General features: G+C 29.1%; 22 protein-coding genes across 26 annotated transcripts in view; 12 read left to right on the top strand and 10 right to left on the bottom strand.

The window, feature by feature from the left end:
* Positions 1 to 218, top strand: part of LOC123298253 (26S proteasome complex subunit SEM1) — a 543-nt gene extending 325 nt beyond the window's left edge. Inside the window, exons 2-3 of the mRNA XM_044880207.1 lie at positions 1 to 15; positions 73 to 218. The exon at positions 1 to 15 is cut by the window's left edge and continues 82 nt beyond it. Of these exons, the coding sequence (XP_044736142.1) occupies positions 1 to 15; positions 73 to 115 (58 nt within the window). The 3' untranslated portion in view covers positions 116 to 218. The remainder of the gene's footprint in view (positions 16 to 72) is intronic.
* A 1,371-nt stretch (positions 219 to 1,589) lies between these two features.
* On the bottom strand, positions 1,590 to 1,901 carry LOC123298254. The gene has a single exon (XM_044880208.1). It carries the CDS (start codon positions 1,899 to 1,901, stop codon positions 1,704 to 1,706), a length of 198 nt encoding a protein of 65 aa, XP_044736143.1. The 3' UTR covers positions 1,590 to 1,703.
* Positions 1,774 to 2,599, bottom strand: LOC123298250 (39S ribosomal protein L53, mitochondrial). The gene is made up of 3 exons (XM_044880205.1): positions 2,348 to 2,599; positions 2,133 to 2,255; positions 1,774 to 2,060 (listed from the first exon to the last, which is right to left on the bottom strand). Exons 1-3 carry the CDS (start codon positions 2,491 to 2,493, stop codon positions 1,907 to 1,909), a joined length of 423 nt encoding a protein of 140 aa, XP_044736140.1. The 5' UTR covers positions 2,494 to 2,599; the 3' UTR covers positions 1,774 to 1,906.
* Positions 2,600 to 12,274: 9,675 nt separating this feature from the next.
* LOC123297979 (protein sidekick-1) lies at positions 12,275 to 35,283 on the bottom strand. The gene is made up of 6 exons (XM_044879825.1): positions 35,267 to 35,283; positions 22,683 to 22,714; positions 21,545 to 22,023; positions 21,342 to 21,471; positions 20,690 to 20,833; positions 12,275 to 12,935 (listed from the first exon to the last, which is right to left on the bottom strand). Exons 1-6 carry the CDS (start codon positions 35,281 to 35,283, stop codon positions 12,766 to 12,768), a joined length of 972 nt encoding a protein of 323 aa, XP_044735760.1. The 3' UTR covers positions 12,275 to 12,765.
* Positions 35,284 to 37,632: 2,349 nt separating this feature from the next.
* Positions 37,633 to 39,616, top strand: LOC123298226. Its single transcript, XM_044880178.1, has 2 exons — positions 37,633 to 37,945; positions 38,104 to 39,616. Exons 1-2 carry the CDS (start codon positions 37,776 to 37,778, stop codon positions 39,605 to 39,607), a joined length of 1,674 nt encoding a protein of 557 aa, XP_044736113.1. The 5' UTR covers positions 37,633 to 37,775; the 3' UTR covers positions 39,608 to 39,616.
* Positions 39,617 to 46,906: 7,290 nt separating this feature from the next.
* Positions 46,907 to 52,172, bottom strand: LOC123297977 (structural maintenance of chromosomes protein 2-like). Its single transcript, XM_044879823.1, has 5 exons — positions 51,740 to 52,172; positions 50,592 to 51,007; positions 48,262 to 48,501; positions 48,014 to 48,193; positions 46,907 to 47,128 (listed from the first exon to the last, which is right to left on the bottom strand). Exons 1-5 carry the CDS (start codon positions 52,170 to 52,172, stop codon positions 46,907 to 46,909), a joined length of 1,491 nt encoding a protein of 496 aa, XP_044735758.1.
* A 1,388-nt stretch (positions 52,173 to 53,560) lies between these two features.
* On the bottom strand, positions 53,561 to 54,528 carry LOC123298238 (mRNA turnover protein 4 homolog). Its single transcript, XM_044880190.1, has 2 exons — positions 54,392 to 54,528; positions 53,561 to 54,296 (listed from the first exon to the last, which is right to left on the bottom strand). The coding sequence occupies exons 1-2, from the start codon at positions 54,417 to 54,419 to the stop codon at positions 53,605 to 53,607; spliced, it is 720 nt and encodes a 239-aa protein (XP_044736125.1). The 5' UTR covers positions 54,420 to 54,528; the 3' UTR covers positions 53,561 to 53,604.
* Positions 54,529 to 56,350: 1,822 nt separating this feature from the next.
* Positions 56,351 to 56,776, top strand: LOC123297975 (proteasome assembly chaperone 3-like). Its single transcript, XM_044879820.1, has one exon. The coding sequence runs from the start codon at positions 56,351 to 56,353 to the stop codon at positions 56,774 to 56,776; it is 426 nt and encodes a 141-aa protein (XP_044735755.1).
* Positions 56,777 to 56,789: 13 nt separating this feature from the next.
* LOC123298235 (GPN-loop GTPase 2) lies at positions 56,790 to 58,323 on the top strand. The gene is made up of 2 exons (XM_044880186.1): positions 56,790 to 57,341; positions 57,943 to 58,323. Exons 1-2 carry the CDS (start codon positions 56,790 to 56,792, stop codon positions 58,285 to 58,287), a joined length of 897 nt encoding a protein of 298 aa, XP_044736121.1. The 3' UTR covers positions 58,288 to 58,323.
* Positions 58,324 to 59,556: 1,233 nt separating this feature from the next.
* Positions 59,557 to 62,157, top strand: LOC123297974 (gastrula zinc finger protein XlCGF26.1-like). Its single transcript, XM_044879819.1, has 2 exons — positions 59,557 to 61,221; positions 62,153 to 62,157. The coding sequence occupies exons 1-2, from the start codon at positions 59,589 to 59,591 to the stop codon at positions 62,155 to 62,157; spliced, it is 1,638 nt and encodes a 545-aa protein (XP_044735754.1). The 5' UTR covers positions 59,557 to 59,588.
* Positions 62,158 to 63,483: 1,326 nt separating this feature from the next.
* LOC123298225 (oocyte zinc finger protein XlCOF6-like) lies at positions 63,484 to 65,344 on the top strand. The gene has a single exon (XM_044880176.1). The coding sequence runs from the start codon at positions 63,512 to 63,514 to the stop codon at positions 65,279 to 65,281; it is 1,770 nt and encodes a 589-aa protein (XP_044736111.1). The 5' UTR covers positions 63,484 to 63,511; the 3' UTR covers positions 65,282 to 65,344.
* A 3,172-nt stretch (positions 65,345 to 68,516) lies between these two features.
* LOC123297972 (bifunctional peptidase and arginyl-hydroxylase JMJD5) lies at positions 68,517 to 70,384 on the top strand. Its single transcript, XM_044879818.1, has 4 exons — positions 68,517 to 68,825; positions 69,228 to 69,454; positions 69,747 to 69,902; positions 70,127 to 70,384. Exons 1-4 carry the CDS (start codon positions 68,555 to 68,557, stop codon positions 70,382 to 70,384), a joined length of 912 nt encoding a protein of 303 aa, XP_044735753.1. The 5' UTR covers positions 68,517 to 68,554.
* Positions 70,385 to 74,287: 3,903 nt separating this feature from the next.
* LOC123298218 (protein transport protein Sec24C) lies at positions 74,288 to 82,170 on the bottom strand. Its single transcript, XM_044880168.1, has 10 exons — positions 82,069 to 82,170; positions 80,964 to 81,854; positions 79,292 to 79,987; positions 77,551 to 78,045; positions 76,542 to 76,710; positions 76,238 to 76,450; positions 75,946 to 76,140; positions 75,243 to 75,434; positions 74,824 to 75,017; positions 74,288 to 74,494 (listed from the first exon to the last, which is right to left on the bottom strand). Exons 2-10 carry the CDS (start codon positions 81,840 to 81,842, stop codon positions 74,354 to 74,356), a joined length of 3,174 nt encoding a protein of 1,057 aa, XP_044736103.1. The 5' UTR covers positions 81,843 to 81,854; positions 82,069 to 82,170; the 3' UTR covers positions 74,288 to 74,353.
* Positions 82,171 to 82,485: 315 nt separating this feature from the next.
* LOC123297969 (centrosomal protein 43-like) lies at positions 82,486 to 85,167 on the top strand. Its single transcript, XM_044879813.1, has 4 exons — positions 82,486 to 82,618; positions 82,681 to 82,734; positions 84,343 to 84,560; positions 84,942 to 85,167. The coding sequence occupies exons 1-4, from the start codon at positions 82,538 to 82,540 to the stop codon at positions 85,165 to 85,167; spliced, it is 579 nt and encodes a 192-aa protein (XP_044735748.1). The 5' UTR covers positions 82,486 to 82,537.
* A 1,273-nt stretch (positions 85,168 to 86,440) lies between these two features.
* Positions 86,441 to 87,813, bottom strand: LOC123298251 (mitochondrial import inner membrane translocase subunit Tim13). The gene is made up of 3 exons (XM_044880206.1): positions 87,553 to 87,813; positions 87,409 to 87,477; positions 86,441 to 86,562 (listed from the first exon to the last, which is right to left on the bottom strand). Exons 1-3 carry the CDS (start codon positions 87,655 to 87,657, stop codon positions 86,470 to 86,472), a joined length of 267 nt encoding a protein of 88 aa, XP_044736141.1. The 5' UTR covers positions 87,658 to 87,813; the 3' UTR covers positions 86,441 to 86,469.
* A 1,517-nt stretch (positions 87,814 to 89,330) lies between these two features.
* Positions 89,331 to 92,602, top strand: LOC123298239 (B-cell receptor-associated protein 31). Of its 4 annotated transcripts, none has more exons than XM_044880194.1 (3): positions 89,331 to 89,750; positions 89,813 to 90,088; positions 92,307 to 92,602. In XM_044880194.1, exons 1-3 carry the CDS (start codon positions 89,522 to 89,524, stop codon positions 92,477 to 92,479), a joined length of 678 nt encoding a protein of 225 aa, XP_044736129.1. In that variant the 5' UTR covers positions 89,331 to 89,521; the 3' UTR covers positions 92,480 to 92,602. The 4 variants fall into 4 exon arrangements, with proteins under 4 accessions (XP_044736129.1, XP_044736128.1, XP_044736126.1 ...); XM_044880193.1 differs by having other exon boundaries at positions 89,332 to 89,750; positions 89,813 to 90,100; positions 92,313 to 92,602; XM_044880191.1 differs by having other exon boundaries at positions 89,332 to 89,750; positions 89,813 to 90,123; positions 92,297 to 92,602.
* A 3,073-nt stretch (positions 92,603 to 95,675) lies between these two features.
* Positions 95,676 to 99,486, top strand: LOC123297968 (beta-1,4-galactosyltransferase 1). The gene is made up of 5 exons (XM_044879812.1): positions 95,676 to 95,928; positions 97,302 to 97,638; positions 97,761 to 97,886; positions 97,954 to 98,043; positions 98,130 to 99,486. The coding sequence occupies exons 1-5, from the start codon at positions 95,676 to 95,678 to the stop codon at positions 98,257 to 98,259; spliced, it is 936 nt and encodes a 311-aa protein (XP_044735747.1). The 3' UTR covers positions 98,260 to 99,486.
* Positions 99,487 to 100,114: 628 nt separating this feature from the next.
* Positions 100,115 to 101,798, bottom strand: LOC123298244 (motile sperm domain-containing protein 1-like). The gene is made up of 4 exons (XM_044880198.1): positions 101,626 to 101,798; positions 101,380 to 101,543; positions 100,772 to 100,929; positions 100,115 to 100,617 (listed from the first exon to the last, which is right to left on the bottom strand). Exons 1-4 carry the CDS (start codon positions 101,759 to 101,761, stop codon positions 100,434 to 100,436), a joined length of 642 nt encoding a protein of 213 aa, XP_044736133.1. The 5' UTR covers positions 101,762 to 101,798; the 3' UTR covers positions 100,115 to 100,433.
* A 1,850-nt stretch (positions 101,799 to 103,648) lies between these two features.
* LOC123298219 (ubiquitin-like modifier-activating enzyme 1) lies at positions 103,649 to 110,283 on the top strand. 2 transcript variants are annotated; one of them, XM_044880170.1, is made up of 5 exons: positions 103,649 to 103,691; positions 104,290 to 105,638; positions 107,500 to 108,173; positions 108,398 to 108,706; positions 109,019 to 110,283. In XM_044880170.1, the coding sequence occupies exons 2-5, from the start codon at positions 104,366 to 104,368 to the stop codon at positions 109,793 to 109,795; spliced, it is 3,033 nt and encodes a 1,010-aa protein (XP_044736105.1). In that variant the 5' UTR covers positions 103,649 to 103,691; positions 104,290 to 104,365; the 3' UTR covers positions 109,796 to 110,283. The 2 variants fall into 2 exon arrangements, with proteins under 2 accessions (XP_044736105.1, XP_044736104.1); XM_044880169.1 differs by lacking the exon at positions 103,649 to 103,691 and having other exon boundaries at positions 104,070 to 105,638.
* A 1,347-nt stretch (positions 110,284 to 111,630) lies between these two features.
* On the bottom strand, positions 111,631 to 113,422 carry LOC123298240 (viral IAP-associated factor homolog). The gene is made up of 5 exons (XM_044880195.1): positions 113,303 to 113,422; positions 113,106 to 113,235; positions 112,813 to 113,041; positions 112,135 to 112,343; positions 111,631 to 112,072 (listed from the first exon to the last, which is right to left on the bottom strand). The coding sequence occupies exons 1-5, from the start codon at positions 113,306 to 113,308 to the stop codon at positions 111,951 to 111,953; spliced, it is 696 nt and encodes a 231-aa protein (XP_044736130.1). The 5' UTR covers positions 113,309 to 113,422; the 3' UTR covers positions 111,631 to 111,950.
* A 2,668-nt stretch (positions 113,423 to 116,090) lies between these two features.
* LOC123298234 (cyclin-dependent kinase 7) lies at positions 116,091 to 119,062 on the top strand. The gene is made up of 6 exons (XM_044880185.1): positions 116,091 to 116,194; positions 116,260 to 116,428; positions 116,493 to 116,793; positions 117,187 to 117,364; positions 117,432 to 117,604; positions 118,302 to 119,062. The coding sequence occupies exons 1-6, from the start codon at positions 116,141 to 116,143 to the stop codon at positions 118,444 to 118,446; spliced, it is 1,020 nt and encodes a 339-aa protein (XP_044736120.1). The 5' UTR covers positions 116,091 to 116,140; the 3' UTR covers positions 118,447 to 119,062.
* Positions 119,063 to 125,610: 6,548 nt separating this feature from the next.
* Positions 125,611 to 128,951, bottom strand: LOC123297966 (cilia- and flagella-associated protein 100-like). Its single transcript, XM_044879808.1, has 4 exons — positions 128,653 to 128,951; positions 127,728 to 128,214; positions 126,572 to 126,978; positions 125,611 to 126,207 (listed from the first exon to the last, which is right to left on the bottom strand). The coding sequence occupies exons 1-4, from the start codon at positions 128,929 to 128,931 to the stop codon at positions 125,611 to 125,613; spliced, it is 1,770 nt and encodes a 589-aa protein (XP_044735743.1). The 5' UTR covers positions 128,932 to 128,951.
* Between the last annotated feature and the right edge of the window lie 12,323 nt (positions 128,952 to 141,274).

Below are 141,274 nucleotides of genomic sequence, written 5' to 3'. Positions count from 1 at the left end.
TAATAAGCAATTAAGGTGAGTTTAAATAAAATTTCTATCATGACAATTAGTAAGCTTTATTTTTTTTTGCAGGGCACAGCTAGAAAAACAAAAGCTTATAGCCGGTGGAAAATGAATCATTTTTGATAATTTTTTGTACTAATTATTTATTCATGTCATTTCATTAAACCAAAACAAGTATCATTCATTCATTTCAATAAAACAATTTCATAAGAAAATTGTGATTTTATTTTCAAAAGCCTTTGTCTTAAGATTTTTTCATAACAGGTTTAATCAAAGGTTATCGAACTCGTCTCGATCATAATCTTGTAGGTCTGGAGGCTATAGTCAGGGTTATTTGACAGTAGTGTTTCAGAATGGCTGGAAGAGATTGTTGTCAAGGTTGTAACTAATTACTTTTGCGTCTACGAAAATTTTAATTTTGAGGGACCGGGATAGTTTTTAATTTCGCGACAAACTTATCATTGATGAATGAATAATTATTCATGCATACTTCTGTGATTTATAATCGGCTGCCATTTTCGTGATATAGCGGCTCAAAGAATTGAAAAAATGATTTTATTCGTAATATGCACGTTTATATACATTTTTGAACCGTCATACGAGTAAAAATATGAGTCCCTATATCTTATACATACAAATTTTAAAATTTTTAGAATATAAATCAACGTCAAGAACTCCGTCCTTATTTTTATTTAGTAGCATGGCCTGAGTAACATCTGTCTTCCATTCAATTGTCAGCGTGACTGGTGATGCTCTTATATCTGCCTCGTTTCAAAGGTCTCATATTCCATAAAATACTGTTAGTCGTAAGTATTGTAAGAGGTGGTGAATTTTCGGAGTACCTGAAAGACCAGACATCTGTAAAAATTCATGTGCAGTGTCGAAAAAATTTTATACTCGAAAGAGTAGCATTGATGCTGTGAAAAGACAGCGCCAGGAAGAAGAAGCTGGTTCATCAAAAATAAGTCCTCATATTTTTACTCGTATAACGGTTCAAAAATGTATTACGAAAAAAATAATTTGTTCAGTTCTTTGATATTGTTCAATATCACGAAAATGGCAATACTTATGAAAAAAGGTGTAGAGACACTTTTGGTAGAGAATCGGATTATCTATAATTTTTGTCTGAACTATTTTTGCTGTGAAACTCATCGTTTTGCTGAAAAACGCAAAAAGCCTATTTTTGCAAACTTCCCTCCTCAATAAAATTTTTTGCACAAGGGGGATTGATGGGGACTTTTCACAATTCATTTATAAATGTATTCTGAACATTCATACTAATTTTTAGCTCTATGGAAATTTTTGTAATCTTACTTATATTTTATGGACTAATTTGACTGGATAATAACAGACATACTAGACATGAAAATTGAAAATAAATAAGGGAAATCCGTCAAGAATAATTCGGTATTTAATAACTCTGGTTAAAACTACTCGATAATTACAATTCCAGTAAAAACACCACAGTCAAAATATTGGCTGACTAAAAAGAAGATTATTTCCACGGCCATCTGCCGTACTTTTTACTAAATAAAGAGGTGTAAGGAGCTGGGAAAAGTAAGGAAATAAACATTGTTTACGACAGTACATAAATATAATTTGCAAACAACATAAATACAAAGTTTTAAAACAATACGTTTACATAACTTAAAACATAGAATACATATTATTAATAATTATGGGAAAAATTTGATAATCAATTAATCAGCAACAGGGCGAATAGTTATAAATCTAGATAAAATGAATGCCATAACAAAGGTCCCTAACACAAAACAAACAACTGTAATATAGAATGTTTCTTCGGTGAAAACATCCGTAAATGCTGGTAATTGTCCATACATTTGTTCAATCATTTTTAACTTATAATTCTTTGCATTCGGTGAATTTTTCGACACCATTTTTTTTACTTTCTTTTTGTTTGTTTGCTTGGCTTAGATGATTTTGTTCGAACTACGTTTTCTGTTTCTTCTTCTGGTTTGACTAACGAACTAACGTGCTTATTAAAAAGTTGCAACAATTCTAACGTTGTTAAATTACCCGCTTTCAGGTTTATAATTCTGTGAATATAAATTTTCTTAATTAAATACGAATGTTTTTAATTGTAATTAATTAGATTTGTATCGACTTACCCATTCGTGGTTAAGTCGAGTTTAATAAATGGTTCACTTCGATCAGTAACAATGTTGGTTTTGATTCGACAATTTGGGTTGGTTCTTATAACTTTTGGTCCAGAAATGTAAAATAATAAATCCCTGAACGAAAGATTTTTTTTTTTTTCAGTAAAAATAAATAATTTAAATGCTAAAAATAACATTTATAATTAAAATATACATCGAATACAAACCTTACTGCAGTCGCATTTGCATGAAAAGGATCAAAACTAATATCTACTTTTTTCACTGGCTTTAAATTGATTAATTTAATTTGCTTCCCTAATGCACTAACAAGACCACCTGATCTCGTAAATGTTCCACTATAAGGGATCGCCATATTCGATCAGTTTTCTTTATATTTTCATGTGAAAATTAACTTGAATATGTCTGGATAGGATATAGGGGTTATGTAAGCTAAACAAAAACTAAGGAAAATTTTTAGGTTATAGACACATGCATTTTTTTTTTAAATAAAAGAATAAAATATAAAGAAATTAGAAAAATGTGTTTTAATTTACAAAAATATTATTTTATTTGTAACATACCCGAAAAAGTAATTTAATTAGTTGTTTGCAGTAAAAAATTGTTTTGACTAATGTTTTTTTACTATCGTTATATTTTCGATAACGAAAATACCTATCGGTAAATTAATTAATATTTATAGGAGTGTAGAAGAAGGCCTCAAACCGAGAATTATTAGAGAATATGATTTACTTGTAATTATGACGGAAATAAGAGAAATCTAAGAAATATATTAAAACTACCCAACAATGGATATTTTTATGTTTTCTGGTTTTATTTAAATTGGAAACTTTATTTTTATTCAAATTGCAAACTTTTATGATTTTTATCGATTTTAATAATACTTTCTTCTCCGATTTGTGAGATTTTATCGGCATATTTAAAGTAATATCCTAGAAATTCAAAAGTCTTTTCGGCCTAGTTTTGGATTATGTAGAGTAGATCCTAAAAATGAAAAAACCCAATTCATTTGACAAGAAAATGAGTAGTTTTCGAGATATTGTCAAAAATCTCTCCAAAATATAAGACTTTATATAGGATTTCGAGCGATAACATAGAAAATATTCGGACAATCGTCAAATGAACCCCATTATTGTTTTTGTTGGGTCAAAATTACCCTATATAATGAGTTTTATCAAATTTCGAAACAAAGAATCGTTTGTGATTTTTTTCGATTTTTTCAAAAGGGAAAATTGATAAAACTAATAAAACTCAATATATAAGGTAATAAGATAGATGTATATAAACTTGATTTGCGTTACTTTTATGTCCTAATTACTCTATTAAAATTTAAAACCTAAACAAAATTTTGTTGATTTAAAGGTATAAATTATGTATCCAAAAATTATGACCTTTCAACGTTAAGTTTATGATCACGGAACTTCGGCCTGCCTTTAATTTATAATAAATCAGGGGAAAGTTTGATAAATTTTACTGGAACCATCAGGGTAAAATATAAAAGTTGATTATTTCTTGAGCAAGTTTTTCTCTGGATCCGCGTGGTGTTCCTTTTTTTTAATCAAATTTCATGATTTACTTATTTATTTTTTTTCATTTTAAAGCTTATCAAGCTGTTAATTTATGAAAACTAGACCCACGGTAATTGTTGACCCACGGTCTAAAAATGTACCACAACGATTTGGTTATTAAGATATAATTTTGTTCGCTATGTAATTTTTATATCATAACTGTAATAAAATTGCCTATATACACAATAAAACGAAAGGAAATTACTGTTGTTAAGTAATAACTATATATTATTTCTCTAGCCTGTTTTTAGCCACATGCTGAAATTTTCTACAAGGACTGTGTAAATGAGATAAATGACTGAGAGATTAAGGAAAATTCTACATGGTTTCCATATTTTATTTGATAAAAATTCAGGACACAAAAGAAATAAAAATTTTAATAAATTTTTGATGATTTTTATTTTAGATTTGTATATTACAAAATAATTGATGTTTATTTTTATTAATTATTATTAATATCATAAGCACGACAAATTAAGCAACTGATTATTACTTTATTACCGACTAAAATGAAGCTTATTTATGAAAATTAAATATTGTTTTTCACATATTACAAAAGTGCAGGTTTATTTAAATATACTTTTTTTGTCATACAAATCAAACTGAATAAGATGTAATATTTTTTAACTATTTAAAAAATTGTTACAAATTATTTGTGAAACTAGTTAATTAATTACTAAATTAATTAATTCTAATATTGAACAAATGCAATGAACAAATAAAGAAATTATAAACACATTGATTGTACTTTGAAAACCCATTTTTGAATCACAGCTGTTTTATATTTTAAATTTTAAAAGTTAAATAAATAATAATAAAAGCCATATATAACTAAGTAAAAAATTATGTCCATAAAAAAAGGTGTACTAAACTATGAAAGGAAATTTGAAAATGTGCGGAAAGCCGTTAAATTAATTTTTTATTCTTAAAATTAAAAGTTATACCACAATTACAACAAGAATAATCGGAGTGAAAAAATGTGTTCTCACACATTTAAATTTATTTAAATTAATTTGTGGTTAAATTCTAAAGTGCATTCTACTTGATATCGATTCAATATTAATTTTGATATTCTATTTATGATAGACCAAAATTTCATTATTTACCGTGTAAACTTAGCTTTTCTCTTTCAGACTGACTTTCTTCTTGGGCTTCTTTTCACTTTCCAGCTTTTTTTCATCATTGTCAATCTTTTTCCATTCTGATTCCAGATTACTTCCACTGCTTGATATTTTTGTTTTACAGGATCTAACCCCTTTCGCCACAAGTAGCAGAAAAGAGAACGTCTACCAGAATTTAATCAAGAAACTAACTCTCGCGACTTATAAGTAAATCCAAAACCCCAAAAGAAATTTAAACATGGAGGAACTAGAGGGTTGATAAGAAAGAAGGCTTTTATTCACAAAGCTTCAATTTTCCTGTTGTAAATTTAATGAAGTTAACGAAATGGGGTATGATTGAAGATTTTCTTCCGGAGTTTAGGCATTAACTTCCTCAATGTGGAAGAAATCCTTAAATTGAGCAGGTTTAAATATTGACCTACTCTCAATAGTTGAGAAAAAAAATAAAGGCTTGTGTACCAGATTTCTGTTTTTCTCTAGCAGGTCCGAATGACATTAACGAAATTTTCTGAAATTGATATATCATAACCAAAATATCAAAACCAAATTTTTGTTCTAAGACACAAAAATTGTGAGAAACATTTAAAAAGACTGTTGTCAATGGAAATTGGATTTTATACACTAAAAATTTCTGAGCAAATGGTTCTCGAAAGACTATTTCCATATTATTTTAACATTATTAAAAAATAAATAAATATTTTTTTAAAATAATTCTACTATTTCTTTGTTTTTTTTTTACATAAAAGTTACAGAAAAATTTTTTATAATTAAAGGAACAATAAGTAAGGAACCATTAAATAAAAATTTTAGTTTTCCAATACCTCCATTATACAACAATACGCCATAAAGCGGAAGACAAATAAATATATGTATATTATTCGAAGCGAGACAAACATTTAAAATATATTATTATAAGTTAGTTTTAATTTTGAGTTTCCAAAAAAATCATTTCGTTACGATAACATTCTTTTTAGAGCACACTTCAAACTCAAAAAAAGTATTTATATTCCCATACAATTTCTTTAAATTTAGGAATTTGAAAGACCGCATAATTTTAAATCCAATAAACAGGGTAAGATTTTTATCTCTAAGAGAAAGAATTAATAAATTGAAACATACAACAATAATTTAAAAAAAAATGCTTAATTCGTGTAAAAATTATTGCCTGTTGATTATTTAAAAAAAAAAAACAAAATATGACACAATCAGTGCAGACGTGTTATCCAAAAAATTTAATTTAATACCTTAATTTGAACGCATGTTAATCATGCATTTTCTTATAATAATAATTTATTACGATGGTTTTTCTTTAAAATTTTATTTAATTATATAATATCATTATATAAAATAAACTGTTATTTTATCTATACGTTCCGTTTAGACATCCTTCTTATCAAAAAATAGACATTTTGAAGAAAACTTTTTAATACAGGAAATTTACTCAGGCTTATAATGTACTCTTAAGAATACAATAATATGTTCCTAAACATGATGTGAGAAATGTAAGCGGCACCGCCGCATTTTATTATTACGAGCACTCTCACTCTTCAATGAGGCTGTGGAGATTTGCAGTAATGATCGACCATTCGAGGATAATCGAGGATAGTTTATAAATTTTTCGAGCAACTGAACCATCTGGCACTGAATCATACAATTAGACTGATCTGGGTACCGGGCCACTCTAGTGTAAAAAGGAACGGATCAGCGAACTCGGTAACGCGAGAAGAGTCGTCTCAAATGCCTCTTTCACCTCAGCCTGTCATTCTCATAGCAAGATGCTCCGTATTTTACCAAATGCTGGACCTGATCGTATCAACTATACAGATCCATCGGAACGTGAGTCGTCGAATTAAGTTAAATTTGGTTGTTTAAGTTAAAAGTTTGTTGTGTTTTAACTTTCAGATAGTCAAGGTTAGTACAACTTGAACGTAAAAACGATGAACATCCAAGGCAATACTCACAGCGCGAATAGGAACATATTACAATGCTTTTGAATTTAGATCAATTTTAATTTGAATTTATCAAATAATACCTCCCATAAAAAATCAGAAGTTTTACAAATTCAAGACACAAATTTATAATTCAAAAAAATACATTACAATCTTTTAAGTAAAATAGATATATACACTGCAATGAAAAATTTGGTTAGAGTTGACTATTTAGCTGGAATCCGTTCTAATCACGATCTTACTCTAAATTTGGACTAATTGTTCCTGCTAAGGCTAAGCTATAAGAGCTAGTAAATAAGCAAGGGCATAGCGGAAGGAACTCAACTAGACCTCTTCGCTATTTATTTTGGGCAGATATATTCTCAGAGAACTACTAACTGTGCAGTGTACAATTACTTTTATACAAATTTATTAAAATATCCATTTTATTGTAAATTAATTTAAATTTTGTGAACTATATCAAAATAAAACGTTGAAATTAATGAAATCATCAGTTTCTTGAATTTCTTTTCAATGTCTTATCTCTCATTACAAAAACAAACAATAACAGTTATCTAGTAGGAAAAATTCTAAAAATCTTTGTCTCCAATTATTCTCCAAAGCACGATTGCCTATTTTTATAATCTTTATAAAAAATAATCACATAAAATTTAACTTGTATTTCCTAAATATCATATTTTCCGATAATAATGAATATAAAAATGACTAAAAATGCAAGCTACATAACAACTTGTTTTTTTTTCTTTTGTTATAATCTAAGTTCTCAGTTTTTAATCTCTGAGATCACAAATTTTTTTCAGTAATTATCTCTGTTTTTTTTACATTTAAATTAACTAATAAGCCAAAACTATAATCACTTATTAGCGCCCTGCATTTCTACATGATTTTCTTTTTTTTTCTTATAAGTTTTGTTTTGGAATTTTTACATAATGATTTGAGCTCTATTACAAATTTTTATTTTTTCTAAAACAATGAACATTAATTGTTCAGCAATTAAATACTGAAATTTATCGAAAAATATAAATTTATGCTTTAGTAAATATTGTAATTTATAAAAAATATAAATATTTTGTGAAATTAGGTGGAAAAAATATTTGAAGAAAGAATAAGAAATTCTGAAAAAGTCTTAGGAACTTTGAATTTCTCAACGTTTTCGGACTAGTCTAATTCAGAGTTATTCAGAGTTCTTAATACTTTTTTAAAGTTTCTAAGACTTTTTCAGAGTTTCCTAAGATTCTTTTTGCAAATATTTTTTCCACCAGGGTTATATTTCAACAATTCTAATTGCACCTGTATTGGTTACTCTGCGTTTTCTTTAACTTAAATTAAATCCACTTTCGAACTATGATGCTTATGGCAACATCCGCAAACATTAGTAACAATGGTAACATTGAGGCTGTGATAGCATGTCTAGAAGTTTAACATTCCACAAATCGACTATTTTTGTAACAAATCGCTATTTAGAGTGATTGCCATATCGAAATATATCTTGATAAAGATCTTGTTAATTTCGTGTTTAAAGTCTTCTTAAATTTTTAGGTATTTGAGTAAGATTGATTATATCGTCGAGCATGGGGACGTACAGCATATCTTCGAAGAAATTAATGAAATCTTAATTTGAAGATTTAGCATTTCACAATACAGACCCTCCTTTAAACGATGCTTGTAAGAGTTTGAACAAAATTTGTGTAAAAATCTTAAGAATACATGTATCAAAATTTAATATATAAATAAATTACAGTATTTAATTGCTAAAATATCATCCATTTTATGTTTAATTATTTAACATTATTTGTTAAAAAAATTAATTTTCTATAAAAAAATAATAAAAATTACAATAAATGGGAATTACACAATTAAGATGAAACATCAGTCTATATGATTTCTTGTTTAATATCTAATGAAATGGTTGTGCTCAAAAATCTAATTTTTTTTCTTTAATGTATACTCAGGCACTGAATAACTTATGCTTTATTTTTTTATTTTTAATATTTATAATTAGCAATTACATAACATTAGCTTTTAGTTTTATTTTGCATAATATAAAAAAAAGTTAATAAAAAGTTTACAAAAAATAAACTATACATAAAAAAGTTAGGTACACAATTAAATAAATTAATTTGATCGAAATTTAAAATTATAAATGAGAAAGAAATTAATAACACTTATTAAATAATGTAAAATCACATCAAAATTAAAATCACAAATAGTAATTAATATAATTTAGTATACAAATTAACAATTATTATTAAAATTTTAATTTAAATAATATTTTTATATAGACTACATAATTGTCTGCATCACCAAAAAAAATAATTTCAGAATTTCTTATATAATCAAAGCGCTTAGTTCTTTATGATTTGAAGTAATTTGTGGATGAATTATAAATGATGTTTACTATCTCTATCATAGGCTGTAGTCGTTTTAACGCTTTAAACATGCTTTGACGCAGATGCTTAATTTTTGTTCGTTTTGGCTTACATTGCATTTACAAATGTAAGCACGATTTGTTAGAACAATCAGCGTCATAATAAACACAAAGCGCTCTTCGTAAACGTCTAAGCTTCAAAAAACAAATGCAGTCATAGCTAATGTCAGCAAATATTTATGTTCACTTTATATCCTCGTTTGTGATTCAATATCATTTTTTCCCACATAATAACATATCAACCCCATATTACAACAATATGTGCGACAAGGACACTATACGACAGACAAGAACAAACACAATTATGACGCAATGTTATTCAGGTTTTATTTTCATAGAGTCGTTTAGGACGCCACACTTATGTAATCTATTGTAAATAACATTTTTTAATTAAAAAATATAATTAATTTATACCAAGAAAAATAGTTAATAAATGAGATCATTAATCAAATTTTGGAACAATACATCTTATGTATTATTATTATTATTAATGTTATTTATATATTAATAGGAGAGCAACATATTTTTAAAGAGAGCAAAGTATGCTCTCTCATATTTTTTTTAAAAATGACGATTGTTTTGTTCATATAATTTTGTGTTATTATATGAAACTGAACACAAATGTATTGATAAAATTCATTGTTTTTTTATTTTTTTATTTTTATTTACTTACTATTTTTTAAATATTTTTGTTTAAATATATTTTTATCATTTGAAAAAAACAAAAAACCTTGCAATATTGTACGTTATATGATACAATTAATTTTAAGACATATTTTGTGAATAAAAATTTTTTTTTTTTCTTTACAATTACCCAAAAAATGTTTAGTATTTAATTTATTATTACATATCTAAATTTTTATTTCTCCATTTAAAATTGTTTTTTTAAAATGGAAGCGTTTACTTATTTCACAAACATTTAATCATTTACAATTATACATATTTTTTTATTTTTTTGTAATAAAAATAATTTTTAAAAAGCTTAGAAATATTATTATTTTTACTATTATATTATTTTATTTTAATCACTGTATAGAAGATGGTTATTTTATATGAAAATTTGGGTAATACCCATGATAAATATAATATTGCATCATTTATTTTTATTGAGCGTTTATTAAGGTGGACCAGCGTAAATTTTATTAAAATCAGGAAAATGAAAAAAGAAAATTTAGCAAGATTCGATACGATGTCTGATTTTTAAACTTTTTGTATTTAGACACGACAATTAAAAATTACGAACTGTGTTTGGTTTCCTTTCTGTTTATCTTCTTCCATTCTTTTTAGGTAGAATAGAGACTTCTTATTTTCGATTAATTATTCAACTAGCTGGAAAAAAAAAAGTTATGTCGAAGGTCAAGTGTCAGCAACAAATTGAAAACTGAGTGACAGTCGATATCTGGAGATGTAAATGTTAAAATGAATTCTGAGAATAAACGATGTGACACTGCTAATTTTTTTCCCAGATGGCAGCACAAATTCAGCGTCAAGCCTCCGCATGAAAATATACCTTAAAAACCCATATTTCCTGCGTTCTTTAGGATGTAAAGAGATGGAAGAAGCTATCTGTCTTTTTTGCTCTCTTTTTCTCTTGAAATTTCTGAAAAAGGCGCATATTGACAGACCTTTTTTTACAAGCTTTAATGAATGCATTCAGAAGAAATTTATGATTATTGATTGATTAATGAGTCGTCGACTTTGGCATACTTGCTACACGTTAACGTGACTTGAATGGGATCATAAACATTTTCACTAATTGTTATGCGATTATATCTTCTGAATGAATATATCTGAACTATCTACCTATCTCACTAATATCCATAAAAATTGAAGTGCAATTAGTGCCTCTCCAAATAGACACTAAACGAAATTTAGCACTGATTTCTTATTTAACATAGATCTGATTCTAATGAAATATACGCTGATTTATACGGTTTATTTTAAGCTATTTGAAGAATAGTTTTCTATAAATAATGCCAAGTATACGTACATGATTTTTTTTCAATATGTCGCCTGATATATTATATAATATTTTATATTATACTGATTTAAAACTGTGAGAGATAAGGTAAAACGTGATTATTTTATATTAACATAAATTTGTCATGTGTAAAAATTCATTATCGAAATTAATTTAGTTTTTATTTGCTGTGAAGCATTTTATTGCAATTATTATGCGTAATAATTTTAGTTCAGATCAATAAAAATGCATATTCACACATTTGAATATTTTCTTAGTTGTCGATTTTTAAGATTTCTGAAAGAGGATATGTAATACTATGCTGTTCCTTCCTAATAATATCGAGACACGTCGTCCATTTTGTTTTCAATTAGGCAAAGTGCTGATTCGGAGAAATAAACCAATACCAACTGTTTTCATTGCGAAGGTTCGATATACCTAGGTGACTTCTTATGCTCCTCATATTAAGGTCAAAGGAGATACTTCTTCTTTTGTAAGTCCTGTTCTATACCTCAAATTAGAAGGCAATTCTTTCCTCAGACAAAAAAAATGTTTTCGGTAGTCTTCAGCTCGTATTGTAAGTATCGGAAAAGGAGTTAGCTCTACAAAAACCAATCTTTTTTTTTATTTCTACTGTACTGTATAAGCAAGTGAGTTTAATTATTATTTAAATGTGAATAATATCATAATTTAAGAAAATATTCAAATGTATGAAAATACTAATAGGCGTTTCATAAAATTATTATTTCTGATAAATACTGTTCGTTTTTATATCCAATTTTATCATATTTTTTTTAATACTATCATAAAATTTTATAACAATATTGTATTTTTGTTTTTAAGAAAAGTATTACCATTTAATAATGGCGCAAAATCAGTGATTAAAAGTTACATAAGTGGCTCTTTAATAAATTGGCAGTCTTTATTTTATTTTTATTATTAAAATATTTTTAATTTGTTTTAATTATTTAAAATTGTAAAAAAGTTATTGCAATAAAATTAAATCGTTTTTATGAGCCATTTTTCAAAATAAATTATGTTCAAATAAAAAATTAAATGAGATCCATTTCGATAACGAGTTTATAAAATAATTGTTGCATGTGTGTTTGGGTTATGTGTTTTTATTTGTGAAATAATAAAATTTTTTTTATTATGTTATTATTTAGTTGTCATTTGGAAGCATCTATTTTTTTTATCTTGAAGCACTAATAGCGTCAATATATGAAAACAAATATGGTCATCATTGATAATCGGTATAATACGATAGATCAGACAAGCCGAGCAGAAATTCTTTATTCAACTGGAAGAAACAGCTTAAATGTCTTTCTCGAGACGTGATTTTATTTTTCATTTCTTTTCCATTAGGAACACTTCGGCTTACAGCTGATTGCCATTTGGCTTGCCTGCTTTTTGTTTGTAATTGGCCTTTCCCTAACAATATAAAAAATAAGTTGTGAAGTCGATCAAATAAAATTACCTATTCATATTTGTTCAGGATCACAAAATTTTACTCTCAAATATCGATATTTGGTTTCATATAAATACGCTGGGTTTAATCTCTCATGTGCAATTATTTGTGTGTTTAAAAATTTTAGCCTCTCCTACAAACGTCGTGGTTGAATAACTGTGTTATTGTTGAGTCGAAGTGTTGTTTCGCTATTGCAGTTTTCATCGGCACGAATTATTCCCAATGGCATACGATCGTCGTCAAAACCAGGATTGAGTATGATATTTGGAACCAATTCGATAATTTCTTGTTCGTCGTTGGAAACTAAACAATATTTTTAAAATTATTATCTTAAATTAATTTTTAACTGAAAAAAACAACTTTTAACTGGGATTATTTTAAATTATTTTATGGCCTTCAATTAAAAATGTTACCATAAGGATTAACAAAAAATGCTTCTTTAAAGTAATAGCACGCATTAATTCCTACTAAGTAATAAACATTTTTGTTATTGGGAAAGTCACTGGGGGCGTGATTTTGATGGATTGAGGGAATCAGTTGTTATTTCTTTTGGAATTTTTTTTTTTTTTTTTTTTTTTTTTTTTAAGGACAGTTTTAAAATTAATTTGTCTCATTTAAAATAAAAAAGAATGATGACTGCAACACACATTTTACGCCATGGGCTTTGATCCCAATATAATACCAAAGATGTAGCGTCTGTCTCTACTGGTTCCAGAAAGGGTAGAACCAACGATGTTGGTTAACACCTATGAAATTTTAAGCATTTCTGAAATGACTCACTAAAACTACGCTCGGTCGCAGACCGCCTATAGCACCTTTTCGGAAAATCAGAGAATTACTAATCCGAAGATCCATCTACATTATATTCAAAAATTTCCATGCATCATGAATTATAGAATAGCCCATTTTCCTGGACGGTTTTATTAATAGACTACTTAGGGAACAATAAATTCAATGATTTTATAGGATACTACACTCAAAGACTGAAATTTCTGACTACATATTAAGGGGTATCAAAAATACTTGAAGACCATGAGGTTTACTATAAGTTAAGGAAGAATTTACGGGAATTCAAAAAATTACAAAGGTTGTAGTTATTTAAGTTATGAATGGTTATTACTGAAAATGTTAAAAACTGGTTAAACAAAGTTACTATTAAATACTGACGGTAAATTTTGGGTTGATAAAAAACATAAAAAGCCATGCGAAAGAGCAAAATTATTATTTTTAATAAAAATAATACATATATATTGGTTTACAAACACAATTTATATAAATAAATGCAAAAACATGCCTAATTTACACAAGAAAACATAAAAAATAATACTACTTAACATCAAATTCATGGATAATAATAATAATAAATTATTATTATGCTCGAGATATTATTAATTTTTTTCTTGGAATACACTCGGCAACTAAAATGGTATGGAATTGCCAATCCAAAAAAGTATAAATACACCCACTCACAGAATGCGAGAGAGAAGAAAATTTTCTCTCACTCTTTGTACTATTTTGGGGACAGAAAAAAAAGATTTGATCTCTGTTCTTCTCACTCACGTAAATGGAATCTTTGGAACTTAACAATACGCTCCTTTGTAACTGTGCTAAAAATAGAACTATAATTTTTCTATTTAACCAAATTAGATATTTTCATTAATGAATAAATACGCCACTTGTTGATTGCCGAGTTTATTCCAGATAAAAATGAGCATATTCCCAAAAGCAATCCTGTATAATCAATTATTAATTAAATAATAATCTACACACAAAAATAAAAACGATCTATCTACATATTCTTTTTTATGATAACATTAAACTCAATTATATTTTACTTGCGCTAGTGATTGAGTGCAAAAAAAAAACTGACATCAAACTAAAATATCACATAAACTTGGATACAATTATTACAAATATGAAAAGCATTTGTAAATATTTTATAAAATTAGAATTTTAAAGCTGAATTCACACTTTTAAGGCAATTGCGTTTTTTGCAAGCGCCAGGCAATGTTTTGTTCGACATTGAAAATTTAAATAACGTCATGTCTAATAGCACGTTAATTTTCTGATTCTCGTATATACATATTTTGCTACTTTAATTATTTCGGACGGATAGAAATGCGCTTTTTTCACTTTTTTTAACCCATTTCGATCTATCATTATGGTCGGTATGTATTTAATACTTACTAGATATTATAAAACAATTTTACTTTATACTAAAACCAATTCATAATCGTCATCGTGTCGGAAGACTAGGAACTCTTTAAATTGTATTTTACTGACGAACAAGTATCATTATAAATTACAATTTCCGCATGGATCTTTTATCCTCAGAATAAGAAATTTAATTATTTTAATAGAATGACAGTTACCGTGGAAATTTGTATATGCTGGTTTTTCCCATCAACCTTTGAACAAATTTTGGAACGTTTGAATTTGAACAAATGTTTGAAGCAGACCATGTACGCACACTTAAGCGTGTTATTGATAATGATTTTCTTTTTGGACGTATTCAATACGATGTAAAATTGTTTTAATTGAGTAAAGATTTTAAGATTAATATCATTAAGAATTATCACGTTGAACGTACGAGTAGACATGACGCTTAAAAAAGTTTTTTGATGCTCAAACTGTGCGAATTTTAAATACTTTTAATTAGGTATTGGAGCAAATTTATGTTGCATAGAAAAATATTTTTATCAAGTATTCTCTCAAACCAACTTGAAAAACCGAAGCTGTGTATTTTAACATTAACCGGAAAATGCATTTTTAAAATCTAAAATTGCTTAAAGAGGCGATAATAAACCAAGGCTGCTTATTTATGAAATTTTCTACGAATCGAACAGTTGAATTGAAAACACAAATTTATTAAAACATTGACCTTTTTCACTGATTTGCTTTTGTTTTGGGCAAAAAATTATGTAAGTTAAGACGAATATTTTCGCCCGTTGTCATACAGCACTGTTAAACAAAGATGGAACATATATGGCATCTCCTCACTTGAATAGTTTTTTGATATACTGACCGAAACAAAAAAGAATCGTTTTGGTAGAACTGTTGCTGTTATCTCGATATTTATAGATTTGAGGTTCGAACCCCTATATTATGTATTCTTGTATTTTTATTCATTTAAAATTTTTTCCGAACCAATTTTTCATCTTGGTTTGAGAGATACCTCTGCAATTTTCGGCTTCATATACCAAAAAATTAAAATATACAAAAATTTTGAATATAAAAAAAAATTTTGTTTACTACGTATTTTCATAATTGTTCGTTAATTAATTTTATAATATAATTTTCGACTAAATTTTAATAAAATTTTGTACAATACTTCAATTCCTATAATAATATTCTACTAAAATTAATCACCCTTAACCTTCTTAATAAAAAAAAGTAAATTTTTTATTGAAAATTGTTAGGAATGTACAAGGTATTAAAATTTTCTACATTACTAGAACAACCTACAACTACGAAAACAATTTTTTCTGTCCCATAATCCAAAATTACTAATATCACAAATAGGAATCGAAAATTTATTACTACTAAATATATTCATTAAAATTGACTTTAGTTTTGTAAATAAATTAATTATTCATTAGCGATTAGTTTTTTATTGATTATGCTTGAGTTTCTTTTAAAATTTAACATCAAACCAAAACTAAAATTTTTTATAAAAAAGAAACAATTACTTAACCCTTCAGAACGGTAGGGAGATTATTTTAACACTTTTCAAGTGAACATTTTTTTTACTTTCAAATAATTTTTTGCGTTACAGGCTGGTTAATAATTATTAAAAATTCAAAATTATTAATAGTCGTGAGAGTTTTTGTCATCACTTCAGTAAAGTTGATTAAAAAAATCCGCAATTCGTGCCAGAATAGAAATTAGTGTTTTCAATGACAGATGATAGATAAATATAATATGATAACTAATTATTATTATAATGTATTTCATAAGTGACATTATCTATTCAGAAGATTTAATAAGTAAATTTAATATACTATTATTTCATATGAATTAATGTATTTTTACATGTAAACATATGTAACCAAAAAACATATTTAAGCGAAGTTTGAACTTTAACTTTTGCCGTTTTTGCAATAGCGGGAGATTTATCCCTCATCACAAGTGTAATAATTGTGATAACGAAAGATGACCAGCCTGAAGGGTTAAGGCTGAGTATTGAATACAAGCAATCAAGCCTAGATCCTAGATACAGAAATGATCTTATGAACCAACCGTATGATATTACGATTTTTCATTGGAAAAATCTACTCTATCATGATTTGATACAGTTCATCAGATATTTCTATTTGATAGCTTGCTTAATAGCTTGCACTTAAAGCTCAAACAAAAACATTGATATCAACCTCGATAATATCCTTTAATAATGACTCCATTCACCCAAATAACATTTCAACATTGTAAACTTATAAAATATAATTTAAACTGTTTTTATTGATACTTCTGTGATGACTTAGGAAACATTCATGACGCGTTACCATCTTCTGCCCACGCATGCAAACAATTTAAAATTGAGAATGAATAAATTTTTTTCCAGGCTTTATTCAAATTATTGCAGATGTACCGACCCGTTGCCAAAAAATTTTTAATAGACAAATTATACTAAATACTCAAATTACCAAAAATTATAAAAGAGCTTGAAAGTTACCCAATGCCCTGTGAAAAATCCACCCGTAATAGATTAAAGAATAAGCTCTCCAAGTGTGATTTCAAGCGCTCTTATAAATAAACTTTACATTCTTATTTTTCTAACTTTTTATATTATTAAATCAAAAGCAAGTTAAAAACTTGGTTGACATCAATGTTTAAAACACAAATCGTATACACAGGATTGGAAACTTCAAAAAAAGGAATTTTAGTACGTCGAATGAAAATGGGGAGAACTTATTTATGGTTCGTATCATGTTTACGTATTCGAAGTCAAGAGAAAGCTATCTTTCTATCGAGGAAGACTAAAACACTCTCCAATCTCTAGTATTTGATGGCACAATATCTACCGAGGTAATTTACGAAGTGATACATTTTCAAAATGATAAAAATGATTTTAGTCAGATAAAATAGGGAAAGTATACTTTTGTTGTTATACATACAAGCTGATGCCCTCGAATGCTCAACCTGCAGATGAACCAACCTGTTGAGGTAGAAAATATTCCTCCGGTCATATTGCCAATCAAGTTTAAATAACCGAATAAGTTTAATAAAAAAAACTGAATACGCTTACAATTATAGAAAACCGGATACTCTGTACTTCTACTCTCAATGGACATTGCCACCTCTTCTTTTGAGTATTAGATAGGTTAAAAAATCGTAGAAAAATATATTTATTAGACTTCTTTCACCGACCCCTTACTACAGATTCTATGTATACGATTGTGGTTTAAAATTACCCAAATTAAATTTATTTTACATAGTAAATATGTGTATAATTAGTATAAAAGAAAGTAAAAAAGCATTTTTTAAGGTAGTATAGCAGTATCAAAGTTATAACAGCTATTATTTTAGAAAAAAATTAATTTATATGAAGTAATTTGACCAGTAATAGTAAGCAGTAACAACTTTCGTAAAATTTTTAATTTGATATTAATGAATTACTGGTAAATATAACCTACAATGTCAAATGTAGCAAACAAAGACACAAGTAAAATTTTAATTATTTTCAAAAACAAAAATATAAAAAAGTCAACGTCATTTAAAATATGTTTTTAATTATGTCGCAAATGAGAAGAAATGAAAGACAAATATTCATTTTATTTAACATATAAAGCTATTTTCGAGAATTTGAATTCAGCGCGCTTAAGCGGTCCGCCATTTTACCTTAAATTTATTTTACTCACGAGCCCACATAACAAGGACGTGAAGCTCGAGAGAGGGTAGGTGGTCCTCGGTTGTTGAGTACTTTGTACTGCGCATCAAGCTGTTTTTCGTTTTTAATTTTTTGTATTTTGTTTGAAATCAATTGAAAGTGATTGAAAACAATTTCAATTTTGTACACATCGCTTTCTCTCTCGTTGAGAGAAAGATATCCTGATGAGCAGTACAAAGTGATGAAAAGATCCCGCAAAGATAGGCGCCGTAAATTCATCTACGCGCGCTTATAGCTCGGCATAAGAGTTTCACGTCCTTGTTACATGGGTTCGTGATTTTACTTCATCCTAAATACAGTTCTGACCGAAAACAAAGACGCCAAGTTTAAAAAATTAATTTAAAAAAAAGAACTGTACGGTTACTTATGGTGAAATTCAATAATTCTTATACTTCAATAATTCGTTTTTGATGATATTTAATACATCAATTTTGCATACATAAACCATTTCCGGTACAGTTGAACAAAAACAATCATAAGAGCCCGAGTACCTCTTAAATGGTACAGTAAAAAAATTTAATTTTTTCTGTTAGCTGAGAGAACTATGATTTTTTGAATAAATTTTTTTTTCTAAAATATTAGTTAACTGTGACCTTTGATACTGTTATAGTACCTTAAATAGTTATTTATTTTATAATTTTTTTTTTTAATATTTGAAATATTAATAAAATAGCACTTTTATTTCAGCAATTTCTATCACAAATTATTTTTGTACCTAATTTTAGCTTTTAATAATAATAAATATTTTAAGCAAACATTTCTCTTTTAAAGAGCTACTAAGCATTCATCAAATTTATAACATTTGAAATTTATATTTAAAAAGCCATTTGCTGATCCCATGAAGTTTATAATTAAAAATTGGTTCCATGTTAACCTTTTTGGGTAGTTACTACTTAATTTCTCACTATAGGTAATTTGATATTATTTTGTATATTATATTGATAATACCCCTTAATACGATTGTACGGTACAGATTGTGCATTTTTGTATTATTCATATACGGACATTTTTATTTAAAATGTACATTTAGGACTCATCTAAATTGAAAAATTTTAATTATAAATGATATTCCAATAATCTAGTTTCAATAGTTTAATTATGATTGCCAAGTCTTGTTCGTTATAAAGTCGGATCATTACATTATGATTTTTATTTTAAGGACCCAAAAGTTTCGAAAATCTAGCCCATTTGACAAATAGAGAAATATTTACTAGGATATTGCCTTAAATTGACCCTAGAAATCGCTCTACGTATGGAATTTTGGACGTTAAATCAGAACTACACTTCCAGTCATCAAATAAACCCGATTTTGATATTTTTGGGTAAAAAGATATCTTATGTACTGAGTTTTATTGAAATTGAAGACAACCGATTTTTCTTAAGGAACAAATTTTTTTATTTCGGAATTTGATTAATCTCGGTATATATAGTAATTTTACCGTCATTATTTCGAGAACTATCCAGCTAACCGTCAAATAAATTTTATTTTTGTTTTTGATGGATAGTTTCCAAGATTTTTTGATACGTATATATTTTCTTCTCTTAATTTACATAATAGCTTAACTCCTTTGGCTTTATTGAACGTTTACATGATAAAACTGCTTCATCTGACTTCATTTGTTCCCGGAGTTAAGATTATTACTTCATGGTATACACTTTTAATTTATCTATACCGGAAAATGCCTATAAAATTTGTTATGCGTAGTAGGCCAGGTAATTTTTTTGTTAAAGCTGCAATTTATTTTGACTAAAATTATTGGAATATCGTTGCCTTCAAAATTTCATTAACTGACTAAAGAGATTTTATTTTTTAAATGGCTACACAAAACATTTAATAAAAATTATGTACAAAATAAATAATAATAAAAAAAATCAAAATTTATAATTCAAATAAATTTGACTAACCATAATCTCATTAAAATGAGAGTAGGGGGCGATTGGAGGGAGGGTTTGGTGAAATGAAATATAATGTGCTTTATTATATATACACACAAAAAACAGGTACATTCAAAATTCAAATCAAAACAAATTTTTTGTTTGATGATCTTTTTGGGTTATTGTTGTTTTCATATTTTGCCAGAAAAAAAACACTACACAATATACAACATCGATAGACAAGTGACAACAACATCGAGCACATCCGGAGAGATAAATCATATCACCTACTTACCAACAGGGGAACGTGATTCAATATATAGTAGATAACATACACCAATTGTAAGTATAACTAGTGTACCCATTACAATTGCAACAGCTGCCACCCAAACTCGAGTATCAAAATTTTCAGCACCCGCTAATAAATGACGAGCTAGTTCTGTAATAAAATTTTATTGTGAGATTATTTTTTATAATTTCATATAAGATTTCATTTTTTTCAATTTTGTTTATTGGAGATAATATTTACTAATCTAAACTTTATACTCTGTATAATCACAGACAGAACACGTAATCGTTGAAGCAATTAATATTCCAAGCAAATTAGTTACTTAAATTCTAAAGCCAACTTAATTATTCAGTTAATTGTCTAGTCTTTTTACTAAACGGGCGGCGTCGTTCAACAAGCGACAAATGATATTCAGCCGTAGCCTTAATACAACATTTAATGAAATGACTGGCTGATACTTGGACTATTCAATAATTATATCTCAACTCGAAGTCAATAAAAAGTCAAAAGCGTCGTATATTGATCACAAAATTTGCCAACGCACTATGACTCAAATCATCTGAGTTTTGGTTCTACTTCCTCACTCTGGAAAGTTATTACTCCAAAAAAAAAAAAAACAAAACAAAAATTAAGGGAATTGTTTTTAAAAAATATTTACCAATTTCTTCCATATGATGCAATGTTTTTGCATGAACTTCTACCGGTTCACCAGAACCTAATTGATTCGTTGCCCATACTCTAAAAGCGTATGTAGTATTTGGCTCTAATCTATAGACATCAATTTGTCTCTAAAAATACAAAAATTTGATATATTAAGGAAAAAGAATTAACATTTTTTTTAAATGAGCAATCGATACATACCAAATTAGGCGGAATATGATTCGGTGAAATCGGTGTCCATGAGTCATTTGAGTGTGCAAGTCGGAATTCGGCAGTAAAATCAATGATGGGATAACCGCCATCCTCTTTTACTTCCCAAAGAATAACGGCTAGAATCGTACTTGGGGCTACAGTTACATTGGGTAGGGGTGGAGGTGGTGTTCGAACAAAAAGATGGACTTTTTGACGGATATATTCACCATCAGGTCCATTAATATAACACGAATAGATACCCGAGTCATTACGATTCACTTCGGTTAATATTAATGTACCATTATTTGGTTGTATTGCAAGTCGTGATATCTGTCGTTCATGGCGTCCTTCATGCAGCCACATAAACTCTGGAGAATTTCCATCGTCATCATCAGAAAAAGGCACCAATTTTTCACCGCATGGAATTGTTATATTGTCACCTATATCTATCGCATATTTTGTAAGATCTGCGTTTGTGAAAACAGGACCTAAAAAGATAAAAACATAACATTATTTCACAATTTTTGCTACATAAAATAAATTATCAACGTTAGGAGTAGGATGAGGTATTATGTAAAATCAAAGTTGTTTAAAATTGAATGCTAAAAAATCATCTATTTTGTAATAAGAACCTTATTCGATTACTTATAAATTGAGTAATCTCTAGTTTACTTGAGCCAGTATTAAGAAATTTTCCTGAAGTTACAAAAAATTCGACAATTTTTATATATTTTTTCAAAAGCTGGAAACATATTTATTTTCATATAAATAAATAGAGTATTCAGATAAATGACAAATAACTGAATGTAGTGTCAGTTTTAAAGTTTTCGTAAATCACCTTCTTATAAAAATGTGTATATTCCCAATTTTTCTTTTTTTTTACTCTTTGTAAATCAACTTGGCGCCCCTTTGACCTTTTCTTGACCTTTCTCCGGGGCTCCTGCCTAATTCGCCTCGGATTAATCCGTCACTGACAGAATGATTGTAGAGTATACAATTTTAGCCAATGAAAGTGAAATTTTAACTGATTGACGAGAGGTTATAATTGAAAGGGAATTGGGAAGAAAGTGTATCATTATCTCTTCTTGTTACTTTGTAATAGTCTATTATTTATTTGCTAAATTTATCTCAAATCGGATATAATTACCTATAATTACTTCAAGCACGCATCGGATAATACTGCATTGAAATTAATTAACACATCCGGTTTTTATAAAGAAAACAAAAGTATAAATAACAAATTTAAATTATATAATACATTTAAGTTACTCAGGGTTTGAACAAAATATATTTTATAATTTCAAGAGTGAAATTTTGACGATTAAATGTCTGCTCTAGATATTTCCAGAACTGCTATGAAATAAAAGCTCTTACAGGATTTTAGGCGATATCTCAAAAACTACTCCTCCGGTCGTTAAATGGATTCGATTTTTTTTTAAATTCCGAAACTTCTTAACAAAATTGAAATATATCAGAATCATGTTTTTATCTCCGATTTGGATAAAAGTAATTTTTTAGAGTAATTTCAATTCAAAACATACAAAAATCGAGTCCCATGGGACGCGTAGTTTCAGTGATATTCGCCAAAATCGAATAAGAGGGTGAATACCCCAAAAACACAAAGCCAGTGTCCTTTGGCAACAAACAAGCTAAAAGGTAAGAACATTTAGAAGAGGTAAGAAAAGTTATTAAATACACTAAAATCCTCATGAAAAGTTTGTTTCCCCCTCCAAAAAAAATTCTGGATTTCGTGGAATTTCTTTAACGTTTTATTTTGTCATACAGCCAAAAACTTCTTGATTTGCATTGGCTCTTTAAAGGATTGGTTTTAATTTTTTCCCACATATTATAAGTAAATATTGGTATCAATAAATTTCCATAAAAAATATCTGTGGATTGAAAAAAAGTAACTTTTTTGACAGGAAGGCTTTTACAATAACATTTAAAGATTTTACCACGTACTCCAGAATTTACAAACCCTGTTTTAATTAGTTGACATCAATTCTAAAACTCAAGCATTCATTTTCATTTATTTAAATTGAATTAGTTGTATTTTTCTTCTAATAACTATAATATACCATCATATATGGTAGAAATGCATTATATGGATAAACATATTTTAAAGTAGGTCATATATAAACGGTTTTACGTGATGCATGGGTTTAGTTTTTTTTTTTTTTTTTTTAGTTGTATAGAAAAAAAATGATAAAAGTCAATAATTTCCATTCATGTATTTGTATAGAGAAATAAATATTAATTAAAACGTTTATCAATTCATATGATGATGAATGTTATATATGTCAGTTATGTTTACATATATGCAATTAATAGAACTTAAATGTTATATAGATTGCATAACTATCGCATGTTTTCTATTAAATCAGAACTTCTAGCTATAGCTATACGATCGAGGAAATAAAACTGAAAAAACAGTTTGGCTCAGGAATCAACTCCGCATCAAGAGTTTTTATGAGAGGTGATTGAAAATGTGCTCAACAAAATCATATCCATGCGAACTAGGGATTTTTCGATTTACGTCCATAAAGTGGGACAGACTTTCTTACTTGACCTCAACGTTTTCTTGACTTGAGTTCAAGGTTGTGACTTCGGTTAAGTATCTTAAAAAATGTGCATCATCATCCTATATGACTGTGCAAAATTTCAAATCGATATTCTTATAAATAACAAAAATATGAGGGTGTCTTCATCTTAAATGCGACAAACTGTATAAGCGTTCAAAAAAAAGGCGTTTTAACCTCATGTAAACATGATATATACAATTTAATTTATGGTATAGGTTCATTAAATAGAGATTAAATTTAATTCATAATTAAATGAAGATTATTTTTAATTTTTAGCTTCTAATTAATCTATTTTCTTGGTTCTTTTTAATTCATTTTTTTCTTTCTCTTTATTTTTACATTATTTGCTTTTCTTTTTCAATATTCATCTTTATACCAAGAAGGAGAATTTCTAGCTGATAATAATGGATCTATAGTATAGTAACTTATATATTTTTTGAGCAATCAGACTTCTTTTATAAATTTGGATATTTTGATTCACCACAAGTGACAAATTAATCAATCCAAAAATTATATAATCGTGAATCGATATGATTAAAGTATTTACGTTCTAAAAACAATAAAATTTGCAACAAAGGTCAAATTTTAAATGTTTATTTTGACTCGATCAATCTTTGACCTTTTGCAATAATTAAGTTATTTTTCACATGGTAGAAAATAATATAAAACAGGTGATTTTTTTAAATTTTTCATCTATATATTTCGAAAAATCTTCTATCGATTCATTTTTAGAGGGAATGGGTGGAATGTTATTTTTTTTAATTTTATACGGGAACGTCTTTATAGTCAAGGCCTTTGTGGAAATAAATATGTTCTCTAACCCAGAATACTTTGAAATTCGGAAAAAGAATATGTGAAGTAAAACTATCTCTGAAAAAGTCAATCAAAGTCTGAAAATATTAAATAAATTACGAAATTATGACATTTAAAAACAGAAAATGGTAATAGATTGAGACTCTTTCGGAAGAAGTTTTCTGAGGTACTATATTACTTTGTTACTCTTTCTTCCGAAAGAGTTTCAATCTATTACCATTTTCTGTCATTAGATGATTGAATAATAATTTATTTAATGTTTTCAGACTTTTTCATAGATAGTTTTACTTCACATATTCTTTATTTGAATTTCAAACTAAGTATTCTGAGTTCCAGAACAGATTTATTTTCACAAGGGGGAGTCAGTCAACTTTGTTTTTTTAAATGAAACTACATATTTACTCAAATTTTGGTACCTAATTTTACGGTTTTTAAAGCTAAAAACTAAAAGATTAGAATAAGAAAAAAATTTTTGTGGTAAGTTATTTGTTTTTCGATAAAAATTACTTTGAGAATATGTTGGTATGATAACTAAATATCAGTTTTTTTAACAAAATATCCGTTTTGCGGCAAAGAAAATAATATTGTAGTTCCATTCAAAACAGATAATGTACTTTTCAGTTTTTTATTTTCTTTCCGTTTTCGAAATATAAGAGTGAAATATAGTATGGTTATCGGTAGTATAATAAATGTATATAACTGATGATGTCCTATGCATGGGTATGATATTAGAGAGTTACATACAAACATATATGCATACAAGTGAAGGTAATATAAGCGTGTTAAAAATCACCTGTATAGTAAACATCCCAACAATAAAAGAGACTAGGTAATTATTATATTTTTTATTAATCAATGAATAACAATCATTTTCATTAAAAATTAATATTAAAAAAAAATCTAAATCAAACATCCAATTATGGACCCCACAATAGTACTATAAATGTATAAAACATTATCTAAACTTGGTTCCCCCCTATATACTCATGTGATTCACCTTTTTATTGTAACATAAACATTGATTGTATATATGTAATCACAATTAGACAATATTAAATCATATGAAACCTTCAATTAAAAATAAATTAACAAATAAATTACATTTGTTCAACAGCATCAAACATCAGGAAAGCTTAGTACATACTAGTGATGTGACAAATATTCGCATTCGTCTTCGAATGTTTTTAACAAAAAGAATTATATATGTAGATTAAAGCCACCCCTCATAAAGAGCCAATGCCAAACAAGAAGTTTTTGGCTATGAAAAAACAACTAATATTTTTCACTTTTTAATCACAGTTAAATCTGACTGTTGGATAAATGCAATTACAGCAAACTAACCTCAAATCAAAACAATACTTTTTGCTTTAAAAGAGTTTGCTTTTAAAAGAGTCCGACTTATACGGACTCTTTTATGTTTATGACGGATTATATGTATTAAATTAATTCATAACAATTTGCGAGCGCTTCATTTGAAAGTTACATTTGCGAATATTGGAGATAAACATTCACATTCGCGAATATACAAAATATAAGATTCGTCCCATCACTAGTACGAACCACAAACGAATTCTCAATTGTTTTATTACCCTGTGTATAATGAAAATTACCCCGCGTTCATTGTGAAAAACATGAGATCTGAGACATTCTTTACTTGCTCATGTGGTATGTATACTATTTTTCTGAAAAGCGACAACTTCGTTTAGCGCAGCGAGACGAAAGTTGACACTTTCCGCCCTGAGGGTGCAAAATGTTATTTTTACGTTTTTATCTTTTGTTGCTTCTCATCTCATATTCAAAAAACTTTATTTTAACTTAACTTGTATGTATGTATGTCCTGGAATTCCAGTATCAAACGTAAGTAGTTTTTCTGTCTCAGCTTTGCACTCTTCTTTCGTAGTGCAGCTCTAAGCGATCGGAACCAGAGCTTTTTATAGAATGTTGTGTTTTTTTGACAATAATTCACTGAGTCAAAAAGTTATCACTTTATTTTCCAATTCTTTCATGTAGAAAGTAATATTGCAGTATAAGGAAACAAGAAAAAAACCAAAATTTTTGCCTTTGTCCAACTAGAACTTCTCTGTATAGTAATCAATATTTCTAATGTGAAAATTTCAATAAAGAGGTGAAAAATCTTTAGCTAAGCCTAGAAAATGCGTTCTTCATTAATCTGAGGAAGAGAGTTATTACTTTTAGGCCCATAAAAGCCCTACCTACAGGATAGTTTCAATCTATAATAATTATAATAAACTTTACATACAAACTAGTTTTATATTAAAATGTTATAATTGTTGATACCAAGGTCACCAATAATGTTGTTGTAAACAATGTATATCACACAAAAAAAAAGTTTTTTTTTAAATGTTACTTACATTTCAATCTAATTATTATTGTTCCGTGTTTGTAAATTTTAATGGATGATAAATAAATAAATCAACTGTGGATTATTTATTTTTATTTATGGTTTTCTTTAAGCGAATTTCCGAAGGACATGGAGCTATTGCTTTTTGTACTGATGATGGAATTTTGAAAATCGATAATGTGTCGTAATTTAAGTCCGATTTGCATAAAATTTGGTGTAAAGAAGGGTTTTGGTATTTGAAAGATCAAGTTCGTTAATGAGAAAAATCAACAGATAAACAAGGGGTGGGGGGATGATGCGCAAAGTACTATCTGGTTGACTCAACTGGTTGACCAGTTTTAAGCAAAAAAGTAGTCTTGTGATTTTTATCTAGACGCTTAGTTTTCGAAGTAAAAATTCTTGAAAAATTAAAAATACAATTTTACATATCTGAGGGAATTCGCTCGGCTAACGCAGCTCCTGGGCTATGAATGTTTTTAATTTTATAATTTATGTTATGAAATATTTATCGGCTTTTAATTTCTAATTTTATGAGATTTTTAAATACATATAAATAATTATTACTTAGGTAAATTATCAGAGGTGATAAATTACAAACTTTAGATTAAATTTAGTATACTCTTAATTTATTACTAACACTTATGTATCCAATCTATTTAAACTTTAAAAATATAAATTATCCGGCGAAGCGGGTGAGTATCTGCCAGTATCTTTATTAATTATAGCTAATTATATGTTTTATTCGGATATATGAGCTATATTATTGTACAGTTTCATTAAAATCCATTAGGTAGTTTTCGAAATCGTCAAGCGAAGAGAACGCGTTATTCTGATTTATAAACTATATCATTGTAAAGTTTCATTTAAATCCATTCAATAGTTTTTGCATGAAAGCGTAGCAAACAAAGAAACATACAAACTCACTTTCGCATTTATAATATATAAAAATGCCGCATATATAATTTTTTTAAATAAAATAGTTGTTGACTTTTTAAATCGGATTTTTGGCCCAACCTGTATCAGTTTGATTTCTTTATTATAATTTTTTTTAATAATTCGGTTCAACAGGTTAGACATATGATAAATAAATAAATAAAGTAATTCATAATTTTTTTTTCCTTTTTTTACAAATGACTACTTTCAATGTCAATATAGTAATTATTATTACATTACAGGTATACACTTATACAGTATAGATATTAATGATTGATTTGAAAATATTTTTAATTATTCTGTGAATAAAAATAATTAAATGCTTATAAAACATTTAGTAAAACTAATTATTAAAAGAATAAATAGAAATAATTTATGTTAATTTTTTATAATTTGCTACAATTGTTTTTGTAAATATTTATACTAAATAAATAATAGAAAATATATACGATTTGTATTATAAAAGTTTCAAATTGAGTGAAAAGTTTGTGAATGTGTTAAGGGTGAATATGTGAACGATGATTTTTCGCTTAATAATAAATTATACTAAAAATAAAGCCTGCCTTCCTGCGTATATTTAAGGGTCATATAAACAGAGTAATTGTCGCTTTTTCATATTTTGAATCATTATACCATGTATATATGAAATATACATAGTATTTTAAGTTTCGTCCCAAGTTTGAAACGCTTAAAAATATTGATGATACGAAAAAATTTTTGGTATAGGTGTTCATAGAATCACCTAATTAGTTCATTTCCGGTTGTCCGTCCGTCTGTGGACACGATAACTCAAAAACGAAAAATGATATCGAGCTGAAATTTTTACAGCGTTCTCAGGACGTAAAAAGTGAGATCAAGTTCGAAAATGAGCATCATAGGTCAATTGGGTCTTAGGTCCGTAGGACCCATCTTGTAAACCGTTAGAGATAGAACAAAAGATTAAATGTAAAAAACGTTCCTTATAAAAAAATAAACAATTTTTGTTTGAAACATTTTTTCGTAAACATCACTGTTTACCCGTGTGGGGGCCAATTAGGCGGAAATTTTATAGTATGCACTATACTTGAATATCAGTTATGTATGTGTCACATGTATGTATGTGTTATGTGATAAAGAAATCAACACTGACAATGCATTGTATTTCAACAATTAACTCAGTCAATTGTTTGTTTTCACTTGTTTTTTACTTCTTATATTTTTAATTTCACTTAGACCGTCAGAAGTATAACTATGACAAAAAAAAAACGATGAAAGAGTATCAATATAAACATCCGATATTTGGACAAATGATCATTTAATTTTCAAGTATTTTTTGAGGTTTCCAAACTTAATGGCCACCTCATATAGTCATATAACACATAAAGAAGTATTTCTAAGGTAGTAAGATAATATGGTAACATTTTATGGTATTTAGGTCACAAATTCAATCTAATGCGTGACTCTTAATTTATATTTATATTTCCGAATGTACAGAATATTTGAATGCATTTTTAGGAAGAATATTCGAAGTTTAAGAAATTTACTGAGTGTAACAGAAAATGTGTGACACATTATGACAACTATTTCGAACGGTTTTGTATTCAGAGAACACGTGTACCATCTCCCATTGTTTCCACTCCCCTCCAGAGGACAGGAGTTTTAAACTAAAAATTGGACACACGAGTGTGACGAAAAAGAATTCAAGAGAAAATTCGAAAGTGGCAACTCTGTTACATAGTTTCATAGTTAAACAAATCAGGCTAGTTTTCTACGACCAAGTCTACCCCGCTTTTATTGTACAGTGGTGAGTACACTGCAGAGAAACTCTAAGTGCGGTTTTTAAAGTAAACCACGAAACTAGGTCGTGCTTAAATTAATATTAGGAGGCAGAATAACCTTGAAAATGAGGAGATACTCATGGAATTTGATAAAGGAAGAAGGAAGATATCACCATGTGACAGAAAAACAGCCTAGAGAAATGAATTAATGTATAAGATAAGAGACAGTTCCTTCAGATCGGTCATAATTTGACAAGCTTTTTGCGAAGAAAGAAGCCCATTCTTCAGATTTTAACGACAAAATAAGCTAATACTTCAGAATTTAAAGAAATTATTTAAAAATCCATAAATTTCCTGGGCGAGGCAAGACAAAGTGCGATCATAGATGCAATCTGCAATCTAGAATCGCAAGCAATTCGATTAATTAATTAGTCTAAAGATACCTAGTCTCCAGATGCCTCCCCCGGTTTGGTAAAGAGCAAAATAATCTGATGGTTGATCTATTAAGCCGTTACGTTTTTATAAAAACAATGAATCACTCTGTACATGTGTTGGTTTTAAAAAACTATTCTTTCTTTGTTTTTCCATTCCATATGTTTTCTATATATGAATGAAAAACCATTTTCTGATGATCAAATATGGGATAGATATTAAATTAGTATGCTCGTCATGATTTCCGATAAATAATTAAATTTAAAATATATATTCGATTGTTTTTATGTTGCATAATAATGAATTAATTAAAATGCTCCTTAGAATTCAAATTATTTGAAAAAATGAGCGTTTATTAAGGCCAGTGACGTAACAATTCTAGGTGGCGGCAACTACAATCAGTAAATACAAACTAAAATGGACTTGGCGACAGTGGACAGTGGCGGATTTAAGGAAAAAGATCCAGTTGGCAAAATCTATAAATATGGCTTTTTTTTTAGTTTTCGTTAATCAACTTGGTGCCTCCCTTGTGATGGCCTTTCCTTAAAATTTCCCCCTAGTTTTAGTCTTCCTTAATGAACTGCGTTCCCCCTTGCCGTGCCCTCTTATACAAATTTCCTCCCCCCCCCTTTTTTTGATGCACTTTAGGGCGCCTTAATTCAAGAGTCTAGTTGGCAACTAACTGCTCCTTTGCCATTCTTTAAATCTACCACTGTTTCTACTGTAAATAAAAAAAAACTCTTTAAATACACTTTACCAAGGGCAACCTTATTAAAAAAAATCAACAACTCCCGTTAAAGACAGCTGAAAGACCCCATAGGGATTTTTCAGAAAGAAAATAAAGCTATTCGTATTGAAATAGTGATTTTTTCGAAAATCGAATCGATTCACAACAAAAATTGAATATACGTTCTATTGACTGACCAATGGCCCGCTACCAATACATTCTTGGATACGTAATCTACAATGAGTTGGCAAATAAATTGGCTTAGCGTAACTGCTAGTATTGTAAGGTCATACTAAGCAAAATATTTCTATCTAAATATGATTGCAAATTTTAAATTCGACATGCTATTAAGTATTATGGATCCCAAAATGTTAATACCATTAATTTGAAGGTCGTTTGTTTCGAAATCCTCATAATGTATTGTTGCAAAAATACAATTAGTAAAATTTTTCCATTAAAAATCGCAATCATATAAATACTAAAAACATAATTTCCGGTCTTATTGTTTGATGGAAATATTTTATGTAGCTTCAAAATAATTGCGACATGTATGGCTGAAATTAATTGTAACACGCTTTGTCACATGATTTTTCTACATGCTCCACCAAAGCTGTAATTAACTTCTTTGAAAACCGTTTTTTACAGTTAAACTTCGTTAAGAAAACTTATACAAATTCGTTTTAATCACGCATACAATAAATATACTTAAAAGGTTTATTTACACCCGTCGAATTTTTCTAAAACCATATATTAGGACCGATTTGCTTTCCCGAAAATATTCCAATATTTTTCACGTTTCTTTACTCTTTGGACGAAAAAAGCAGCGAATCAAAAACCACAGTATTTATTCTTTGTACCGTGATAAGTATTAAAAAAAGATATTGATGAATATACTCCAATAGTATACATAGTTTTAAAAACTTTTAAGAAAAAGAAAACCGACTTCAAAAGAAAAACTTTTCCAAAACAAATTAATATACATAAAAAGTAAAAAAATAACGATAATATAATGTAGTTAAAATTAATGTTATTTTTGGAGTCAGTGTCAGCCAAGGAAACAACTCTGACAGAACAGTTTGCTACATTAGCTTGGGTGACACCGACTCCAAAAATAACAATAATTTTAACTACATTATATTATCGTTATTTTTTTACTTTTTAGTGCATATTAATTTGTTTTGGAACTCTGAAATGTATCTGAAGTACACTAACTAATTTGTCACTAAAAAAAGAAACATCGAAATCGGTTGGCGTGATATTGAGTTATTCGTCTTCTTGTCGTGCATACTTAATGCAAATTTAAGACTTTTATGGTTTTCTCACGGATGCCGTTATCAGAACTGGACCAAATTTAATGGGACCACAAGGGAAGCACCAGTTTTCAAATAAATAAAGAATCATCAAAATCGGTTCACCCAGTCGAAAGTTCTGAGGTAAGAAACATAAAAGAAATACAGTCGAATTGATTACCTCCTCCTTTTTTGTTTGAAGTCGGTTAAAAATATGAATTATTACTCTATAATATATTTTACCATAGCCAGGTTTAACTGTATTTCCATTAACATTTTTTTATTACTAATAATATTCTTTTATTTATAAACTAGAAATTTCACAAGGTCATTGAATCCATGAATTAAATTTTGTTATCAAAAAAATTTATCTCAATTGAGTATTTTTAAAGTCTAGACTTACAAGAATAAAAGAAATGAAATCATTTATTTTATATCTACAATATTAAACCAGGTAACTAAACAAAAACATACGAATTAAACCTTCTGGCTGTCATTTGTTTATTTCCTTGAATAATTAATTTTTTAAGCTTGTAAAAATAAATCTTCTCGCACCGTTTTGAATCAATTGAAATAAAATATGTTAAAATATGACATCACTTAATATTGAAGTAGCAAAGTTGCAAATGAATAAAATTAGAAATACTTCCGTGGGTATAGTATTAATAATTTTTTTTATATAGACGATTTTAATTTTTTTTACATTTTTATACCATGCATATATGTAATATGTAAGGTATACTAAGTTTAGTCCCAAGTTTGTAACGCTTAAAAAAAAGATATCAAGTTGAAATTTTTACAGCGTACTCAGGACGTAAAAAGAGAGTACGAGTTCGTAAATGAGCAACATAGGTCAATTGGGCCTTGAGTCCATAGAACTCATCTTGTAAACCGTTAGAGATAGAAGAAAAGTAATTAGGTAAAAAATATTCCTCATAAAAAAATAACCAACTTTTGCTTGAAACATTTTTTCGTAAACATCTCTGTTTACCCATGAGGGCGCCAATTAGGCGTAAATTGTCCTAGTATGTATTATATGCAAATATCAGTTATATTAGTTATGTATAAGTGTATATATGTATGTGTAATGTGATAGAGTAATCACTGAACGCTGTCTATGCATGGTATTTCAACAATTAATTCAGTCAATGGTTTGTTTTCACTTGTTTAATCTAATTTAATAACTTCAGGAAATTATGAACTATGAAAATATCAGCTTTACGAAAAGAAAAATGATTTAAATTTAAGATGACAAAAACCAGTAGAAAAAAAAATCTTAATAAAAAATATTCAATCTGTATTCACTTAGGAATAAAACTACCATTATCACATACTGTAATTTCTTCGCAGCTTTTTAAATATTGAAAGATTCATTATATGTAAAACTAGCAGACACCCGCCTGCTTTGCTGTACAATTTCTCCTTTAAAAACAAAGACTATCACATTATAGCCCTCACTTATCCTACCTTTTGTTCACAATTTTATGAATTTTAATTTTTTGGTGAGGGAACTCCAACTTTTTTGAAAATGAAGTTTTGCCCTTGATACTCGCTGACATTCTATAGGTTCAATCATTAAATTAACCTGATGGATTAAAATTACCCCATCCACTGAGTTTCATCAAATTCCAAAACATTTTTGTTTGCGATTTTCTCGATTTTTTCAAAGGGGTACCCCTTAAAGAAATTGCAAAAAATCGAGAAATTTTTTTATCTCCAATTTCGATAAAACTCAATATATAAGGTAATTTTTACCCAAAAAGTACAAAAATTGGGTGCATTTGATGACTAGTTGAATAGTTTTTGAGATACGGACTAAAATCGATCCAAATATTGCGATATCTCAGAAACTCTGCATCCAATTATTAAATTAACCTGATTTTTATACTTTTTTTATTAAAATTACCCAATCCACTGAGTTTCTTTGACAAAATCGAGAAATTGCAAAAACAATTTTTAAGTTTTTGAAGCACACAAAAATCAGTCGAACTTTACGCACACACAAACGAACATAGCATTTTTATATACATAGTAGATTAGTTTTTAGTTTTATACAATGTGTCCCACGAATAGAATTTACAAATTTACTTATTTTGCATTTAAAGAAAAAAATCATTCTTTATAAAAAGTTTTGCTTATTCTGAAAAGTATGTAAGCATATTTAAAACTTCTTAATTATGTACAGGGTAGCGAAAAATTTGGAATCACCATTTTTCTTTTTGGTAAACTATCCTATAATAGACTTTAAGACTATTAAGACTATTATTAATTTGTAAGTTTAGTCAAGTTTTTTAATAATTAGCAAAGGAACTCTGATAAAGCAACATTCACTAGGAATGGAATTGTCAAAGTTGAAAAGATCTTAGAGTCATAATTGTTAATTACGAGCAACTTTTCTTAGTAACATTTTGTCAACGTATAAAAAGAAAGGTTAGTTTAAAGTTATTCCAAATTTTTGGCTACCTTGTACATTATTTAGAAGTTTTAAATATGCCTACATACTTTTCAGAACAAGAAAATTTTTTTATAAAGAATGACTTTTTTTCTTAAAATGCAAAATAACCGCTATCCGTGGACACACTGTATAAAATATGACTATGATGATAACTAGGATAAGTAGTTCTTATCTCACCGGCGTAGAAAAAACGTATTTATGCTACATACACCCCTACATCACACCGTAGACTTTAATACAGTGGGATAAGTTTATATTTTTGTGGAAAATATGACTAAAAAATTATAAAAGAAAATTTAGTAAGAGATTAGTTTATTTAAAAAAACCAAGTAAATACTAAAATTTTTATTTTATTAAAATTTTTACTCCTACTTTACATACACTGGACGTGCAGACATTGTAAAACCAACATGAGAGGAAAGAAAAAATTTAGAAGATATTTTATAGAACTATATTGTATTTCCTTTACAGAATCTGTTAAAATATTCAAGCTTCTATATTTAATAGTTTGCCCTTGACATTTTCTGCCAATTCGAATTTTACATATATAACTTTATAACCATTGTTTAAAATTTTTCATACAACGATAAAAAATACTTTTCAGATTTTCGATTAATAAAAAGGCATTCCTAACATACTGCTTGTGAGAGTAATAATTAGAATTATCTCTTGTAAATATTATAAATCACATGAAAAAAAAAACCTTAGAAGCATGGCATTTTAGTAAACGTTGATCTGTATTTGTCTCCATATAAAAAATTTCATCCACACTCTTCCACCCCCTGGAAAAAAATCATCTACGAAGTAAGCTGTATATCGTGTTAAAATTTGAGATCGTCTAAAAAATAGTCTACTAATAGTTTTGAAATATCTGTTAAAATTGTTTGTCTAGCCTGTTTTTTGAAAAAACATGCTGCAGAAATCTCTATATATTATAAATGCGAAAGTAAGAATGTTTGTTTGTTTGTTACGCTTTCACGCTAAAGCTAGCGAATGGTTTTTAATGAAACTGTACAGCAATATAGCTCATACTTCAGAATAACAAATGAAATATAATTTATAAAGATATATTAAATCTTTTCTGATATACTCAATGAATAATTACGACAATTATACATTTAAAAAAAAAAAAAAAAACAGAAAACCATACATATATTTTACCTGAGTAAAACAATCTTTACCATTATTTCGAGTGTTATATAAAGGGGATAAGCGAAAGCAATCTTTATCAATCTTTACTTTTAAACCCAGCGAAGCGGGTGGGTATCACTCTAGTAATACATAAAGATATGTTTTTAAGTTTAGGAAATTAATTATTTGATGGAATAATGGAAAAAAATATTTTACTATTGAACAAAAATTTTATTACTTTTTACGTTTTGAATAATCAATTTATCATGGAAGTAAGAGTTTTTTTTTCCGGAAAAATGATAGAAAAAGAAATGATACTTGGATCACTATGTTTCTACCATTCTCAATTGACATCACTGAAGTAGCAAATAAATAAGTTTAGAAATACTTCCGTGTGTAAACCGATTGAAAGACATATTGATTTGTTTTAAAAATGTATTTTAAATAACTTCAAGGGAATACACATTTTTTTATTAAACAATTATCTCTCATGGACAAAAGGATATTTTTCAATCAAACCGGATTAAATATCATCTTTTTTTCTTCATTAATATAATTATTTATTTGTTGCATGATATGAACTAATTAATATTTCATGATTAGCACTTTTTTTTTGTCGTTACAAATAGAAAAAAATTATTTTCAAATAAACAAATAGAAAAACGATTGGAAAATTTAACTTTGATTGAATGCAATTATCATGGTCAAAAAATATAAATAAAGTCCTTGTACTTAATGCAAGTACATTACTGTGGGTGAAATGTTACAAAAAAAATTTACTAGTCCAGTCATGTGAAGAGACAATGGAACAATAAAACGCTTTGAAATCGATTTTTCTTCGGGCAAGACAGATCGAAATGAGGTGTTTTGCATTCGATTCAGCAAGTCAATTATAAAATTGTGACCTATTTTGATTCTATACAATCCATGAGAATTTTTATGAGTATTACTTGGTAAATAAGCAACGAAATCGGGCAAAGCTTGTTACGCGGAGGTTTTTAGGATTTCAGGAACAGGGTATGAAGTTTCCTCGATGCACCTGGTGATCACGACTGGTTTTACATCTCATCCACAGGATTATTTCTATTATTGTTATAAAAGGCATCCAAAATAAATACACGGGGGTTTTCAAGGTGACTGATCACGAACTTGATGTCTAAAATACTCCTCGGTGTACCTGGGGATCTGTGTACCCCTGTTTGCAGATATCATCTCCAGTATTTTTCAAAAAATTACTCACGAAATGCATCTAAAATTGGTATTCGAGGGTTTTCGAGGTCGCTGATCACAAATATGATGTCTGAGAACAGCCCCGGTTTACCTGGGGATATAACATATGTCAATCGGATGAAAATGCCATATTTGATATGCATACCTTCTTTAGTTTTAAATTGAAAATTTTAATAAAAATACTTTCTAAAGGACAAATCGTCTGGCAATAAATTTTTAGTGTATTGAACAGTCTTATCTTTTATTCAAATGAATGGCAGACTGTAAAAAATTGTTTTCTTTATTTTATAAACAAATTTTAATTTTTAACTATGCTTTAATTCGTTATGCATAGTACTTTATACGTTTTTCAGTTGCTTGTGGATGTGTGTATGTCCTCTATAGGGACCGAGCTTCTAGAGTGTCACGCCAACTAGTGGCGAAAGCGTAAACCTTTTGGGCAATAATAATAATAGTAAGACTATTCCCCAGTAGCACGTGATTTTCTGTTGATTTTTTTTATCAATATAAATTTTTTAATTAATAAACAATGTCTTTATCAATAAAGTCATGTTGCATAAAAGGTTGTACAGAAAAATCCCGTAGAGAGCAAAAAATAAATTTACCGATAAAATTTTATACTTTTCCACAAAATAATTGTGGTGTACCATGGAAGGAGAGTAAGCGTATCAAATGGATAAATGCAGTAAACAAATATGTGTAAGTAATTAACAATTATTGTAAACAATAAAAATGACTTAATTAAGTTAGTATATATAAAAATATCTTGATATTTAGTTTATAAAAAGTAGTAAACAATCATGAAATAAATATACATTAAATCATACAAAATTTAACCTACAATTTTTTTATTTCAGAAAAAATCCGAAAGACTGGAAGCCGACAAAAAATACAAGGATTTGTAGTGCTCACTTTATAAATAATAATAAATCTGAGCATCCACTTCATCCATCCTATGTTCCTTCCATTTTTCCGGAAAAAAAAAATACTAAAAATTCAATTCAATCTTTGCAACGTTTTGAACGTTTGAAAAAACGTCAGTCAAAGAAAAATAATAATGTGGAGTTAATGATGATTGACAATGTAAATGAAAATCAAGAAAATAATAATTTAGCTAGAAAAGACAACAACAACAACAATAATAATAATAATAATAATAATACAAGTGACATAAGAATGGAGCAAGACCCAGTTGAAATTGAGTTTCAACAACAGACAAATAGTGGAGTGAGTGACTTAAATTATTTCCGTCCAGCATATAGAAGCATAAGTTGCCAAACAGACAAACAACCAGATCATTCGTCAGACGATTATTCATATTTTTTCTGTAATTTGGATCGTCGTGAAGGTGTAAGTACTGCTGCAGTACAGGTCCATTTATCAGTTAAAAAAATAGCTGACAAAATGTGTGAGGCTTCAATATCAGTTCCGAATAAAAATGTCAAGGATTCTGGTTGTGATCCTATCAATGTTGAATCTATTAAAGCAAACTGCCAAGGTTTCCATGGAATTTCTTCTGTTACTTCTGATGAGACTATGAGCAGCTTAACTGGTGTTACATTGACTCTTTTTTCATGGTTTTTAAACCTCCTTCCAGATGGTAAAACTTATAAAGTTGATAAAAAAATGAAATTATTAATAACTCTAATGAAACTTAAAACCGGCTTAACATTTACTGCACTGTCTGTTTTATTCAATGTTCATCGTACTTCTATTAATCGTATCTTCATAAAAAATTTACGGCAGCTGTATATTGCAATGGAAAAATTTATATTTTGGCCATCTAAAGCTACAGTTCAAGCATCTCTGCCTGAAGCTTTTAAATTACATTACCCTGAGACACGTGTAATTATTGACTGTACTGAGATTTACACTGAGGTTCCACCAGAAGTTAAGCACAGAGTTTTAATGTACTCTGATTATAAGCATCGTCACACTACAAAATTTTTAGTTGGGTGTACTCCAAATGGATTTATCAGTTTTTTGTCAAAGGGTTATGGTGGTCGTGCTAGTGATTGCTTCATTACTAATGATTGTGGACTAATTGATTTAATTGAGCCCGGGGATGTTGTTCTTGCGGATAAAGGTTTTCCACAAATACAAACTAAAGTAGAAGAAAAAAATGCGATCTTCGTAATGCCTCCATTTTGTAATAAAGATCAGTTTACACCTGAAGAAGTCGACGAAACATATAATATTGCTTCAGTTAGAATACATATTGAACGAGTGAATCAGAGAATAAAGGATTTCAAAATTCTTTCTAAAGTGCCAGTGTCACTATTACCTCATATTGATGAAATTCTTTTCGTGATTTGTGCTATTATAAACAATCAGAAACCACTATTCAAAGAACAAGATTAAACATCCTATAAGCATGGAATAAAAACATTTTTATAAACGTGAAAATTTATTTTCATTGTTAACATTATCATAATACTGACATACATTAAAATAAATAAGTTTTTATTTGAGTACATTTGGTTGTATTTGCTTTTTCTCTTACCAATATTATATCTTTTATATTTGAAAAATAAAAATCAATACATTTCAACAAATAGCATTCGTAATTATTTTCTATCATTTATATTTGCAGTTTATGATATAAAATTCACTGTTTAAACTTCAATATTAATTTTTCGATATAGTGAGTAAAATAAAATTTTTCAAGCTTTGGAATAATTTTTTGTAATAAGATATCATCACGCGCTACAGTAATCAAAATACTTCCAATCGGTGAGTAAATAAATAAATCACAAAATGAAATATTTGTCACATACATTTGCACTTGAATTTGTAAATAAATTGAATGGGTTTGACGCAATTGCAAACCGTTTTCATCCAATTTTAAATATTGCACATTACATACATTGTTTTGTCGATCATACACTGGTATGTTTTTGCACTTATAAGGACACTTAATCTCAACTAGCCGCTTCTGCCCAATATTTGGTCCATATTCTACCACAGCATCAGGTGAACAGCTTAGCCAAGGTTGATATCTGTTCACGATTAATCCAACTTTAACAACATGATGTGTTGGACTAATTAGTCCTATATACTCTTTCAAAGCGGTATTTTCCATTTTTTTACCGTATGCCATTGCAGACGTTTCGACTTTATTAGGAGTTAGTAAGTCAGAAATAACTTTATCTACGTTAAAACGATCTCCTTTTAATTTATGAGCATTACTAGCTGTTATTCTTAAAACGCGCTGCTTAAACCATTCATCTGATTTTGATTGATGTAAAGTTTTAATACTTATATCAATTATTTTGTCAATATCACAACAAACTTCCCTTACGTAAAAATTATATAAATTTTCAGTTACAGAATTTTCAACGGAGTAAACTCGATTGCACGACTGAAGACTCACTATATCTGTTACTAATTTTTTTACTTTAATCTCCGAATTAATTTTTTCGTTTGTTTTTATAAACGTAACAAGTGATTCAGCAGCTATTATCTCTTTTTTACTCCTTTTTTCAAGATTAATCATAGCTTGAAGAGGTACACCAACAAGAGAATCAGGATAAATAAGAGATTCTAATTTACAGATTTTAACATCTGAAAACTCATTTTCATAAAAAGGCGGTGGAGGAAATATTTCTCTAATTTTTACTCCTTTTTGGTACTGTTTCAACTGTCGTTGGGATGGCTTACCCCACTGTTGACTTTCACTAGTTTTAGATGAAGCTGTTTCTGGTGAATTAACGTAATTAACAACAGCAAAAATGTGTTTGCATTTTCTTGACAATCCAGCTGTGCAACTACACACGCAATGATTTACTCGACGATCATCATCCAACTAAACAAAAGAAAATTTAATAAACTTGTTAAGATCAATTTCTTAATGTATTTAACAAAATATCTTATCTTATATATGTAAACGAGCAATTCTTGTATATATATAAATATATATATATATATATATATATATATATATATATATATCAACGATCTTGGAAATGGCTCCAACGATTTTCATGAAAATGAGTATGTAGGGGTTTTTTTTGGGGCGATAAGTCGATCTAGCTAGGTTTCATTTATCAGAAATCTCGTTTTATCCGCCTTTTCAAAAAAAATTAATCAGACATCTATTGGTGTATAAAGTAATTAATGAAATACAATGCAAATTATAACACAACAAAAAGGAGGCGTTTGAGTAGTCTAAAGTGAAAAATATGACTCTTGCTGACATCTATTGGCGAATAACCGAGCGAAGCTCGGTCATCCAGATATTTTTATTAAATCAATAAATAGTAAAAATAATAGATAAATTCATACATACTGTTAGTTTGACATTATAAACTTTGGATACTTTCGTTTGAGCAACCACATTTGCAGTTATGACAACTGGATGATTTGAATGCCTTTTTTCTATAACATTCAAAACATGTCCTGATTGAAATAACATCTGTCCTTTCAAATCATTTTGACCGCGAATATTATGGTTGTTGTTTATTGGCAAAAAACCGTACTTAATTATTTTTTCCATTTTTTTTCATTTATTTTCATTTACTAAATTTATTTTCATTTACCAAATATCATTTACAAGATTTACTTCATTTACTAAATTGTTGCCCATTTGGTTCATACTTTTCACACTAGAGCGCACGAGCTTCGGCTAAAGTGCTGCCTCTACAGTTGCAGCTCGGTCCCTATCAAATCATTGGCAGACGGTAAAAAATTGATTAGTTTTTTTTGTCACTAGCTGACAGTCTATTTGTTTGAAATTTGATTCATTAATTCTGTGCAATTTCAAGCCAATTTTCAGGGCTCCTGAGACACCAGACAAAAAATAATTTCCTTAAATATAATCGAATATAAATTTTTCGTACTGTATTATTCTTTGCATCATTTTAATTTACTTTTAAATGCATATAGAAAAAATCATGTTTACCCATGACTAGTTCCCAAGTATTAATTCTCCTGAGAAATTATATAGCTTTTACCGGATCGGCCCAGAATTAACTGGAAATATTATAAGATACCACATTATATTAACGAATTTTTTTAATACATGTCACAAGGCGTAACTACTATTTTCAGCGTCCAACAGCCCCCGAAGAAAACTGTTATTTTATAATATTTAAAACTTTGTACTTGAAAGTTTTACTTCAACATATTTCAATATAAATACAAAGGAAGACCTTATATTTAAGTAAAAAAGGTGAATATTTACTATGAAAAAAAAAAGTAATTTTGAAATTGATCATCTGAACTTACAATTGTGAAAATTGAACTCTAAATTAAATATATTTACCATAACAATAAAAAATCCTTGTATCTAAATAAAATAAATGAACGCTTTGTACTGAAAGTTTTGCTAGAGAACAGCTTATTTGAAAGATAGTACTCAATTTCGAACATCATATTTCGAAACAAACGATGACCTTGTGTTATTTAAATAAAACAGGTAAATTTTTATTATGGACAAAAAGTTTAATTTTCAAATTAAACGTATTAACTTATAATTTAAGTATATCTTTATCTTATATCATTGTACCTAAATAAAATTTTAGGTTCCTGTAGGTGTTCAATTTAAAACAAACAAAAAATTGAATAATATTAAAAGAAAATTCCAACTTTGATTACACATAATTAGCATATTATAAAATGAAGACCTTGTATATAATAAAGGTATCTAAATAAAAATTGATCAAATAAAATAAATTCAACTTACCACATGCAAAAAGGATAAAAATGAAAAATACATATATGATATGTTTAATAAACATTCTCCCATTATAATCTTATTGTACTATTTATATAAAAAAAACTATCACATTTGTACAATTTGAATTATTTTCATTAAATTTGTATTTTCAGAAGTCATTTGACAGATATTTTTGACGTTTTTGTCTAAATTTTCTTTTTTTTCGATACTATGATCCACCCATAACCATCACATAAAAAACCACCATGTTTACAATTCAAACACTTTTATTTATTTATTTTTTTGTAAGTAAATGAAAAAAGTTTTTCTTTTTTTGTGAAAAGCCTAATAACTTGAACACACTCAAATTAACGATACACTGCACCTGCATACATGTTATGTTGAACACAACATAAAAGTAAGCAAGTTAGTATATTGCCATTTGAGATTTATATCGAATTGAATATTGTAATTCATGTTGTGTACGCTGTGTACAGTGCAGTAGTGGGATATTATTGTACGTAACACGATACAGGTGAATTATGTCGTTTTTATTTAAAATACTACAGGTATACAAAATAATTTCAATTTGTTATTGTTACACCCTATATATATATGAAATATGTATTAAGGTATACTAATTTTTGCCCCAAGTTTGTAACGCTTAAAAATATTGATGTTGCGAACAAAAATTTAGTATAGGTGTTAAAAATAAATAAAATCCATTTCTAGTTATCGAATTGAATATTGTAATTTTAGTTTCCATTTCTAGTTATCTGTCTGTTTATGTCGAACACGATAACTCAAAAACGAATAGAGATATCAAGCATTTGAAGAAAAATTTATAGCGTGCTCATGAGGGTGCTCTGCAGGGCTTAAAAAATGAGGTTGAGTTTGTAAATGAGCAACATAGGTCAATTGAGTCTTGAGTTCGTAGGATCCATCTTGTAAACCGTTAGAGATAGAACAAAAGATTAAATGTAAAAAAATTTTCATATAAAAAAATAAACAACTTTTGTTGAAAACATTTTTTCGTAAACACCACTGTTTACCAGTGATATGAAAAAATCAGTTATGTGTGTGTGACATTACCATCGTATGATATATACATGACTTTGGCTGTCTAAGAGGGATTATCTTTCTTTACATAAATGAATTTGCGTACAAAAAATAAATTTCCAGAGCTCTTATCCACAAACTATAAGAGATAGAGAGTTGAAAATTGATATAGCATTGATTTGTTGGTGTATGTATAGTGCCTAAGATAGAAACAAACCTATCTGATAATATTAAGTGAAAGGGACTGATTTTTTTTCCAAGTTCAGTTACCAGAGGTTTTTTAAAAGATAGAAGATTGCAAATTTGTGGGGAAAATATTATTTAAAATTCGTTTTAGAAATCGCAGATAAAAAAAACTGCCCCAGCTTAAAACATCACAGTCTTTTTTATTAGATTGATTTGGAAACTTCCGACTGATTCCAATAATTAATCCTTGATTAAATCCTAATCAAATTTTTAATTGCACTCAATTGAATCAAAATAATAATTTAACTTTCGTATCACTTACCAGTTGAGAAACTTTTTTAATAGGTTTGGATGACAATTTTTGTTTCCAATTAATTGCAATTCTTACCGATTAATTGCAATTTCAATTTGAAAATTTACTCGAACTGAAATAACGGAAATGTAATATACATATCTTTTTTAGTTATTAATTAAAACTACTAAAAAGTAGAAAATAATTATTTCTATGAGTCACTCATACATGACTCTTTGTAAAAGCTTGAGGCGCATGTATGAGTGACTCATAGAAATAATTATTTTCTAGTTTTTAGTACAATAAAAGCTTGTTTTCTTAAAAAGTCTTTTATTGTTTTTTACGTTTTAAATTTCAATAATGGAAAAACGTGCATGTCCGTCAGTTTGATCTTCATGGCAACCTGCTCCGGTAATATTAACGAGTAAGGGAACGACTTAAAAAATTAATTCTAAATTAGGGTGAGTGAAATTTCGTGATTATTTACGATTTCCCGATTAAGGCAATTTTATGTTTTAAAATTCGTTTTATGTTTTAAGTCGCAGATAAAAAAAAAACAGCCCCACTTTAAAACATCCCAGTCTTTTTAAATGGATTGATTCGGAAATTTCCGTCTGACTTCAACAATTAATTCTTGATTAAATCCTAATCAAAATTTTTAATTACTTTCAATTGATTTGAAGATGAAAATAATATTTTAATTTTCGTATCACTTAAGAGTTGAAGAAAGTTTTTGAATTTATTTGAATGACGAAAAGACGCAAAGAAAACGTGACGAAAAACTTTGGTAAATAAAATAATGGAATTGTAGAAATAAAGATATATAATAGTTATGCAATTTTCCTTTATTAAAAATAAATATCCTCAGCATATAGATAATACATTTTACCATTAAGCTAATAAAATAAATAGCTAACATTAAACTAATCACAACTAATTAATATTTTTATTGGCCTTTTGAGTAATAAACACCGCATTAAATATATGGTAAACTTTATAACTTTTGAAGGAATACTAATTATCACATTGGATAAATTCAATATCATTATGGAATAAAAATAAATAAACAATTTTCTAGAACTTCCCATGAATAACAGGGAAAAAAATGGCATTTAATTTTTCTAATTTGTTTCATCTACTTTCAAATTAAAAAAATAAATTTTCACATAAATAAATATAATAAATAAAGTAAGTTTCTAAGTTCATTAGAAACAATTTATTTTGTAAGCTAATTTGACACTTTTCATAATTTTTTTCCATCGTCTAGTAAAAAGGACTTCAAGCTACTAGAATGTAAATGAAGGTCCTGCCTTATTGATAACGTAAAACATACGAGTTCACCGTTATGATAAATTCAAATCCAAAGCTATGGGCGGTGAGCGTCAAGAGATGAGTAACAGAATTTTTGCAGCCTCTCTCTTAACAGCCCATCTTGATTACTGGGACTTTGCGCAAGGAATGCGACAAGCTAAACTGTTTATAACCACAGCTAGGCCATTCGACTGCGCTCTCCTGAAACTTTGGATCCATCAATCCTGAGAGAAATCCCGGCGGAGAAGCTGTGGGCTTCCTGTGTGGCGTTTGGCTTGAACGGAATCTTATAGCTTTGCCTGCTTATAATAGGATTTCTTATTGAGGAGGGCTCAGCGGACCCTTGGTCTAGGCGCTATGGACCCATTTGCGGTATTCCTCTTATGTTTTATTATTATTATTATTATTAGCTAATTGTTTACTGAACTTCTATGATTGATTCATAGAACTTTCAATCATTAATGATAATTTCATACAGTTCATTTGCTAATCGCCTGACGCTCGCCGCCTATAGTTTTTTGTGTGAATTCATCATTACGCCGAGGTTATCAATTTGTTTACCGTGTGAATGTAATAATCCTTAACTTTTAACTTAACTTGAAATTCTTTTCGAGTTAAGGCTCCATTTTATTAACGTGTCAAGCGCACGCGTTAAATTGCGACAACCGGCGGTAAACCATTACTAGTTTCTGTAGCTTTAATGGATTTAAGCCTTAAACTAAATGGGCTGATCTAGATAGTTGAGACAGAAATACTCTGCTAGTCTGAAATCACAAAAGACTACAAAAATAGTTTCGAGACATTTTTAGCTATATGGAATTAGCTGAAAGCTATTTGGCAAAGCGGATGTAGATTGTTTTGGAGGCTGTATAAATGCGAAATCAACCGCTAGCGGAAGTATTCTATATCAAATAAAGCGTACTTTGAAAAAAAAAAATTAATTATTAATTGAAAATTGGCTTAATTTAATATATAATTCCCAATATTTTTTTAATACAAGGAAATTATAACTTAAGCCCATTTAGTCCCACCGATGGACACTTTAATACTAATTTTTAATACTTAAATAAAATTATCACAAATTAATAGCAACCAACATTTCACAAATCTTCCGACTACAAAAAAATCCATAAGATATTTTCATATATCAATAATATTAGCAACATTTTGTTTTTAATTTCGATTGAATTGTTTCTAAATTCATTTTGATTTCATCAATTGTACTTTTCAAGTTTTCTATAGAAATATTATGATGATTTATAAATTTATTTATAACGCTGGCGGACATTTCGTCGTTATTTAATTTTAATACTTCAATCATGTTTAAGTACAAGTAATTTTTGTTTTCGAGATCTTTTAATACACGATCAACCAAAGTCTAGAAAAGAAATTCATTTTTTAAATTTATCATCATCGATTGGTAAACTTATGAACATAGAAAAAAAGCTGTACTAATAAAGGAAGCATCATTCATTCCAAACCGAGCATACTTTGCAAATGTGAAGCTGATTACTAGAAGGACAAAGTTGAAAATATACAAGACTTTGGTTCGACCAGTAATAACCTATGGGAGTGAAAACTGGACACTCACGGTAGAAGATCAGGAGAAGATAAGAAAGTTCGAACGGAAAATAATCAGAAGAATCTATGGAGCGGTACAAATCAATGAGACAGAATGGCGTATCCGGAACAACAGCGAGATATTAGAAATCCTGGCCGGTGAAGATATTGTTAAGTTCATCAAATCCCAAAGACTCCATTGGTTTGAGCACGTCCAGAGAATGGAAGACGCCAGGATGCCGAAGAAGATACTTAACGCCAAGATCTATGCTACCAGGAAGAGAGGAAGACCAAGGCTCAGATGGATGGACCAGGTGCTGGATGATTTGAGGACAATGCGTGTCACTGGATGGGGAACCAAGACCCAGGACCGCAACGTCTGTAGGAGCATTGTGGAGGAGGCCAAGACCCACGTTGAGCTGTAGCGCCTATTGTTGTTGCATCATTCATTCCAAACAAGATCATTAAGGTTGTTATGAAGAAAATGTTATTTAATGACAAACTTTCCAAAAATTGAGAGTCAAAATTATTCATATAATAAGGAAAGCCAAAATATGAAGTTTTGCAGACTTTATACGCCACAATATAACTTTTTTTAAATACATAAAAAGATATTTTTAATCATCAAAACTCTTCAAAGGGTGAAAGAGACAATGAGACCCACTTCCACTTTCATAACAGCCTTAAATTAAAATTTACTTACTCTATTATGCACTAGAACATTTTCTAAAGCGGCTTTCAAATGTAAACCATATTGCTGATGTGAGATTTTATCATCTCTAATTGAATTAATTTCAATCCGTAATATCTTAATATATTTCCGGAGATCAACAATTTTCTGTAATATATTTTGAAATAGACCCAATAATATATCTTCGAATTTCTAAAAATATAAAAAATTTTATTAGTGTTAAAAACTATAAAAATAAAAAATTATTTATTGATACTAACATCAAATATAATCTGATCCAAAATTTCCGGTTTCGACTTATCTGTCCAATATGGTAATGAATCCTTGATTTCATAACGTTTTTTTAAGGTCATTATAAAGTTAGCAATTTCAACGAATCGTCGTTCATATTTTAATAATTCTTGCTCTAAGGATTTTGATTTATGAATAATAATTTGTTCATTATCTTTTAATGTTTTATTTGATTTTTGTAGTAATTTAATTATTCGCTGATACATTATCTTTTTTGTGAGATATTTTCGTTTAAAAATTATTCGATGTTTAATATTTTTACTGAAAATATAGAAGCAAAATTAAAGGAAATATTTTGATACAATTATGAAAAAATAGTTTTAAATATTTCTACTATTTATGCCGTTTAATCGATTTCAACATATGAGCCCAAACCATGTCGAGGGATTATTCAATTGCCCGAGTCACATAGACTAGGTTTTTTAAGAACAAAAAAAGACAAAATAACGCCCGTAATACATGGTAAAATTCAAGCTAAATATATTGTGCAGAAATCAAATGAAAGGTCTTGAAGAACAACACTCAAACAATAATAATAACACATAAGAGCAAGTCCCTACAAGTGGAATCATCAGATATCCCCATGTTATGAAGGTTATAGTTCAATCGACAGTTTTCTGTCAAGAGTCCCACCACCCTACTCAACGAATGGGCTAGTTATAGTAATACACAGTTTCGCCTGTCGGATTACGTGCGAAAAGTCCCAGCAATCAGGATAGGCTTGTCATAGCCACTCCTTGATTCGGTCAATTACGAAACATCTTGCTATGGGAATGACAGGCCCAGGTGAAAGGGGCGTTTGAGATGACCCCTCTTGTGCCAATTATTCCGCTGCTTCATTCCCTTTAATACCAGAGTGACCCTAAACCCAGATCAGTCTGACTGTGTTATTATTCAGTACCAAGCGGTTCAGTTTCTCTAAGCTATCATAGACTATCCTCGATTGGAATATAGGGCGCTACAAGGGCCCGAATTGAGGCCTGAAATTCTAACAATATATACGTTACATAATATAACGTTATTTAAGTGTAAAACCCAATTAAAATGGAAGAAACAATAAAATTAAATATTGAGTAAAACTCTTTACATACCATTTGCAAATATTTTTGTGATTTTCGAATAAAAATTTTTGTTGTTTCCAATTAATTAATGTTTCCTCCAGATTGGATATCTCGTTCGTGAATAATTGATTTAGAAAATTATTTGCTTTTTCAATATCAATTATAATCAAATGTATAAATTGATAAAAGAAATCAATCATAGCTAATTGTTCGTCGGTTAATATTTGTTCATTATTTAATTTTGGTAAGAAATATGATATATTATCATTTGAAATTTTTACTACATTATTTTCGGATTCAATGAAATTTGAAAAAATTATTTCTGATTGAGTCCATTTTGTACTATTTGTAATTTCAGCTTGAGTTGATTTTGTACTATTTGCTATTTCAAATTGAGTTTCTTTCGAAATATTTGATAATCTAATTTCAGCTTGGGTTGATTGTGTACCATTCGATGTTTCATATTGAGTTTCTTTTGAAATATTTGATAATTTTAATTCAGCTTGAGTTGATTTTGTGCCATTTAATATTTCAGATTGAGTTTCTTTTGAAATATTTGATAATTTTATTTCAGCTTGAGTTGATTTTGTACTATTTGCTATTTCAAATTGAGTTTCTTTCGAAATATTTGATAATCTAATTTCAGCTTGGGTTGATTGTGTACCATTCGATGTTTCATATTGAGTTTCTTTTGAAATATTCGATAATTTTATTTCAGCTTGAGTTGATTTTGTGCCATTTAATATTTCAGATTGAGTTTCTTTTGAAATATTTGATAATCTAATTTCAGCTTGAATTGATTTTGCAGCATTTGATGTTTCAGATTGAGTTTCTTTCGAAATATTTGATAATCTAATTTCAGCTTGGGTTGATTGTGTACCATTCGATGTTTCATATTGAGTTTCTTTTGAAATATTTGATAATTTTAATTCAGCTTGAGTTGATTTTGTGCCATTTAATATTTCAGATTGAGTTTCTTTTGAAATATTTGATAATTTTATTTCAGCTTGAGTTGATTTTGTACTATTTGCTATTTCAAATTGAGTTTCTTTCGAAATATTTGATAATCTAATTTCAGCTTGGGTTGATTGTGTACCATTCGATGTTTCATATTGAGTTTCTTTTGAAATATTCGATAATTTTATTTCAGCTTGAGTTGATTTTGTGCCATTTAATATTTCAGATTGAGTTTCTTTTGAAATATTTGATAATCTAATTTCAGCTTGAATTGATTTTGCAGCATTTGATGTTTCAGATTGAGTTTCTTTTGAAATATTTGATAATTTTATTTCAGCTTGAGTTGATTTTGTACCATTTGATATTTCAGATTGAGTTTCTTTTGAAATATTTGATAATCTAATTTCAGCTTGGGTTGATTTTGTACCATTCGATGTTTCATATTGAGTTTCTTTTGAAATATTTGATAATTTTAAGTCAGCTTGGGTTGATTTTGTACCATTCGATGTTTCATATTGAGTTTCTTTTGAAATATTCGATAATTTTATTTGAGCTTGAGTTGATTTTGTGCCATTTGATATTTCTGATTGAGTTTCTTTTGAAATATTTGATAATCTTATCCCAGCTTGAGTTGATTTTGAATCATTTGATATTTCAGATTGAGTTTCTTTCGAATTATTTGATAAACTTATCGCAACTTGAGTTGATTTTGTATCATTTAATATTTCATATTGAGTTGATTTTGAAATATATGTTTCAAATTGAGTTGATTTCGAAATATTTCGCGAAGATAATTTACCAACAAGTTTAGAAAAATCATTTTTCAAAATATTTACAGTTTCATTAACTTCAATTTTTTCCCGTTTCGAAGCATCTAATTTCAGTAATAACAATTTATTTTCATTTCGCAACTCATTTAAAGTATTTTCCGTAGTTTTTACTTTATTAATCGCATCAATATATTGTTGATTGATTTGATTTCGCGATTTTCGAATAATATTTAACGATAAATTTTGTTCTCTGCATAAATTTTTCCATGTTGATAACTGAAATTGTAAAGTTTTGATTTTTCTTTTATAATTTTTCAAAACGTTAATATTTCGATACTTTCGAAGATTATTTATTTCAGTTTTATACAATTTTAAATATTTTCGTTTAAATTTTTTAATTGATGTTAAATCAATTTTCTTAGGTCTGTTTTCATGATATTCAATTTTAATTATTTCCCGTTTCGTACAAATGGGTGTTGTACTTGGAGTATTTTCTAATTCAATTACTTTCTTTTCTAATGAATTTTTAACATCATGTAAGGAAACAATTTGTTTTAAATAAAATGCATTCGATTTTTTCTGTATATCAAGTTCTTTTTGAATTGATCCAATATAACAATTCGAAATTAATTCCTTATGATTAATCGTCTCAAGTTTACAATTCTGTTGAATAATGTCTTCTTTTAAACTAGTAATCGCTGCTTTTTTTAAATTTAGCTCAACTTCATACGTTTTTAAATCGATTTTAAAATTTTTATTATCTTTTTCAAGCTGATAGTTACGATTTTTTATACATTCATTTTCTAACGAAAGTACTTGTAACTTTCGTTTGAAATCAACTATGGTTGTTTCATAATTGCCTAATTTTTTCCGTAAGTAGATAATTTCCTTATGGGCGTATGGTAATTCTGTTGGTAATCCGTAACAGTATAAATTAACGGGTGAATCGTCCTCCAAATCAAAAATACTGGAACTAATACTTTCATATTGATCTCTAGTTGTGTCAGCTTCTGATTGAGAGAAGTTACCTAGTGAACTGTAGCCAGTATCACTAGGTGAAAACTCCGTCTCATCTAAATAATCCTTCGACATTACGTTTCATATTTTATATATCTTACATAACAAATTAAATTAAACTTTATATACCGAATCATTTTATTTAATTAATATAATACTTTTCAATGTATAAATATTTCAAATACTTTAATGTAAACATTTTTTTTTTTAATTAATTAATAAAATAATAAACTTATCTCCGTATGTAAATATTATTAAACACAGATGACAATCAGATTTGACATCTAAATACGTCATTAAGGTATCTAACTATCTAATCTACAAGATTTAACCTAATTTTTTATCCAGTCAAATTAGTCCATAAAATATAAGTAAGGTTACAAAAATTCCAATTATTATGAATGTTCAGAATACTATTATAAATGAATTGTAAAAAGTCCCCATCAATCCCACTTGTGCAAAAAATTTTATTGAGGGGGGAAGTTTGCAAAAAGAGGATTTTCGCGTTTTCCGCAAAACGATGAGTTTCACAGCAAAAGTAGTTAAGACCATAGGTTAAGACTCTACACTTTTAATATAAGTATTGCCATTTTCGCGATATAGCGGTTCAAAGAATTGAACAAATTATTTTTTTCGTAATACATTTTTGAATCGTTATACGAGTAAAAATATGAGGACTTATTTTTGATGAACCAACTCCTTCTTCTTGGCGCTGTCTTTTTACAGCATCAATGCTACTCTTTCGAGTATAATCCAATCTTTGAATAGATTTGAATGAAACTTTAAAAGATAAAATAATAGCTCATTCATTAGAATAACACATAGGCTATAATTTATAAAGATAGCAGTTACCCGGGCGCTTCGATTAACGATTTCGAAACCTACTGAATGTATATTAATGAAACTTTACATTAAAATAGCTCATGCATCAGAACAAAACATAAGCCATAATTGATAAAGATACTGGCAGTTATCCGCCCGCTTCGCTGGAAAATTTAATATTTTTAAAGCAAATTAAATAATTTGGATTCATAATAATAAGTATTTCGAGTATTATGGAAGTGGGATAAGTGAGAGCAAGGGAAGTGATTGCTATAACGATGGTCTTTACTTTTAAATTGAAAATTTCCCAGCGACGCAGGCGGGTATCATGCTAGATAGGATAATTCTGATTATATCTATAAAAAAAACTCAATTTTGAAAGTTTGTGGAGTTTTTTTATAGTTAAAGCTAATAATTGTTTTAAAATAAATAATATTGGTTTATTGTAACTGAATAATCGCATACTACCAAAATCGAGTTTTTTTTTAGGTAAAACGAAATAAAAAATAATATTTACGAAATAATGGAGAATAATTTATTACATTTACGTAGACATTACATAAAACTAACATATAATAATTGAAGATTTCCATTTTTTTTATAAATCGCTAATTATTATTATAATATCCATATAATTATAAAAACTTAAATAATTAAAGTAATTTGTTTTTAACAATTTAAATAATTAATCCTCATCATCATCTTCAGCCTCCATTTCATCGTCTGTATCTTCGTCATTATCATCTGATTTTTTTAATTTCACAAATCCAACACCTTTGATCCATACACACTTTAAAATTAACTTAAACGCAGCCATTTTAATATCAAATAATTCTAAAATTTTAGCACGCTCGGGTGTTAGTACCGAACCCATCTTACAAACTTCAAAATCTTTTAACAACGTCACAACACCTTTATCGAGAGTAGTTGGCATACCCAGCTGTCGTAAATACGGTTCAATTGCATGCGAAAATTGTGGTAATGGACCTTCGGGGAAACTTACATCATATGTTGCTTTAAAACCTGATCGAGCAAAATCTTCAACTTCAAAATTCTTGAACCAATCAATCACATATTCTTTTGGTTTATCCGTAAATAATAAGCCACATTGGCCGCGTAAGCACACAGCTAATTCGTGTAATTTATCTTCAACTTCTGTTTCAGGTGTTCGTCCTAAACCAATAGCCATTATCTTATTTTTACCAAAAAAGAATCTACTGTTTGTCCATTCGATTCGTAAATCTTTAAGTTTATCGTTTCGCATATTTTGTACTGAGAACATATATACACTCGAAAATTTCTCGACACATCGTCGAATATCGTCAATTATTTGTTGCTTTAACGCTAAACCTTTTTTACTTGTCTTCGTAAGTGATACTAGAAACAAAATCGAAAAATAAATGATCACATTCAAAAAATTTTCTAACATTTTTTCATGCATTTTCTAATAATAACAGCTTATATTAACTTACTTTTCTTATCCCTTTTTGATTTCGGCATTTTATTTCTCTTAATATGTTACGAATTCAGACTTTATTCACAATTATTATTAAAATTAATTATATATGGAAACTCAACAATATTAAATCCGCCATGTGCTTTAAAAAATTTTCTATCATAGAGAATGAAAAAAATATTATAACCATAACCAAAATATTTATGTTGACGTATAAACAAAATGTATGACTTGGATTACACTCTTATTAAAATATACCGCAACCGCAGCAAAAAGAAAATAAATTACACAGATCTGCAAAAAAATTAAAAAATTTTTTTGTCAGCTGCATGAGATATTTTTATTAAACTATATGTTTTAGAATGCGCTGATTTCAGAAGTGCTGGCCATTTTTTTTTCTATCACGTAAGGTTTTTTTGCAAATTCAAAAACAAAAAATTGGTAAAAGCACTCGTTTATTAAACATTATACAGTAGTCCGCAAGCATAGTGACATCCCATCTTCTTTGGTACCGTCTTTCGATATCGCGGATAACTCGGTGAAACCGCCCCCCCCTCTTTTTCATTGTAAGCTCCCAGGTTTTCATAAAAATAGTCTATGTGGGAGTGTAAAAAATGGACCTTCAGGCTTATCTTACAGCCTTGAGCTTCGTATGCTGATAGTCGAACAATGATTTTTTAGCCAGGATCCTTAGTATTTACAAAGAGGGTTCTCATGTCGGGGCCACTGAAAACTCCCTCTTCCAACTTTGCTTCTGGCAGCTTAGGGAATTTTGTACATAGATATTTAAAAAAGTATCTCAACCCTCTTGCAGTGATTTTAAAAATTGTTTCATCAACGCCAATTTGATATGGAGAGGTGGCAACAAAACTTTTTCTGGTGGCACCAAAGTAGTATTGATAACATTTTTATCTCCAGGTTTTAAAGTTTCTCGGGATGGCCAATCGCTTTTAGTCCAATGCTGTTCTCTGACTCTACTATCCCATAAGCATAAGAATCAAGGGTATTCGGTATAGCCTGTCTGCTGACCCAAAAGCATCAAGCATCGTGAGTATTTTGAAGTCCCCACAAACCATCCATTAATGGTCCTGATATTTGATTCTTTCCAGGATAATGGCCAAATTGTTATAGTTAGTTTTCCATATGCACAGAATACCCCATTGGAAGCGAAGCTAATTTATTTTCATTGTGCTGCAACAATAATACTTTAAGACTAGTTTAATATAATATTACTATAAAATACTATATAATCCTACTTAAAAACTAGTTTATGTTGTTACTAATATCTATAAAAACCTATGTGATAGAATGTTTTGAATATTTTTCCTGTTTTTGAGAGGTCAAAATCTATAAGAAAATGTAAAAAAATCCTATGCAGTTTTTTAGTCGCAGACCTGTGTTATCAAACCTTTTAACTTCTCTAAGAAATGTAACACGAAAGTGTCTGAATTAAGATTTTAGTATATTAATAATAATAATCCATCTCGATTCGAAAATAAAGTGAAAAAGTATAATATAATTTCTTGATATCCTGCTTGGTTTTTAAGATATCAAAGCCAAAAGTGAAATTTTGGGCATTGGGGTACTCTCAAGAATTACGGATGCTGAAAAATCATCCAAGTAACTTATGAAACCATGATAGATGATTGAAAAACGAATGACTGTAATTGGCCAAATTGATCGCTCGCGAGCTGGGGGTGCAGTGAAGCATCACTCAGAAATGAAATTTATCTAACAAAAAATAGAATAATTCATTGCTTCAAAACCGTAAATCTATGTAAAATCCTACGCCCTCTCTTCCTCAAAAAATGATTTATCAACAATTTTAACCTTATACATTTTAAAACATCATGTGTCGTCAATCTTCGATTTTGGTGTAAGCATGTGAAATTAAAATAATTAGAAAAACTATACCGTATGATGTAGGTTTTAGAAATAATCATGTCATTCTATACTAACGTTTATAAATAAAAATATGGAGTTTGTAAATTTGATGTCAGCATTATCATTGAATGATAACAACACAAATAATTCATTATCATTTGAAAAAGACAGTGAATGTATATTAAATCCAATTTCTGTAAAAATTGGTGATATTCATACAGAAATAATATTTGGTGAATATGCTGATCGAATTGTCCTAATAATCACACAATATGAGAAAATTGGTGGTAGCATGTATTTAGTGTCAAAAGATGAAACTGGAGTAAATGGTCCACTAACCGAACCTGTTTATACCACAAAAAGTTTATTTGGAACGGATGAATTATTACATCAAGTAGCTGCACGATTCTTTGCTGAAAAATTAAGCATCACAAAACCTTTGTTAATATTTCTTTGTTTAAAGGATTACGGTCCTGAAATGTTAAAATCGATTGCGGCCAGTTTAACACAAAAGTAATTTTTAATAAAAAATGAGTGCTGTAAATGTAATGCAACAAACTAAATCCAAATTTGGACAAATAGTGATCGGACCACCAGGGTCGGGTAAAACTACTTACTGTGCACATTTAAGTAAATTTTTAAATAATAAGTTAAATCGTAAAACAGTTGTGATTAATTTGGATCCAGCAAATGATAATATGGGCTATGATGCGGCGATCGATATTATGGAATTAGTTACAGTTGAAGATGTTATGAATAATTTGGATTTAGGACCAAATGGTGCGCTTATGTTTTGCATTGAATATATGGAGAAAAATTTGGATTGGTTGTTAGATAAATTAAAAGCGTATCCAGATACATATTTCATATTTGATCTACCTGGTCAAGTTGAACTTTATACACATCACGACTCTATTAAGCATATTTTTGATACTTTAAATAAGCTTGATTTTAATTTGTGTACAATTCATTTAATTGATTCGCATTACTGTTCAGAACCTACCAAATTTATTTCGACTTTGTTACTCTCACTATCGACTATGTTACATATTGGGCTACCTCATATCAACGTTTTGAGTAAAGTAAGAAATTTTTTTATTATTTGGTTCGATTATAATTTCTATGATGGATATCTCACTATTTTTTTAAAGATATGAATTTTGGAAATTAAAATTTAGGTATTTATCCAGTCAAATTAGTCCATAAAATATAAGTAAGGTTACAAAAATTCCCATAGAGCTAAAAATTTGTATGAATGTTCAGAATACTATTATAAATGAATTGTGAAAAGTCCCCATCAATTCCCCTTGTGCAAAAAATTTTATTGAGGGGGGAAGTTTGCAAAAATAAGCTTTTCGCGTTTTTCAGCAAAACGATGAGTTTCACAGCAAATATGAGTCCCGAATATCTTATACATACAAATTTAAAAATTTTTAGAACATAAATCAACGTCAAGAACTCCGCCCCTATTTTATTTAGTAGCATGGCCTGAGTAACACCTATCTTCCATCATTTTTATCAAGAAATTATAATTGGAGACACAATTTGAATTTGTTTAAATTTTTACTATTTTCAAGGGAATCTCCTTGAAAATGATGGATTAATTCGGATTCTAATCTAAATAATTGAAGTATTTTGTATTATGAATATTTCGAAAAATTAATTAATTTCCCACTTTTTCAGGCGGATCAATTGGTAGCCCATTCCGATAAACTCCATTTTGGATTAGAATATTACACGGAAGTTTTAAATTTAGATTATTTACTAGAATTATTAGACACCGATGTATTTTCATCGAAATTTAAAAAACTGAATGCGGCTTTAACTGGTTTAATCGAAGATTATGGTCTTGTTAGCTTTTTCCTTTTGGATGTGAACAAAGAAAAGGATTTAATCAATATCAGAAATGCAGCAGATAAAGCAAATGGTTTCGTTTATGGTTCCAGAGAAGAACGTAGCATTCAATCCTTATTATCATGTGCGATTGGTGCAAGGACTCAAACTGAAGAATATGATGCAGATATGTAATTTTAGTTTTTTTTCGTTTATATTAGAAATAATAAAATATTTGGTAATTTTTAATTTGTTTGTATTATTATTCATGTTCCCACACAATTTTTACGTTGCAGAAAAAGGTTCTTTTTAATAAATCTCTTATCTGCTTTACCGTTGTTCATTCGTGATTCAATGCAAGCACTCTTGAGTTCTCTCTAAACAATCTGAGCACTCCCATGATTTTTATTTAACACCACAGATCAGGGTTTCCAGATCGTACAAAAGATGCAAAAATAAAAATACAAATTTCAAACAAACTTAGTAACTACTTATATGTTTGGCAATGAGTAAGAAAATGTTGCTTATATTGTTGGAGTCTGGATCAGGTCAGGACATCTTCAAAATTATCCCAATTACTAGCATTATTAACTTTATTTAAATCGTATAATCTACGAAACTTAAGATGTCATGAGTCATGACACTGAATTTCACTTTTGAGTAAATTGACTTAAATTTATTTAATATATGTATTATCACGTAGCCCTTACCATAAAAGTTGCTTATCGAAACTTGATGTTATTGCAGTAATATTGAAAAAGGTTTACGATAATACGCTTCGTGGATAATGTACATTACCCTTACCCACTGAACCACTGACTTTCTATCTTTCATTCTTTAGTATTATCCAATATTTGATCTTATGGAATGTAAAGATATGTATCTTTTGGAATGGAGAATCTTATGTAATGTAGAGATCTCTATATTCCATAATTTTATCTATGGCATTATCTTACCTCTATACTCCATAGTATTATCTTAATCTTAAACAAAATGAGCCAATGCATGGAGGTTAGAGAAAAGGAGAACGGTCGCTAAGCGCTAAAGCATAAGTGCGTCTGTCCCTGAAAGTTTGTAGAATTTATAGTTCATTTTTCAGCCACCAGCCGCGCTGTCGTCGGTAAGTAGTATCTGCGAAGTTAGCTGTTTATGAATACAAGTAGATGAAGTTAGTAGGTACCATTCAAATTTATAAAGTAGAATAGATAATTTATTCATTAGTAAATGATAATAATAATTAATGATAATTTCATTATTTGCTTTTTTCCTTTGAATGATATTATATACACGTATATTAAACATTGATAGATCATTTGAAAATTAGCGCACAACAGCCCGCTTTTAATGAGACAACTTAGCGATTCCAGCGCCTCACTTATTTTGTCCATATTTTGGGGACAATATTTTCTATAGCGATCGTTCTCCTTCTTTGAAACCTCCATGAGCCAATGGCTATCGGTGAACTGTCATAATTTGAGTTTACCAATAATAAAAAAATGGAAAATAATATATTTAATGGTGTAAATAATCATTTTTCAACTGATGAAGAAAAATTTAAAATTAAAGAAGAATTACATAGTGATCTTATTGAAAATATTCATTTATTTAAAAGTGAAAGTGATTCAAAGGAACATGAATCAATAAAAGAAGAAAATAATACAACGAAGGATCAAGCAGCAATTAAAAAGGAAATACGAGATGAAGATATTACAACAAAACACAAAGGAATTGATTTAAATGAAGAGTTTTTCCTGGATAAACATAAAAAAATTAAACTTGAACATCAATTAAATACAGAAGCTATAATAAAGACTGAAATATTTGATGAACATGCTTTAGAACATCAATCAATTCAAAATGAAGACAAGAATATTTCATGTGACGTTTGTGATAAAAGATTTGCTCATAAAAGCAGTTTAATTGTACATAAACGAAGTGTACATAATGGAGAAAAATCTTTTTCTTGTGAAGTTTGTGATAAATCATTTTCTAAGCGAACTAATTTAGAAACACATAAACGGACTCATACTGGAGAAAAACCTTTTTCTTGTGAAGTTTGTGATAAATCATTTTCTCAGCGATCCAATTTAGAAACACATAAACGGACTCATTCTGGAGAAAAACCTTTTTCTTGTGAAGTTTGTGATATATCATTTTCTACGCGAAACAGTTTAGAAACACATAAACGGACTCATAATGGAGAAAAACCTTTTTTCTGTCACATTTGTGATAGATCATTTACTTATCAAAACGGTTTAGATAATCATAAACGGACTCATATTGGAGAAAAATTGGTAAAACCTCTTTCTTGTGAAGTTTGTGATAAATCATTTTCTACGCAAACCAATTTAGTAACACATAAACGGACTCATACTGGAGAAAAGCGGGTAAAACCTTTTTCTTGTGAAGTTTGTGAGAAATCATTTTCTACGCGAATCAATCTAGTAACACATAAACGGACTCATACTGGGGGAAAATCGGTAAAATCTTTTTCTTGTGAAGTTTGTGATAAATCATTTATTCAGCGAAGCAGTTTAGAAACACATAAACGGACTCATACTAAAGAAAAGCCTTTTTCTTGTGAAGTTTGTGAGAAATCATTTTCTACGCGAAACAATTTACAAACACATAAACGGACTCATACTGGAGAAAAACCTTTTTCCTGTCACATTTGTGATAAATCATTTACTTATCAAAACAGTTTAGATAATCATAAACGGACTCATACTGGAGAAAAACCGGTAAAACCTTTTACTTGTGAAGTTTGTGATAAATCGTTTACTCAGAAGATCACTTTAGAAGTTCATAAACGGACTCATAGTAAAGAAAAACCTTTTTCTTGTGACGTTTGTGATAAATCATTTACTCAGCAATGCAGTTTAAAAACTCATAAGTATACTCATACTAAAGACAAACCATTTTCTTGTGAAGTTTGTGATAAATCATTTTCTCAGCGATCCAATTTAGTAACACATAAACGGATTCACACAGGAGAAAAACCTTTTTCTTGTGAAGTTTGTTATAAATCATTTTCTACGCGAATCAATTTAGAAACACATAAACGGAATCATATTGGAGAAAAACCTTTTTCCTGTCAAATTTGTGATAAATCATTTTCTGGTCAAAACGGTTTAATTCACCATAAACGAACTCATACAAAAAAAAAAAAAATTTAATAAAAATGCAATACTAAATTTCGGGAACGGACAATAAAAATAAAATATTAAATTTTCTACGTTTTCTCAACTTTTCGTTGGTGTTTATTTCCAAATTATGCTAGAGATCTAAAACATTACAATAATTACATAATTTTCAATACAATTATTACATTTTATATTACTATTTGAGTTTAATATTTGTATTATGAAACCTAGTCCACGATACCAGGCCCAATCAAGTAAAAATTACATGAAACGATAAACTGTCATAAAAACAATAATACAGATGTTATTTATAAAAATAAAATGTTATAAGTCAAATTGAAAACTACGCCCTCATTTTTCGAAATGATGTGCAGCAAGGGCTCTCTTGTTCTTATTCTGGTTAAGCCGCCCTCTTCTTAAGCTTCTGTCTTGATTGGCCAACATACCACTTCCCACATGAACATTGGATCCTATAAATCAAATTCGACAGGTCTTCTTTGTTCACTTTGTCTTTTAGTTTACTTTGTATGGAAAGCGACTATACGAACTGGACTGTACTCTGTTAACATTTATACCTCTTATCCCGTTTTTTATTCTTTCTGATATTATTATTTCAACTTTTTTTAATTGTACTCTTTGGCAGGGCCGTAACGAGGGCATATAGAGCCGGTTGTAAGTATTAAGGTTGCGCCTTATATATATCGGGATCGGCTCTAACGATTTTGATGAAGATTCGTATACTGATAATATTTAACGTAAGAGTAAAGGCAAACTTGTACATTTAATTGATCAACTTTTTAAATTTATTCTAATGATAGATTATTTTGCATAAGGAACTGATTAGCCTCTAAAATCGAAATTTTGTTGATAATAAATAAAGTAAATAATACAGAGTAATTTGGATTAACAAATTACAGAATAATACAAACAAAATTGGATTAAAATTATAACTATTATTAATATAATCACTGTTCATTAAAAGGTATCAAAAAGTACCATATTGGCCATTTTGATAAACAAAGTATGTAATCCTACTAAATTTGGGTCATACTTTTCAACTTTGTGATCCAAATTAACCTAGCTATAATAGATTTAAAAAATGTGGCGTCCTGGTCTCGAGATTAAGCACATAAGTAGTAGCTAGCGAAAAATTAGATACGCCCATGAGAGGTCGACTTTTTATACGACCTAATAAACAACTGTGGATAATCTTAAAGATGCATCAATTTTTTCCTTAATATAGATATTTAGTTTAACTGTACTATAGGGTGGTAGTCCAGTGTTGCCAGAATAGTTTTTCTAAAACCCGTCAATGAGCGGTGCTGAAGTAGTCCAATGAACAATTCACAACACGAAAATATACGACACACAAGTATGATATTTACGCATGCGCATCTTAGCGCGCCAATCATAAAATATTTCTGATAGCGATAATCGACTGTCATAAATACAAATTAAATAGTAAATTAATCACTTTTCATAATATAATTTTTTAATCCCCGAGAAGACTTTATTACAAAATAAAATTCATATTTCTGAAAATTAAAAATAGCCCAAATTAGCCAACGACAGAAAAATTTAACCGCCAATCGACAATAGGGAATAGTCATGTATTTTTTTTATATTTTTAATTCATAGTTTACACCGTTATAACAAAGAAAAAAATATAAATACTGCTTAAAAATGCTGTATTTAAGTGTAAAAAAATAATAAAAATACATTATAATTTTGAGATATTTAAACGCAGTTTTTTGGCGCTCTCTGTTGATGACGTATAAGTACGTGAACTGTCAATTGATGACAGTTCAATGTATAATTAACACTTTAAAAAAATGAATTTACAACACAGAATTTACACTCGACGTTAATTAAGTTTTCTAATAAAAAGTCGTAGAATAGTATAATTTAATGAAATACCATATAGAATGTAAGTAATTCATATCATACAATATGTTAACAAATTTGACAAGCTCGTACTTTGATGTCACGTCCGTATAAAAATTTTAATTTCCGTTTTAGAAATTTTTAAATGCCCACACTGAATTAGTAATTTTATTAATTAATTTTAAGTAATTAAAAAGATATTAATTACTAAAATAATGGTTTAATTGAAATGTCCAGTCATTTACGGACATTAAATTTACGAAAGAAATTAAAGTTACGGAAGAAAAATATTTGAACCAAAAATAAATTTCATGAATATTGGTAATACGTAGTACTACCTTTTACCGATATGTTGTCTGCTACTACCTTAAATAATATGGCGCATAAATAGAATGGCATCATTGAATGATTGTCAAAATTTGAGTGAACCGAATAAAAAGAACATGGAAAATAATTTATTTAATGATGTTAATAATCATTTTGTAAACCATGAAGAAAACTTTAAAATTAAAGAAGAATTACATAGTGATCTTATTATTAAAAATGAAATATTTGATAAAAGTGATTCAATGGAACATGTATCAATTAAAGAAGAAAATAATACAGCGGAGAATCGTGCAACAATTAAAATGGAAATACAAGAGGAAGATATTACAACAAAACAGGAACGAATTGATTTAAATGAAGAGTTTTTCCTGGATAAACATAAACAAATTAAACTTGAACATCAATTAAATACAGAAGCTATAATAAAGTCTGAAATATTTGATGAACAAGATTTAGAACATCAATCAATTCAAAATGAAGACAAGAATATTTCATGTGACGTTTGTGATGAAAAATTTACTAATCAAAGCAGTTTAAGTTTACATAAACGAATTCATAGTGGGAAAAAACGTTTTTCTTGTGAAGTTTGTGAGAAATCATTTTCTATACGAACCAATTTAGAAACACATAAACGGACACATACTGGAGAAAAACCTTTTGCTTGTGAAGTTTGTGATAAATCTTTTACTCAGCGAAGCAGTTTGGAAATCCATAAACGGACTCATACTGGAGAAAAACCATTTTCTTGTGAAGTTTGTGCTAAATCATTTTCTACGCGAACCATTTTGAAAACACATAAACGAACTCATACTGGTGAAAAACCATTTTCCTGTCAAATTTGTGATAAATCATTTACTCATCAAAACGGTTTAGATTACCATAAACGGGCTCATACTAGAGGAAAACCATTTTCCTGTCAAATTTGTGATAAATCATTTAGTCATCAAAACGGTTTAAATTATCATAAACGGGCTCACATTGGAGAAAAACCGGTAAAACATTTTTCTGGCGAAGTTTGTGATGAATCATTTACTCAGCGAAGCAGTTTAGAAACACAGCAATATAATCATATTAAAGAGAAATCTTTTTCTTGTGAGGTTTGTGATAAATCATTTTCTCAGCGAAGCGGTTTGGAAACACATAAATATACTCATAGTAAAGAAAAACCTTTTTCTTGTGAAGTTTGTGATAAATCTTTTTCTCAGCGAACCAATTTAGAAATACATAAGAGGACTCATACTGGAGAAAAACCTTTTTCCTGTCAAATTTGTGATAAATCATTTACTCATCAAAACGGTTTAGATTATCATAAAAGGGCTCATACTGGAGAAAAACGGTTTTCTTGCGAATTTTGTGATAAATCATTTTATACGCGAACCATGTTAAAAAGACATACACGGACTCATACTGGAGACAAACCTTTTTCTTGTGACGTTTGTGATAAATCATTTTCTCAGCAAAGCAGTTTAGAAACACATAAATATACTCATACTAAAGAAAAACCATTTTCTTGTGAAGTTTGTGATAAATCATTTACTCGCCGAATCAGATTAGAAACACATAAACGAGTTCATACTGGAGAAATACCTTTTTCTTGTGAATTTTGTTATAAATCATTTTTCTATCGACACAATTTAGAAACACATAAACGGACTCATACCGGAGAAAAACCATTTTCATGTGAAACTTGTGATAAATCATTTACTCAGAGAAACAGTTTAGAAGCACATAAACGAACTCATACTGGAGAAAAACCTTTTTATTGTAACATTTGTGATAAATCATTTACTCAGCAAAGCGGTTTAGATACACATAAATGTACTTTTAATTTTTGAGAAAAAGACAGCATAATTAAAGATGTACCGAACATGAAATCTGAGATTTAGATAAATAATTAAATAAAAAGGATAATGTTATTCATAGCAACCAAGTGTGTTTATTGAATGACCAGTCTGCTAAAATTGATTGTGTATTATTTGTAAACTAAAATATCCAATGTAATAATGGACAAGTATTAAATAAAATATTTAAATAAGTTTTATGAAATTAATTTCTTGAAAAGCATGGTTGTCATTTAGTACAAGAAAATTTAATAATGTTTTTTTAAATATATATTGATAAATGGTAAGTAATCAGTTGGTCTAAATTGGAACTACTGAAAAAGCGACCCACTTCCTGTTTAATAGTACAATTTTTTTATCGCCAATTAGCGGAATTCATCTTATTTGAATTTGAATAATTTTATTAGCCTTAAATAATTGTAAGTACAAGTATTGCCACCTGGTAGTCGAAATTGTCACAACTGAATTTGGGTCTTCTTTTGATTTTAATTAGTACGAATTATTATCGCCAGTTGGCGAGTTGAAACTCCTAGTTATCAATATCACTAGCAAAACTTTAAATCGTACAACTAGATCTTACAACAACCAATAATAATAAAGTAAAACCTTTTTTTGTGAAATTTGTGATAAATCATTTTCTCAGCGAATCAATTTAGAAACGTATAAACTGGAGAAAAACCTTTTTCTTGCGTAGTTTGTGATAAATCATTTACTAAGCAGATCTTCTCAAAAATGGGCCCCGATTGTTAAAGTCGCTATGTAAACTACTGGACTTGTTTCTTTCCCTTCAGATTTTATTTAAACGCAGTTGGGTTTTTTATTTTTTTAATTATTTATTTTATTTCGAGAATGTTTCACGAGAACAGTAGTTGAAGCCATCTGCAAATTTTCAACCCCTTAATTATCTAATACAGAGACCAAAGTCATTTCATTTCGTAAAAATTCCTGGAAAGCTAAATTTTTTCATGAGCCTTCTATTTGTGGATTCCAACAAAATTTCAAAAGTCCCCATACGTATCGGTGGGAACTTTTGGGAATTTGTTAAGAACCATAAATAAAAGGTTCCTGTAAAAAACCAGCATTCTGGGAATTATTCCGAAGTTCGATCTTTATTTATTGTTTATTCCCTGGATTAATCTTTTATTGTTTCGGAGTTTGGGCACCAAATTTTTGTCCTAATTTAAGCCCTTATGGGTAAACAGTGATGTTTACGGATAAATGTTTCAAACAAAAGTTGTTTATTTGTTTCTAAGGAACATTTTTTTTATTTAAACTTTTGTTCTATCTCTAACGGTTTACAAGGTGAGTGTTATGGACCCAATTGACCTATGTTACTTATTTACGAACTCAAACTCATTTTTTACACCCTGAGCACACTATAAAAATTTCAGATTGATATCTCTTTTCGTTTTTTGAGTTATCGCGTCGGCGTCCACAGACAGGCGGACGGACAACTGGAAGTGGATTATAATTAGGTGATTTTATGAACACCTATACCAAAATTTTGTTCGTAGCATCAGAGACTTTACCGATATATTCTCTGGTAGCATCACCATTTTTAGACGTTACAAACTTGGGACTAAACTTAGTATACCTTAATATATATATCATATTATGAGTTTAAAAATTATAACCTCAAAATTATTCTAATAACAAAACGACGAAACTTTCAAAACCATGATTTCAATTATGGAAAACGAATGTAATAATGACGAACAAATAAAGTTTATTAAAAAAATTGTACAAGTTTATAACGAAAAACTTTTTAAAAATGATCTCAACATTAAAAAAATTATAAATGTTCTTCCAAGTTTTATGACATATACATTAGAAAGTATAATTAAAAATTATCAAATAAATAAAATAAATCCTTCTTCTGATATAATTAAATTAAATTTTATTAATGATTATTTAAATGATGAATTTAATACTGGATGTTGGCGAGATGTTGATATCAACAAAAGAATAGCTTTTACAATTAGTAGTTGTTTTAAGGTAATTTTTACAGCGTACTTCGATAAAACCGAGCAAGTCACATACAATTTTTTGTTTCGAAATTTCATGTTAGATTTAGATATATCGTTAAGAATTTAATACGGAAAGCTTTTTTTATTTACGAATTTGGAGAAATTTCGAAAAATATTTATCTACTCGGTAAGCTTGTATTTTTGGAGAGGTAAATAAATAACCAAGAATAATTCATATACGCGAAAATCTAGTCGATTTTGAGATTGAACGACAAATTTCTAAGGTATCAAGAACGATCGAAGAAATTGTTCTGTGTAGTCACTCTTCGTATATGATTTTGTTTGAAACCTCAGAAACTACTCGCCGTATCTTCTACGAGAAAAGAATCTTCCCGGATTTTGTATTTTCTGGGTCAATATGACTCTAGAAAATGATTTTTTATCCAAATACAAAAATCGAATTAATCTAACGATTGGGTGGGTAGTTTAAGAAATATTGCTTAAAATCTTGTTCAAAAAACTTTTATTCCGGAGCGTTTCTGGAGAAAAATAGTTACCAAATTTTTCCGCTATTGACGAAAAGAAAAATCTAAATAATTTTTTCTGAGATATATGAGCCCAATCACTGTATTATATATTAGTAGCTCAACCCGAGTGGGATTCCGCACCCCTGGCTACCCTGTCGCTAAAAACAGCAACAAATTTTGTAGAAGTGGTGAAAAACATCAAAAATTTTGCTTAAATTAGTATTAGGAGAACATGTTTTAAAAATATTTTAATTTAGAATGATTATTTACTACAGTTGTTAGTTCTTAATGATGTTTTCAGTATTAGGAGAACATCTATAAAAACTGTTACATTCGAAACATGTTCGCCTATTTTCACTTATTAACACTTATGATATTTTTTCGTTAAAATTATATGGCTAGTCTGTTTTTTCCTAAGCGGTACATTTTTAGACCGTGAGTCTGTTTTTTGTCAGAAACCAGCACGATAAGCTTGAAAATGAGGGGTAAATCATGGAATTTGATAAAGAAATAAGGAAAATAAAGCATGGATAGAAAAAAAATACACTGGAGAAATAATATATAAGGATGATTAGGAGCTGCAAATTATTTCCTAATTACTTAAAATAATTGATTTTTTTACTTTCTATTACGCCGATTGCCTCCCTCTGGATCCGCACTTAAAAATATTATTTTACTTATATATTGAATTATTTCAGATATTAATTAAATTACAAAATTATCAAAATTTATTAAATGAAACATACATTAAAGATATTTTAAAATCAATTGATATGGGATTATTATTGGGAGCACCTATTTTCGATGAAAATGATGAAAATATTTTATCAAATATGGGTATAGATTTAATGAAATATTTCAATAAATATATTTATGTATCGGCTGACATTGAATATAATAATTCTAAAATCGAGGCAACATCTCTTGGGCAAGAATTATTGAATGTACCTGAAAATTGCAAAGAAATTTCGACGTGTGAAAAACCAGAATTAAGCTATTTTAATGATAAATTTTTTAAACCTTGCATTCCAGTTAAATTAATAGGTAAAACATTATTTTTTTAAATCATTAATGTTGCTTAAAATAGTAATTATGCAGAGGTTCTTTTTAATTAGAAAAATCTTTTAAGGCTTAATTTTTACATAATTTTCCAAAATTTTTACGTATTAGAAGTATTCATAGATTATCCTCGATTGAATCTTGGCGCCTCAAGGATCAGAAGTGCGTCCTGACTATCTGAGAGGATGGTGATATTTGCCCCACAGCAACCTTTCGTGTTATAGATCTAGACACCTCTAAGCATGGCGAAGATTTCTGATTCAAGCGATTTAGACGGTTTTAATTCAACAAAGGCACAGTTTAATGATTTAGATTAAGCATAAGGTTAAAACTAGCTTCGATTAATGTCTCCTATATTAAAATTACCACAACTTATATGTATTGCAGGATGTATAGACCATTGGCCAGCAAAAACAAAATGGACAAATTTAGATTATTTTATAAAAATAGCTGGCGAACGAACAATACCTGTTGAAATCGGAGCACATTATGTCCATGAAAATTGGACACAAAAATTAATGACTATGAGAGAATTTATAATGAATTACGTATGTAAAGAATACGATGAAGAATCACAACGAGGATATTTGGCACAACATACTTTATTTGATCAGGTTTGATAATTTTCAAAGTAATGAGGAAAGGGGCCTGCACTTACATTTTGGGAAAACATTACTTTGGAGTTTGTATCTACCAAAATATTGACCTTAAATTAAAAGCCACCAAATAGTTTTTATCCCACGTATTTTTACGACCAGTATTTCTATATTTCACTAATTTGAACTTGTCGACTTGACTCTCAATTTAATTTATAATTACCTGAGATCCTGCAAACTAAATCTTCAGATACTCTACTTTGGTCATATATTCTTAAAAATCAATTAATGTTAATTAATTTTATTCTAGTTGCCACAACTTCGAGATGATATAATAATTCCTGATTATTGTGCTTTAACCGATGATGACGAAACTAATGTTGAACCAGAAATAAATGCATGGTTTGGACCGAAAGGAACGTTATCTCCATTACATTATGACCCCAAACATAATCTTTTAACGCAGGTATCTATTGTTTTAGAATTATTATCATTTTTAGTTCTATCCATTCGTTTGGAGGCGCTATAGTTCATACTACAAATTTGATCAATTTCAATAAATGGGATCCTCTATCCAGTAATAGGGCATAAAATTTGAATCAATTCCTTCTTAACGTTCTAAGCTTAGAATATTTGGAAGAATAGATATTTTCAGATTTTAAATTCTTTAATCATTTTATATGTTCTTAGGTGATTGGTTCAAAACAAATTATATTATTTTCACCGGATGATTCATCATATTTATATCCGTACGATGATAAACTTTTATTTAACACATCACAAGTAGATCCTATTTCACCAAATTTAAAAGATTATCCAGAATTTGGTAAGGCAATTAAATGGTATTGTGTATTAAAACCTGGTGAAATGTTATATATTCCACCAAAATGGTGGCATCATGTAGTGTCTCTTGAAAAAAGTTTTTCTGTTAGTTTTTGGTGGAGATAATGGTAAAGTTTGTAATTTAATTGTTTTTGTAAATATAATGTTCTGAGTGAATAAAAATAAAAATATTAGTCTATCTTAAGAACCAATCGATCGATTTCATTTTTATACCATGATTGAATAGAGAATTTTATGGACTTTCAAATGAGGTATAACAAGGTAGGGGATGCCATTTGAAATTTCAAAGTTGGGGTAGCTGGGGGTCGGGGAAAGAATCATAAAATTCTCTAGGTACCATTTTTGAACGTCCCCTTCGATATCTAAATCGGCGTGTTTTCGCACAAAACAATAATTCCATCAGGTCCAGAGTTATTAAGAGTGGATACTTTTAAAATGATCACACGGTATGTGTAAATACGGCAATAAAAAATATCTGAAAATCTGACATCAGTTTTGAGAATGTATTTTAATCAAACTTTGCTCTCTTTGGTGGACTTGGTTAGTTTACATGACATTTGTGGAAGAGTATTCGTGTAATTTGTAAAATAGAAAACTGAACGAAGGTCAAAATTAAAATTTTTGAATTGACCCGGTTGTATGTCGAGGTCGAAAACTTGGAGCTAACATTGTCTTACATTACAAACAACATATCAAAAAAAAAAACAAAAATACCTGATTTGATGCAGTATTCACGTCCTTTTCATGTTTAATTTGACTGAATTAAGGGGTGGAGGGGGCTGTTTAAGGTCGATATAATATAAATAATTATTTAAATTGAATTATTTTTATTTAACATTAATAATACAATATAACAAAAAATACTAGTATAGATCTGTGTTTCATACATACACACACATATTTAGACAAAATAATTGCCAATTAATATAATAAGGATGAATTTGTTTTTAAAAACTAGAAAATATATATTTTTAAATTGTTACTTATATTCTTTAAATTTATACCATTTTATACATAGCAGCAACTTTTATCTAAATAAACATTGCTATATTTACACATTCGTTAAGGAAAATGGGGTCCAATTTTGATAAATATTCAAAATTATTCTAGACAAATTTATTCTATTCTCTCTTTAAGACTAGATTTTTTGCGGCTAAAGAAAAATATTCAAATATAGTAAATTTTGAAGGTTCGATTCACATTTTATTTTTTTACAAATATTTTTCATTGATGCATTCAATTTTCGAATCGGTCTCGAATCAGTTTAATATTCTTAAAATACCAAAAATACTCCCCTAACAAGAAGAATATTTACTTTAAGGATAATCGAGTTTCAAACAGTAGTATTTCGTCTCGTGTCCAGTGCCACATTTATAACTGTTGTGACCTGTAGTTGGATTTTTGGTGACGGCACACTTAAGCACTTTTTGTTAGTCTTCGTAAATCTACCTGGGGGGCCCCTTTAACCAAAATTCTTTTTTTAACTAATTCTTTTTTTTAGCCCTCGCAAATCGAACTGAACTATCATCTCTTATTATAAAAGCTACTTCTGCGTCATAATAGCTAAATCATATTATAAGAAAGTCTTTCAAGAAAATAGCTTACACGATTTTCTGCAATAAATAGATAACGCCAATGCTATCAATTTATTATTACAGTCAAACCTCATTAAATCAAACTCCTCGATTTTTTTCTAATACTCTTGTAACCTCATTGTAATCTCTTTAACAAGTCAAACTTTTCGAAATAAATTCATCGAATTAAGCAGATATTTTAATAGTTTCATTTCAATTACTTCTATATCTTCTTACGTGAGCTTCATTACCTCCATGACTTAAAGTTCGCAAAGCTGGCAGACATATTCGTCCGTCAATTAATGTGAATAATTCACATACAACAATAATTCAATGTTTCTCGCAGAAAAGAATATTCGTATTGCACATGGACTTATACTGAACCGATTCGGAATCTACAGAGTATGATCGAATTCAGAATAAAAATTGTTCTGTATTTTTTTAAAGCGTAAACAACAAAAAATAAAGATTTTAATTTGTTGTTCCAAAATAAAGATTGAAAAAAAAAAAATATGTACAATTCATCTTGATTATTTATTTACTTTAACTTTGGAACATGCTAAACACCAAAAAAATACATTCGAAAATAAATAAAATTTAATTTTATATTAATGAAAAAATTTTAGACTATGTACAATATAGCAATGATTTTATATCAATCAATGATTGGATAAATGAATTTTATGAAAATTTACCTAATTGGAATAGGCGAAATCATTTAAGCGGTGTATTTCTTTTCGCAAAGGGGTGAGAGGTGCACTTTTTGGAAGCAGGATAATATGATTTACATTTCTTTAAACCGTCCATTGTCATCTGTTGAAATTCTTCGATTTAATACTAAATGTAAATGATGTAGAAATTTTGGTACAAAGTTTAAGAACAATAAATTGTTCTCAACTATCCTTAAAGTATTACTGGGACTTTGGGTAGGCATGCGACTGTCCAAACAGTGTGCTCGCCTAAAAATCGCTAGAGCGATTTCAGTGAACGATTTCAGTGAGCGATTTCAGATGAACAGTGGAGAAGAAGTGTGGGACTCTTGACAGAACACTGTCGATTAAACTACCATTTTCATAATAACATGGGGATCTGATGATCCCACTTTTAGGGGGTGTATGGAGGACAATGAAATCTCCATATAAGTTTTTTTTCATCTTTATTTTTAGGTCCGAAACGTTGGATCCATCAATCCTGGGAGAAATCACGGCGAAGAAGCTGTGGGTTTCTGCTTGACGTCTGGCTTCGACTGTCTTATCAGCATAAAATAACATCTCTAACTCGGAGACGCCTCGCTTTCGAGTGACGGGATATTCTCAAGCTAGGAACCCATTTGCGGAACCCCTCTTATGTATTATTATTATCCACAAAGTAATTTCAATATTATTTCAATTTTCCGATAGCTTCCTTAATACTTGCATACCCTTTTAAATATTGAAAAGCTAAATTAAAATTGCAGTACACGCAAGTTATCGAATTATAAACATGCAGAAAAATATAAAAATTCTTTGACCATCACAAAAACAAAAGCAACTCGACAATTCATTTAGAAATAAAATTTAGATTAAATTAACTCTTTTACTAAATCGATAGACAATCGTTCCCGCAAGATTTCGCCTATTAGAATAAAAATGTATTTGAAATTTTTAAAGATGAATAATTATTTTTACCATAATTGATAAAATTATTATTAAAAAAAAAGTATACTATAAATAATGATAAATATCGCCAAATAATTGGGGGCATATTATGATGTATTTATTTTAGTCTAGGAGTTCAGCGTCATTTTATTTGTAAAAATCATAAACGTCTTTTATTTGGTGATTTTATGACATTCTTTTGGTTTTCATTTGCGTAGTAACCAATCCGTTTATGAGATATTGAGCCATAATGTGCTAGTAGAGATTAAAATGGAAATTTTTCCCTGCCAACCTTAAGACTATATCGTGTTTTCGCAAAAGGGTATACCTTTAAAAAGATTATTTTAGACAACAACAAAAAATGCAAAGTTATGGAACCTTTTTAAAGATATGGAAATTTGTGAAAAACATGACAACAGTAAGGTTGGCAGAAAAAATTTCCCATTTTAACACCTTCCACTTGAAACTTGCAACTTTTTCTGTGGTCACGATTTTTCCAATAAAATAACGCTCAGCTTCTAGACTGCATTTTTGAAATAATAAAATGGACTCATTCCGCACAACCTAGGGCTTCTTAAAATTGTCAGTTTTCGTTATTGATGATTTTTTAATGAATTTTTTGGATGAAATATTTTTGTTTTATATTCGTTTTAACATATACAAAAGATTCGTTAAAATGAAAAATTGTGGGAAGAATAAAAAAATTGTTTGGTAAATATCAAATTAAAAAAAAAAAAAAAAAAAAAAACCGAATGAGCCCATATTTTTTTCTCTGTTGAATTAAAATATTCAATGGATATAATTTTCTTTTTTTATTTAAAATATAAATGAGTGTTGATTTATCTTCTTGCATTTTTTGCAAGCTAGCTTAATAATACACGTATTTCTTTATGTAAATGACAAAGGAAATCAACATAGGATGGTGAACCATCAGTTCCACGATCTTCAGCTAGGAAATGTTTTAGAACATGCTCTAATTTATCGCCTTGTCTTACCAGTGTTAACTGAAATAAATATTAAAAATATTTTAATGGATTTATTAAGCTGAAACTAAAAGGCCGGTCAAATTTGTCCGCCTTTTTCAAATTTCGTTTCAGTTTCCTATTTTTTATCGATATAAATAGCGATCTGATTAAATTTTCGAATCAGATAAAAACATTTATATCGTTATTGAAAGCAAACGTGAATGAAAATATCGAATTAGCTTAGAATTTTTATTATTTAAACGAGGAGCCCAGGCAATTGAATACGTCTAGCACTTAAGTCGTAGTCTATGATCTTTTTTTTTGCTAGATGTGAATTGATATTGAATTTTTTAAAAATGATTACTTACTCGCATACAATGAGGCCGAAGTGATCGTATAGATTCTATTAAATTCCTCATACGATTTGATAATGGATTTTCTAAAATTGGTAATTCTACCATATCGAAATTTGCTTGAATTACTGATGGCACACCGAATATACTTTGAACCCATTCAGAATTGACATTTAATCCAACCCATAAGAACATATGAATTCCATTTTCTATGAAAATAAAAATTTAATTAATTAAAGTTGGCAGCAGATATTTCGTTCTATACATTTTGCATGGGACAGAGTGAGAAGGAAAATGAGACCTCCTTCTACTTTCATAACAATCTTAATTAAGCGACAAAGTTCATTTTGCACTATCTTATATGTAATGAATTTTGTTCCCAAGAATAAAATAAATACATTTTTCAATTTTTGAATAGAAATAAAAAATCTTACCCAAAATATAAGCACCATTATCAACCATTCGTTCAATTGTACACCTAATTGGCATTGGAATATCTGTAGCATTAACATCAATATCATGAACAGGTGTTAAACGTGGATAGAAGAATGATACCGACGATGGAACATCCATAACCATTAAACTTTGCATTACATATGATCGATCATCAATAGTCATATCGGAACCTTTATTTCGAAAAAAAAGGTTACAGTTTTAAAAAAATACTTCAGATCGACTTTATACCGTTTCTTGTGTTATACAGTGCAACCTCGATATAACAAATCTGAAGGGAATCAGTAAATATTCGTTATATCAAGTAATTCATTAAACTGAGGTTCGTAATATTGAGGTTAAGTTGGTCTAAAATTCGTTATAAAGAGGAAAAAAGTGTCGGAACCTCTCGCGACATGAATTACATACTATGGAGCATACTAACTGTCATATATTGGTGGGACTTTATACATTATATAAAGGTTTTGAATTGACGAATTTCGTTATTTAGAGGTATTTAAATTTTTTATTATAGTTGAAATTCGTTATAAAGAGACTGTTCGCAAAAAATATTCGTAATGTAGAGGTATATTTTATATTGACTCTTATGGACAATTCAAGGGGATTGCGAAAAATTTGTTAAATCGAGGAATTCGTTATATTGAGGTTCGTTATATTAAGGTTGCACTGTAATAAGTTACTTACCACCAGAAATAGCGTCACTCTTTAATAGACAATTTAAGTACAATGGCATTAGTTTCATACATTCAGGTAAAATTAATTGTCCAGCATTTGATGGGCCAGCACAATGTTTACGATAGCATGCCAATGTTTGTGCACAACGTTGTACTAAACCTTCTTTCACAGCTTTTGGTGAATGTTCCAATAAACGGAATGTACCTATTTGAAGAAATATTATCAAATTGTTAATCTACACTAATTATATAAAGAGAAAAGAAAAACTACACAACAACAACAACAAAAAGATTCAACGTACTTTGTTTTCCATAGAAATTCATAATTGTATCCAAATCACAGCTTCGATATAAATCTGCATACTGTGAACATGTTTGTAAAGATAAATTAATAATTCGTAATCGTCGTTGTCCAGAACATGATGTATATAATAGGGCAGTTTGTATATAAACACCTTCCTCTTCTGTAAGCTTATCATCATGTTTAATTTCCAATGCTATACCTTTATTGCAATCTGAAATGAAAATTTTAATTTATATACCAAACTTAACTTTAATTATCAATAATATAAAGATATCGTATGATTTTGCCCAAAATAAACTTACCTATACTTGCTAATTCCATATCTGTTGTATTCGACATAAAGAAATGTCCGTAAAAATCTGTTGGTCTCACTCCAGTTGAAGTACGCACACGCATTATTGCATCAAAAGCAATTGGTCTACTTATATTTGTGGTTAAATCTTGAATTAGTCGTGGACCATCAATATCAGCCTACAAAAAATATTTGCACTTATTTATAAAAAATAGTTGAAAACTCCAAGATTTAGAAGAATTTCTTAATATATAAAACGTGCTTTTGTTCAAAACGTCAAATAAGTTTTGGAAACGTTTCCATATGCAGGAATCATCCCAAGGGGGTTCAAACTTTTGTTCATCTTATTAGGTCATAAAGTCAATAAAAACAAGAAACCCTTTTTCGAGTAAGACATTTTATTAGGTCAAAATGTGGTATTCAGTCACTATTTTTGTTAACAACTTAATTCTATGAGATACAGAAAAACTTTTCCAAAACTCGGTGCACATCGACTTCTACACCGCGATGTATCTTAGGGTATGTTTTGAGACGACGTAAAATTAAAAAGATGATTAAAAAGATTCTTCATGAAATTTTTTCAATGTTTTGTTGGGAAACAAACAAGAAAAATTTGATAAAACATTGCGATGATTCAAAAATCGATCCTGTAAATGTGTTAGAAACAAATCAATGGACAGTATTTAGATTGTGACTTGGTTGGACTCCAGCGTGAACTCGAAACAGCTTGAACCCCTGACTAGTCAGTGGAAATGCGTTTCATAAATGGCTGCATTTACAGTACTATATTGTTAGTTCAAATTTATTTGAAGAAATTTTCAAGGTGGGGGATGGTGTAACCCACAAAAACCCCTCCCCTGTGGGCGAACCTGATACCTATGTCCAACGTAAGTCATGGATCTAAAACCACGCCTATTTCACAGGCATTTTAGAATGACTGGTAATCTGAGAGACTGTTGTCAAGTTCATATCAATTTTGAGAAAGATTTTTAAATTGTACATTTCATGAAAATACTTACTTGGAAATATGTATATTTAAAAACTTCACCACCAGTTAAACGTGATACTTGACCAATTGTTGCAATATCAATATATGAATTATTAAAAATGAATAAATCAACACTACATCCAGCGGCAACACACTCTTGACCAAGATTATTATACACATTACTTTGTGGTGTTAAAACAGTACGTTCCTTATCCGTACCCAATAATTTACGATCATCACGATTCTTTAATTTACCGGGTGCTTCCGATGTGGGTAACGATGAATGAAATACGAATAATTTACCAGCACATTCAGATGCTTTTAATGCTTCTAAACCAGCTTGTATTGCTGGATATAAAATGGTTTCTGTTTCTCGTGTATCACCAAACATAATTGGTATTTGTTCCATTAATGAGTCAATAACAGCTTCAGATTCTTCAATGTCACACAAGAAACCATCCAATAGTGGCATAAACATTTCTTGTACATCGCCAACTACTAACATTTGTGGTTGGGCTAAGTTTCCCTGTAAACAAAAAAAAATTAGATTCTTTAAATTAATAAATCTGAATATTTCCCCCTTTCACCTGAGCCTGTCATTGCCATAGCAAAATGCTCCGTAATTTACCGAATCAATGGCTGGCTACGACAACCCCATCTTGATTACTGCGACTTTGCGTATGACATGATACAGGCCAAATTGTGTGTAACCGCAAATAGGCCATTCGACTCTGCTCGTCTGAAACTCGCTAGAGCACAGTCGAGAAGGCTGGTGGGACTCTTGACAGAACACTGTCGATTGAATTACCACCTTTATGGCATGATGATCTCACTTATATGGAGAAAATTGAACCCCCATACAAGTTATTTGAAACTACAGAAACTTACAGGCCGTCAGATTTAAAATGTTTGGGTCCGAAGTATTAGATCCACCAATTCGGGAGAAATCCCCATAGAGAAGGAGTGGTCTTTCTGCGTGACGTCTGGCCTCGACAGAATCCTATAGCTTTCATCTGCTTAAAATTGCATCTCTTACCCGTCTCGTGTTCGAGATGAAGCTAGCGATTTTCTTGGCAACTTTAGTTAAGAAATAGTTTAGAAATACCTAAAAATTTGTAAACCTTTTTATTTGATAAGTTTGGAAGGTTAGAGTGTCCGGGTGTAATAATCATAATAATAAGAGGGATTTCCCAAATGAGGACTCGGTAACGAGAATTGCTTGTTGTGAAACGTTTGCAACGATGCTGATATCTCATAGACACTCTAACCTTCCAAACTTGTCAAATAAAAAGTTTTACAAATTTTAAGGTATTTCTAAACTATTTCTAAACTAAAGTTGCCAAGAAAATCGCTACGTAAGTTGTAGAAATTTAAGATGCTGCTAAACATGATGAAATAAAATGCTCGATTCCGACTGTTTTTACTTCGAACTCTCTCAATATAGTCACGGTAGTTTTAAAATTCGACAAATAGTTTCCTCAATTGCTTAGAAATATTTTTCCTTAAAACTTTAGGAAAATGACCATCGAATTGTTAAGTTTTTTGATAAAATATGTGTAAAAATTATAGAAATACTAAGTCTCGAGCTATTTGGATACCGACGGCAAAATAGTTAGAAGATAAGCAGTTTAAATTTGCTTACAGGATAATTTTATCATATGTAATGCCACATTGCCTATTCCAAGGTTTCCTTTTAAAATGTTACCAAATTGGTTACCAAAAAAATTGAGAAAACGGTATCTAGTATTCTAAAAGAATACAACGAAACTTACCTTACAATTGTAAAAATGAACAGTTTTATTATAGGTTATAAATCCAACTTTCATTTTAGATTTTTCTTGGCCTTGATCAATTGGTAAATTTTTAATAATATTCTTCATTTCTGCACACAATAAATGAACAAGTCCCGATTTAACATTGTTGTACGATACATCAATAACAAAAACAACTGCTGGTGGTTTTGGATACACATTATTACGACAATAATCTTTCGTTGCTACAAACTCGTATGTACCAAGTACCAATTCAGGCCTTTCATATTTATCGACTCGCTGTCCTGTATGATCCAAATGTTGAAAATATTCATTAGGTACTTCTGTCGTTGCTTTACAAAATAGACATTGAAAACGTCGTCCAGAATCAATAAATTGCATAAATGGACACATATACGCTTTACAACGTACACAACGTACGGGTCCTAATTCACCGAAATTTACAATTGGCGGTGGATATTCTTGTTCAACGGTTCGTGCCAGTGGACTTATTACTAATCCAAATGGTATGCTAGTTTGTTTCATCATGTCCATTGTAATTGGTATGTTGTACATGGTAGAACGCATATATCGTGGACTACAATTTCCTTGATCTTGTGTGAAGAATTTTGTTGTTGCTAAGGGTGGTACAAGACCTTTTTGATTTGTACAAAATACACCAGATCTTGTGTTTTGATCTTCAAGCATCACTTGTATCTAAAAATAAATTTTATAAAATTAATTATGAGATTATTAAAATCTTAAGTAGTGAAAATTTTTACGCATAAGTAAATTCCAATTCTACTGTATTATATCTATACATGAATGGATATAAAGTTGAACCGAAAATTACAATCAGATTCATTTCATAGGGTTCCGGACTAAAAAATTTAAACCCATGAAATTGTGAACAAATAAGGGCAGGATACGTGAAGAGTACAGCACGGTAGTCTTCATTTTTAAAGTTAAAATTGTCCAGCGAACACGCTATTCATTGATTGTTAGGTGGTTCGAAGTTCACCGGATCAGCTAGTAAATTTTATAAAGCTTTAAAACTAGGCACTTATACTAAGCAATAATAAATAAAAAAGAGAAAGGTTTAACTCAGAACAGCCTTTACATTTGTATATTAATTCATATTAACTATCGATATAAAAAAAATGAAGCAACCGATTTGTTTTATTAAAATTATACACAAATATTTATCTAAAAACTCCATAAATTAATAAAGTTTATTTTATTGATGTCATAAAAAATGTAAGGTCATCGAAAAGTCTATTTAAATATTCACTTTTTTATTAATCCAGAAAAGAGCCTCTTTCTTGTCAAATTACAATTAATAAAATGGGAATTGGGTTCTTATAGAATGAACTTGGAACCTAAATGTTTTTTTTGTACCCCAGTATGTACACTTTTATCCTGAGTGTTTGGTGAAGGCACGCGTTCTTTTTGCAAAGTGTACTACGTTGTGTTAGATATAAGAACATTTTGAGTCAAAGGAAACAAATCTCCTTTGGATTTGGCCAAAATTGTATAGAATAATTTAGAAAAATTACAAGCAACTTCTTAATGACTAGGCTAAACCGGTTTATTTTAATCTGAACTTAGCCTGCAAGAGCTCCCTGAAGCGTTTACAGACATTTCAACGATAGCCTGTATATTTAAAAGAATATTTATAAAACTAAAAACTTACAGGACTCGGCATATGTTCTGGATCCAATTTTTTCTGTTGTTGTGGTTGACTATATTCATTTTGTGATGGATAATTACCCGGATATTGACCCGGATGCATTGGAGGCATATGCGGTGGCTGATGGAAATTCATTGGATTAGGCGGAGCCATCTGCGGGGCATGCTGTGGTGGTAACCCTGGTTGAGCACGTTGTTGAACTCCATTCACATATTGCCCAGAAGGTGGATAACCTCTTTGTCCAGGTGCTGGTGGCATACCACCTGCTAAATTGGTCATTGGTGGTTGCGATTGCATATGTGGTGGTTGATTTCCTTGTGGTGGGTAGCCACCAGCACGAGGTGGTAGCATTCCTGGTCCTTGTGGTCCTAGTTGACCAGGCGGCATTTGCATGGGTGGTCTTTGTTGGTTATGATGATCCCCATTCATTGTAAATCCTGGTTGTGCAGGTGGCATCTGTGGGTTCACTTGTAATCCTGCCATTTGTTGTGCTAACTGATTTGGATTTGTTTGTGGATTAGGAAGTGCTGAAGGAGGAGCAAAATTAGAGTTAGGAGGGGGTCGTTGTAAATTTGTTTGAACTGGAGGCTGAGGTGGATATTCAGGTTGATTTAATGGTGGTAAGTTATTCGGTTCAGGTCCTACAGGGGGGCTTGGTTCAGAAATACCTTGATTAGGCGATCTGGCCATTGCATATTGTTGTGGATTATTTGGTAATTGATTTTGTGGAGGAATACCCGGTCGTTGAGAAATATTTGAATTATAATTTGCCATTGGAGGAGCCATTTTATTTTGAACTGGTCCATATGATCCTTGAGGATTTGGTATATTTTGTCCTCCCGGAGGACCATATTGTTGTGGTTGCATATACTGTGGATTCATTGTAGTCAAGACCTAAAAATTATTTAAAAAATATTTTTAATTATAAATTTTTATTTAAACACACAGCTATTTTATTGTTTTTGGCAATTTAAAAACTTTGAATTGTTTTTGTAGAATACGAGACAGTTTTTAAAAAAATCCATATGCAATGTCTGCTTTCCTAAATGATATATTAATTTTAATAAAAACTAAAGTAAATTGTAAATTCCATAAATATTACTCTTACCGTTTTTTTATAAATATTCAAATTAATATCATTAAATTCAATAAATTATCACAAAATCATAATAATATTTTGAGCAACTTTTCAATCATCATAGTATGCCACGTAAGGTCATACAACGCAAACGCAAGATATCTCCACGTCAATCATGACAGGAAATAATTTTTAAAAACTTTAATTATTATAAGACTTTTACGATAACATTATTAAATTTTACAATAATTTTATACTTTAATAATTTCAAATAATAAATACAATTGATTGTATTTGTATTAAAATCTAAATATTTTAATAATAAATTTTGAAAATAATTTTTTATAAAATTGCGCCTATATTTAGTTGAAATCTAGATGTCTCTATCTCGAATGTCAACTATTTTGACGTTTTCGATTTTCGACTAATTCCTCCTTGTTTGTTGTCAAATAAACTAACCTCGAATTTTTGTTTGCTTTTTTTAAAAAAACAATTAAATATGTCGTTGGAAGAAGACTCCGAATTACGGGATTTAGTTGTTAAATCATTAGAATCTAATGGTATTCTAGCCAAATTGAAGGTATGTTTGAAGGTTTTTTTTTTAAGTTAAATTTTTGTTAATTCAAGTTTCTATATTTTAAGGCACAATTACGAGCGAGTATATTTATCGCCTTAGAAGAGGAAAATTCTATTCAGGTAAATGTGATAAAATAAGCTTTTTGTATAATATTTTGTCTAATAAGTTTAAGTATTTAATGGTATTAAAGGCACCTCGAATAAAATATAGGTGTGCAGGACCCATATGAAACGAAAGCCTGTACATAAGAAAAAGTTGATTATTCTTGAACGACTGAATAGAATTAATTTAAATAAGGATAAAAACCGCCCTTATTAAATCAGTCTTACGTGCGAATACCTAAATTATAAAACTCTTTTATTTTATCAGCGTTTAAAAATACGATGCATTTTCCGTCGTCTAACCATTATAGGATCTGTTTTCCAAAATATCGAGAAAAAACCTCTCTTTTGTTTGTCCCTTATTTTCAATACTGTAATACCACGAACGTATGCAACAGGTAGGTCCAAGCGATAACCGGTAAGTTGAATTTGCGTAATTCGGGCTGTATACTCTACTGAGAATATTTAAAAATTGCGACAGTCGGGGTAATAATGTATTTTTGGAATCTATTTAGAAATAAAGAGTGTGCAATGATTTTGAAGGTCAATTATGATCTAGTTAAATTTTGGGCACGCCACTGATCACAAAGTTTACTTCATTTACCTTTAGTGATCTTTCTAGTCGATCAATCAATAAATCTTGTTATTTATAAATACCTTATCTTGAATTCTTATCACTTATTCATTAGTTTTGGTCTCTTTGATGACATTCATCGTTAGATTTGACAAACCTCCCTGATTCTAGTAGATCTTCTAAATCTTCAAGAACATCGCCGTCTTCGTCTCCAATATTATTTCTAGTCTACATTAGTTTTTCATCCAAAATTCGTTTCTTTGTATTTTCTGAGAACATTTACCATAGTAATGTATATATTTTTTACACCATTAGAAAGTAGAGATTTCAGCGAACAAAAAGCCCACCGACTTTTTTTAAAAAAAGGAAATATTTTGACGCCAGAATTTTCGATTGAAAATTAGGCTACTTTTTCGATATTAATTCAAAATTAAGTGAACAAATAAATATTTTCAATAAACAAAATGAACAAAAGTTGTATATCTTTTCATTACCTACAACTTTGCAATTTAACTTTTTTCTATAGGACTAGTAGTTTTGCCGAAAATGAAGATAAACTGTTTTGTATCCTTAAAAACTCACCCCCCCTCCACTTCTCGACCTCAGATTGCCCGTAAATTATTTTTCCTTCCATTTTTGTTATATTTTCTTCCCTTTCCAATGGGTTTCATCCTACTAAAAATTTTTAATTTGTTTCCACTTTTTACTATTTTCAAATGCTTCAGCCCTAGTGTATCTAGTCATAGTTTGCACAAAAATAGAAACTTTGCATTAATTTTGGGAAACCATAGAGATAATACCATATAGCTTCAAAGTCGTCGCCAAACGGTTGATCGTAGTAGAGAAAGACAGATAAAGCAAGCGGGTATATTTATAGAGAGATAGATAAAGTAGACGCATAAAGCTGTCTTCATCTTTCTTATGCACTTAAATTTCTGCTTCTTCCTACCTCTCTCACTGCGGCCAAGAATTCACTTATTGTATTTCCTATGTCTATACAACTCTATGTGAGGAAAAACTTTATTTTACATATAATTTTATTTTGATTTCAGGATAAAATTCCATACACTAATAATAAATTAAAAAATTTCCTCGAACATAAACAAGGAAAACTATTATTTTTATTAATTAAGGACACATTAGAATATTTTGATTTAGATTATACAAAATCTGTATTTGATGCAGAAACACGTTTAAATGATTCATCACTTGATCATTCAGACATATCAAAAGAATTTAACATCGAAACAACGACCAATGAACCATTATTGTATAATTTATTATTTTATAAAAATCAAAAATTAACAAATAATGATGACATTACTGAGAATCGACTTAGTGAACAATTATCGACGGAAACCGAATGTATTTCACCAAAACCAATAACACAGATTCGTACAAGTATTAAAAATGTGAATAATAAAACATTCACAAAATTAGAAACATCGGATTTAAGTCGAGAATCAAGTAGTGATTTAGAAAAGGATTCATCAATAATTGAAGATTGTTTGAGTATTGATCAAAATATTGATGAAAATTATTTAATTGATTTTGAAAAATCATTAAAATTACCATCGACTATTGATCATGATAACACTGGACGACAAATTGATAATACGATTCCATTAAATCTTCTCGATGATACAATTAGTAAAATTGTATCAAGTTCACCGACTGTATCAGATAAATTAGATAAAGTAAAACCGTTTAGTAGTTTATCATCGTTAGGAGATTTACCACCTTTAAATATTAATAAAAATCGTAATGATCCGATATTATTACCATCATTATATTCAAAAGAACGAAAATATAGTTCAGATTCACAAAGTTGTGATGAAAGTATTGATATGGATAATATTAAGAGTCATAGTTCTTGATTGTTGATTTTTTGTAGCTAGTATGTATTATTTTGATCAAACACGAATTCAGAGAGGTTAAATCGCTGCAATTAACCCCTTAAAAAGTAAGGTAGTCTAAGTAATTTTACTTAACCGTGACGATATTTTAGCAATAAATCTAAGCAGTTTTTATACCATGTATATGAAATATATCAAGGTATACTAAGTTTATAACGCTTAAAAATATTGAACAAAATTTTGGTATAGGTGGTTCATAAAATCACCTAATTAGTTCATTTCTGGTCTGTCCGTCTGTCATCACGATAACTCAAAAAGGAAAAATGATACCAAGTTGAAATTTTTACAGCGTGCTCGATCGTAAAAAGTGAAATCGAGTTCGTAAATGACCAATAAAGGTCAATTGTTTACCCGCAAATTAGGTTTGAATATTGTATAGTATGTATTATTTAGGAATATCAGTTATGTGTGTGTGACATGTATGTATGGCTGGCTATCTCTCTTTATTTAAATGACGTGAAAAAAACTAACGATTCCGTAATCAACAGAATCTATACATGGTATTTCAACAATTAACTCAGTCAATTGTTTGTTTTTAAATAATTTTAATTTTAAATAATACAATATAATATAATTTTGTACTTTGGACTTCTGTTATTTATTAAAGTAATAAATATAAAATTATACAAATTAATTAATTTCCATACAAGATATCATTTCCCTGGCCTCTACCCCTCGCAATCCTAATTTTTTAGAAAATACAATATAGCCCATGCTATTTGCTGACAATGTAGCATTATATAGGCGAACGAATCGTTTTGCTGAAAAACGTGAAAAGTCTATTTTTGCAAACTTCCCCCCTCAATAAAATTTTTTGCACAAAGGGGATTGATGGGAACTTTTCACAATTCATTTATAATAGTATACTGAACATTCATACCAATTTTTAGCTCTATGGGAATTTTTGTAACCTTACTTATTGTTTATGGACTAATTTGACTGGATAAATAGAAATAAAACACTTAAATTTAACATACAAGTCAACAGAATTTTTATTCGTTCAAAATTTCTTTGTGTATTTTTCAACTGATTTAATGTAATTACAATCCAACAGTTGAAAACCAAAACAAAAAAAACAACAACAGTCAAACAAATAATTATTATGTAAAAGTTGCATACAACACAATTTGCATGAAAAATTACACTTTTCTTCACTTTACAAGTGAATGTTTTTCCTTTTTCAAATTTACATAATCATTAATGATTTTATTATATCTAATATAAAATAATTAAAAAAAAAAATCAACTAATTTTTGTTTTAAACTACATATTTTCTTTTTGTAACCGAGTTGCATAAGCTCTTGAAACTAGTCCCCAAGCGTCCATATATCTATCTACACACATAGCAACACATTTCTGAAATAAAAAAAACAATTTTATATTTAAATTTATTGTAACTTGTAAGTAGTTTTTTTAAGGGATAATCCAACTTTTTTTTCCTCTTTTATCTCCGAGAATACTAGAAGATAAATACTAGTCAGGGTTGCCAGAAGTATTCAACAGAAAGTAGCACAATCTCATAGAAAAGTGATAAATAACAAAAAAATAGTATTTCCATACAATTTTAAAAATATGTTAATCGTGAGATCATATAAAAATATATAAAACACATTTGCACATTTTATGTTCTTCAGACACGAAGACATAAATGTTATTGTAATTTTTTTAAAAGATATAGATTGGGAATACCAATCTCGATAAATAAGTGCAACGACTTACTGATACATATGTGATGCAAAAGGCAGGGAATATGGGAATAGATCGAAAAGTAAAGTTTAAAAAGTTTATTAATTCTTAAATAATAAACTATCGTATAGACTAGCTTCAAAATAGCCCAAATTGTGGAAAATCGCCTAATAGAAATTTAGGCGCAAGAGACATTCTAAAATCGAAGAATTTGTGGAAAAACGCCCAATCTGACAACCCTGATACTAGTACACTTTTGAAAACTAGAAAAATTTGATGAGTCACTTATAATACAATATTAAGAATCCGAAAGCGATGGACACCACAGTCTACTCAAGACCACTTTTCAGATTTCCAAAACACTGACTGTATTTGTAAATCTCGTGCAGTTTAAAAAGTGTACTTTCAGATTTTATTTCAATTACTTTTTGTATCTTATTTCTAAAGCCATAAAATGTAATTGAACTTGTATTTGATTGGAGCAATTATCCCTTAAATTATGTAATAAATATTTACTTGTTCTGAACTATCTAAACTTGTTCCAGGTTTGTATATACATTTTTGAAAACATTTCTGTGTCATTTTCTGCAAATAAAAAAAGATGTGAAATGATCATTCTATGTTAATTTAAATAACATTTTAATACCGAGTATTACCCACCGTTAGGTGCTCTTGTGCATGAGATATTGCGATTTGTTGTTTAACTTGTTCCATAAACTCTTCCCTTTGAGCTCCAGTCAAATTTCCCGTTTGTAACGCATCCATTATGATATAATTTGAATATAATTATGTAAATAGACAATATTTTTTATTTAAATTATATGGAATTTTTCAAAAAAATTTGTGGTTATGAATTGTACCAAATAATTCAACATGGAACTACAAATTTGGTTGCGTTCACCAATTTGAGGTATTAAAATGATGCCTAAACAATCAAATATTAACTCAGTTGATATGTTATTAGTTATTGTATTATTATTATGAATTTAAAATTGAGCAATATTAATTATATGGGAAATAGAACGTAATAACTATCTTGTTGGACACGGTATTCCCTCAAAATTGTTATTTTTTATTTAAAATTGTGCAATGTTTAACGTGTGAAATATTATGTATCACATTTCAGTTCTTCAAAGGATTCCCTTAATTTTATAAGTTTATATTATTAAGTTTATTCCTTTAACTTTATAATGTTCCTCAAACTCAAATACTATCTTTCATTTTTACTTTAAATTATAAACACCCATAATATGTCCTATACTCCTATAATGTGTTATCAACCTGTATTTAACTGCAATTCTTACGTATATATGCGTAATAATTGTTACGCATAATGACCATCCGTTACGTCATATTTAATGTAGAAAAATTAATTATAAAATAGTTGTTTCGTTCTTGAAATGTTAACTCTCTGATTGAATTTAATTTATTTAATTTTGTATATACCGATAATCAATTCCATTGATATATGAATTAATTTGCGCATAAAATACGCAAAAGTTAAAGATGAATATACGTAAAAAATACGTAATTTACTTGTTTTACGTAAAAATGTGCGATTTATTACTCTTGCGTAAAAAATGCGCAATATACCTACAGCTAATAAGATAATTTCTTTTTTTGTAAATAGGGTATTCCACTAGTTTTGAAAAAGTAATTCAAAATGTTAATTTTGCTAATAAAAAGCCACCAAAAATTTATTTCGGAAAAATACACACGCTTTCTTGCCAAAAACTTAAATTAAATTTTAAACCTTTTTTGAACTATCAAAAACGCGGGCATCCAATTTGATAACGTAATATGGGTATCACTATATCAAATATTATACCCAGCTGTCTACAGTGAACTAATTGATGGTCTATGACTCATACCGCTATGACATCACAACAGGGTTTACCCGCGTTTTAGCTCACGTCATATATAGTTTAAAAATTACGATTTCTAATTTTAATATTTTAAAAGAAAAATGTGCTTTTATGACTCAAAATCAGAATATTTAAGTATATTTTTACATAAAACTTTTTTCAAATTTCATTATTTATTTTTAACTAACGATAATACCCTATTGTTATTAATAAAGTTAACTAAAAAAATTCTATGAAAATCGTTTTTTTTACGCAATTACATATTATATACCACATTTATATGGCCTTCATTGGCTATTACTTCGTTATATAAGTTGAAAGTTCATTGAATGAAATATATTTAAATAAACCGCGTTGCTATATGTTCGATGAAAATTTGTTTTTCGAAATATTTGCTGAACAAAGTATTTCATTTGCGAATATTGTAGACGATAGTGCAACGTCATAACTGACACCATTGCTTATGTAAATATTTTTCATAGTTCATGTTCAATGCTCCGCTATCACGTCTCTGTCGTTCTATAAATAGTATTTTTTATTTTCAGTACTTTGGTCTTGTTTGATGATTGTCATCTTTAATATCATTTTTATATTACACCGTGACTCATCTGAATACAAGAATTTAACCATATAATTTTTTTACGTGTACCAATAAAAAGGCATTTGCAATTATTTTCTAATTATCTACAAGATTATATTAAAAACGAATGTTATTAAATTAAATTTATCATTTTTTGTAAATTGATCGTTTCAAGTGATACAAAATGAGTTTACAGTGGGCAATAATAGCTGGATTTCTCTATGTAGAAATCGCAATAGTTTTATTATTAGTTTTACCAGTAGCTAGCCCCAAAAGATGGAGTGCATTCTTTAAATCACGATTTTTACAAGCAATTGGAAAACAGGCTGGAATTTATTTTATAGTATTATTAGCTGTTCTTGTGTTGTTCCTTTTAGATGCCATTCGTGAAATGAAAAAATACTCATCACCCGGTAAGAATTTTTATTTTTATTAAGTATATATTTGGAATTAATTTTTTTCATTTTGTATTTAGATCACAGCACTGATGGCCATGGACATTTACACTTGGATGCAGAAATGCAAGGAAATATGCGTTTATTCAGAGCACAACGTAACTTTTATATTTCTGGTTTTTCATTATTCTTATCATTAGTTATTCGACGTCTTATTCTGTTAATTTCAACTCAAGCATCATTATTGGCACAAGCTGAAGCATCTATGCGACAAGCACAAAATGCATCAACTGCTGCAAGAACTTTGATGGCTCAGCATGGCGAAGAAGCACAAAATTCATCAAATGAAGCTCACGATAAACAAGTGAGTAAAAATTTTAATTTAATAAAAGTATACAATTTTGTTGCGTAAACCCGTCAGAGATAGATAATAGCTTCTGAGAGTATGTTTCCTTTTTTCCAAGGGTAAAAAATATCGAGTGAATATCAATAACTTACCGTAGTGTCTATTTCCACCCGACACGGACATCTGTGACTTTTAGAATCACAAAGAAACTTATAATTTCAGACACAGATGACTTGTATACACGGATATCTGTAGATACAGTTAGAGTCACAGATTGAGAATTTTCTATCGCGTGATTTCATACTATGATCCACGGGTTGGCCATGCCTTTAATGGTGTCGTGTTAGCACGGCGTCCACCCTGTGATCCTTTAAGGCACGGATATCCGTTTTGGGTGTCAATAGCAGCACTCACAACCTATAGGAGACATTATAATGATTTTCAAGGTTTCCATCGTGCTGATAACAAACGTAAATATTTACATAACAAAAATGATACATTTTTAACAGTTTTCAAAGTATTTAGGAGTTATTTATCCTGAAATCAACATCGCGCATAGTTCGAGGATTATGGTCTGAGATTTAACATTCTCCGCACCATGGAAATATTAAAATTCGCTACGGCTAACTGACTGAGTGATCTGTAAACTAAAATGAATGTATACTAAATACTTCTGATTTGAAATAGGAAGTTCATAAAGCTTTATTTCCATAGTGAGATTGCGATAATTCTTTCGATCTATGCCTCTGGCATAATCACTAAAATTATAATGTAATGATCAGCCGCGGTTTCCCCATCTCTAATTGGCAGTTGATTATATTATTATTGATTTGGTTAACCATTGAAGATTAATATGCATATTTTATTAGGTAAAAAGGTTTTCTTATTATAATGGAGAAGTTTTATTAATTTTTCTTAATAATTTTTAGTACATTTCGAAAAAATAAATAACATTAAAAAACATGCAATTTCTCTATTATAACTAATGGCTAGACAATAGATTATAATTTATTGATGATAAGTGTGTTTACTTTACTAAGCACGTTTTATTAGATTTTATTACCAAAAATGAATCTGTGATTATGAAAGTAAAACTTTTTAATTTTAATTAGCTCTTTAATATGATTTTATATTCAATGCTGATTTTTATTAAAATGGCGATTTTATTGAGACATCACGCCTAAAATAAATTTACAAACCAAGGTCCCATACAACATTACTAAATAAGTATACTTCCAAATAGTTGAAGATGTTTTTTATGTAACAAAACTAGGTAACTGTTGCAAAAATGAGGACATCGTATTTTTCTTTAAATATTAAAATTAATTTAATAAACGAAAGTTTTTTCTAAGTCAGACTTATTTAAAAAAAACCGTGATCATGTTCTTCTTATGGTTTTATCTTGCTAATATAATGAGATTTTGAAAAGAAAACTCTTATCGAAGTAATGTTTTTCGCTTTCAAGTTAATTATTTTCAACTAAACATTATTTACCATAATAAATGCAAATATGAAAGAAACATTTTTCTAAAATTCTCAAAAGATGTAGTTAACAAGCATTTTTCTAGGACATTCGACTGTGCTCGCTTAAAACTTTCTAGAGCACAGTTAAGAAGGGTGGTGGGGACTCTTGACAAGACCCTGTCGATTGCCACCTTCTTAGCATGAGGATCTTTGTTGATACCTATTGGTGGCATACCTATTGGCATCTGGCTTCGACAGATATCCTTTAAATCTAAGCTTCATCTATTTAAATAGCATCTCTTATCCGAGGACTTCTCGCCTTCGAGTGAAAGATTGTTCTCTAGGAGAAAACAGAGCAAGCTTTATGTAGATGCTAGGGACCCATTTTTCGGTATCCTTATTATCATTATTATTATTACTATCATTTTTACATCTTCCTTTTTATAACAACGACACTTAACAGGATTGCCTGTCATAAAATGCACATTATAAAGTAAGAGTTTCTGTAAATTTGGCAGCCTCATGCATTATTTTTCTCATTAGAGAAAAAATATATAATTGGTGCTAAATTAGCAAAATGTGCGGCCATAAATTTATAATGCGTATTTTAAATGGAACAATCCCATTACTGTTCTGGAAACTTGGATTATTAATACTATCTTTATTTTAAAAATTCCGAGCCTTTGGGAATGTCATTAATCATAATCTATTTGCTCTTTTAAATAATTTATAAAATTATGTTTATTATTTCTAGGTATCTGCACTTAAAGGTTTAATTACTGATTTAGAAGAGAAATTAGAAAAAGAGAAGAAAAATTCATCGGCATTAAAATCTCAAGCAGAAAGTTTGAATAAAGAATATGATCGATTAACTTCCGAATATAGTAAATTACAAAAATCCATTACAGCATCCGGTGGCGATAAAAAAGATGATTGAATTCGTTAATTTTTTTTCTTGTTATACATTTTTTTTTTTATTAACTATTTAATTTTTAAATTTATTTAGTAAGGTCGTATTTCGTAAAATAAATGCAAAGTAAATATTGCTTTATTACATTTATCCTTTGCTTTTTTATTTGTTTTTTAGAGAGTTATCGTAAATTTCCTGCTAAAATAAAACAAGTTATTTCTATTCGAATCGATAGTAATTTATTGGGTGTAGCTTAATAGAGTTTTTTCAATAAATCAGTTACCGTATTGTCAAAGCTTATCGCTCCAATATCTTTGCTAAAATTGTAAAGTCTGATTACTTACAGTTTTTACATTTATTGTCTTACAATTTTCGCCCAAAAAAATTTGCATTTTATACATATAATCTTTTCAAGCCTGGAGCAAAATAGATTTGATTGTTATTTCAGAACGGTTGGAAATTAATGGACCTTCATCTATTTGTAATTTGTCATGCAAGCCTCTCGAATTTCCAGTCATTTGCTGCAGACTGCCAAAGAATATGAAAACAAGTGTTGTAAACCTTGATTTGATAAGTATTTTACAGGAACTTCCGAGTTTAACCCTTCAGATTGGTCGTCTTTCGTACAACATTCATTACTCGTATGATGAGATAAAATCTTACGCTATTACGCAAGCGCCAAGAGCGAAATTTCAAACTTTGCACAATATGTTTTTAGGCTACATATGTTTAGGTGTGAAAATACAATAATTCCTATGACGAATATTATATTAAATTTACTTATTAAATGTTCTGGATAAATAATGTCACTTATAAAATATATTATAATAATAATTAGTTATCACATAGTGTATCTACGGAGATAGCCGAAGTATAACAAAGCTATCTGAATTGCGATTTTTTGCGACTTTACTGAAGTGATGAGAAAAACTCTCACAGCTGTTAATATATAATATTTTTTTTTTGCTTTGTATATGAATTTAAAAAAAAATTTATTCATTATCCTGTAAAGCGTGAAATTTTGTGAAGGTAAACAAATTTTCAAGTAGTGATTCCATTTGAAATTTTTAAGAAAAAACAAGTTTTAAAATAAGCATGAGAGAACAATGCAACCGTTCGAGGTGTTAAAAAAAGTTATTTAAAATTCTTAACGGAGAGATTGCGATAACTCCCTATATTATCCGGTTGTTTTTCGTAATTTATTTTAAATTTAAGACATTGTCATGGGACATGACGTCTTGACAAATTTATTGAAAATGAATTGTTGGGCTGTGGTACATTCTATTTTAAAATTTTTCATTATATAGAGTGATTTGCACCAAATTACAATTAGGATAAAATTTTTTTTAAAGAGGTTGCTAGAGTGGTCAAATTTCGTACTTAAAAAATTGTAATTATTTGGTAATTAGGTACTAATGTTACAAATATATACAAGTTAAAAAATCTATAAAAATCAAAATTTTTTGAAAAAAATGTATCCTATTTTTTTATAAAAAATAAATAATAATTTGTTATCCGTTTTGCTTAATTTAAATAGCTTTTACATTTTTATTGAAAGAGAGTTTTGAAATAATTATATGTATAATTATTTTTATTCTAATTAATAAAATAATATAACCATATTTATTGAATTTTATTTGAGGTCTTATGCTTAGGTCTAACTTTGCCCTTCTAGAGCTAGGCTCAGTATTTGACAGGCATATCAAAACGATTGAAAATTTGAAAGAAACATTTTCATAGCCAACGAGATACACATTGCTGTATTGAGTGTCGGATAAAATGACTTGCTTTTTTTATTCAATTATCTTGTTTGAATATTCAGCAATTTTAAGATTCGAAAAACTTGCCACATTATTAAAAATTCGACCTTGACAATAGCCTCTCAAATTTTTAGCTGTTCGGAAATGACTGTCAAATAGTACTGGCTCTGTACTCCTCTTCTTTACCTACTCAAAATAAGTTATCCTTTCCTAGGAGACTCATCTTGTCATGAAAGATTAAATTGTTTTTATTTTTGGAAACGTTAACTGGTAGATGTTAACGAAAAAATGTTTCAAACAAAAGTTGTTTAATTATTATTTATAAGGAACATTTTTACATTTAAACTTTTGTTCTATCTCTAACGGTTTACAAGATGGGTCTTACGGACCCAAAACGTGTTTTGACCTATTTTGCTCATTTACGAACTCGAACTTTTTAGTATCTCTACCCTCCATACTTTTTAGGTACGTCTTGAGTACGCTATAAATCATTTCAGATTAACATCTCTTTTAGTATTTGAGTTATCGTGTTAAAGGACGGACAAACGGAAATAGATTAATTAATTGATTTTATGAATACCTATTCGTTGTGTGCGTAGTCATGGTAGGGATAATAAAATCGATGCCAGCGCTTTAAGTGAAAAATTTTGGAGATAAAGTGGGCTGTTATGACTAATTTGCAATTATTTACATGTTAATGATATAGAAACTGTCAAATTAAAATGATTGAAAAACACTAATTAATTAAACTTAATGCATTAAAAATTGTGAAAATAAGAAATCAAATTGTACAAATATTATTTTTCAAATGTTAATTATCGTAATTATTTATTTAAATTTGTGAAACAAGAATATTAAATTTTAAATGTAAGTTTTCAATGCAATCCACACAATTATATATGCATCCATTAATTCTATAATTAAAGTAGTGTATCGTTGTCATGGAAACGAAATTCACGCTCGGAGCGAATATCAAAATTTTGTTCATATCATCGATATGAAGCGTGAATTCTAAACTATGGACTAAAATTAGTATACTTTGGTATAAATTTCATTTATACAGGGTATAAAAAAGGCTAATTAGCTTGGTTGTTTGAAGTTTGTGTTTATGAACGCAACCAATAATGATACCCGTTGAAAACTATCAAATAAAAAAAAAAAACAAGGGAACATGCACAAAGCACAATAGATATAACATAACCAAGGGAAGATGGAAAATTAAAAACTTGGGCATGGTGTAATTTTTACGGTTATAAACTGTTTTTTAATCATGTACATAAACAAATATTAATATTTCTATTTATTTGTAAAATTACTAACGATATTAATATGCTGGCATTGCAAAGAACTTGAATCTTTTATAGTCTTCATCGCTAAGAAATTATTATGCATTAATTTATTCAAACCCACTTAAATAGTTTAAAATTTGATAAATATAAAATGAAAAAAATTAATAAATAACAATGTTATTTAAATATATAAATTGTACTTTTATATCAATCTGGTTGCTTCGTTATTTTACAGAAGATTTAAGATTTTCTGCAACTTATAATTATATTCATTTATCGGAGATTGATAAAGAATTATCGTACTTATCAATTCAATCAAAGAATTCTGAGTTAAAAAATTGTATACATAATACAATTTTAAGCAATCCTCATGAGATTTCTGTTCCCGAAATTTACGATTCTCATGTTTATAAAAATGTTAAAACAGGTAACTAAATTGTAACTAAATTTTGTTTATTAATTTATATAGTAGTTCTCGAAAAGAACTTGATTAGATAACAAAATTTGTTAATTACTAAATGTTTTTTTTTTTTTATAATTTTTCATTTTTGCATGCGTTTTTTTTACGTATATCACATATGCTGACAACTTCGCCTTTCAAAGTTTTCCACCACAGTTCGTCATGTATATTGAGCATACTTACCAAAACATTATCGCTTTGAAACATGTTTTCCTCATCTTCCCTGTTTAAAAAATTCGATTAAAAGTCCCCAATCTCAAAACATAAATGACAAACACTGACACTAATCGTCAAATTTTCCATTTGATTTTGTTAACGACCTAAGTTATGAAGAGGTAAAAATCCATTTTGTCGCTTTATTTATATTATCATTTAATGTAGACTAGTTTTTAACTTATTTTTTATCCACCGAATCAAAAAGAGAGGTGTTACAAGTTTGACCGCTACGTGTGTGTGTGTGTTTGTCTGCCTGTGGCATCGTAACTTCTAAAAGTCTTCTTGCTTGAAAGTTAAGATAATAAACAGTGTACTTAGCTATGTCTCAAGGAAATCGGTTCAGTTTGGAGAAGGAAAAACAACATTTATCGGGGGTTTTTTAAATTTTATATATTTGACTTGTGAAAAAACTACAATCGCTATTCAATTGTTTTTGGAAAAAAGGTCCTTACCTCCTTTTGAAAACGGGAAGAGAATAACATTCAAATTAGAATTTGAAAAAGGCAGGATCTGATTTCGGATACGATAAAGCGTTTTGTGATAAAAATTACCCCAAAATGAAACGTAATTTTTTGAAAATAAAGAAAATCAGTGTTTTTCCTCATATTAAGATTAAGTCTTTTAAAAACCTGATTTGTTTGAGTTCGAATTCGTATTTAGAACCTTTATGAGACCTTCAATAAAGTAAATTCAGTAACAGTTTCTGTGCTAAAACTTATCGACGAGTGTAATCATTCAGTTATTATCTTCACGAATAGTTATTTATTCGCGATAAGGCTATTCGGATACTATCCAGTATCTAGCGACTATCTAACGTTAACGCTACCTTTAGCACTTTTTTTTTTTTTAAATAAGCTTCTAGAACGTCAGGTAAAAACCAAAATAAATAATAGATTATGTTAAGTTACACGGGTCTGCAGGTTTTTTGGCTTATCGGTTAAACCTATGATTGCGTTCATTCACTGATCCTCAGATAATCTGAGAAAAGCTAAAATAACTTTCTGTTCACGCTAATAATCTACTCCAAATTATCGTAAAATGAGACTCACGCTAAACACACGATAGTGTCCGAATAGCCTCATCCAAATAGAATAATTGTAACAGTAGGTCCTTTTTTTTTCTAGGTGGTGAATATTGGCCATTAGACTGTAATAGTGAATTTAGTGTTGCAATCATTGTGCCATTTCGTAATCGGGAAGAACAGCTTAAGATTTTTGTAAATTATTTTCATCAATTTTTACAACAACAAAAATTACATTATCGTATTTATATCGTCGAGCAAAATGATAATAAACCATTTAATCGAGCAAAAATGTTTAATATTGGAGTATATGAAGCAAATCGTAACAAATTTCCATGTGTAATTTTGACTGATGTTGATTTAATACCAATCAATAATGCAAATTTGTATGCATGTACGAAACAACCCAGGCATATGTCTACAAATATCGATGTGCATAGGTAATATATCCTAATCCAATAGGCCATTAAAAACTTTCAGAAGTTAAATTCTATTAAGGCATTGGATACAATATCACCAGTGTGTTTTAATATTGGTATAATTATATTTTCAAAATTTCTAGATTTCACTTAATGTATAGAGGATTATTTGGGGGCTCAACGGCCATACTAACAGAACAATTTCTATCAGTAAATGGTATGTCAAATGAATTTCATGGTTGGGGTGGTGAAGATGACGATTTCTATGCGTAAGAAATTTTTTTTAATAAACTTTTATTTCTTAGAAACATTTCTAATTTGTTTTTTTGAATCCAGGCGATTAACACATAATGGTTACGTAACTTGTAGATATGATCCGAAAATAAGTGCGTATATAATGCTCAAACATAAAAAAGAAACACCTAGGTATGTATTTTATCATAACTTTAAAAAATTACTTTATATTTATTATTTAACATGATATATCTAATAAAAAACTAATCTTATTACAGTCCTGATAGATATGAAGTGTTACGAACGGGTTTACAACGCTTCAGGCAAGATGGTATTAATAATTTGGATAATTTCTACCGTAATGTAACATTAAAGCCTTTATATACACTTATTTCTGTTTACAATTAAAATTCGCAAAGTAGAAATAATTTTTCTCTTAAAAAATCATCATCATACCATGGAGGAAAGTTTGTGAAAACATCCATTTTGATAAACATAGAACGAATTTGACAAACTGAAGGAACTTTTAAAATTGGTTAAAATTGTATAGAAAATTGATTAAAAGCTATAACAACATCTGACAAACACATCAACGATCTCGAATCTCATCGCAAGACGATTTCTTTCACTTTGACGCTGCGATTATTAAATATTTCGTCTGCAATGATCTTTGTTCAAATATCTAGTCATCATTACTATGTTATGTATATTTCACTTAACGCTCGAAATACACTCAATAAGCCAGGAGAAGGCGAAAGATTTGTCTCGATAAAATCATCCCGCTTAAAACAAAGGAAAGTTGCATTTTCTCAACCTATTCTTTCTGGATTAGAAGTTGTAGTTCATCAGGCTTCAAAACAATATTATATGAAGCATATTATCTATTATTAGCCGAATTGAAATTGGAATCAATCGCCTGCTTCCGGACTGATTTGAGAAAAAAACATAAATTATTTTTTATGTAAGTCTAGGTTTCTAAAATAATAAAATGTAAGCTTAAGTTAATCATTCATCTTGATTGGCGTGATTATTATAGATGCTTTTCTTTTACTTGGCAATTGCGTTTAACTGCACTGAGTTTCGAATAAAGTAGAAAATTTATTCCGTTTGTATACCGTGAGCCATTCACGGTTCCAAAATACTGACCTGCTTTTAACTGGTTGTATTCTCTACTAGTTGATTTATGAACTTTTATAGATTTTGATTTGCTGCGATCATGGTATAGATAAAATAGAGTAGTGGGAAGATCATGATGCCTTTAAGTTCTTGAAGTAGTGAATTTGTTCCAAATTTGCGCTGAATTTCTTGCATTAGTACACAATAGCAGATGGTATATACTTATTACTTACTCTTAGTTACTTTTCGATTAAAATTTCGTTTTAAGGAGTTATTGAGATCCACAATTTAATGTGTGCTAAGTCTATACCTTATACAATTCAAGAAGTGTAGCACCGACGAAAATTTTGCAAGTCTTGATTGTTAAAAACAGAAAGGGAAATTCTTAATCGATTTATAATAAAATGAAACTTGCACACAAGTGAGTTGTACTGTCATCACTGAGAATTAGCAAAGGTAAAAGAAAAGCAGCGAAATATTCATTAAGTGAAATAAAAAACTATGTAACATTCATATCGAAATCAGATTTAAATATTTTTAGACAAAAATAAATTTATATTTAAAAAAATTTGTTTCAACTTTTTCAAACCCTTCAATGATAGCAAATTTAATAATTTTTCTGCATACCAATTCAATCTACATCCAAATTTTGAACAATATTGCGGAGGATGACCAAATTTTTTTTATCACTTCAGGTGAAGAACCCTCAGTGTACGGGCAAAAAAAGCAAAATGGGTTTTTTAAAATCTTTAGAAGTACGCGAAATGTGAACGTTTAAATAAATAAATGACATTATCCGATTATCGTAGAGTATCGCCATAGAGATAATATATAAAACTCTATTTTGCAAGAAAGAGACTTATAACTTCTTTATTTTTAATCAATTTTAATTTCACTTTCTTTGTTATGGTATCAAGTACATTTTATCCTAAAGTTCCCTGGACTGTAGAGAAAGCTTTAAAATAGGCGAAAAAACCGTCGGTTTCTCCTTGAATTCCTATAAAAATTACTGAAATCTGCCTTTCTTTGATGCTATTTGCTACTTTACATAAGTTATAAGTTTATATATTTTGGAGAGAAATACGACTAAAAATGGCAAACACGATTTATAAAAACTGATTAAAAAACATTTATTTACACAACCACATTTACAACCATTTATAATTATAATATATTAATTATATACATACAAAGAAAAACAATACCTTTATAATACAGGGTGTATCGTAACTCCATGGACCTAGTTTAAAAGTTTTCCACAATGTTAAGTCAAAAATAACTTATATACTTTCAAATTCGTTTTAAATAGATGTATCTTTTATGATTTTACTATTTACATCTAATTGAGCTTTTTAAATCCCTTTTAATTGTTGGTAGGTCTGCGGCCAAATATACTCTTTAATTATGTACCTAGAGATATGCGACACCCCTTATATTATAGTTTGTACATAGAGATTTTAAAAAAATTATGGTTTTAAAATAGCCATGGTAACTAATCCTAAGAAAAATGATGCTACTAATTTTATTGATATTATATCAGCTGGTAAGTACTCTAGAAATGGATGTGTGTTTTTTAGATTGTACGGTGTTGGAATGAACAATATTAATATTGAAACAACTCCAATGACCATTGCTGTTGGATTCATTGTCCTAAAATATTATAAAATAAAACACAATTTAAATTTAAATAACTATGGAGTATAGAGTATAGGAGAACCAACTCCATGTATAAGAAAGTGGTCGTCATTTCCTCTCACTTCAAAAGCGTCCAAAACTGTGTAACTGCTAAACAAATTAGTGTTACCTGTTTGGTGGCGAAAATGACTGTGATGGCCAATTCTGTAGTGTGCTTTTCTTTTCATTTGTCGACGTGGATAAAGGTTCAAAGTCTTCTTCATAATCTATCTCAGTATCAGGCGCTGATTCCAATAGTTTAGCTTGTACAATTCTATAGCCTAACGTCTAAAATTTAAATATAAGATTATGAGAAATCTCAAAAAATGTCAGAAAACGGTAAAATTATAATTTTTAAAGCAATCAAATAATAATAATATTGATTTTCGAGTATTCAAATTATTTTTAATTTATATGACTATTTAGTAAAAGCTTGAGGTGCTCAATTTAAAATATCAAGGACGATTCAGAGAATTTTTTTTAAATGAAAACTGTCAAGTCGGCCACTCTACAGTTTCCTTATAATAGTTCACGTAAAATAATCCAAACTTTGAACTCATATATTTGATTAGAACAAATAACTAAGACTGGCTCATTTTAACTTATTTTGATTAAAAAATTTTAAAATAAATCATAAATTTCTACAACCATTAATTTATGTAGCCTCGAAAATCTTAATATCCCTCTAAAACTTATCGCATTAAAAATAAAACAATTTCGTTAACATATATTTCTTACTTTTTTCGTGTGATAATCAAACATAATAATCTTAAATTTATCAATAACATTGCAGTTTGACAAAGTTGGTTTAACATGTCGAACAACTAAATCAACTCGCCTCGAAGGACCAATTGTTCCCGCTGAATCAACAACCGTATACTTATTATTTGAATTACAATGTACTAAAACATAACAGCAAATACATTTGTTTCATTAAATTAATTGCAAGGAATATAATTATGGTTTATTTTATTAAATATCTACCTGTAAAACGTACTGGAAACGAATATGGATTGTATAATGTTAATATTGTTTTATGTTTATCGCGTGAATTTAAATAAAATTCTAATGAATGTGGAAATATTAGTATCGGAAAATGTTTAATTAATGTACTATCCATAATGTTTCTTGAGATTTTTTTATAAAATTTATAATTTTTAATTAATATTGCATTGTTTATAAACTTTTATACGTGCAATATGTATTTTTATCAATTTATCAGCTGTTTTATTGTCAAAATCATCAAAATAAATAAAGTTAGGCTACGTTCATGATTTTATGCAAGATGCAAGTCATTTACAAATTACTCAGCTTAACTTTTAAATAGGATCCGTTCTAACAATAAAATGAAGTAAATGGTACTCTGTACAGACTGTACCACTTGGCACAAGCAGGTTAAGATGTTGTAAAAGAAAGCTTTATAAATAAAAATAATTACATTACTTAATTATTAATAAAATTGATATACACATGTTCAAAAATTTTAGTCAAATAAAAAATTTAATCCAAAAAGTATAAAAATCAGGTTAATTTAATGATTGGATGCAGGTTTTCTGAGATATCACAATATTTGGATCAATTTTAGCCCGTATCTCAAAAACTATTCGACCAGTCATCAAATGCACTCGATTTTTGTACTTTTTGGGTCAAAATTACCTTATAAACTGAGTTTTATCAAAATTGTAGATAAAAAAATTTCTCGATTTTTTGCCAATTTTCTTAAGGGGTTACCCTTCGAAAAAAAAAGAGAAAATCCCAAAAATATTGTTTTGGAATTTGATGAAACTTAGTGGATGGGGTAATTTTTATCCAAAAAGTATAACAATCAGGTTAATTTAATGATTGGACCTATAGAAAGTTACAATATCAGTATCATGGACAAAACTTCATTTTCAAAAAAGTTCCCCACCAAAAATTTAAAATCCATAAAATTGTGAACAAAAGGGAGGATAAGTGAGGGCTATAACGTGATAATCTTTGTTTTTAAAGGAGAAATTGTCCAGGAAAGCGGGCGGGTATCTGCTAATAGGATTTAAAAACAAGCCCAGTAGTTTACATAGCGACCTTAACAGTTGGGGCCATTGTTGGGGAGATTTGGGTCGGTCTAGATGTTAATGTAAACTACTAGATTTTGTTTTTCTTTTCAATTTTATTTAATTTTTTGATTTTTTAAATTTATTTTTTTCGGTTCGCTGGGCAATTTCAACATTTGCGGCGGGAAAAACTGCTAGTTGAATCATATTTCGGCTTGAATAATATAAAGGGCATTTTACACTATCTCCTAATAATGTATTCTTTTTAGTTTTTCAATAAAAATTATACAAAAATTAAATAAACGTACCAGAAATTAATAAAACTTTTGTTCATAAAAATACTTGCATAATTAAATTAGGTTAAAATAAGCTTAAGTCGTGTCGTTTGTGCCTGAATATTTTCTGGAATAAATTAAAAGAAGGAAGGGCTAATGACTCATTTTTAAGATACCTAAAATGAATTTCATAATATTGTGAAATTTATTCATAGAGATATTTTATCCAAGAATTTACAACCCTATCTTAGAAAAGAAAAAACCAACAAATTTAAATTTCATACTTTAGAAGCTAGGAAAATTTTGTATTATTTTATAAGATAAATAAATAACTGTCCGCAATCCCAAAAAATTCCTACACCTGTATTAAAAAACGAATTTGTAAAGATTTATCAATTAAATGTTATTTTAATAAAAAAATTATTATTAACTTATAATTTTATGTTATTATTTAAAAACAAATTTAAATTACGAACAATAATTTTAGTAGAACATATGTCATAATTATTTTCTGTAGATAAATTCGTTTTCTAGATTAACATTGATAAGATTTCCTTTTTTCCTTGTGAAAATCAAATTTTTAATGTGATGTGTGTTTATTATTTAATTCAACTTTAGTGAAAATCATTTATTCAATTTAATTGTTCTATTTTAATCAGTTAATTTAAATTAAAAAAATAATTTTTTTATGTGTTTATTGGGAATTAAAATTGGATAGTTTCAATTTTTAAATATCATTCAGGTAATGTTTTTTTTTTAATATTATGCCTAATAATTGCGTTAATTTTCATTTTGATATGATTTTTATTAATTAAAATTAAAGTAATTGCGTTTGTAATTCATTATTATTATAATTTTTTTTTTTGTAAATATATGGAACAAAAGAGTTATTTAGATGAAATGTCAATTTTGGATACATTTAGGGTAATTTAATTTTGTCACTATCTAGTGAATTTTAAGTAAATTTCATTGGTGGCCATGATATATTTTATATATTTTATTTTCTAAATTAAAAATGTAACTTGTGTTTGTTCATAAAATAATGAAAAAAAAAATGGAAATATTCAATAAAATTGATTAAATTAAATAAATTATTTATAAAACATTCATTTTGAATTCTTTAATTATTTATCGTATAACTACGTAGAGAGCAGCACACATGATATAAGCGGTGTTATAGTCTTGCGCGTTAGTTAATACCGCTTCACTTTGCGGTTTTTCATCGTAAGTTTAGAAGTTCTGTACATCAATTTTAGTGATTGAGTTTGGTTTAGTGGGAAGATTCATTAGTCAGCCACAAGATTACATATTAACTGTTGTTTTTTTAATCCGATGTCTAGTGCTGAAGTCACGGACAATTCTGTTGATCCCCCGGCCAAGAAGCGGAAGCTTGATTCAGTTGCAACTTCCTCCGACATGGCGAACAATGGATCATCTTCTAAAGGTGCACAAGATATTGATGAAGGGTTATATTCGCGGCAATTATATGTCCTCGGACATGATGCTATGCGTCGTATGGCAAGAAGTGATGTGTTAATATCGGGTTTAGGTGGTTTAGGCGTTGAAATTGCTAAAAATGTTATTCTCGGTGGTGTAAAATCAGTAACACTACATGACGAAGCTAATTGTACAATTGCCGATCTTTCATCTCAATTTTATTTAACTGAAAAAGATATTGGTAAAAATCGTGCCGAAGCATGTTGTCAATCTTTATCTGAATTAAATAATTATGTACGAACGGAAGCGTATACGGGTCCTTTAACCGAAGATTATATTAAACGATTCAGTGTGGTGGTTTTAACTGCAAGTACTTTGGATGAACAATTGCGTATTAATGAAATTACACATGCAAATGAAATTGCATTTATTGTGGCACAAACAGCTGGTCTGTATGGTCAAGTATTTTGTGATTTTGGACCGAATTTTAAAGTTGTTGATACAAATGGCGAACCACCAATATCCGCAATGGTTGCAAGTATATCAACGGATACTGAAGGTGTGGTCACGTGTTTGGATGATAATCGTCATGGAATGGAAGATGGAGATTACGTGACATTCTCTGAAGTACAAGGTATGACTGAATTAAATGATTGTGAACCTAAACCAATAAAGGTGCTAGGACCGTATACATTTAGTATCGGAGATACAACTGGTTTATCAAATTATGTCCGAGGTGGTATTGTTACACAAGTTAAAATGCCAAAAATATTGAAGTTTAAACCGTTGAAAGAATCGATTGAAAAACCAGAATTTTTGATAACCGATTTTGCGAAATTCGATCAACCACCACAAATTCATTTAGCATTTATTGCGTTATCAACATTTATTAAAAATAATGGACGAAAACCAAAACCATGGAATCAGAATGATGCCGATGAATTGGTTAAATTAGTAAATGATCAAAATAAAAATGAAATTGAATTAAATAATGAATTATTGCAATTATTTGCGAAAATTAGTAGTGGCGATGTAAATCCAATAAATGCTGCTATTGGTGGTGTTGTTGCACAAGAAGTGATGAAAGCATGCTCTGGAAAATTTTCACCTATTTATCAATGGTTATACTTTGATGCTATCGAATGTTTACCAGACGATCTTAATGAAATCACTGAAGAGGATTGTGTTCCAACTGGTTCACGATATGATGGACAAATTGCTGTTTTTGGAAAACAATTCCAGAAAAGACTTGGTAAAATTTTTACTTTTTTTTTTTATTATTATTTTACAGGAGATATATTCCGCGATGATGATTGACTTGGGGAATCTTGAAAACTTGGACATGTCATGGAATTTTTAGTCTTAAAAATGTCAGAATATTTTAATCTCGTATAGGAAAATGATGAAAATATTTTTTAGTCCGAATCTTTTTATTATACTCTGTATATATAAAATATATATAAAATATACAGGGTGGACCATTTTAATCTTTATTGGCTAGTAGCTCATTTTGCAGTTAACCAATCAAAAAAAAAAAAAAAAAAAACTTAAACAAGAGTTTAATGGGGACAGACATCAGATAGAATCTAATTCTCCGGGTAGCTTTAATAGCCAATTTAGATTTTAAATGGTAAGAGATAGAAGAACACTTTAAATTACAAAGTTGATCCTTATAAAAAAACTATCATTTTTTATTTAAAACATTATTTCAAAAACCGTTAGCATCGGGAGGAAATTCGACTTTAAAATATGTCATTATTGCTTTTAATCAAAAGAAAATACGCTAACTTTAGACAAAGGTTATCAATGACAATAAAGGTCATTAGTCTGTGTTAATAATTTTTATGCTCAGATCAATAAATTTTTAAGATCAAGGTCAAAAGTCTTTGAAACTATAATTTCAGTTCAAAGTCATGGACACAGGCGAATGTTTGCTATTGGTCCTGACAACTTTTGGCTAAAACATTTTTCGATTAAATGTAATAATAACATATTTTAAGTAATATTTCTTCCGAAAGCTAACGTTTTTCGAAAAAATGTTGAAGGATTAACTTTCTAATTTAAAGTGTTATTCTATCTCTTACTTTTAAGGATCTAAATTGACTTCAAACAATCCGTAGAACAAGGTCTAATCTGATGTCAGAACATAATATCCCCCCCCCCCCCCTTAAACTCTGAAACTTTTGTTTAAGTTATTTTTTTATTGGTTAACTACAAAACCCCTGTGTATCAAGGCATACTAATTTGTCTTAAGTTTGTAACGGTTAGGAATATTGATTATGCGAAGAAAATTTTAGTATAGATGTTCATAAAATCATCTAATTAGTCCATTTCCGCATGCCTGCCCTTCTGTTCGTCACGATAATAATTTATAAACAAAAAGAGATATCAAGCTAAAATTTTTATAGCGTGCTCAGGACTTAAAAAGTTTGAATTCGTAAACGAGCAACATAGGTCGATTGGGTCTTACTTCGGACCCATCTTGTAAACCGTAAGAAATAGAAATAATAACTTGTCTAATGATTATAATAATTTGTCTATTGATTATAATTTCATACCGAACTTATCGGATAATATTAAAAAATTTTTACAAAAAAGTTTTTATTTTTCAAATTCATCTAATTTATAAAACAATACAAGGTCTGATTGACTGTATAGCAGTAGCTAAAGACAAATTTAAATAAAAAAAAAAGGTCTGATATTCGACACTGTCTATACAAGATACTTCAAAAAATAAATCAGTCAATTGTTGATTTTCACTTGATTTATTGATTTAAAAGACCTTCTTTATCGATATTTCGGAAACTGTCTGTCCTAGTCAGCTATCACGCTCTCTTTGCTTCTAAAGACTTGAATAAAAATAATAAAAACATACGAGGTATACCGCAAGTGGATCCCTAGTACCTAAACCAAGTGGTTCTATGTGTCCTTCTTGAGAACAATCTACCCGCGAGACGCCTCCAGATGAGAAATGCTATTTAAGTAGATGAAGCAATAGCATTTTGTCGAGGTGAGACGCTACGCAGAAATCTCACGACTTCTCCCCTTTAATTTCTCAATTACAAAATATTTAATCGTCATTTTCTATAAAATAAATTTTAATGAACTTACAGGAGAATTAAATTATTTCGTGGTTGGTGCTGGTGCTATTGGTTGTGAACTTTTAAAGAATTTTGCAATGATGGGTATTGGTGCTGATGGAGGAAAAATTACAATTACGGATATGGATTTAATCGAAAAATCAAATTTAAATCGTCAATTCTTATTCCGACCCCATGATGTACAACATGCTAAATCTGCAACGGCTGCAAAAGTAATTAAACGTATGAATCCCAGTATTAATATTGAGGCACATGAAAATCGTGTTGGCCCCGAAACTGAAAGCGTATACGATGATACCTTCTTTGAAAAATTGGATGGTGTTGCCAATGCTTTGGATAATGTAGATGCTAGAATTTATATGGATCGACGATGTGTTTATTACCGAAAACCATTGTTAGAATCTGGTACACTTGGTACCAAGGGTAATACTCAAGTAGTTGTACCATTCTTAACTGAATCGTATAGTTCATCGCAGGATCCACCAGAGAAGAGTATACCAATTTGTACTTTAAAGAATTTCCCAAATGCTATTGAACATACATTGCAATGGGCTCGAGATAATTTCGAAGGATTATTTTCACAAGCTGCTGAAAATGCTGCTCAATATTTACAGGATCCACAATTTGTTGAACGCGCTTTGAAATTACCAGGTGTACAACCAATTGAAGTTATGGAATCAGTCAAGGTAAATGTAAAATTTTTTTAGCTATTGTTTCAATTTGTACCCAACTCAGTTTAGGGCGACGTATTCTAGTTCTCATAATAAAAACATGGAGAAAAAATAGATGTTCTCTTTATCAGAACATTTTTCTAAATCCCCACTTACAAAGTGAATGAGAGATCATAGCCTAAGAATTCTGCCGATTTGTAAAAATAGCATTTGTTAATGAAAAATTTCTAATTTTTTAGGCTGCATTAGTCAACGATCGACCACACTCATTTGAAGATTGTGTAGTTTGGGCCCGTAATCATTGGCAAGAACAATACTCCAATCAAATTCGTCAACTTTTATTCAATTTCCCACCAGATCAATTGACATCTAGCGGTCAACCATTTTGGTCTGGACCAAAAAGATGTCCAAAACCATTAGATTTTGATGTGAACGAGCCATTACATTTGGATTATATTTTTGCGGCAGCTAATTTAAAAGCTGAAATGTATGGTATCCCACAAAATCGTAATCGTACCGAAGTTGCTGAATTGGTGTCAAAGGTTAAAGTAAGTAAACAAATTATATAATTGAATTATCAAAAACATTTGTTTATTAAATATTCTAACTAATGCCCCAATCAAAATTTATTTGGGTTTCATAGGCCTAGATTCGAATTGTTTAAAAACAATTTGAAATTAGTTTCCCAAAATTTGAACCATCGTTTTGTTTTATAAACATAAAAGTTTAAGCTGGGTTTATTTCTGTAAGATCATTGTTTGAAGAGATACGGCAATTTAATGTGTAGTGTATATTTTGCTTTATCAGCGGATAACTCGGTCTTAACACAAATTTTTTTTAATTCAATTGTTTTTATATAGGTACCAGAATTTGTTCCAAAATCCGGTGTTAAAATTGCAGTTACCGATTCACAAATGCAAGTGAACAATGGTTCAAATATTGATACAGATCGTATTGCTCAATTACAAAAAGAGATACCAGATAAAGAAGAACTTGCCAAAATCAAAATAAACCCAATTGAATTCGAAAAAGATGACGATAATAATCTCCATATGGATTTCATTGTAGCGGCATCAAATTTACGTGCTGCAAATTATAGCATACCACCAGCAGATCGACATAAATCAAAATTAATTGCTGGTAAAATAATTCCTGCCATTGCGACAACCACATCAGTAGTAGCCGGTCTTGTATGCCTTGAACTATATAAATTAGCTAGGAATTTCAAAACAATTACAAAATTCAAAAATGGTTTTGTGAATTTAGCATTACCATTCTTTGGTTTCTCTGAACCGATATCTGCACCAAAATTAACGTACTACGACAAAGAATGGACATTATGGGATCGTTTCGAAGTTGATGGTGAATTAACATTAAAAGGTTTCTTGGATTATTTCAAAGATCGCCACAATTTAGAGATAACAATGTTATCGCAAGGTGTTTGCATGTTATATTCATTCTTTATGGCTAAAGCTAAATGCCAGGAGCGTATGAATTTACCAATGTCTGAGGTGGTGAAAAAAGTTTCGAAAAAGAAGATTGAACCGCATGTTCGTGCACTAGTATTCGAGTTATGTTGTAACGATACCGATGGCAATGATGTGGAAGTTCCGTACGTCAAATATACACTTCCTTGAAACTAAACGAACAGAAAAATGAACGATGATTTTACAATCTTCTCACATGTCATCACACTTCAATTTCTCCCCTCCCCTTACATATTTATATATTATTAAAATCTGATATAATTTATTTGCATTATTACTCCCAAGTAATTCCAAAAAATAAAAATAAAAGAAGGGTTTGCCATTTGTTGTGTATGATATGATATTTTATGTGATAAGTATTTTTTCCCCCTCTTCGATTTCAGTGTGTGTATTGTACATCGTTCATTAAATAATTTTTTTTTTTTTAAATCAATCGATAATTTTTATTAAAAAATAATTCTAAATAAATAACTACTGTGGAATGGCTATTCTTCTATTTAATTATGAAAACATTGGCTGGCTTTGTAATTTCAATAAAAAAAAAATCACTTTTTAAAAACATGTTTGTGTAGTTTACAAATTAAAAATTGATTGCATCACTTTTTGTAGTGTGATTTTTCTCTCAATTCGGTACATCAATTTTTTGAAATATATTTATAATGAAAATGAAAAAATAAATAAATCATCATTTGTAATGCATTTAAAAATAGTTTTTCAAATAAATAATCTAAAGAAAAATTTTTAAATTATTTTTGTTTTTTATTAAACACTTATCCCACTTCTTTCACAATTTTTCCTAAAATCAATATTCGCAATATTCATGATTCAAATGAGCCACTCAAAACGCACTTTCGACTAGAGATGCCAGTTATTGATATTTCAATAATTGCACTCAAACTTTGTATTTTTAACCGACTTCAAACAAAAACGAAGGTTATTAATTCGACTGTATTTTTTTTTTTATGTTTGTTACCTCAGAACTTTTGACTGGGTGAACCGATTTTGATGATTCTTTATCTATTTGAAATCTGGTGCTTCCCGTGTGGTCCCATTTCATTTTGGTCCAGTTCGGACAACGGCATCCATGAGAAAAACATAAAAGTCTTAAATTTACATTAAGTATGCACGACAGGAGGATGAGTAACTCAATATCACTCCAACCGATTTCGATGATTCTTTTTTAGTGAGAAACTAGTTACTGTACTTGAGATTCACTAAAAATCACAAAATAAAAAAACTTAAGAAAACCGACCTCAAAATAAAAACTTTTCCGAAACAAATTAATATGCACTAAAAAGTAAAAAAATAAGGATAATATAATGTAGTTAAAATTATTGTTATTTTTGGAGTCGGTATCAGCAGAGCTAATGTAGCAAACTGTTCTGTCAGAGTTGTTTCCTTGGCTGACACCGAATCAAAAAATAACAATAATTTTAACTACATTATATTATCGTTATTTGTTTACTTTTTAGTGCATATTAATTTGTTTTGGAAAAGTTTTTATTTTGAAGTCGGTTTTATTTTTGTTAAGTTTTTTTATTGATAGTATTTTAGACCCATAAAATACAAAAAATAGTTTCATTTGATTTTTTAGTAGTTTTGCCGCAAATCCTAAATTCAGCTACATCTTTTTTACCCGATATATTCCAAAAATAGTGATAACAGTAAGTACGAGTACATTTTTAAACATGTCAATAAAATCCTAAAAATCAGATATGAGAAATCATAAAGTGTGCTTTTAATAAATATCATTTTTAACCCCTATGCGTGTGCGTGTGTGTCCGTCTATCTGTCTGTGGCATCGTAGTGCCTAAACGGATTAACAGATTTTGATCTTTTTTGTTTCGTTTGATAGGTATTTTAATGAAGAGTGATCTTAGCTATGTTTCAAGTGCAAGTTTAGGGCTAAAAGTTTATTCGACTTTGCTAAATAATATAATTCACATAATTTAATAAATAAATTTTATTTGAACTTTTGTTTCTTTGTAAATACAATTTTTCGACATATCTGAATGAAGCTTTACGTAATAAAATACTTAGGTACATAATACATGTTTAAAATTCAGCAATGTAAAGATCGAAACCTTTTCTAAAGATAATATTAGCTTTATGCGTTCTTTGGTCTAAACAAATCAGTACATTGCTGATTCAATTCACCCATAGAAGAAAAAGAATAAATGCATCAAACCCTTTTTTTCTCTGAGCAAAATCTTCGATATTTTCGAAGATCTGATAATAATAATTAATCTTAACGATATCCCAAAAAAAAAAATCCCAAACAATATTTTTAAAATATGAACCGATTTTATAATGTCCAATCATTAGTGTCCGCCAAATCTGAAAATAATTTATCTTTCACAGCTGGTTTAGGATCTTCTTTAATTTTTGTATCAATTGCTCCTGTTTTTCCTAGTAAGTATTCTAATTCTAAAAACCAAACAAAAACGATTAAAAATAATTCCAAAGGAGTTATTGCTAATAAAATTTACCATCACATGATATTTTGGGTCCTCTTAATTCTACGGGACCAATAAATTGTTTTTTCATGTCCCCTTCATAATAAACGAATATAGTTGGTAAATTTTTGTCGGGAAAATTTGGTATACATGTTGTAGAAATGGCTTTTAAAAATTTTACAGTTGGATATTTCATTGCCAATTCTTGAAAATGTTGATTCAATAATGCACAAAATGGAATCCTACAAACAATTTTTAATTACAGAGCCTATTTAAGAAAAAGAATGGTGGTAAAAAATCTTCAGGTTCATTTTTAAATTAGAACCTGAAAACATTCATTTTCGAGAAAATAAGGCATTTGACCCGGGAAAAAACTTCGCGACAGTATATTTTTATGAGGAAAATGTTTGGAGTGTACTCAACAAAATCATATTCATCCGAACTTGGGCTTTTTGATTTACCCCTATAAAGTGGGATAGAAGTACCCTACTTCCGGACCTCCGGAAGTGGGTTACTTCTGTCTTACTTTTCTGGACTTACTTTGTTGAGTACACTCAGTCAAACATTTTCCACAGTCTCCCATAAAAATCTATGGCGCGAAGTTTTTCCTAAGTCAGATTGTTTTTTTCGGTTTTGTCTCCTCGATTATATCTGTTTTATAAAAGTGAGCAAATTGCAAATATTTGACAAAATCGAAATCTCATAACATACCCTTGCTTATAAAGATGTAAAATAACCCAAATTCCTTCGCCAGCTTTATTCACCTCGGAAACATAATCTTGTCCAGATATTTCACGAACTGTACCAAATTTTGCTTTCGATGTAAACTCTTTGATTTCCGCAATACGTTTTCGTCGCCATTCTTGTATTACAGCTTCGTCTTCGGAATCTTCAAGTTCATCTAGTTCATCTAAATCTAATTCTGATAGCTTTTTATCATCTGGAAAAATTTTAACCAAAAGTTAATATTAACAATATGTGAGGTTATGAACAATTTTTTGCACCTTTTGTTTTTTGTTCAATTGTTTCTTCTAACATAGAAACAATTTGATCCTCTGAAATTTCTTTTTCTTTTTGTGGAATAATTCCTTTTGCTCTGAGAACATCATTCCATTCGCTATCTTCATTAGGATCCTAAAATTTAAATTAAAGAAATTGAATTATTACTATTTATTTTGATAATTTTTCAATTGTTTTGTACCTGCATTTTGAATTGTAGTTTAATTTATAAAATTAATTTTTGTAATTAGGTTTTATTTTCGTTTAAATGAACATGTGGATCGAATGTTGACGTTCTAAAAATAAACGCCTCAGTGCTTTTATGGTAATGATTCATACTTTTTTTTTGAAACATTTTTTATTTCATGTATGAAATATGGATTATTTTCCATAAGTTATTAAATATTCATAAATTCATTTTGAAATAAATGCTTTCCGTAGCAAGAAAATCTTCAACTTCGACTTAACATTAAGTACAATAAAATATTGAGAAAATTTTATTTCTCAATAAATATCCTTATCGAGTTTCTAAATTTGGTATAATTTTAAGAAGACATTTTTTTAGAGTAATAAAACATTGAAATTTATTTCTTTTATTATTGGAAAATCAACAGAAAAACATTCATATTTTTAATAATGTGTAATTTACAACAATCTGACGAGAAATACTCATACAACTTCCATATGTATACATTGGTATAAATCGGTATAAGACTGACTTGACTATACACGGAGTACGGACACTATATCGTGTTGTTTTTTTAATCCATTGTTCATCATTTGTTCTTCATTGTTGGATCATTAAAATTATTTGTTTGATCGTTGTTTATTTATTATTTATTTAACGATTATTTACCATTAAGTTAGCCCCCCTTACTATTGATTTCCACTTTTTACTTCCTTAATCAATGTATTTTAAGGAATTATTAATTGTTCGTTTATTATTAGCAATTGTAACTTAATAACAAATAATTGTTTAATAAATAGTAAATAAACAACGATCGAACAAATAATTTTAATACTCAAACAATGAAGAATAAACGATGAACGCTAGACTAAAAAAGATTATAATTAATCAATCCGAAAACAAATTTTTGTGGGGGGCCAAATTACGTTACATTTATATCCATGAATTTTATTGTATTTATGTATCAGGAGAACTTTTTAAACAAAATCCAAAATAAAACTTAACAAAGAACTGATAAAAAAATTTAATGATAAAATTGTTGAAAATTTAGAAAAAATGAAAATGTTATCCCGAAAAATGATTTTATAGTGTATAAAATAACCATTATATTCATTCATATTTATTTTAGGTGAAATATGTAGAAATATATATAATAAAATATCGTTTTTATCAATTTTTGATTTAATTATTAATTATTCAATATTATACCTACCTTTATCTTTGATCCTTTACATCGATTTCAGGAATATCAAACAGAACCTACATTTTTAAGAAAATATTACTATAATTATTCAAAAGGTCAGTAAAAGAAAAATAAATACTAAGTTTAAGAAAACGAGTTTATTGAAAAAAGGTAAGTAAAATGTATATAACATTATTAATAAGTATAATATGTCAAAGGTGGAGTAGTGGCTAGCCCAGTCGCCTGCGGTTATATAGTACCTCGGTTCGTATCTAGGTAGCTTTGTCCGGATTAAGTTTTAATTAAATAAATTATTATGCCGAGATAAAGTCATTTTTTTAGATACTTGTTATGAGAACCAAAAGCGACAAATAAGTAAGAAAGCGAGGTATATTTTACGTTATTTTAATTCCCACCCCCTGTCAGAAGAGTGATTTATGACATAAGTAATTTATGACATAAGTTAGTCCCACTTAAGATTTATGACATAAGTAGGACTAACATAATGAATTTTTTTTTGTGAAATAACATGTTCTCCTATTACAAAATCTTATAATAAAAAGCAAATTTTAGCATGTACAAAAAAAAAGAAGGCAAAATAAGTATTTTTTTAATATTTTGTAATAGGCGAATATGTTATAAAAAAGTGGGATAAAATACAACATGTTTTCCTGTTAGAAAATTTCATATTTTAGTCTTAACGAGCGATTTTTTAATTTTATAAATACAAATGTTAATATTTTGTAATAGGAGAATATGAGTGAGATAAACTATATGACATGTTCTCCCATTCAAAAGTTTCATATTTTAGCATAACCAAGCCATTTCTGTACATATTTTTAATATTTTGTTACAGGAGAACATGATTTTATAAAGAGTGAGATATGTTTATGATTATTTAAATTCCCACCTCCTGACAGAATTGTGATTTATGACATATGTATAACTGATGTTATTTATAGCAAGAGGGCGGGTTTTATAGATAATTTAAAATATAAAAAGATTGGAAAAATTTTAACAACAGGAAAAATTCATTAAATTTAATAAAAGTAAAAATCTTGATCATATTAGTATACGAACCCGCGTTCCTTAGTTTCAGAGGAAAGTGCTATACCCATACAGCCACTCAGCTTACTTATTAACATATAATAATTAACTTAATAGTTACCTTTAGCAAACAATTAATTAATTGATAATTTTGTTCTGAAAGAAAAAATAGGATAGAAAATTTAAAAAATAAAACAAAATTTAAAATCTATAACGTGTGTAACATAATTTAATTTTCTTTTTTTCAAATGTAAATATTTTGTATAATTTAAGAAATGTGAAATAATTTTAAGAATAATTTGTTCATTAGCTATAGAAATAAATTTAATTTCATTACTTTATTATGGAAGATAAACTAAAACGATACGAGGAAATAGAATTTTGTCTGTATATAGAGGTAACAATCACAAGAAAAGCTACGATTTTGTGACGTATTCGCAGTAGTAAATTCAAGAAATAAGTGTTGGTCACACTGTCGTTAAATGATAAGTTTAACGTGTGTAACATAATTTAATTTTCTTTTTTTAAATTTAAATATTTTGTACAATTTAAGAAATATGAAATAATTTTAAGAATAATTTGTTCATTAGTTATAGAAATAAATTTAATTTAATTACTTTAATATGGAAGATAAACTAAAACGATACGAGAAAATCGAATTTTTGGGTGAAGGGCAGGTTAGAAATTGAATCTTGTTTATATAAATTTTTGAAAAATTCATTAAAAACTTTAAAATTTACAGTTTGCTACAGTATATAAAGCAAGAGATTCAATTAATGATGTTATGGTTGCTGTAAAAAAAATTAAAATCGGTAGTCGAGCTGAAGCTAAAGATGGAATTAATCGTACTGCATTGAGAGAAATAAAACTTTTGCAAGAGTTATGCCATGAAAATTTAATTGGTTTACTCGGTACGTAAAAGTTTTAAGTGGGATTGGTGTCGGAACTCTTGAAATAATTAAGTGCAATTTTTAGATGTTTTTGGACATAAATCAAATGTATCATTAGTGTTTGATTTTATGGATACGGATTTAGAAATTCTAATTAAAGATACAACCATAGTTTTAACACCAGCGAATATAAAGGCTTACACATTAATGACCGTACAAGGATTGGAATATTTACATTTAAATTGGATATTGCATAGAGATTTAAAACCAAATAATTTATTAATTAATTCAAAAGGTGTTCTTAAAATTGGTGATTTTGGTTTGGCAAAATTATTTGGTTCTCCGAATCGAATCAACACGCATCAAGTTGTTACACGATGGTATCGGTATGCAATCGATTTTAAATCTGTTTAATATTTTTTACAGCCGAAATTCTGATATAACAGAGTGGCAAGGGATCTGCTTTTATATTGTACATAGTAGTCTTGAGTATATACTTAAGATCCATATCCGTATCCGCGGATCTAGACACTAAAAATCCACTAATCGTCTGCCCTACGCGGAGCTATATTAAGGGCTAATATTTGGTGAAGGTACTTAGGAAGGTCCCAGAAACCCCCATCCTCAAATTTAGTGCGCTGGAGCTACTTTCTAAATTTCCTCTTGGGCTCTCCCAATATCAGGGAATTCTTTACACTGTTTTGAAAGCCACTCTATTGCAAATTTAAAATTTTTGTGTATACTAATAATTTTTCAGCCTTTTATTAATAATATTTCAGAGCACCTGAACTTCTGTTTGGAAGTCGACAATATGGGACGGGAGTTGATATGTGGGCTGTTGGTTGTATTTTAGCAGAACTATTACTACGAGTTCCATTCTTGCCTGGTGAAAGTGATTTAGATCAATTGACGCGGATATTTCAAGCATTGGGAACACCTACTCCAGACGATTGGCCGGTAAATCAAATACAATTTGATTTGTCTTAATTATTTTTAATTTTAATTAATATTTATTGTATTTTAGGGAATGAATTGTTTACCAGATTATATACAATTTAAATCTTTTCCTGGAACACCGTTGAAGCATATATTTACAGCTGCAGCGGATGATTTGTTAGATGTTTTATCAACGTTACTGAGTTTGAATCCGTTGAATAGGGTTTCGTGTTCGAAATTGTTACAAATGCCTTATTTTAAGTGAGTTGCTTTTTTATGTTGAAATTTGAGTTGATTTATGATTGAGAAAACTTAAAAAGAAAAATAACATAAGTCATAAAGCCACAGCTAGATTTTTTTTCTACCAGAGTGGGAATACTTTTATCGTAGGGACAATCGTGACTCCCACAGTACGAGTAAAATTGTAAAAATTAAACAAGTTTTGGTTACAATTTGAATAAAAGAGTAGTTAATAGCCAAAAAAACACCGTCATTTGAACCGTTTTTGAGGTATGGTCTCGTTACTTCAATCTGTACGATTTTTTAAATCAGGTTTTATAATATAGTATACTGAAAAATCGGGAAACATCAATGAACTTTGAATTTTTGAGGCCACCTTGCAAAGTAGCACTAAAAATATCTAGTACAATAAAATTATTTAAAAAATCACGGTAATAAGGAAAAAAGTGTTGTATCTTTTATATTTGGCACAGTTGTTTATTTGGTTGTAACAACTTCGTACCGATAAATCGACTATATCGACTATAGCCCCCCTTACTATACAGAGTAAGGGGCTTAAATCCCTATTTTGGGGGTTAGTTCCCCTCGAGTAGTCGATTTTTCGGTACGAAGTTGTTAAAACCTAATAAGTAACTGTGCCAAATTTCAAAACCGCAACACTTTTTCCTTGTAGATATTTAATTTTGTTGTACTAATCAATTATTTTTAAATTTTATAGTAATAAACCAGCACCTACAATTGGCAGTAAATTACCATTACCATCTTCAGTTCGAGTACGTGAAGAGGAGAAACCATCATTAAAACGTAAAATACTTGAAGCAGCAGATGGTGCACCAACATTGTCTAAACGTCTTATGTTTTAAAATATGAATAGCAAATAGAAAATTGTTTATCTATTTATTTATAATTTTCTAGATAGTATAAATTTTTTTAATTGCAATTATAATTACTTATAAGTGTAGAGAGAGCCAGCCAGAGTATTTGAAATTTGAGAGGCTGTTGTCAAGGTTGTGTCTTGTTGTCAAAACTGTGTTTCACAAGTTTTTCTTCTACAAAATTCACATGGTCGGGTAGTTCTCTTTCAAATTTCAAATACTTGTACAACGTACATCTCGTTCTTTATTTTTAGGGAGCATTGCTTAAACTACGTGGTCCGGTCAAGAGGGCAACTCAACGTTAGGCGACTGATGGCAATGAAGTCAAGTTACACAATTTTCTTGATATATTGTTTTGACACAATGAAAATAATTTGAAGTTTAAGTTGGGTACTTCTTAACCCCCAACTCTAAAAATAGGGCTGTAATAAGTTTGATCGCATAACAGTTAATATTTTATTAACGAAGGTGTCAAACCTACACCTTCTTTTTGTTCAAGTTCAGCTGTCTATATTCGTTTGAAAAAACGAATTGTGCTTCGATTGTTGTAATAATTAAATGGCAACTTCGAAATGGAAATTCTGATGTTTTATAATCTTGATGATGAAGCTTTATTTAATAATATTCCATCATTCCATTAAAATTAAAAAATCGAACGAGATTACTTTTCGGTATAAAGTTAACAGAATATAATTTAAGAAACTGTTGAATTAAGTTTCGTTTTTGTAATGTTAAAATATTTTTTTATGTAAATATAAAAAGTATTAAAAATTTCTTTTTTTCTATAACCCCCGTTATCAATTTGCCTTTTTTGATGATTTTCAGAATCGGTTCAGTTTGGAGAAGACTAATGAAAAAGGTAATTTAAAAGAGAGTGTTCTTATATATGTTTCCAAGTGCGAGTTTAGGGTTCTGTACTCGAAATCATATTCGGGGGTTTTTTAAATTTTGTAAATTTCACTTGTTAGGTCTATTCTGGTTTAAGGTCCGTTAATATTCTAATTTTAGCTCATGTATTGAGGCACCAAAAATAAGTAACGTAACCCAAAATGAATACTATTTAAATTGCGCTTATAAGCCTAAGCCTCTTAAAAGCGTGTGAAATGAAAATAGATTCAAAAGATGTCCCTTATTTATATTACAAAGATTAAAATGCATATAATCATTGACGACCGGGTTTTTAATTATTATTGTATTTTATTTATTGAAGAATTTGACCGAATTTTATATACATCATTAGGTAAATGAGAGAGAAGTACCTACCATGGAATTTTAAAGTACTAATTAATTACAATAGTTACTTGACAACATCATACTAAAAGGTTTTCCATTAAGAGTGTCTGAATTGTAAATTTAAATTAAACAAGTTGTAGGATGAGTATTAAAAGTAAAAAAAAAATTAGAGCTACGCTAGTGTGTTTCGGTTATGCTGTATCAATCATTAATTTAATGTCATTTTATCTCTCCACAATTGTGCCTCCTTGGCGCACTACACTTTCCAAATGGGGAAAATGTCTTTTTGGAATTTGATGACGGTAAATAAAAAAAAAATTGTCTCTTTGGATAAGTTATTATCCAAATTAATAGAAGTAGGGATATCCTGGCGTTACTAATATTGGATTAATTTTGTATTTGGTAAAAAAATCGATCTGATGCTGCAGATTTGTATTTGTTTTTTCATTGTGTATAGTGAACGCACTCAGTCAGTTTTATAATAAAAGTTCAATAATATTATTATTAATTATGGCGCGTTATTAAGTTTAATTCAGACACTTTTAATGGAAAAACATTAGGTACATTTATGCATGCATGTCTATTTAAAAAACATGAATATTATAGCTACAAAGTATCGGAGTAAAAATATTGTATAACCCACTTTGTAATGATTCAATTGATATGAAAGAAAGTACATTCTACTACAACTACTTGTGATTATACTGGAGGCTGTATACTCCGTTAACTCAGTTAGCAATTTTGATTCCATTCAATACATCCATACCTATAGTCCGGGCAAATTAGGAATTTGGTACGTTAAATTCTGAAACGAGCAGTTGTATGTATTGAGTAGTTGCTCTATGTATTGATTTTCACTCATGTGTTAGGATTTTGCTCTGAAATATCGAATACAAAAATAAAATTCTGCGAACAAAATGATATAAATATGTATTTCAAGTATTATTTTAACCACAAATGTCAGTAAAACCCTCAACCTAGGTCTTGTTGTTAAAAGTAGACTAAAAATATTAAAAGTTTTTAGAAACGTATAAGTTGCAATAAGGGCTTGTTGATTGCTTTACTGGCATTTTATGGTTAAAATAATGCTTGAACTCCTGGGACATCCTGGAACACAGGATGTCCCAGGAGTAACGGACGCCCTTCTTGCATCAGGTAGAAAATAAAATTCAAAGTCGAATAGTTTTAGATCCGATGATCTAATACCCGCCCCTTCCTACGCATTCACACACTTACATACGTATGCATACGTACACGCCAGCGTAACGTTGATGCTCTCGCATATCACTCCCACAATTTCTAACGATAGTCCCCTACCCCTCATTTTATTACCAGAGTAGTGCGCTTCTGTTTGGCTGCCTATTTTAATTAATAGTTAATTACCAAAATGTGGAAGAGGCCTCTTCGACTCAGAATTTTATCTTCTAATTGATGCAACAAGGATGTACGTTACTCCTGTTACAGAATTTACGAAAATTAGCTAATGATAAATAACTAATTTGCTCGGTCTAATACACCTATATAGAATTATTATTATTATGTTATTATGTTACCTGTATCAAGCTAACGCTCTGATTTTCATAAGATGTACAGATTGTATTAGATCTTTTGAAAAAAGGTACTATAGATAGATGTAGATGTAGACGTAGATACTTCTACGTCTTTTGAAAAAAGACGTAGCCCAACGAGAAGAGGCAGGAAGTGCCTCTAACAAGATTTAACTAAATGCTAGTCTGATATGCAATTCCTGATATTTAGAGGATCCGGGTTCGAGTTCTAGCTGAAGTTCACAGTCTCACCTTCATATGTTAAGTAATATAATGTGTTGAGATAGAAAAAGCTATAAAAAGCATCATGTATGATAAGGACTTTCGACTTATATAAAGTACATAAAAAGTTGAAACAAATTTAAAAATTTGTTTTCATTATAGAAATAAGCTAGACAAAGTTTATGAAAAAAAGACACCATTATTTCCAAATAAATTATTTTCTCAGGAAATATGAGATGGGTTATCTTGATTCATGTAGGTAGGTATATTGAGATTTGTTATCTGAGTACATCGTATATACTTAAGCTCATGTGTAAATATATAAAATCATTATTATATCTTCAATTATTGTTATTGAACAGCATATTTTTTAGATGATAGCTGCTGCCTGCCCGTACATTTAAATTACAGCAATTTTAGCTTGTATTTAGAAAAATCATCGTAACTTGATATCAGCTTGGACTGACTGTCCTCAATATACTATTTACTGTTTCAAACTCGAAAGTTTATAATTTAAATGTGTATAAAGATAAAAAATTCGATTGACATATCCTAGCCTAATGAATAGTTCAGGCCCGGATTAAACAATATATAAGTACGCTTCAGATCCAAATAGATAAGAGAATGCCATAAAGAAAAAAGAAAATTATTCTCTCCATATTTTTTACTTACCGAGTAGAAAAGGAAATTGAAATGCTCTGAATAAGTAGTAGATATATGATTTTGATGAGCAATTTAAATAAATATTGGCTGAAATTGTTTAAAAAAAGGGATAATATCCTCCAAACAAATCACTTTCAACCTTTTGGAGCTTTTAAACTGAAAATATTGGACGTGAGATAATTGTTCAAAGTTGATTCGAAAATGTTTTTTAACCCAAATTTATGAACACTAATAAATTTGATTTGATTTTTTTCGAATTTTTCTGGGATTGGAACCAGGGTCACTCGTCCGATATTTCTGACACAAAATTCTAGGTTTGGTTTCTACCTGTATGCTTATACAGGTGCAAATAACATGCTAGGAGCATTAATCGTCCTCCATGCAAGGTCTAAGAGTGGGATCGTTTAAGATCTTCAAATTGTGAAGACGATAGTACCTACCTACTTAAGGCGGCCGGAAGTATATATAATAAACCTCTCTCTTGTTTATAGATATTTTTAAATAGAAAGATAAATAACTTTATACGAAATTATTTAGGTAGGGTTTTAAAAATAAACCAAAATTAAAAACTGCACAGGATATAGAATTATGCGTTACCCTCAATTTGTCTTTTTACTTAACGACAGAGTGCGTAACACTTTTATCTACAGACTGCAGAGAATTGAAGACGAATGTGGTATGGATATAAATTTAATTTTTCTTATATATTTGTATATTTATTAATGTATAAGTATGTTGATTGTTTATATATTTTAATAGGAACACTTGTCAGGCCGCTTAAAAACTTGACATCTGTTCAGATAAAGTCTCCACACATGAAGATTGTAAGTCCATATCATCACTATCCAGTATCGGCTGCTATACCGAGTGTTTCAATATACGCTGTAAGCATTATATATCTGACGTCACTATAATACTAAATATTTTTTAAATATTACAGTCATTTAAACGCGGTAATCTTTTGGAAACATGTAATTTTTGATGAGCAGAATCCAATACAAGTGGAATTTACAAAAATTAAAAAAAAACTTCACAAATTTTTCGAGTACAGAACCCTAAACTTGCACTTGAAACATATCTAAGAACACTCTTCCTTAAATTACCTTTTTTAGAGTTTTTCCAAACTGAATCAATTTTGAAGATCATCGCCTTATTTCATTTTTTTCGGATAGGGAATGTTAAACTCGCATTTGAAGTATAGCGCATTTGAAGTATAGCAGTCCCCATTAACTACCTTTCAAACGAAACAAAAAAATCAAAATCGGTTCATCCGTTTAGGCGCTACGATGCCACAGACCGACATAGCGGTCGAACTTACACCCCTTTTTTTGTTTCGAGGGTTAAAAAGTTGTACGATCATCCTTAACAAAAACGATCATATCTTGGAAACAAAAAACCATACGAGAATGAAAAATAAACTAAATTAAACAAGTGAAAATAAATTTACTGAGTTAATAGTTGAAATACCCTGTAAAGAAAGTGTTGAATGACAGTGCTTGTATTGTTTATTTTGGTTTTTGTAAACTTCGAAAATTTTCGAATGTATTCTAAAGAGTGCTGTTAGCTACGTTTCTACAAAATTTGAGTAGGGGGGTCCTCCTTTTCAGACTATAAGAGATTGATGGTAGTACTTTAAAACGCTTGTCGAATCAGCGCGGGTCAACTTTTTTTTTGCTAACTGGGAATGTTGATTGTGCTGTGTTCAGTGTTCACCGCGTATATTGGAATTTACATATTATTATAAATATTATAAACTAAAGATTATAATAACCTATAACATATGTATATTTTTATTTCTTATGCAATGACCTTGTTTAATAATTTCAATAATAATAATAATAATATTCCATCCCATCTCCCATCCAGTGTTCCACTATCACACATTTGAATATACTAAGAGCATAGAAAGAATATATGAATGCGTTCGTTCATTGCACTTTATAAAATAAAGTTAATAACCAATTAAAGTTTTTATGATGTTTGTTATTAATTTATATATTTTGATGAATAATGGGTTAATAGAAAATATCATATATTGATGTTTGTCAACTTTTAACATATCAATTTAATTCATTTAATATTTATTCACAAGACGGGAAAAACCCATTGAAACGTAAATGTCATTTGATAATGGCTGCGTTCAGTCGAAGTGAGCCATACTGGATGGAAAGATAGCACTTTTATAGCTAGCACGCCCATCCTAGCTAAACGCAGTCAATATCAAATTTTTAGGATTCCATTCCAACACATTTCTAACATACTCCGCTATTTTTTATTCCTTTTACTTAGATAAATATTGCTTTTTTGGTTTCGATCGAAATTGAATCTGATCGCTGTTTATACCAACGACTAAGAATACAAAATTGAAAAAGTTGATAAGTGGCTTCTTAGTTTCTTAATCGACTTTAAAAAAAAGGAGGAAGTTATCAATTCGACTGTATTTTTCTTTATGTGTGTTACCTCAGAACTTTCGACTGGGTGAACCGATTTTGATGATTCTATTTGAAAGCTGATGCTTCCCGTGGGGTCCTAATTCATTTTGGCCCAGTTCTGACAACGGCATCCATAAGAAAACCATAAAAGTCTTAAATTTGCATTAAGTATGCACGACAAGATGACGAATAACTCAATATCACGCCAACCGATTTTGATGATTTTTATTTAGTGACAAATTAGTGTACTTCAGATTCACTAAAAATCGCAAAATTATTTCACCTGCGTTTTGATATACTTTATCATAGCTCGAACAAGCAATTGCATAGCCACCGAATTTCTTTGAGCTTTTTGTGAGAAATATTTCCTAATCATTTGGGCCCCACAACTAATTTTGATACAGGGTCCTGCAACTGCAAGGCGAGCTACGCCACTGGTCTAGGTTCTAGAATATTTTAACCTTCCTAGTCTATACTGAAGGTAAATATAAAATAGGAAAAAATCAAGAATATCCAAAAAAGAATATTGAACACTGGTCATTCAAAACAATTATAAAATGAGATTGTTGTCTGATGTTAATTTCTTAAATTGACTGTCATATATAACAAGTGAATCAACTTGAAAGTCATTTTATGAACGATGACAAGAACATGTAAATTCTATTTATTTTGAAAGAATGCCTGCATGATCCAACTGAACTGAGCGCTCATGACCGTTCAGTTATCATCGGCTTCTCGTATATCGATAAATAAACGCAAGTCCAGTAGTTTACATAGCGACTTTAACAATCGGGACCCATTATTAAAAATATTTGAACTGGACTAAGATACTAAGATTATAAGATTGCCTTTTTGACTGCTTGACGTCATTAGTAATTTTCTCAATAGCTGATAAAATAATTGAATACGGTTACTAAAACGTTGAGCCCGGCTTTGGTTTTTATATCTTAGGTAAAATTAGAGCGCTTGTTAAAATATCGTAAGTCTGAAGACTATCAACTCTTAGAGTTACATTGAAATATTTGGTTATTTGGTTAAAACGAATTTTATTGATATTATTTCATATAAGATACTCCATAATCTTGTGGATTATCAGTATTTAGACAAAAATCAGTAAATAATTTTAAATATTCTAAATCTTTCGGATCAATTTCTTTATTATCAGCAGATTTACGTTTTTTACGCCGTTCTGGTAACGGTGATCGTGCTTTTAATTCTTTTGTCGTTCGATATTTTGGTGGTTCTAAAACTCTTTGTAATTTATGACTTAATACATCGATTAATTGGACTTTCCGTGCAGCATCCTTTGCTAATGTCATTGCACGATATTCTTCAGAATATGCTTCAGTTTCAGCACTCTTAACAGCTTCCAATGATATTGTGTCTAATTCGAGCATAAAGTCCTCGTATCGATTTTCAATTGCTTCCATCATAGGACCCATTCCAATATTGGAATCATTTGATGCAATTATTGTTTCGTATAAATCTTCAACATTACAAAACAGTTTAATAATTTCATCTTCGGCCACTAATGATTTGAAAGTTGTGTAAATAATTTTTCTCGCCTCTGTTTCTAATTGTTGAGAACGTTCTTCATACCAGAGAATATTTTTTTCAATGTCATCTACAACTTCTTGCATTAATTCCAATTCCTTGAAGCAATTCATAAAAAAAAATCAAAATTATTGACGGGGTTTCTCTGATTTGAATTTGAATATTTGGCCTTTAAAAATAGTTAGTACAAGTATTGTCATCTGGTAGTCTAAATTGGAACTACTGAAAACGGGTACTTTCAGTACCCGTTTCAGTTTTAATAAGTACGGATTATTATGACCAGTTGGCGGGGTTGCAACTCCCAATTATCAATTGCATTCACACCCTACAAGTGAGACCGTGTGAATTTACGGATTTTCAATGGAATTTTATTTCCCGAAGTTAGAACCCAATTTTTTGTTACTCCTCTTTTTTTTAGTGCCAAAAAATTTAAGGATCAACATTTATTATGAACTAGCGTACCTTATCTAATGTATTTTTGGTTTCTTCCAATTGTATCGTCATTGTTTCTAATGGCGTTGCTAAATCCTCTGAATGTAATAACGAATTTAAGTTTTGCGCTTCTAATTCACGAAATACAACAATAATTTGTTCTGGATCGGTAAAATATAATTTTGGTTCCTCTTGTGTTTTGATATCTTCTAAAAATATATCTATTAAACTCTCCAAAGTGGGTTCGACGGATGTATCTGCTAAACGATATTTTCCAAATAATGAACTCCAATGCGTTACTAAACCATGTTCGGTTTTATGAATGTAATCATGTTCGCGCCGCCAATGCATTGGACTTGTTTGATACAAAAATTTTTGATACATTTTTAAAGTACGCCAATTTTCCTCGAGTATATACAAGCGAACGCGTAATATACCTAAAATGAAGACTCTTTGTTGCATTTATTTTATTAGATACTTAAAAATTAAATTTTTGCAAAGAAAAAGTTCATGCCCTGCCAGCTTTAGATGAAATTTCAGCGGGTTACGTTCGATTACATCAATTGTAAGAGCTTGGTAGGAAAATTTATATACCTACGTAATTGGAATTTGCAGTTTATTTGCAGATTTATTTCCAGTTTATTATTGTCCTTGATAACTTTTTTCTAAACACATTTCTTAAAGATATCGTATTTACTTTCGATTAAATGCAATAACGATATATTTTTAAGTCGCTTTTCCTCCGAAAGCTAACGTTTTTTGAAAAAATGTTTTAAATAAAAAATGTTAGATTTTTTATGTGGATTAAATTTCTAATTTAAAGTGTTATTCTATTTCTTACTTTTTATGATCTTGATTGATTATTAAAGAAACCCAGACACCTAGGTTTACTCTGATTCAGAACATGATATTCCTCATCAAACTCTGTAACTTTTTTTAAAGTTATTTTTCGATTGGTTGATTACAAAACGAGCTATTTACCATAAAATATTAAAGTGGTGCACCCTGTATATTGCCGATCTTGCATAACCTGTTAGCAATATACGTTGATCTTGTACAGGTTGAAGAAGTTTTCCGAAAATCTTTTAAAATATACTTTTTGTTATCCTGCAGTTTTTTTCGCAATTTTAAAGAAAATTTTCGGGTTAAATTTTGTTTTGTTTCGGATTCTAGCATTTTCACTTACCTAAATCCTTCGATAAATTTTTATATTCTTCATCTTTTTTTGCTGTATGTTTTAACATAACATCAAGTTCATGTAACAATTTCATAGCTTCTGCATGATCTTTCGATAGCATATCCTCAAAATCGTTTACATACGCTCCAAAACTTTTATTCATCGCATCTATCGTTTGTAATTCTTGTTGATAATTCTCCTCTTGTCGTGAAATTTCATCTTCTTTCAACGATATTTGTAATTTCGTTAATAGACAATTACGTAAATCTTGCACGTAACGACTTTGACTATGTTGTGTTAAAATTGGACGACCCTCAACCATTGTAAACCATTCTGGATCGATATCGGTAATTGTATGAACAACATCTTCTGGTTCTTCGACAAATGTACGCTTTAAAATATCCGAACATTGTCGTGTTCGATTTGATTGCTGTGCTGATATCGGTAAGTATTTTTCTTTTATACGATTTTCGGCTTTTTTTGCTTTAAGTTGACCCTGTAAATTGATTATAATATAAAAAATACGCTCCATACAGGGTTGTTTAATATAATGCTACCAGCGCAGATGTTTTAGCCCAAAAATTTTTGTTTTACCCTCCTATTAGGCCAAAACTACCCAATGCCTTGTCGAAAATAGTTACGGATCGAACTATTTTAACAGAAATAATGAAATGGTAGAACACAGAATGTCAAAATACGTTTTGGTGCTACATAATGCAAGAGACCAAAATAGAGCCTATCTTTCTAACTGAAAAGAGAAAATTTATTACCCAAAATTGACGTTATTCTTAAAAAAGCAAAAAATAGATTGCAATCAGATTGAGAGCCGAGCATTGCAAAAATAATTCATGCGGATTCTTGCAAAAATTATTCATGCTCAATAGATTTTACTGGGTCAATATTTATTAACTAGAAAATACTAAAATTTGTTTACTTTGTAATATAACAAATTTCGATCGTCTGGATATTTAAACGGTATTTTGTCTTTGGTAACATCACGTTGATTTTCAGCGGTTACATTCGATGCTTGTGACGAATAATATTGTGATCTTGGTACATTACGTGTATGAAAAATTTTTTGTAAAATATGTGTCCGTTTTATTGGTGTTCGACCTGCTGTAGTCTTTATTATTGATTTCTTTTTTAATGTATAATAATTTCGAGGATCTGAATGTCTTGATGTTTCAACTTTTAATGAGCTGGCTGTTGACATCTTCGTTATTATTTTTGTTCCTTCAAAGTTATATTTTTATTTTAATGTACCCAAAATTCGTTTAAGAAGATAAGAAAATTGATAACACTCAAAAAGTAATACATTTGTAAAAATAAATAATTGTTGTATCTTAGCAACCAATTTGAATATTATCGATTTTACAAAAATACAGAGTTCCCCGTATTAAGATCGCCAAAGGCGCATCAACCAATCGTAAACGGCGCTTTGTGTTTTTTGTATTTTTTTAATTTAATTTTTTTTTTACGCTTTACTTTTTGCTTCTGAAACCAAAATTGCTTTTGTATCTGTTTTGAGTTGTTAAATTTCATAAAATTTAAAATTATTTTCGAGAAAAAATGGATAATTTCATCCATAAAATTTGAAAAAGAAGTGAAATTTCCAAAATTTAAAACCCTCGCTAAATTTTTCGGGTACGGAATCCTAAACTCGAGTTTGAAACGTATCTAAGAACACTCTCCATTAAATTATCTTTTTCCTCAAATAATTTTTTGAAAAATGACAATCGAATATTAATACACGATTATAATAAATATATTTAGAGAATCATTGACGAAATAAAATTTTGGAAATTATATTTATCAAAATTTCGATTGACGTTTATTAATAACAGTTGTTATATTATTTAGACAATTTCTCTTTTAAATTTGTGCCTTTAGACATATTTAGAATTAAATTAGATTTATCATCTGGTAATTACAATCTGATCAAACATATTGTTTTATTTTTATTGGCCAGAAATTTTTTTTATGCATTACACGGAGAAACATTCTCTAGATGAATATAGGGGAAATTTGTTTACACTTGACTTTTTGCTCCTCAAACCAAAATTGTTTTTGTATCTGATTTTAAGTTGATCAATTTCATAAAATTTAAAATAAAAAAATGTTTCGAAGATTCAAAAAGAAAAAAACTGCTATAAAAATAAACATACGATTGAGAAAAAAATCTCCGTGTAGTTCGTGTTCAATTTTATTTCACTGCTATTCTCTTATTAATGAATTAATTTTTAATTTGATAATTGGCTTTTAAATTATATACATTAAAATATATTTATAGTTTTACATTTATATTAAATCGAGTTTGTACAAGACGTAAGAAAAATATTTTAATATGGTAATAGAAACATCTAAAAAAGTGACTCTTCTGTGTCCATAAATATTTATTCGCTACTTTAATAATATCTACTTAAGCCTAACTGTTTAACGCTAAATGGGTTCGGACCTGCAATGTCCAGGTCTAAGTAGTCAAACGTGTAAAGGCGATTGCGAATAATATGGAAGAATGTAATTATCGATGCTATGAAAATAACAAGTCAGTCGATAAGGAAAGCTCATTTTGAGCAATTCAGTGCGAATATCTCTTGTTGAATTGATTTTGTTGAAGAATTAAGTGTCACTTTGCAATAAACAGTAAAATATATCAAAGTTTTCAAATAATTCACTCAGCGATCTTTTTGTTGTATCTAACTAATATTAAATTCATATTCTACATCTGTATTCGTGTAATATTCAAATATCCAATACTTAGTTATAATTGGTTCATCATAATAAAATTAATTTATTAACTTCAAAGTTAAAGCGTATTTATTTTATTAGATTTCGATGTGAGATATTTTGAAATCTGCTTGAATGCCTTGATTGTTTGGTAACCTTTTGTTATAAACATTCGCAAACTTTTGAATGAGCGGGTATATAAAATGTGCAGGTATTATTTTAATAAATATATATAAAAATATCGATATAAATGTCCATTAGGTATTAAGAGAAAGTTCTTTCTTTGAATCTGTCTTGTTACAACTTAATGAATCATATGTAGATCTCATGCTGACCGTAAGGGGATACTTTATAGAAGAAAAACATCTAAACATTACTACTTTTAATTAAACTGATCCTATAAATTTTGTATCGATCTTTGATAATATAATATTGACGTCATTATGATATAAAATATATCTAAATCGAAATATTTATGACAACACTATTAAAGTATATTGATAAAATACCCAATTGACAGATTTTATGGAAAACGAATTTAGATTAATTTATATAAATAGAGAGATAGGCTTTGTACATTTTTAGGAATAAAATATGGTCAACAAATGAAAATAAGCAATTGACTGAGTTAATTGTTGAAATACCGCATGCATAGATAAAGTTGAATATCAGTGCTTGTCTTATTTTCAATAAATTAGAAAAGTTTAATAAACCAACACATTTATGGTGACCTTTCGGTTTTCATTTGTTCTAGTTTTGAAAATATGAAAAGTATTTTCTAGAAAATCTTTTGTTTTCGTTTTTCAAAATTCTTTCACTAGTTGAAGTTGAACTAACTCACTTTTATAGTTTTGGAGAATATGTAATAAATTTCTTGCTGGCGGGTGAGAAACACTAGAAAACATAATACGCGCTACCCTGTAACTATGCAATGTGAAAAATATTATGAAACATCTTCATAAATGGTGTGAATAAATTATTATTATTAAAAAAATAAACTTTTAACTTTTGAGATAGATAATATATTTAATTAATTGTATGTTTAATTATAGGGGATATGATGACTCTTGTTTAAAGAGTTGTATATATTTAAAATGATAAAATCTAATGAGAACTTCATACGACCTCCATACAATCTATAGTTATAGATTTGAGCTGTTAAAGTTTGCGTATTTAACATAAAATCTTATATTGAAATATTTTTAAAGGTATGGTTTATTAATTAAAAAAGCTAATTTTCTTAAGATTAATTTGGAAAACTTATATTCATGAGTTAAAAGCATGAAAAATATTTTCCTATAAAGAAAATTATAACAAGTGGCATTTTACTCTTAATTTTCGTCTAATTTTCTCAAGTTCCTACATAGTCTACCCTCAAAATTTGTAACGTAAATCTCAAATATACGCATACACTCATTTTTTTTTGGGAAGTCCTTAAAATAAGTAAACAGTTCATTTAAAAAATAAGTAACTTTTGGATCGTTAATTTGATTATTCATTCTTATTACGCCAAATTCTTCGCAAAATATTGAGTGAGCCCTTACATTCTGGCCAAGTTTAGTCTATATGGAAGTAATAAAAGACCTTTGGCATTAATTATAATTATTAATATAAATTGTCTAATTTGTTTAATTGTAATTAACACTTGTACATGAATGAAATTGAAAGTTTAAACTAATATTAACTGGTTAATCTAAATTTTTACCTACTTTAAATTGTATACAATAAAAAGAAAATAAATTAATCATAAATAAAAATAATGTACTTGAAGTATTTTTATATATTTTTTAGTACTTTCGTGTGACATTTTTATAAAAAACAGAGAAAGTAATAATATACTGTCAATCATTAAAAAAAAAAAAACAAAAACAAAATTTAGACTCTATAAAGAATGGGTTTCGCTATTGCTATTTCATTTTTAACAACTTTTGGTGTAAGTAATGAAAGTGTAGGTACTAGTGATGATCCAGATATCCGCCATAAATAAAAGACCCGTATCCGTTTCTTTTTAAGCGGATTTCATACGGATCTTTTATACGACGTTTTTTGGATTTTATTAGCGAATAGAAGAAGTTAAAAATCAGAATTAAACTAATTTAAATTGTACGAAAACTTCTGTTTGATATCTAGTTTAAGCACGCATCAAAAATCCACATTCGTACCCGTATCTGCGGATCTATATTTCCCACAACTATTATTGCATTCGAAGGGGAGGTTTCCTTTATTTCAAATGAGTCGAAATTCGGTATGTAGGGTTGTTTACCAAACAGAACGATGTTACAAAAGTGTCGGTCTATTCCAACAATTTGGAGAGAGTTCCCAAAGAAAGAAACCACTTATTAAAACTATTTTGGATTTGCTCTTCTCTACAGTTTCTATAAATTGAGCAAGATGGTTGAAATTCGTTATGTAGATTGGGTTAGCGTCAAGGAAGTGTCTTGTGGAGCTTCTTCAACTTCTTAAATCACTTCTCTCTTTTTTGTGTGTTGAAAAACATGGATTTTCGCTGTTTTTAAGGGTTTGCGAATCTCAAAGGAGAGGTACCTTCTGGTAGTGTCGTCGCCGCGACAATAAAAGATAGATAGTTGAAAATTTGCAGGTAGCTTCAACTAGTGGTTTAGTGAAACAGTCTCGAAAAAGAAAAAATTCTAGATAATACTTACGAAAAACCAATAAATGGAGGCCGAAAGGCCGCCATAATTGTGTTGATTTTTTAAACAATTCTAATTTATAAAAAATAATGCAAGTACTGGTCTCAATACTTTCTCTACAGGGTATTTCAACAATTAACTCAGTCAATTGTTTGTTTTCACTTATTTTTTATGAAATTACTTTTTGTTAACTTTGTTTGTTAACTTTTTAGTTAACTTTGTGTAATAAGGGTGGCATTAAGACATGCTTGAATAATTTAAGGGTGGTATTGAATCAAATTAATCTATTGTTTTTATTATTATTATATTTTTTTAATCTTTCTGAGGAGGATGGTCAGCCAACTTGAACTGGGTGGGCCACTGTCTATACGGACATGTATCAATAACGTGAATATCGATGGTCTTCTAAGAAATAAATTTCATATTTTTATTATCATAATTTTATGTTTATATTTATGTTTATGTTGTATTGTATACATAAAAATATATTCACGTATAATCATCGTGATGGTTGTAAAAGATAAAGTGATAAACTATTCAGCATTCCTAGACATAGTTTTTTTGTCACCATTTGTCTGGAAGAACAAGGTATCAACATATTTATTCAGAAGTAGGTGTTGAGATTTAAAAATTAAAAATCTTAGTTTATTCAAGTGTAGAAATTTTTATGTCTCCATCTCGTAATATATAAAAATACATATTTAACATAATTTTTATGTAATTTATTTTTAGTTTAAGGTATTAAGAGTTGAAATTGTTAGTACCTACCTTTTTTTCAACTATGATAAAACTGAGCTAAAATTTTGCCTGTAAAAATGTAAATTTTTAGATAGCTTTGAATAGTGGGCTTTACTTCGCTAGATCCTTATTTCATACCAATTCAATCTGATAATTAAGGGAATTAAAAGTCTGATAATAATTATGTAGATGTTGAAAATCTGATAATTATGTAGTTATTGACAATTCTTTATCTTTTTCTACTTTTCTAGAAAAAAAAATCTTGATTTACAAAGTTTTGATCTAATTTAAATATGAGATTTTTTGTGAATATCGTTTTGTAAATATCTGTAGGGGAAAGTGTTCTATAATGATCCCTCTGGGTAAAATGATCCCTCGCTGTTTTAAGTAAACCATTAAAGCTTTCTAGCATTAATCGAAAGATGATTTCCGCGCAAACAAATTAATCGTTCAACAAAGACTTATGGTGATGTATAAGCTAATTTGTGTTTCGTAGCAAAAATATTAATTTTACTGCTTATGATTTATGGTAAGACAAATTTCAAAGTAAAATTTCTTTTTTGTATTATATTTTACCGGCTGGCTGTTTTTACTCTTGGTTTTTGTCGACTTTTAATAATATTTTCATAAGCGTATAATAAACTTTAAGGTCAGTTTTTATGAAGAAATTCAAATATGTCGTTACAGGTAAAATGATCCCCTTTATATAGGCTAAAATGATCCCTATTTTGTGTGTAAATTATAATAGATAAAATGATCCTTCATCATGTAACGGGTCTTAAATGTGTTGATTTAGATGAATTTATTAGTGATTTTTGTTTTCATACTAATCGTTGATGCAATGTAAAAGAACAGTAATATTTTATGTGAAATGTGTGATAAAAAATGCAATGGGATCATTTTATCCACTATCCTTAAAAAGGTAGGTCAAAACGATCGCTTTTGAGAAATATTGAATAGTTCTAGATCAAAAGAAATTTACATACCAATATTGTAACATTTGAATAAAGAACTCGAAAATATATCGACTTTGTACATATGTCGAATAGTTTGGCTATAAATTACATTTTTTCTTTGGGGGATCATTTTAGACCTCCTTCTCCTACTACAACCCTATTGTTTGCAATCTTCATCATCAATAAAGATATTATGAAACTTTTTGTTTGTTTTTGAATTATAAAAGTGAAATTTAGTTCCCAGAAATAGGTATATCTATCCGTTCATTTCATCGGTAGGTAATAATATTATACCTACATGTGTTCCCATATATAATCCATTGTTATTAAATATTATTACAAATAATAACAATTATGTCACTGAATTTAATTTTTAATTAATTTATTGTGAAAATATCACATTATTCTTTTAATTTTATACATGTAAATTGTTTAAATAATAAGTTTTTTTTATTTATTTACACAATGTTATTATATGTGTTATTATTATATAGGATTCCATATCTTCTATGGTGATGTTATTTGTTTATAATAATTTATGAAAGTTGTAATTATTTATATTATTATTATATGGGTAAAACAAAAATAGGTAATACATATATGCTTCTGGAGATTATGAAAAGAGCATTGAAATTTTTTTACCCTCATCAGCTTTTGAAAATTGTTTGTCTACACTAATATTATAAAGAGGTAAGATTTGATTGTGTGTTTGTTTGTTTTTTTTGTTTATAATGGATATACTCAAAAAATACTGGACCGATTAAAAAAATTATTTCACCTATATAAAGCTAAATTATTAGCGAGTAACATGAGCTGTATTTTATGTTTTTTTTACTTGCGCACCAAAAAATTAAAACCTATAAAATTGAAAACAAAAGGGTGCATAAGTGAGGGCAAGGGAAATGAAGGCTATAACGCAGAAGTCATTGTTTTTAAAGATGAAATTGCCCAGTGAAAGCTCCGGGTAACTCTTGTATACTGTAAAGAACAAATTGTCAATAGTCTACACTCTTAGATAGTGGTAAGGTAGACCAAATCGAATTTTTAAACTTTATAACGTCATCAGAATCCAAAAAATTTAATTTCTCTCTCTCACATCCAAACTTTATCCAATTTTGATAAACCAAGTATGTAATTCTACTAAATTTGGGTCATACTTTTCTAATTTGTGATCAAAATTAACCCAGCTCTATTAGGTTTCAGTAATGTGGAGGCCTGGTCCCGGAATTAAGCACATAAGTGATAGCTAGAAAAAAACTGACATCACAGCTGAAAAGAATGGCCCAAAAGTAGTAGGTTTCAAAAAACATTCCAATAAGATCAGATCAAATTTGCCTGTGTTAACAAAAAAATCAAATTTTTTAACTTTATGACGTCCTCAGAATCCAAAAAATTTAATTTTGCTCTATCACTAGATTATGATATTTATAATATTGTAAATTAATGAGAGCCTTTTACACGTTTCTTTACTAACTTTTTGTTTTACGTATAAAACATACTTTTTCTTTTGCGCCTCAATTTGTTAGTTACGGACCTGATTCGGAGCTATGACAAATGTTAACAAAATGTAAAAGAATATAATGTTTAATCGTAGCAAACAGTTAGGTTAAAGAAAACACTCAATTTCAGGGAATTTGAACATCAGATTCATAGAAAGCTGTAGCAGAACACCTATTCTATAATCATTGAAAGTTGGCGCTTGGATAAGTGATAGGTATGTAGACAAGCAGAATGGAACTGTATCTTGTAGCTCACTCAGAGCTGTAAAGGCATACGTTGTGGTTTTAAGCTATAACCCCACCGACATAAGTTATATTTTTTTGGGCTTGTCTTTCCGTTTAAATCCTGTATAACGTTTCCATCAGCAAATTATATTAGATAAAAAAAATAAAAATATGAAATTATATTACATATTTTGTATTACTTTCTCATTATAATAAAATTCACAAAGATATTTCTTAAAGATGTTACATTATTATGAAAAAAAAAATTATGTATTATCCAACTAGATTTTTTTTTGTATGTACCTAATAATTAAAATACCATTATTATTTTGTTGATAAAATCTTTCAAAATAATTTTTTTAAAGTACCTATTTTGCAAAGTTTACATTCATTATTCAGAGGTAAGTAAAAATGTATATTATTACATTATTAAACTTTCAAAAAAATAATATCATTTTAATTAAAACCATAGCTGAGTCCTACGGCTACGCTAACTTAATATACCTGTATTGTTTACTACTCTTCGTCTTAGAGTTAATTTTTGTGATAAATAGACAAATTGTACATCATCTAAAAGTTTAGCCGTAAAATTATAAAGTACAGGTTAAAATTACAATAATATGAGATTTTGACATGAACGTACCCAGTTTTTGATTCCATGGGGAAGTAAAGCGAAAATTTTTGGTTTAGAGCAAATGGGTCTCTAGTTTCTAAACTAAAAGGTCTTCTGTGGCCTCATTGAGATCAACCTGTCACCCTATAGGTAATAGATATTATTTTAAGCAGGTAATAAGCTATAAGAATCTGTTATGACCAGACCTCACGCAGAAAGCCCGTAGCTTCTCCGCCGGGATTACTCCCAGGATTTATGAATCCAAGGTTTTGGACTGAAACATTCTAGATAGCAGGTGCAAATAACATGCATGGAGATTTTATCAGCCTCTATAAACTCCCTACACTTAAAATCATTAAAGATCCCCATATGTTATGAAGGTGATAGTTTAATGTTTTTAATGTTTAGTGTCCTGTCAAGAATCGCACCATCCTTTTCAACTGCGCTCTAGTCAACTACAGGCGAGCACCGTCGAATGACCCAGCTGTGGTTATACACAGTTTGATCTGTCGCATACCCTTCGGAAAGCCTCAATAAATACGATGAGCTTGTCATTAGCCATTTCTTGATTACGGTTTTGCCTAATAATTTCATAAATTCAGCAATAATTTGGGATAACACAGACTAAGCCAACTAAAACAATGGTAAATCCAGGTCAAGAAGAGCTTTGTTGTCCTCCCTTCTGTTTGTTAATGGATTTTTATGTGCTAAAAGAGTTTGATTTATTTGGTCTAAAAAGAGGGAAAGGGATTGGAACGTTGACAACTCTTAAAAAAATTTCTTTGGCACTAAGTCAACTTACAAATTTTCGAACATCTTACTCTCTCTCTCACAGGGGCTGTGGAGGTGCGCAATGCTTTAAAAACAGCGAAAAAACAGAATATTTCGACATAGAGACTGGGCTGATTGGAGATTGATTTCTTAACCAATATACTCTCATTTTTTATCTTCTATTAAAAACGCAAGGCCGTAGAAGAAACATCAAAAACGATTATACCTCCCAGAAAATCGGATAATCGAATTTTCAAATTGAAAATTTTACTTACACCAAAAAGTAGAAAAATTAAAAAAAAAAACTGTGTTTAAAATTTCCACGTCAATCGGTTAATTAATTTTTATTCATAAAAAAATTATTTATGAAAACAAGTTTTTCTATTATTAGTTTTTCATGTTCTATTTAAAATAGTTCGATGACCTAGAACTTTTCTGTGTAGGATGTTGATAATATTTTTTTTCTAATTTACAAAAATTTATTAATTTCTTCAATAACGTCATTCTTAAAAGGATCATATTACATAAATATTTTATCTAATCCCACAAGATTTATATAAACATCAGTAGGATTTATTTTTATTAATATACATAAACAGTTATATGACCTTGGGTTCTTCAACCCCCATGTCTAGACAAAAATATAATATTGTCTTCATCTAATAATGAAGGTCGTATTTAGAACTTTACGATAGAACATATTCAAATGTATAACATATATAACACAATAAATGTATAACACTCTCATTTGCCTAACTGTTCGAAATTGCTCCATTCATTGATATACAAAATTATGATTTATGCTTTTCCACTGTATCAAAAGTCATAGAGGAGGTTTGTGAGGTTGTTATACCATGCATATGAAATATATCAAGGTATACTAAGTTTAGTCTCAAGTTTGTAACGCCTAAAAATATTGATGCCACGAACAAAATTTTGTTATAGGTGTTCATAAATCACCTAATTAGTCCATTTCCCGTTGTCTGTCTGTCAATCTGTCGTCTGTCCGTTTGTCATCACGATAACTAAGAAACGAAAAGATATCAAGTTGAAATTTTTACAGGGTGCTCAGGACGTAAAAGTGAGATCGAGTTCATAAATGAGGTCCGTACGACCCATTTTGTAAACCGTTAGAGATAGAACAAAAGTTTAAATATAAAAAATGTTCCTTATAAAAAAAATAAACAACTTTTGTTTGAAACACTTTGTCAAAAACATCACTGTTTACCTGCGCAAATTAGGTTCGAATATTGTATAGTATGTATTATATGGGAATATCAGTTATGAATATGTGGCTATCTGAAAGTGGATATCTTTCTTTATTACGTGTCGTCAAAAAACAAACGATTGCGTCATCAACACAGTCTATACATGGTATTTCAATAATTAACTCAGTCAATTGTTTGTTTTCACTTGTTAATAAATTCGCAACTTAAAACCACTTTAAATAAGCATGTATAATTCGGTTTGTATGGTTGTATAGTGAGTGTATAGTGAGAGATTTTAGCAATTTGATGGCGATTAAACCAATCGATCGATTTCATTTTTTTAATCATGGTTAAAGAGAGAATTTTATGCTCGTTCCAATGAGGTGTCACAAAGTAGGAAGTGCCATTTGAAATTTTTAAATTGGGGTGGGTGAGGGTGAAGGAATGAAACCTAAGATTTTTTAGGTACCATTTCGGAACTTTCAAGTCGGTCAAGTCAAGAGTTATGAAGGGTGGATACTTTTGAAGCAATAAAAAAAATCATAATATTTTATTTACTTCTTAATTTAATTTCCAGTTATTTAAGGACAAAAATGCGGACGATGCTGCGGGTAAAAGCTAGTAAATGTATAAAGTTTATGAATGGAAATTCTATAATTCATATCGCATCTACCCACATCCGATCCAGACAAGACAAGTCTGAATATAACGTATTTAGTTATATATCGACAGATACTTATACAAATTAAAATAATTTAACCGTTAGTTACAACGACTGCCTTTTTGCCTCAAAAATGGAATTGATCTTGTCAACCAGTTTTATTTATTTCTTCTATTTAGTAAAATCATCGTGTATTTATCAATGAAATTCACTCAATTCATGATTGCAGTTATATTGAAATTTTGCACCACTATGTATACCGTTAATCAATACCAAAAACAATACTTCTTTGTATTTCATTGAATAAATTGTAACAATTTTTTACCTCTATATGAACACTTTTTGCTTGGAGACTTCCGGTGCGAAACCCGGGTGTATAAACATATCATGGATAAGAAACATAGATCAGTTTTATGAGTCATATTTGTGACTATCAATCTGTGGAAGAATTTTATAACTCCGAAAATGTTCAAAAATGTAAACGACACAAAAATCGTGAGCGATGTACACCGGACATAAATTGTTTGTTATTTTCAAAATCTACATGCTTTTGAACGCAAAAGAAAAACTTTAAATTTCAGGGATGCAATCCTTGAACAATTCAAGATTAAAGGGTGGTCAGATAATAGTTATTCATTTTTAAATTGGAACAAAGACAAAACGGTGTAAGATATCAATATGATGTTTTTTTAATTTTAGACATTGGATCAATTTTATTTAAAATTCCTGAAAATATCCTAAAAAAGATAGAGAGGTTTATCAGGGGGACTTTTTAAGTTAAAATTAAATGCAGCAATTTCTATCATGAAAAAATTTATGAAAGTCATTTTGTGTTAAATATTTTCGTGATTGTGCCTGATTGCCTGATTGTGCCTCTAAGAGGTGTTTATTTACATACAATCATTTTTAAATAAAAAACCCCATAATCCAATGTTCAAATTTAAAAAGAAATCATATTGAATACCGTTTGAACGCATATCTTACATCATTTTTAAAGATGTCTGGAAGGAGATTTTTATAAGATCTGCCTGTGCACAGAGGTCTTGAGTGCGTTTTACACCAGACTTTTTTTTTATTGCATTTGCTCTTATTGAGCTATAACTGGATACTTTTAATAAGGAATATATAGGTTTGTTACATAATCCCCGATACACAAGATCATGGAAATCGGTCAAGCGACTTTTAATTGCCATTTTGGCCCGACTCACAATATTGTAAATAATAATAAATCTGAATAATCATAAAGATATTAATATGTAATAACTTCTACCGCTATTGTTTATCAAAACCTGCGAAAGGGAATCAAAAGAAGTCGGAGGTATAGTTCTTCTATTCTGAAGAAAAATCCAAAAAAATGACTTCTTTTTATATAATGTTTGGAAGCATACCTACATGTTTTGAAATGAATTTTAGAAGTGTAAATTTTGAGGTAAAAAATTAGGTGCAAACATTTGCCGAGCTCTTTTTTTTCGTTTTATAATCCATTTAATTCGAAATTTTTATTTCT

The sequence above is a fragment of the Chrysoperla carnea genome, chromosome 4 (genome assembly GCF_905475395.1).
Source record: "Chrysoperla carnea chromosome 4, inChrCarn1.1, whole genome shotgun sequence".
Lineage (NCBI taxonomy): Eukaryota > Metazoa > Arthropoda > Insecta > Neuroptera > Chrysopidae > Chrysoperla > Chrysoperla carnea.
Note: the sequence above shows the minus strand (reverse complement) of the source record. Positions and strands in the feature narration are given on the sequence as shown.

What these genes read in the sequence shown, in the direction of transcription:
- LOC123298254 (XM_044880208.1), bottom strand. Translation starts at nt 1,901, where the DNA reads ATGGTGTCGAAAAATTCACCGAATGCAAAGAATTATAAGTTAAAAATG.
- LOC123298250 (XM_044880205.1), bottom strand. Translation starts at nt 2,493, where the DNA reads ATGGCGATCCCTTATAGTGGAACATTTACGAGATCAGGTGGTCTTGTT. An exon ending in GCAAATGCGACTGCAGTAAG is followed by an intron (nt 2,256 to 2,347) that starts GTTTGTATTCGA and finishes TCTTTCGTTCAG; the next exon opens with GGATTTATTATTTTACATTT. An exon ending in CTCGACTTAACCACGAATGG is followed by an intron (nt 2,061 to 2,132) that starts GTAAGTCGATAC and finishes TTATATTCACAG; the next exon opens with AATTATAAACCTGAAAGCGG.
- LOC123297979 (XM_044879825.1), bottom strand. An exon ending in ATCATATTCCGCCTAATTTG is followed by an intron (nt 21,472 to 21,544) that starts GTATGTATCGAT and finishes TTGTATTTTTAG; the next exon opens with AGACAAATTGATGTCTATAG. An exon ending in GCATCATATGGAAGAAATTG is followed by an intron (nt 20,834 to 21,341) that starts GTAAATATTTTT and finishes ATTTTATTACAG; the next exon opens with AACTAGCTCGTCATTTATTA.
- LOC123298226 (XM_044880178.1), top strand. Translation starts at nt 37,776, where the DNA reads ATGTCTTTATCAATAAAGTCATGTTGCATAAAAGGTTGTACAGAAAAA. An exon ending in AATGCAGTAAACAAATATGT is followed by an intron (nt 37,946 to 38,103) that starts GTAAGTAATTAA and finishes TTTTTATTTCAG; the next exon opens with AAAAAATCCGAAAGACTGGA.
- LOC123297977 (XM_044879823.1), bottom strand. Translation starts at nt 52,172, where the DNA reads ATGTCGAAGGATTATTTAGATGAGACGGAGTTTTCACCTAGTGATACT. An exon ending in AGACATTATTCAACAGAATT is followed by an intron (nt 51,008 to 51,739) that starts GTAAACTTGAGA and finishes AATCAACTCAAG; the next exon opens with TTGCGATAAGTTTATCAAAT. An exon ending in TGGATCAGATTATATTTGAT is followed by an intron (nt 48,194 to 48,261) that starts GTTAGTATCAAT and finishes TTATATTTTTAG; the next exon opens with AAATTCGAAGATATATTATT.
- LOC123298238 (XM_044880190.1), bottom strand. Translation starts at nt 54,419, where the DNA reads ATGCCGAAATCAAAAAGGGATAAGAAAA. An exon ending in ATCAAAAAGGGATAAGAAAA is followed by an intron (nt 54,297 to 54,391) that starts GTAAGTTAATAT and finishes TTTTGTTTCTAG; the next exon opens with TATCACTTACGAAGACAAGT.
- LOC123297975 (XM_044879820.1), top strand. Translation starts at nt 56,351, where the DNA reads ATGGAGTTTGTAAATTTGATGTCAGCATTATCATTGAATGATAACAAC.
- LOC123298235 (XM_044880186.1), top strand. Translation starts at nt 56,790, where the DNA reads ATGAGTGCTGTAAATGTAATGCAACAAACTAAATCCAAATTTGGACAA. An exon ending in ATATCAACGTTTTGAGTAAA is followed by an intron (nt 57,342 to 57,942) that starts GTAAGAAATTTT and finishes CCACTTTTTCAG; the next exon opens with GCGGATCAATTGGTAGCCCA.
- LOC123297974 (XM_044879819.1), top strand. Translation starts at nt 59,589, where the DNA reads ATGGAAAATAATATATTTAATGGTGTAAATAATCATTTTTCAACTGAT.
- LOC123298225 (XM_044880176.1), top strand. Translation starts at nt 63,512, where the DNA reads ATGGCATCATTGAATGATTGTCAAAATTTGAGTGAACCGAATAAAAAG.
- LOC123297972 (XM_044879818.1), top strand. Translation starts at nt 68,555, where the DNA reads ATGGGATTATTATTGGGAGCACCTATTTTCGATGAAAATGATGAAAAT. An exon ending in CATTCCAGTTAAATTAATAG is followed by an intron (nt 68,826 to 69,227) that starts GTAAAACATTAT and finishes TATGTATTGCAG; the next exon opens with GATGTATAGACCATTGGCCA. An exon ending in AACATAATCTTTTAACGCAG is followed by an intron (nt 69,903 to 70,126) that starts GTATCTATTGTT and finishes ATATGTTCTTAG; the next exon opens with GTGATTGGTTCAAAACAAAT.
- LOC123298218 (XM_044880168.1), bottom strand. Translation starts at nt 81,842, where the DNA reads ATGAATCCACAGTATATGCAACCACAACAATATGGTCCTCCGGGAGGA. An exon ending in GAGTGACGCTATTTCTGGTG is followed by an intron (nt 75,435 to 75,945) that starts GTAAGTAACTTA and finishes TTCGAAATAAAG; the next exon opens with GTTCCGATATGACTATTGAT. An exon ending in TTCGGCCTCATTGTATGCGA is followed by an intron (nt 74,495 to 74,823) that starts GTAAGTAATCAT and finishes TATTTATTTCAG; the next exon opens with TTAACACTGGTAAGACAAGG.
- LOC123297969 (XM_044879813.1), top strand. Translation starts at nt 82,538, where the DNA reads ATGTCGTTGGAAGAAGACTCCGAATTACGGGATTTAGTTGTTAAATCA. An exon ending in GTATTCTAGCCAAATTGAAG is followed by an intron (nt 82,619 to 82,680) that starts GTATGTTTGAAG and finishes CTATATTTTAAG; the next exon opens with GCACAATTACGAGCGAGTAT. An exon ending in ACGACCAATGAACCATTATT is followed by an intron (nt 84,561 to 84,941) that starts GTATAATTTATT and finishes TGATACAATTAG; the next exon opens with TAAAATTGTATCAAGTTCAC.
- LOC123298251 (XM_044880206.1), bottom strand. Translation starts at nt 87,657, where the DNA reads ATGGATGCGTTACAAACGGGAAATTTGACTGGAGCTCAAAGGGAAGAG. An exon ending in ATGCACAAGAGCACCTAACG is followed by an intron (nt 87,478 to 87,552) that starts GTGGGTAATACT and finishes TTTTATTTGCAG; the next exon opens with AAAATGACACAGAAATGTTT. An exon ending in GTTTAGATAGTTCAGAACAA is followed by an intron (nt 86,563 to 87,408) that starts GTAAATATTTAT and finishes TTTTTATTTCAG; the next exon opens with AAATGTGTTGCTATGTGTGT.
- LOC123298239 (XM_044880191.1), top strand. Translation starts at nt 89,522, where the DNA reads ATGAGTTTACAGTGGGCAATAATAGCTGGATTTCTCTATGTAGAAATC. An exon ending in GAAAAAATACTCATCACCCG is followed by an intron (nt 89,751 to 89,812) that starts GTAAGAATTTTT and finishes TTTTGTATTTAG; the next exon opens with ATCACAGCACTGATGGCCAT. An exon ending in AAAATTTTAATTTAATAAAA is followed by an intron (nt 90,124 to 92,296) that starts GTATACAATTTT and finishes TATTATTTCTAG; the next exon opens with GTATCTGCACTTAAAGGTTT.
- LOC123297968 (XM_044879812.1), top strand. Translation starts at nt 95,676, where the DNA reads ATGTTATTTAAATATATAAATTGTACTTTTATATCAATCTGGTTGCTT. An exon ending in GAAGATGACGATTTCTATGC is followed by an intron (nt 97,887 to 97,953) that starts GTAAGAAATTTT and finishes TTTTGAATCCAG; the next exon opens with GCGATTAACACATAATGGTT. An exon ending in CATAAAAAAGAAACACCTAG is followed by an intron (nt 98,044 to 98,129) that starts GTATGTATTTTA and finishes ATCTTATTACAG; the next exon opens with TCCTGATAGATATGAAGTGT.
- LOC123298244 (XM_044880198.1), bottom strand. Translation starts at nt 101,761, where the DNA reads ATGGATAGTACATTAATTAAACATTTTCCGATACTAATATTTCCACAT. An exon ending in TTGATTATCACACGAAAAAA is followed by an intron (nt 100,930 to 101,379) that starts GTAAGAAATATA and finishes TTTAAATTTTAG; the next exon opens with ACGTTAGGCTATAGAATTGT. An exon ending in TCATTTTCGCCACCAAACAG is followed by an intron (nt 100,618 to 100,771) that starts GTAACACTAATT and finishes ATAATATTTTAG; the next exon opens with GACAATGAATCCAACAGCAA.
- LOC123298219 (XM_044880169.1), top strand. Translation starts at nt 104,282, where the DNA reads ATGTCTAGTGCTGAAGTCACGGACAATTCTGTTGATCCCCCGGCCAAG. An exon ending in ACAATTCCAGAAAAGACTTG is followed by an intron (nt 105,639 to 107,499) that starts GTAAAATTTTTA and finishes ATGAACTTACAG; the next exon opens with GAGAATTAAATTATTTCGTG. An exon ending in AATTGGTGTCAAAGGTTAAA is followed by an intron (nt 108,707 to 109,018) that starts GTAAGTAAACAA and finishes GTTTTTATATAG; the next exon opens with GTACCAGAATTTGTTCCAAA.
- LOC123298240 (XM_044880195.1), bottom strand. An exon ending in AATTGAACAAAAAACAAAAG is followed by an intron (nt 113,042 to 113,105) that starts GTGCAAAAAATT and finishes AAATTTTTCCAG; the next exon opens with ATGATAAAAAGCTATCAGAA. An exon ending in ACCCAAAATATCATGTGATG is followed by an intron (nt 112,073 to 112,134) that starts GTAAATTTTATT and finishes TTTGGTTTTTAG; the next exon opens with AATTAGAATACTTACTAGGA.
- LOC123298234 (XM_044880185.1), top strand. Translation starts at nt 116,141, where the DNA reads ATGGAAGATAAACTAAAACGATACGAGAAAATCGAATTTTTGGGTGAA. An exon ending in GTTGTTACACGATGGTATCG is followed by an intron (nt 116,794 to 117,186) that starts GTATGCAATCGA and finishes ATAATATTTCAG; the next exon opens with AGCACCTGAACTTCTGTTTG. An exon ending in TTACAAATGCCTTATTTTAA is followed by an intron (nt 117,605 to 118,301) that starts GTGAGTTGCTTT and finishes TAAATTTTATAG; the next exon opens with TAATAAACCAGCACCTACAA.
- LOC123297966 (XM_044879808.1), bottom strand. Translation starts at nt 128,931, where the DNA reads ATGTCAACAGCCAGCTCATTAAAAGTTGAAACATCAAGACATTCAGAT. An exon ending in GAAATTTGTTATATTACAAA is followed by an intron (nt 128,215 to 128,652) that starts GTAAACAAATTT and finishes ATCAATTTACAG; the next exon opens with GGTCAACTTAAAGCAAAAAA. An exon ending in CCAAAAATACATTAGATAAG is followed by an intron (nt 126,208 to 126,571) that starts GTACGCTAGTTC and finishes AATTGCTTCAAG; the next exon opens with GAATTGGAATTAATGCAAGA.